At 34.4% G+C, this 144179-nt stretch overlaps 1 protein-coding gene and 1 long non-coding RNA gene across 6 annotated transcripts; one reads left to right on the forward strand and one right to left on the reverse strand.

The window, feature by feature from the left end:
• Positions 1-6338: 6338 nt before the first annotated feature.
• ZWINT (ZW10 interacting kinetochore protein) lies at positions 6339-16732 on the reverse strand. 3 transcript variants are annotated; one of them, XR_012922898.1, is made up of 10 exons: positions 16647-16732; positions 15705-15795; positions 15418-15541; positions 15087-15253; positions 14873-14929; positions 14193-14335; positions 13911-14112; positions 13458-13531; positions 8804-8939; positions 6339-6602 (listed from the first exon to the last, which is right to left on the reverse strand). XR_012922898.1 is itself a non-coding variant. In XM_076010006.1 (9 exons), exons 1-8 carry the CDS (start codon positions 16685-16687, stop codon positions 13487-13489), a joined length of 870 nt encoding a protein of 289 aa, XP_075866121.1. In that variant the 5' UTR covers positions 16688-16732; the 3' UTR covers positions 6339-6602; positions 13458-13486. The 3 variants fall into 3 exon arrangements, 2 of the variants coding, with proteins under 2 accessions (XP_075866121.1, XP_075866122.1); XM_076010006.1 differs by lacking the exon at positions 8804-8939; XM_076010007.1 differs by lacking the exons at positions 6339-6602; positions 8804-8939 and adding an exon at positions 12016-13002.
• A 179-nt stretch (positions 16733-16911) lies between these two features.
• Positions 16912-118047, forward strand: LOC105870290 (uncharacterized). Of its 3 annotated transcripts, XR_012922959.1 has the most exons (4): positions 16912-17283; positions 19654-19718; positions 117201-117282; positions 117470-118047. It is a non-coding gene; the product is annotated as an uncharacterized LOC105870290 (long non-coding RNA). The 3 variants fall into 3 exon arrangements; XR_001153537.3 differs by lacking the exons at positions 117201-117282; positions 117470-118047 and adding an exon at positions 98925-99176; XR_012922958.1 differs by lacking the exons at positions 117201-117282; positions 117470-118047 and adding an exon at positions 50103-50399.
• The last annotated feature ends 26132 nt before the right edge of the window (positions 118048-144179 follow it).

A 144179-nucleotide genomic window follows, 5' to 3' on the forward strand; every position in this document is an offset into this window, starting at 1 on the left:
AATTTAGATTTTTTATTAGCAGTTATCTAGACTAATTTATATCTTATTCTATACTTTCCTTTTATTATTTATTTACTTCCCTTTTTTCTGCCTTTTATTGGATTGAGTTTTTTTCATTTTCTATACCACTTGAGAATTTAAATATTCTATATTCTTTTTGGTTCCTCTTAAAATTTATACAACTTGAGCTTATGAGTTTTTCTATACTTTGAAAAAATACAAGATCACTAGAACTTTTCCAAGGTATCTTTTCCCATATTTTCTACTTTATTTGGGAATGTTACATTTCTATAACAGAAGTTAATGTCAGTTGAGGGAATCATTTAAGCTAGTCAACAAAATTTCTGGTTCTCCATTTGCCAGTTACATGGCAAATGGATAATGCTTCCTCACAGAAGCCTTTAGGAACTAGTATGTGATGCATTTCAATCCTTTGCTTCTGCCACTCTGGCTGACAATAATACAGATGGTGAAGAGTCTTTGTTCCTGGATCAGGAAAATAGAAAATATAAATTTCCACCTACCTAAGACAGACATTTAGCATGGTTCACATTTTCCCTTGAGTTACTGAATAGCCAACTTTCTAAATCAATAATTATCTGTATTATTTTAGGTTCTCAAAATGGAAACAAAAAATGTGATATATCCTCAAATGTTAAGGTAAATATTTTTTACTGTCAATGAGCATTAAGTTTAAACTCGTCGGGAAGAAGAAATAGTAATTAGGAAAAGTTAATAAATCATATAGTAATTCTTATAATTCTACACAAAATATCAGGAAAAATCATGATGAAACCACAACTTACTGTAAATCATGTATGAAGATTCTTCAGGAGAATCCTTCATTCTTCAGGAGAATCCAATATAGTCATGATACTAAATCCACTTAATATATATTGTGGCACATTTTTGCCATATGGGTTTGAAACTGTTTCCATCAGATGAGGAGTATATATTTCTACTATTTGTGGTTAGGCTCAGCCAATTAACTTTCTTTGGCCCATGGATATAGAAGCAAGACAACACTCTGCCAAAAAAGAGCCTAGACTTGAAAAGACATTATACATTTCAACTTGTTTCTCTTGCCCGGGTAGGATGCTAGGTCTAGAAGAATAAGAGTTGTTTGTGTAGAGCCTCCTCAGCCAACCTATACCTCTGCAACTCAAAATAAACCACACCATATAAACATAGATTTGGGAGCATAAAGTGTTTATTGTTTACATCACTGAGACTTGTTACACAGCATTATTGTAGCTATAATTATTTAACATGAAACTATAGGCTGCTGTAACAAATATCAATAATTTGTGGAATTTGGCTTTGGCCAAATAATTAAGAAACTGCTATGGAAATTAAACAACCTGATGCTGAATGACTATTGGATCAACAATGAAGTTAAGTTGGAAATCAAAAGATTCCTCGAACAAAAGGACAAAGGGGACACACTTATCCAACCTATGAGATTCAGCAAAAACAGTTCTAATGGGAAAATTCATAACCTTCAATGCCTTCATCAAAAAGAAAAAAGATCACAAATGAAATATCTAATGACATATCTCAAGGAACCAGAATAGGAAGAGCAAATGATTCCCAAAAATTGTAGAAGGAAATAAATAAGTTCAGAGCAGAACTAAATGAAATCAAAGAGAAGAAAATAGAGAAGATCAAGAAAACAAAAAGTTGTTTCTATGAAAAGATAAACAAACTTGATAGATCTCTTGCTACATTAACTAGGAAGAGAAGAGAAAGGACTCTAACAAGCTCAATCAGAAATGAAAAAAGAGGTATTACAACCGATACAACAAAAAAACCAAAAATAACATCTGTGAATACTATGAAAATCTCTATGCACATAAAACTCAAAACTGTAGAGAAAATGGAAAAATTTCTGAAAACACACAACCTCCCAAGACTCAATCAGGACTAGAAACAGAAATCCTGAACAGACTAATAATGTACAACAAAACAGAAGCAGCAATAAAAAAATCTTCCAACAAAAAAAGCCCTGGACTAGATGGATTCACAGCTGAATTTTATCAGACCTACAAATAAAAGTTGGTACCCATACTGAAGAAATCATTTTATAACATAGAGAAGGAAGGAATCTTCCCCAACTCATTCTACAAAGCCAGTGTCACAATGATCATATGATCATCTCAATAGATGGAGAAAGAGCATTTGAAAAAATGCAGCACCCTTTCATGATAAAAACCCTCAACAAACTTGGCATAGAAGGAACATATTTCAAAATTATAAAGGCAATATATGACGAACCCACAGCCAAGATCCTACTGAATAGGGAAAAGTTGAAATCATTTCCAGTAAGAACTTGAACAAGACAAGGATGTCCACTGTCACCACTTCTACTCAACGTAGCCCTAGAAGTCCTATCCAGAGCAATCAGTTAAGCCAAAGAAATTAAGGGTATCTAAATCAGGAAAAAAAGAAGTCAAACTATCACTTTTTGCTGATGATATGATCTTATATTTAAAACCCCCAAAGTGATACTCATAACCAAAAACATTTGTACCCCCATAATAGTTTCAAATTAAAAAAAAAAAAAGAGAAAAGAAATCTTGGCACCGATAAATACAGTGCCTTTAATCGTTTGCCAAAGTGTTGAAATGCATTTTGTATTTTCAAGATAAAAATTATAATGTTGTAATAATTTTACTATATATAAAACAACTTCTAATTTATGATAAATACCCTATTAAACTGTTATAAAAACAATAAAAAATGGAAATGATGAAGTATCAATTAGGAGGAGAGGCAATCAAACCATTTCCTATCTAAAGTTTTTCTTTCATTTGCATTTCTAACAGGTATTGCTATGGCAACTCAATTATCTTGAGATATTCATAGATTACAGTGAAATACCATAATGTTGAAAGTCAACATTTTCACTTTTTCACTATTAATCATACTTTTAATATGAAGATGATACATGTTTGAGATGTTTTATTTTATTTCAACTTTTAAAAAGATAATATCAAAAGACATTGTTTGTAAGTAAACAAAGTCCTCAAGAACAGTTAAGATAGGGGAAACAATTAGGAAAACCAACTATCCCCAAACTTCCCCATCCTATACAGTTCATATCCCCATGTGTGTGGGTTTGCTTGGGCAGGGCTGAGGGCAGAGAGAGGTTAGGAAAGTAATTGCAAAGTAAATATTAAAATGTGAAAAATAGCATATGGCTTTGAAAAAAAGGATAGTATTTTAGCCTTAAAAAAATCAGCAAGGAAAAATCAAACCCTATCAAAAAGTGAGCAAAGGACATGAACAGAACTTTTTCAAAAGAAGACAGAATAATGGCCAACAAACATGAAAAAATGCTCAACATGTCTAATTGTCAGGGAAATGCAAATCAAAACTGCAATGAGATATCATTTATCTCCAGTAAAAATGGCCTTTATCAAAAAGTCTCAAAACAATAAATGTTGGCATGGATGTGGAGAGACAGGACACTCCTACTGGAGTGGGACTACAGGTGGGACTACTGGTGGGACTACAAACTATTTCAACCTCTGTGGAAAGCAATATGGAGATACCTTAAAGCAATACAAGTAGATCTACCATTTGATCCAGCAATCCCACTACTGGGCATCTACCCAAAAGATCAAATGACACTCTACAAAAAAGACACCTGCACTTGAATGCTTATATCAGTACAATTCACAATTGCAAAGTTGTGGAAACAACCCAAGTGCCCATCAATACATCAGTGGATTAATAAAATGTGGTATATGTATACCATGGAGTACTATTCAGCTTTAAGAAACAATGGTGATATAGTACCTCTCGTATTTTCATGGATAGAGCTGGAACCCATTCTACTAAGTGAAGTATCTCAAGAATGGAAAAACAAGCACCACATGTACTCACCAGCAAATTGGTATTAACTGATAAACACCTAAGTGGACATTTAGGAATAACATTTATCAGGTGTCGGGCAGGTGAGAGGGGGGGAGGGGATGGGATACACATACATAAGTGAGATGTGCACCGCCTGGGGCAGGCGTCCTCAAACTACGGCCCATGGGCCACATGCGGGTGTTTTTGCCCATTGTTTTACTTCAAAATAAGATATGTGCAGTGTACATAGGAATTTGCTCATGATTTTTTAAAACTATAGTCCGGGCCTCCAACGACTTGAGGGACAGTGAACTGGCCCCCTGTTTAAAAAGTTTGAGGACCCCTGGTCTAGGGGATGGTCACACTTAAAGCTCTGACTCAAGGGGAGAGGGGAGACATGGGCAATATACGTAAGCGTAATATTTGTACCCCCATAATATGCTGAAATAAAAAAATTTAAAAAAACCTTTCCATTGAAACATGAACTCTTCATGAATAGGTTCTAAAAAAACATTAAACCATAATATTGCAAGCATTTTTGTAAAAGAACAATTTAAAGACTGACACATACGAGATAAACTCATGCAACTGATGAGAACTAAAAAGGGGAGCACAAATATTGATATGAATGTGTATAACTAAATGGGCAGAGAAAATGGAGCAATTGAGTAAACAAAATAAATTTCTCAAAGAAGCTAGAAGAATAAAATATTTCTAACTCAGAAGTTACATTTAGCAGTTTTCCTTATCAGGTTGAAGCTGAGCATATTATAAATTCGTCAGACAAAACCTGTATCTGTTCAGGGGTCAGTAGAAGGATTCAAAAGTCACTTTAAAACACATGTTGAGAGAGTTTATAAATTTTGGACATCCTTCTAAGTGTGTAGCAAAATGATCCAAACTGTTCAGTGTTTCTAAGAACACAGGAGTATTTTATGACTTACCATATATTTTAAGCTATAAACATCTCAGCAATCTTTTTTTTTGAATCAGTTATGTCTTGAGGTCGTGAAGTTAAGCATAGAATGCAAGAAAGAGATTGAAGGAATAGTGAGTGAAGTGCTATTTGGTAACACATTTTTGCATCTTTTGATATGAAAAATAGAGAATTTAATGCAGCTAGTATTCCTCCCTTTGACAAAAATTCCACTTGAAGCTTCCATATTTTTTTTAAACTGGAGATAAATATCCTTTAAGAAGTAGCTTTTTCTAGTCCAACAAATGATTAGTTATTATCTATAACTAATCCCCAATAATTAAAGGGGATTTTCCTGAAATATTTGCTTCTGAAAATCAGAATAAGGCTTAGAAGGTTTAAACTACATGACGTAACTACCGCAGTATTTCAGTGGCTTCACATAACTCAAAGCTTTCCCCTCTTCTCCTCCACTTCACAGAGTAGTCCAACACAGTTGTCCTTACCTTGGCTATTTTCTTCCAGGTGACAAAGACCCAGGCTTCCTCCATTTGGATGGACTCCATGGTTCTGAGTCCTCTATATTTAGCCAACAGGCAGAAAATAGAATGGAAGGTGAAGTGTGGGAGGCTTTCATGAGCTTGGCTTGAAAGTGGTATATATTATTTTTGCCCACACTCGCTTGGCTATAATCCAATCATAAGGCTGCACCTAACCCCAAAGAAGTATGGAGTATGTAGCTGAGCTGTGTGTTTGGTGAACAGCCAGTAAATTGGCCAATTTATCTCATCATAGATAAGGATTTCTATTTTCTGAGTTTATTTCCTGTGAGACTAAAACAAGATTTTATACTCACCTTATCAAATCCTGTCTGCTTTTCAGGCCATTGCATGTGTGTGAGTGTGTGTATACACACACTCACACACAGACATATATATATATATATAGTTTAAAAAATATTATCTTGCCAAAACACTCTAAAGCAGAAGTTTGCCTTCACTCTAGTATTACTAGAGTTGATGCTGATTATTTCAGCATCATCTTTCTACCTCAGGCTGCACATCTTTTATAACTTCAGACTTATTCCAGAACATAGTGCTCCCATCATTACATCACATCCAACTCTTCCTAGTATATCAGTACTCTAAACGCCTTTCTAGATTTCCTAAAGGAGATTCAATTTTCAAAATGTACATGTCTATTGTTAAGGACTATCTACTAAGTTGATGATATGCTAAAGTCTTCTTAATGGGAGATAGTGTAATGTTTCTCCCAAAATGATCCCTGAATCCGCTGCATCAGAATCACCTGAAGTTTTTCAAAATATGAACCCGAAATTGAAAATTACAATCTCCCAGTTAGATAACTGAAATCTACATTTTAAAAGCCACTTCCAAGTGACTCTACTACACACCAAATTTTTAGAACTGAAGGTTTAGTGGCACTGTCTTCCAAGAAAACATATTTTTGATTATTACAGTGACCTTAATATAATTTCATATAATTAGCTGTATAAGAAATATTACATAAACTTCAACTGAGAGTGAATAAAACAAGTAAACTGTTCGCCTCATAAAACTTTAATATTGTGAAACTAAGACAAACATCCAAGAAACAAACATCTCTTGAATTCTAAGACAGCAGTAAGTGTGAATCCTACTCTTGATACAAAATTTAAAAATGAACCAGGCTGTCATTAGCTTTTTTTACAAATAAACAGGAAACTCAGGTAAAAAATAGCAAACTGTTCATAGCAATCAGAACTGCAACAAAGTCAGATGAGTTTCCTGTAGCTTCCAGGTGTCTTCATAATTGAAGTAAATTACTCCTTAAAAAATAAAGTGAAATAAATTAAATTATGAAAAGAGAATGATGTCTCACTAAATAGTTCAGAATATATGTAAATGCATACATATTTTTAAAATATTTGACATTCAAGATACCTAACTAGTAAAACCAAAACACAACAGCTTATAATGCAAATTTATGAAATAAAATTATTATAAAATTTTTAACAAAAAATACTATTTTATTGATAAGTAATTTTAATAAAGACATCCTTAAGGCACCCTACTTATTGAGACTAAGTTTCTAGAGATGAATAAAATGTAATGCAAAGGTCCAAATCATTTAATTATTTAGATATAAAACAAAAGTTATATACCTTAAGGGAATTTTATAGTTTTACTTTGTATCTTATATAAAAGATATATAATATATAATGATGACTATTAGAATTACCTGAATATTTACTAACCCTTTTTGTTACAGCTGTTTTTCATTGTTTTGCTATTTCTACTCTTTCAGATCACCACCATCACCACCACCCTGGCCCCAAGAGTTTAATTTAATTAGTGAATTAATTAATTAGTTCCTGAACATTCTTGAGATGGGAGTAGACACAGGAGTGGAGAGGGTAGAGTAGAAAATCTCTTTTTATAATACCAACTAAACATTTTTTAATCAAATAAAATTTTTACTATTACTTTCTCAAAAGAATTAGAATAGCCTCTTGCTAATGCCAACAGTGACATAGGCACCTAATATATAGCTCTTATCTTTAAATTCCAGTAATTTCTAAATATTGTTGAACATAATCATTAAAATCAAATTTATTATGGTAGTCATAACATACTGTTGAAAAACCATACTCATTTTGCTAAATGAGGTGAAATAGGTCACTATTCTTTATTAATATAAACATTTCACATTATGGATGACATGGGTTTTTTCCCCTATTTTCAAATGTTAGTCTTGAAATCTACACAAGAAGGCTATCACCTCAGTCACAGTGATTTTTACATTGCTGAAAATGCTTTCCAGGGTTCTCAGAAACCCATGAGCCTTCAGTGAGTAATATATCAAAAAGCACTAAGCTATGAGATAGATGGCTTATCATTTTCTAGTAGGTGTGAACCTGTTTTGATTGGTAACTGTCACCATCCAGGAATACTACTGTCATTGAACTGCGTTAGGGATTATTTTGGGGGATATAATATGCAACTGTTCATAATTATGATCACTATATTTTTAAGTAGCAATATTTAAGTAGTAACATCCCTAAATGGAAGCTCCACTCTGGCGCCACTTCACTACTGTATTAATATTTTTAATTGCCTAAATGGGTTTTGGCTCTGCAGCTGCTGTCATTATAACAAGTCCCAATAATAAGCAATGGTTATTCAGGGAATGTGTTTACTTCAGAAGGACAGGAGCATTTGCACTGCTTTCTAAATGTGCATTCTGCCCAGAAGTCATAAATGTGCTCACTGATGTCATGGCTTCCTTGATAGCTAGGTTTCCATGGCTTCTGAGTGAATATTTTGACTCCCTACAGCCATCAGGGTAAAGTTAAAAAGCCCTCACAAACTCACTACTCCCATTTCTTCTCTTACATCCTCTGTTCCAAACTCTGCTTTGCCACTAGCATTCTTGATTATATAATACTAGTCTCTTCCTGAAATTCACTCATGCTATTTATGTGATTATCCTTGGTGTTGTCAAAACATTCTGATTCTTAGTTCTTAAAAATAATAAATTCTTTTTTGATAGAATTATTATTCATAATTTTTTTCCTTCTCGTCTCCAAATTTAAACTCAGAGAGGGTAGCACTATTTTTTTTTAATTCTAAGAAATTATGTTCAGCACATAGCTGACATTCAATAAATGCTTGATGAAATCTTCTTCTGGATAATGACATCTATTTGAAATTTGGCTCAAGCAGCAGCTTTTTGGGAAAATCTTCCCTAATACTACCCAATGAACATTTATCACGTACTTCTAAAGTATAAAGGCACTCGTATATGTTCATTTGTGGATGCAAAGATATGTTGTGTCCATGCACAGAGGAATTAGGAGAGCAAATGGTTAATGGCAGGATCTGTATCTAAAAAAGGAAGCCTGATACCTTTCAAGAAGTCACTCTTACTTCCTCTATCTTATTTCCATTCTCCCTGTCAATTTTATGTATGTATGTATGAATAAACATGTTATATATTTTTGTGATTGAATTTCTCTACTGAATTTACCATTTCTTTTCTTTTCCTAGTCTTTCTTTCTTATGTTCACAATGGCACAGTGGAACAAAGTCAGGCATTGCAGTCATCATTAACAGTAGCGTTTTCAAGCTAGAAACCCATACATCTTCCCCCAGCAGGCTATTATCTTTAAAGCATAACAGAATAAAAGAACTAGTGAAAATATTATATTTCAATAAATAGATTATTTCAAATTATTCTTATTTCTAGATTATCTGGTCAGGGTAATCCAGTCCCTGGTATCTGTGGACAGACCTCTGTCCCCCAAGAGAAGCTATTTTCAAAGTACACACATAAAGAATACATTACCATATAGTGATCAGTTATATGACAAACTTAAAAATTTAAAATCACTGCTTTATAACTAGATTAATAAAATTGTAATGAGACCCTGTTTCTACAAAAAAAATAAAAATAAAAAATAAAAAAAAATCAGCCAGACCTGGGGGCATGTGCCTGTAGTCCCAGGTACTTGGAAAGCTGATGCAGGAGAATCCCTTGAGCCCAGGAGTTTGCATTTAAATAAACACCAATTCTTGCACTTGGGTATAATTACTATAAAATGCATGACTAAATGAATTATACACACCTTAGGTAAGTGTGTTTGCTAAAGTCCACCTGACAATTTAAAATTTAGAAATGTATATGAATATGGCATCCAAATATATGGCAGAGCTCTATGAAGATTAAAATTCTGTTTTATATAACTTTGTTAACAGTTATAAATTAACAACATAAATAAAAGAATTTACACCTCCCAAAAATGACAGTTTTATGAAAGACCTCAAAATAAGCACAAAAGATGTTGACGTTGACTCCAGACATAATTCCTAGGTTATTCAGAGTTTCAAAAGCAAAGTGTAACAGTGGCACATGTTTGTTAATTAATGAATTACAAACCCAAGAACTAAGTTCCTCAGAGCCCAATGTTCTAAGTATCAAAAAGATCATCTAAAGACTGGGTGAGAAATAATAAAATCAATATATTCAATTTCATACTCCATTCATAATTCAAAATTATGTATAAAAAGGAGACAAACATTTAATAGAAGTTACATAAATTCTAATATGACGTGAATGAGGTATATTAATCTCAGAAAGGCTCTAAAATGAGAGAAAATTAACACTGTGAAAGTAAATAGTTACTCCATTTTCAAAGTTAGCAGAAACTTCTCAGATGTTATGACTAACAATTCTACACACTCTGGAGGATACCTGTTTTACTCCACTTTGGAAGAATAACTTCATGAAAACAATAATACCTCAATAAAATATATAAGCCCAAATTTACATGAATATGTACTGGTAACACAGGGAAAAAATTTATTTTTAGGGATACTCAAGAACTTTATTAATCATCACTGGTGCAAAAAGTGTAAGTTTAAAACTATAAGAAACAAACAGTAGCAGAAATAGCCTGTCTTATTGTGGCAGGGTGGAATATTAGAAGTGAAACCTTAAATTCCCACAGTCCATTGGCCTGTTAGAAACCAGGCAGCAAAGCAGGTGAGCCAGCAAGCAAAGCTTCACTTGCATTTACAGGTGTTCTCCATCACTGGCATCACCACATGAGCTCGGCCACCTGTCAGATCCTCAGGGGCATTAGATTTTCATAGGAGTGTGAACCCTACTGTAAACTGCACATGTAATGGATCTAGGTGGCACACTCTTTATGAGAATCTAATGCCTGATGATCTGAGGTGGAGCTGAGGCAATGATGCTAGCGCTGGGGAGTGGCTACAGATACAGATTATCATTAGAAGAGAGGTTTGACTGCACAATGAATGTAATGTACTTGAATCACCCCCCACCCCCAGTCAACTCCATGGAAAAATTATCTTCCATGAAACTGGTCCCTGGTGCCAAAAAGGTTGGGGCCCACTGTATTAGAGAATTTTCAATGTTTAGAACTTTGAAAACAGAAAAAATATTTAGGAAAATATGGATGGTGCAGAAGCTATAGCATATATGAATAAATAAAATGCCCTTTTGGGAGCAACCACTGTGAAATCTCATACAAACCTCTAAGTCACACTTAAAAACCTGGAATACCTCATGGATGCATTGTGTTCCTTTTTTATTTTTTTCAACCATGTACATTTTCAAAAGATGTTGTGTGTGTAACTATCCTCTATTAGGATTTTCCTTGAGTCTATGGACTCAATGATGAACAAAAATGATAAAATCCCCTCTTAGAGCATATATCATGATTATACATACACATATAAACTACATATATATAAATATATACGCAATTAAAAAATTTTATTAAAAGGAATTCATAGATGTCATATTATTTGAGGCAAATGAAATACAATAAATAATAAAATTACAAACTCTGGTAGACTAAAAATAACAAAAATTATCCTAAATCCATTTAGGAACTAAACACTATTCTAAACACATCTGAGAAGCAAAAGCAGTAAGAGAAACTTCCTTGATTTAAAATAAAATCAATACTAAAATTACAATCTACTTAGAAATAATAGATAGTCCATGTACTAAGATATATGAACTATTCTCAGACTGGTAGTCAAATAAAAATGTGCACACTTAAATGCATTTATTAAAATATGACAATGAAAATGTTATCTATCCAATAAAGTTTTAAAAATTATACAAATATTGAAAAGTAAACAAAAAGGAAAGCAGAAGTTGATAATAAACACAACAGGAAAATTTAAGTAGCCAGTAGGTAAAAGATGATGTCACAGAGAGGGCTTTTAAACTGGCAGCTGACTTCCCATCAGCAATAATAAAAGCCAGATGACCACGGGAAAATATCTTCAATGTGTTAAGTGAAATTGCCTGTCTACCAAGCATACTTTACATAATGAAAACTTTCAAGAACGAGAATGAAATAAAAATATTTCCATACTAAGAAAAAGTAAAGTGTTATACAGCCTACAGGCCCTAACTAAAGAAAATTGAGACATTTATTTCATATGGGAAAATTATTCCATATGAAAGCTCTGAAAGAGTGGGATGATCCATCAATGGTAAAGCTAGGCTTCATTTATTGTTTAAGAAGAGGATCAAGATTCTTCAGAATTAACTGTAGATTTTGATAACTATGAAAGCTAAACTAGCAGAGAAGAGTTTCCCAACAAACAAAAAGGATGAAAGGAATGAGAACAAAATGACCAAAAAAAGAAAAAAAAAAAAAAAAAAAGAAATAAAATAAAAAACTAACAGGAATGAAAGTGATTAAAAAAAAAAGAGGGAATAAAAAAATTGATACAAATGCAAAAACGTTAATACAAATATTATGAAACTGATATCTTAAAAAATAACCTATGCTTTAAATGTATTCAAGTAATAAACATAAGCATAAAGAAAGGTTGAAACTCAAAAAAGATTGAGATTCAAGAGGAAAGATATGGCAGGCAAAGGGTAACCAAAAGAATTAGAAAAGTTATATTAATATTAAAATTATTAGATTTCAAAACTAAAAACACTGTCCTAGATAGGAAGTAGTCTGCTACACAATAGTCAAAGTTCAGGTCAGAAGTGTAAACTTGTATATACCTGAACAAAGTAGCTACAAAGTATGTAAAGCAAATTTAATAGAAATAAACAAATCCACTATTATAGTTGGAGCCTTGAACACATATCTCTCAGAAGATGATAGTCAGTCAACAATAAATTATGTAAAAGATGTAAACTGAAAACATAACAAATATAATCCGATATATAGAACACATTACACACAATTCTAAAATATACATTCTTTCCAAACCCATGTCAAACTGTATAAAAGGAACACAGCAACGTTATATGGCTTCCCTCACCAAACTGCAAAGTTTTATACAGATGACCAAGTTAGAATAAACTTAGATTATCCTCCCATAGACATATAGTAGAAGACCAAATTATTTTTCAAAGAAACTCATGAATCATTGTAACAGAAAATAGAAAATGCTATGAATTGAGTTATTGTGAAAATACTTAGAGGAAGTCAGAAGATATTTATAGCTTTAAATGTCTGAGAAAACAAATAAAGATCCAAATACATGAGTTTATCATCTGATAAAAAAGACAGTTTACAAAAAAAGTACATCTTGCCACCCAAAAAGAGAAGGGAGGAAATGACTGAAATATCACTAGAAGTCAATCAAACAAAACATACAAAAGTGGATCACAAAAGCCGCATCTTTGAATCTTTGAAAAGATGAACAATGAATGAATATCTGAAAAAAATGACCAAGGAAAGTATTAGATAAGGTATAAAAATGTATCAGGAATGTAACATTAGGCCATGTACCCTCAAACAGAGTCAGATATGTTATTACAGCCCTGGTTCATAGCAAGGGGCCTAGCACAAAGAAAGGACTCAAACATTTGGATTCATGAATAAAATTTGGGTCAGTGAATAAAATTACCTTCCCACATATAACTATCTGCATAATACATTCTCCTCTTCCTTGAGTTAAGCTCAGTATGTTTGCATCATACGATGAAGCAACCTGAAGCCCCACACAGGGACCCTTCCCATCTGCATACCCTCTGTTCACACCAGTTGCAGCTCCTATCATGCTATTGTCCTTTGAATGTCTGTAGTTCTTACCACCAGAATATGAAGATGAATAAATTGGCCACTGAGAGATCCAGCACTTATAATCCAGATGCCAGAGCTTGCACCTACCTGGGTGATGGTCAGAAATCAGACTGCACTCAGGGGTTCACAGTCCATCCTGCAATGAGGGTGGGGCCAGGAGACTGGGAAAGAGGAAGAGATGGGTTAGACCCAGGTGGGCTGGGCACTGTAATGAGGTGTTAAGCTTCAACCATAACAGAAGCTCTTTCCTTTCTCCTGTCTCCCATCTGCTCAATGGGCAGCAGAGCTCAGATGTAGAGACATAGTCTAGAGGCCCTCTCTCCTTCCATACTTCCATCAAACACACCAAAGTCGAAGTTAGGGTCTGACCTGCTCTAGGATCCTTCCCCACGCTCAGGGAGCCATGGCAAGCTCACATCTCCAGCAGGTTGTAGGCTAGCAGCCTTGGTGGAATATGGTATATAGTATGGACAGAGAGTAAGGTCAATTTCCCATCCTCTCTCTCTATCTGCCTGTCCATCTATCTCATCTCTCATTCACCTTGAATGACACAACATCATCTTTCTCCATAGTGTCTCCAGTGTTCTGCTCTTGGGGCTGGTTCAACTGGTGGGGCTTATCTTCAGGAAGATCCAAGTGGAGAGGCAACTCCTGTGGCATCTCTGCCTCTGTCTCAGTCTCAGCCTCAGGTAACAGCAGTTTACCCTGAAGGGTATTTAGCAGCTGGAGGAAGGTCTGGTACCTGGAAGGAGAAGGTAGGTGTGAAGGGAGGGAATTTCAGCTAGACTATTCTGGGTATGCAGTCCATGTTCTTAGCCTTACCTCTGCAGCTTATCCCGTTCCCATCCTGCCTGCTGTTTCAGGGTTCCAACTTCCTGACATAGCCGCTCAAGCGCCTGCTGAGTTTCTGTCTGACGCTTCCTTACCTCTGTAGAAACCTCTGCCAGATGCTGCAGACATTTCTCCTGCCAGGAATGAGGGTACAGGCATGGTATATCACATACTGAGGTTTAGAGCCATCCCCCACTATACCTCCAGCCTATACCTAGCTTGGGGCTCAGATTCACTGATGGAAAGAGGGATCCCATTCACTTCAGGCAGAAGTAGGGGCATACAGACATAGAAAAGGAAGGATCAGTATGAGCTTGTTTTAGGGTGAGGCATCCTCAAGGAATGGGCACAAAGATAATGATAAAGCTTCTTTTGCTTGCTATGTGCCAGGCACTATTTTAAGCACTTGCTGTAATGAATATTTAATTTAACAACTCTTTAGGGCAGATGCTATTATTGCCCCTATTTCACATATGAAGAAACAAAGAAAGTTAAGTGACCTGCTCAAGGTCATGCAGTGATAAATGGTGATGCTGAGATTCAAGCCCATGTTGGTATTTATAATGCCTCAAAGGAAGGAAAAAAAAATGAAGGTTTTCTAGACAGAGGACACAGCCTATGTAATAAGCATGGTGGTGGGAAGGGATAACCTCCTAGGGGGATGAACCTACCTGTTGCAGCTGCCTCTGCTTCTGGGCTGCTCTGAGTTTCTCCATGGCTATTTGCTTCTGCAGATAGCAAAGACGGGAGACAGGGAGAAGAGAAGTACATTTTTTCTCTTTGAATTTTGGGAGATGGCAAATGAGCTTAATCCAGTTGGCTCATTCTTTCTCTCTTCCTATCTTCCTGGCTTCCTCTCCCCCTATTCAATGCCTCTGGGTGTACCTTGGCCTGGAGCTGCTCAAAAGCCTCCTGGAGCTGTATTTGCTTCCTGTGGACCTCTTCCTCCTGGGTCAGGGCCCGGGTCAAGGCACTTCTGATGACCTCCACGTGCTCCCGGTATGTGGCCTTCAGCTCTTTCCATTGTTCCTTGGCTGCAATTGCCTTCTGTCCTGAGAAGAGCCACCAGCAATGAGGGCATAAGTGAGGCTGGCCTGACAGCCTGCCTCCCTGTAATGCTCGGCCTCAGTCTTCCCATCAACCAAACACAGGAACTGACATCTTCCTAACTTTTCCACTCAGGCCAGCCCCTCCCCCCAATTCCCTGCCTACTCACGGCTCAAGTCTTCAGAAGCCAAGGGGTCCAGGCCCTGGGCAGTGTCCTCCTGAGCCAGGAAGTTCTGCAGGAAGTCCACTACCTGAAGCTGGCTGCAGAGCAGCCTGTCTTTCTTCTGTGAGTCCTGTTCGGAGGGAGGGTAAAAGCAGGGAACATTTTGGGAACTTCGTATGGGTTAACAAGGTTACTTTCCAGTCTGTTCTCTATCAACACTGCCCAGTATCTCAAGAGGAGGAACCAGGACCAGCCCCTGACTTCTGAAAGGCTGGCTCCCATCTTGTACATACCATCACAAACTCAGCCAGGATCTGAGATGGCAGTTCGGACTCTTCCTGCAGGCCTCTAGGCTCCAAGATACCTGCCACTTCAGCCAGGACCCTGGAGAGGCCAGAAAACAGAGGAAACTGCAGTCTTCTGCAGTACCAGTTCTAAAGTATGTGTGTAAACGCACACAGATTGAATGAGTTTATCAGCACTGAGAGTCTTGCCCTCACTAGGGGGTACACAAGGGCCTACATTCTCAGACGGAGAAGGTGTGTACAGGGAGGACGTATGGTGGTAACAAGTGCCAAAAGGAAAAAACCAGCAGGTCTAGAGAATAAGAAGTGTGGGGAAGGGGCTGAAATTTTAAATAGGGAGTGTCTCCCTGAATAGAAACCATTTCAGTAAAGACCTGAAGACGGCGAGATAAGCAGGAAAAGGGATGAATAAGGACAAAGCTTTGATGGCTCTTGGGAACAGATTGGCATACCGGACTAACCTTGGGACAGGGTCTCAGAAAAGCTGAGGAAGGACTCAGGACAGAGGGCTAAATGCCTTGTGCTAGCGTCTGAAGGTTTTTTCTTGTTAGGGACTGGAGTAGTCCACTAGGGAGCGGGAATGGGTATAGAACAACCGACTGGGAAAGTACTGTGTTAGGACGTAGGACAGAAATTAAAAGGCCCTTGCACAAAGTCTCCGGGGGGATGGAAACGCATGAAGGGATGGGACCGTCTCTTAGAGCACAGTCCCCGGGAGTGTGACAATGTGACGAGCGGAGAGCCTGTACTCCCAGAGTGTCGCAACAGTCACCTCAGAAAGCTAACACTGGGGACTGGGGTCAGGATCCCTTCCTGGTGGGGTGGAAGCTTAACAGCTGTACAGGTTCGAGAGGACCAAGCATTGCCCGTGGGGTTCGGCAAAGTCCTCTCCGTCTCGCTACCAGCTGTTACCTGGCCACAAACACTTACTCCAGGGCTCCAGCCTTCGCCACAGTCTCTGCCACCTCCATTCTTCCGGACGCCGAGCCCAGCTACTCTCACCCCACCCCTCAGAGTGCTTTGGATTCACCGCGGACAGCGCGCCGGGGCAGGCGATTGGCTGCTGGGTCGGTAGGCGGGAATCAAGGACCATCTACCGTTCTAATTGGCAGGCGCGGGTTCGCGCGTAGGCGCGCGCCGGATTGCGCGTGCGCAGTTGTGGCTGGGCGCTCTCGGGTCCTGCGCCTGCGCGCTAGGCAGTAGGCGGGGCTGGAAACGGAAGGTGGGGCATGAACCAGGCTGTACTTAGGCAGCGTTCCTCTCATTCTACGCGGAAGAAGAAGAAAAATGTTCCTGTGAGTTTGTGTCTCAGGGTGAACGCCACAGTTTAAAACATTTCCTACTGAGCTAGGAGGAAAAAAGAAAGTGGGGCTATTTTCTGAGACGCAGGGCATTTGTTACGAATAGTAATCTTAGAGATAAAAGAGAGCAAATGACACGAACTCAAAACGCATACTGCTTTTAAAGATTTTTTTTTAAAGATGCGATGCAGGGAAAGTGAATCCAAGTAGAGCCCAGCGCATTACCTGTGTTGAAAAGACAGAGCTGAAATTCTGGGGAGATCGAGGTAGGTAATGTGTGGGAAAAAGGAGAGAACTGCTCAGAAAACTCGGAGTTCTGCAGAGTTTTCTTGAGTATTCAGCTGAGTACTGAGTGGCTTGTGTCTGAGGAAACAAAGATACCAGGAGATTACACAGGGTCTGAAATACTGGCAGGAAAGTCTTGCTTCAGTAGTTATTTACTAATTTGCTCTAGTGCCACCTAACATCTTAAAAGTAAAACCCAGGTGGCTCAGACTGTTAACAAATAAATATATGACAGCCCAAACTTCAATAATATGGCGATACAAAATGTGCAATAATCAATAAGGTACAATTTGCACCTGGCATTCAATCAAAAATTATCAAGCCTGCAAAAGAAAAAAAAAAAAAAAGGAGGAAAAGAAAACTCATGAGAGGAAAAATCAATTGCTGATCCAAACTGAAATAGATGTTAGAATAAACAGAAAAGAACACTAAAACAGGTTATATCTATATAACTCTTTATATAGAGTATAACAATTATAACTATGTAACTATACCTAATATGTTCAAAAAGATAAGCAGAGCTATAATCAAAAGATAATAAGTGGTGGTAAGGATGTGGAAAACGTGGGACCTTCATCTTACTGGTGGCAATGTAAAATAGTGCATCTACTTTAGAAAACAGTGTAGCAGTTCCTCAAAATGTTAAACATAGAGTTACTATAGGAGCCACAATTCCACTCCTACACATATATCCAAGACAAAGGAAAACATGTGCACACAAAAACTTGAACACACACAAAAATCTCCATAACAGCATTATTCACAAGGGCCAAAAAGTATAAACAACTTAAATGACCATTAACTAGTGAATGAACAAAAAGAAATGTAGAGCCATTCAATGCAGTTTTATTCAGCAATAAAAAAAGAATGGGGTGCCACATATTAATGAATGAAAGAACCTTGAAAACATTAAATATACTAAGTGAAAGAAGCTAGCCACAAAAAAACCACATGAGGTATTATTACATTTATGTGAAATGCCCAGATTAGGAAAACCTAGAGAAACAAAATGGATATGGGGTTTCTTTTAAGGAGTAAATGAAAATGTTCTACAGTTAGGTTATAGGGAGGGTTGTATAATTCTATACAAAAGGCCATTCAGTTTATACTTTAAACTGCTGTTTGAAAAGCTGTTAAAATTAATCAGAAGCATGAAACTTATACTAAAGACCTACTTCAAACTTGTAGAGATTAAATCTATAATGTGATGGAATTAGATTGCATTAATGGCATGTTAAACATTGCAAAATAAAAGATAAAAGAAATTGAAAACATAGCCCTAGAAACTATCCAAGATGAATCACAGAATGTTAAAAAAAATAAGTAACATGAGCACATCAACAGTGAACTGTAAGACAACGTCTAAGAGCCTAATATACTTGAAAATGGAGTCTCTGGAGGAGATGAAAAGGGAGAGGACAAAAAATAATAAGCAATAAATGACCAAAAATTTAAAATTTGATGAAAATTATAAATTTACATATCTAAGAACCTCCAAACCCCAGGCAAACATGAAGAAAACTACACCAAGGCATACCATAATTACATAGCTCAAAACCATTGATAAAGAGAAAATCCTAAAGCAGTTGTGGTTAATGAGGGGGATGTTGCATACAGAGAAACAAAAGGATTACAGGAAATTTCTGGTTTAACAGCCAGCAACAAGACAGTGGAACAACATCTTTAAAGTACTATTAGAATAAAAAAAGTAAACTTTGATTTCTGTATCCAGCAAAAACCATTAAAAAATGAAGGTTAATTAAAGATGGTTTTAGACATACAAAAGTGGAAGGAATTTTTCAGTGTCAGATCAAAACAGCCAGAAACATAAAAGAAGTCTTTCAGGCAGAAGGAAAATGACATTAGATTGAAATCTGAATGTTTACAAAGGAGTGAAATGTACCATAAGTGGGAATTACATGAGTAAATATTTTTTCTTAATACTTAAATCTTTTAGAAAAATATAATAGACTGTATAAATAAAAATAACAATGTGATTTGGGGTTTATAACATATGTAAAAGTAAAATGCAGCACAAGTGCAAGACAGAAGAAATGAAAGTAAATTATATGTCTTCATAGTTTCTATGAAGTGTATCAATTGAAGTTAGACTGATAAAACTATGAATTATAATCTCTTAAGCAATGGTGACAACACAGAATTAGTAGAATGGCTACTAATGAGTCACTTCCTTGTATGATCTTTTCCTTTTAAGTGCAGATAGAAACTGTGACCAATAGAATATAGTAATGGTGATGGGCTGTCATTCTATTGATTAGGCTACTCATTAGGCAGAAGAGATGGCCTGTCACTCTTAATGCCTCTATTTCTCATTATGTAATTCTCCTTAGCAAACTGCATGAAGAGATTCTCCTGGCCTTGAAGAAGCAAACAGCCATGTCATGAGCTGCCTATGGTGAGTACCACATGGCAAGGAACTGTGGGTGGCCTGTATAGGATTTGCAAATAAACCATAGCTGACAGCCATTAAGAAGGCACTGCCCTTAGTCAAAGAGCCACAGGAGGATTAAGTTTCTGCTAACAGTCTGAATAAGCTTAGAAGCAGATTCTTCCATAATTGAGCCTCCAGAAAAAACATTGCCTAGTAAATATCTTGATTGCAACTTTGTGAGACTCTGAGCAAAATGTAAAATCCTGACCTAGGGAAACTGCTTAAAATCTTACCTGTGGAAACTAGGAGATAATAAATGTGTTTTTTAAAAGATGCTAAATTATGCTAATGTGTTACACAGCAATAGCAAACTAATATAAGCAGTTTCTAAAGCAACAAAGAAGCATAGCTAATAAATGAATAAAGGAGATAAATTGAAATCTAAATAATATTCAACTAATTGAAAAGAAGACAGAAAAAGAGAAGGAGAACAAAGAAGTGAGGGGAATAGAAAACAAGTAGCAAAATGATAGATGTAAACTTAAGCATATGAGTAATCACCATTAAATGTAAATGTCTTAAATATACAATTAAGATGCAGAGATGATTAGATTCCAAAGCAAAACTCAGTTATATTAAGAAGTACATTAAATATAAAGACACAAATAGATAACAGTAAAAGGATTAAAAAAAACCATGTTAACACTAATTAAAAGAATACCGGAATGGCTATTTTAGTATAAATGTATATATTTCAGACAAAAGAATAACAGAAATAAGATGATTTCATAATGATAAAGGGGTCCATTGATCAAGTAAACTTAATCATGAATATTTTTGCACACCTTATATCAGACTATCACAATACATGAATCAAAACCTGAACTGCAAGGAGAAACATGCATTGAATGTGATGGAGCAGCCTTTTTTTTTTTTTAAATCTAGTTAACTCCTAATCTTTATTTAAATTTCTGTTAAAATTTTTTAGACATGGTCAGGCCTTCTTTACCTATTTACCTATATTAAGCCACCTTATTGTAGGCTTACAGAGCTTTATGGACTTTGTAATTCTAGTCACATTTGAATTTTTACATCTACTTGTAGAATTATTTGAACTCTCCTTTTTTAATCAGCAAGCTTATTGAAGACAAGAGTTATATTTTTGTTTATAACTAAGAGCAATTAATAATATTTTTTTGGCTACATTATCGTATAAGGGAAATTTTATGTAAGGCCTTAGTAGGCCATTTTAAGGATACTGGTTTTTTCATAAGAGTAATAGAAAGCTATTGAAGGTTTCTAGATAATTATTGACAAGTCAGAGTTTAGTATGGCAAAGCTAAGCCTGAATTGTGGTTGGGAAAATGAAAACAACTGGAAAATAATAATATTACAGGAGCCTTAGTGAAAGGCAAAAACATTTTGGATTCTGTAAATGGATAATAGAGATAGAAATAATGCATTTAGGTAGGATGAATATTTAGGCTTTATGATTGATGGGGGCAAATTCATCTGAGATTCATAGAGCATTAAGGAAGTAGAAGTAATGAGATAAGACATATCTTTGCAATTGTCTATAAAAATGGCTCTAATATTTGATAAAACATTAAAAATGACATACTAGAATGTCATTAGAATCAATTTTAATTGCATATAAACTGCTGTTTGGTGTGTTCACCTCTCCTAGCATTGTTTTAGTATTTGAAGCTGTTCTCCAGATCGTCTCTGCCCAGTGGCAAGGTCATCTAAATGAGTCATGGAAATCTAATGAATAAAACATTAAATATGTAAGTATATTCATATATACATATACTCATTTTCTCTTTCTTGCTCTCTCTCCCCCCAACTCTACATATGTCTTCATTTGTATGTATCTCTTACACCATAAACAGTTAACTAAAAAGCAGCATTTTAATATCCATTTAATTTTCCCTTTGACTATTAGCACCAATCTTTTTTACCTATACAATCTCTGACTTTTTTAAAATCTCTGATTTTTTAATTTCCATTTCACAATTCTTCATATGTTAGTATGATGTAGCTTCATTGTAATATTTATTAATTTACAGACTAAAGCAATAATGATTTAGATAAATAAAGCAAATGTGCCAAAACATTTTGAAAGGATGCTTAAAAGTGTACCTGCAGTAGTAATCATTTCATTATGTATATGTCAAAACATCATGTTGTATACCTTAAATATATACAATATAAAATTTCATTCACTATGTCATATAACTCTCAAAAATACTTGTTTTCCTTTTCTACCTTCCTAAACATAGGGATATTTCTGTGTTTGTATTACTTCACAATTAACTGATTAGACAATTAACTGATGCATGTTTTTCTCTATATTTCTTAAATATTTTCCAAGTAGGGCCTTAGAACTTAAAGAAATTAACCTGCTGAATTTTAAAAAAAGAGAGATATTTTGGTAATAGTAACTTTTTAAAAACATTTTTCCATAAGTAGCATCACAAAATATATGATGAAAATTTTATAAACTAACCCAAACTTGGTAAATATTCCTTTAGTCTAGATGTTTCAATGCATTAAAACAAATTGTATATCTGATTAGAGTACTTATGTAGTAATCTAATCATATGGCAGACACTAAGATAATTAAAAGTATTCAATAGAGATTCACACTCTTGATGAGCAAAATGCTTTTCTAAAACAATGAAGATTTCCTGTAGTTTTATTGTGTTTTCAGTGCTCCTTTGGGAATAAAGGATCCTCATTTTACATACTTTTTAAAGCAGCTTTATTTATATATAAATTATATATTATAAATTACCAATTATAAGTATGAAATTTGGTAATTTTATTACATTTATAGAATTGTGCAGTTGGATTTAAGACATTTTCATCACCCCTAAGAGATCCATTTTGCCATTTGTAGTGAATCCCAATTTCTACTCCCAGGTCCAGATGAACACTGATACAATTTTTGTCTCTATATCCTTTTCTAGACATTCAGGATAGATATGATATGTACTTTATTTACATCTGGCTGCTTTCCCTTTGCTCATTGTTTCTGAGGTTCATTCGTGTTGTAGCATGCTATCAATAATTTGTTCCTTTTTATTGATTAATATGTTCCAATGTGTATATATAATGCATAGAGTTTATCTGTTTATCAGTTGATAGAAATTATATCATTTCTAGTTATTGATGTTTATAAATAATGCTGCTGTGAACTTTCCCTTAAAGGTTTTTATGTGAGTATGTATTTACATTTCCCTAGATATGATACCTAGGAATGGAGTAGCTAAGTCACAAGATAAATATATGTTTTGACTTTTTAAGGAAGTGGCAAGATGTTTTCTAAAGTGGTGCCACCATTTTATATTCCCACCAACAATATACAAGGGTTTCAATTTGTACACGTCTTCATGTGTTGTGCTCAGTAATTTTGATTATAACCATTCTTGTGGGTGTAGCGTAGTATGTCATTATAGGCTTAATGTACGTTTTCCCCTAATTTCTAATTATAATTGCCATCTTTTTATGTTTATTATCTATTTGCATTTTTTCTTGATTGAAATGTCTATTCAAATATTTTTCCCATTTAAAAATGTGGTTATTTATTTTCTTAATATTGAGTTGTAAGAGGTATTTGTATTCTACATATAAATCGTTTTTATTAGACATATAATTTGCAAATATTTTTTCCCAGTCTGTGGCTTATCTTTTCATTTTTTAGTGTCTTTTAAACTATTAAGAACATTTTGCCTAACTAAAGTTATAGAATGTTTTTTCTCAAAGATTTTTTTTAGTTTTAGCTCTGATATTTACATCTGTGATCCACTTTGATTTAATTTTTGTGTATGATATAAGGAAAGAGTCTAAATTAATATTTCTACATATGGACATCCAATTGTTGTAGCACCACTTGTCAAAAGACTATTCTTTCCTCATTTCATTGCCTTGGCCCTTTTTGTCAAAAATCAATTGGCCATATAATTTATTGTATATTTCAAAATAGCTAGAAGAGAAGATTTGATATGTTCTTAACACAAAGAAATGATAAACGTTTGAGATGATGGATATCCTAAATATTCTGATGTGATCATTACACATTGTATGCATGCATCAAAATATCACATATACCCATAAATATGTATAATTAGTATATATTGATAAAAAGTTAATCTGAAAAAAATCAGTTGGCCATAGGTGTATTTAGTTTGCTTTACTGTCAACTCTGTTTCATTGATCAACATTCCTGTTGTTATAGCAGTGCCACATTGTTTTGATTAGTGAGCCTTGATAGTACATTTAGAAATTGGGAAATGTAAATTTTCCAACTTCTTCGATAAAAATGCCTTGGCTATTCTGACTCATTTGGATTTTTGTATACATTTTAGAAATGTCTCATCAATTTCTGCCAAAAGGCATGGTAGGATTTTTTTGTTTGTTTTTTTAGAGATTGTGCTGAATTAATTTGTAAGATACAGATTATGGTTCTTGTTTTTCTGTTTTTTTTAATTTTTAATTTTCATTTTTGCTACTATATGGTATTTCAAAGCTTAGCTGCCAATAATTTTTAAAGACAATATTCTTACTGCATGAGGCACTGAACCACCTATTACCCAGCAATTCTCTGGAACTAGTGAGACTGAACATTAGGCTGTTAAGCTCTGATTTCTCCACTTAAGTATCTTAGATACAAATATAGAGGTGGACCAGTTAGATTTCTAGAAAAAAAAAATTATACTCAAAGAATTTGAAACAGTGACCTCAGCTTTTTTAAAAGGAAGTAGGCATAAAGGTTAAATACTTAGTTATTAGGACAGAGTAAGATTATATTGAAAAGCTAAATAATTTTCTCTGACACAATTAGGAAATTTTTTCCTTCATAAACATGTAAGTAAAACTGTCCTCTGTGTGAATATCAGGAGCCAATTTTAAAACTTTGAGAAAGGCAACAGCTAGTTCAAAACTAAGATACATGTTTTGAAATTAGAAAAGAAAATGGACCAGTTCCTCCTTAAACCTGGTATCTGTGGAAATTATAAACTACATGACCAAAATTCACATTTATTAATACAAAGGGACTATATTAGATTTTTTAAAAAATTCATAGCTTCTCTATTAATTGCCACAAAGAAACTCTGAATTGACTTTTAGTATTCCAAATTAATAGAAAAGAAACAGAAACTCACGAAACTAAATAATCAAAGCCACAGAGCTAGTTAAGTGCCAAATCTAAATCTGAAACAAATCTGTCTGACACCAAAGTTTGCTCTATTACATGTGCCAATTGGAATTAGACCTAAGAGGTTTTTAGCAATAAAACTCAGTTGTCAAAGGCCATTTTTCTTGTGTCATCACCATCTAACTCTCTACCTTCTACTCAAGAAATGTTTTAAAAATTGATTTGAATAAGCTTTGTGGGTTTTTTTGTGTGTGTCTGTTCTACCCATATGCAGTAGTGGTGCTTTACTTCCAAAATATTAATATATATTTCTTATACTTGGTTTCTGAAATCTTAAAAAACTTTGTTGAGAATTTCAAATACTAAAATAGTTGAGAGAGGGCATGTCTCAAATAGACATATAGCAGTAACATTCATCGGGTGTCGGGCAGGTGGGAGGGGGGAGAAAGGGATGAGTATTTTCACATCTAATGGGTGCAGTCTGTACCATCTGGGCGATCGACATGCTTAAGGCTCTGACTCAGGTGGGGCAAAGGCAATATATGTCATCTAAACAATTGTACCCCTGTAATATGATGTAATAAAATTAAAAAAAAAATCCTTCAATCACAGCACTCCACTAGCTAGCATTTTCAACATTTTACATCTTCCACCATATTTTCTATATTTGTTTTACAGGGAAAGTGAGTGATATAGAGTTCATTCCAGGTGATGAAAGCCCAACTTTGACTAAGAGAGGCATATTTCATCAGAGGAAATGAGTTGCCCCATGAAAATAAATATAATCAGATTTCTTACAGCACAGTTCATGGCAAAACACAAAGAACATGATCTTTGGAATAACATAAATACAAGTTTAATTGCAGTTCAACTACTGAGTACATTTGTAACCTTAAACAATTGAATAAGAATTCAATTCTGCCATTTATTAGATAAGGATACTAATGTTGAGAATGCTTTTTGTGGAAAACATAAAAGGTAATTTTTGAAAAATGTCTCAACTTATGTTTGACACATAGTAGATGTTATTAACATTTTAATTTCTGCTTCCATCAACTCCTTTTGGGAGTCATATTTAAATGTAGGCAGAACAGGAATAACTACAGAAATGATTTAAGGATAATATTTTGTATAAGAATTTAGTAAATGCTTAAAAGTATACAATATGAAATAGACGAATTTTCCATTAACCTATCTCTTCCAGTTGCATTAATGTTTAGTATGATTTACAATCTTTACTTTTCATAGTATCCTATTCATGTTTCAATGTCAACTTGGTCAATAAACTTAAAACTCTAATTTGGGGTTTCACCAAAACAATTAAATACCATTGTATTTAACAATTAAATACCAAATAGCCCATTCCAGCGGCTTAACAATCTAATTCCAGGGGCCTAACATTTAGCTCAGAAAGCTATCACTATTCTTCCATGAACTATGATTCTGAGAGTCAGTGAATGGTGTTAACTACAGCCATGTTTTTTGTTACTTTGAGATCATGATACTACATTTTGTTTTAGGAAGGATCTTGTTGTCTAGCATTTAAATTGCAGATCATAAAGCAATTCTTGCCTTGGCTTGCTAGTTCCAGATGGATAGATTCCGACTTATACACTGTTCAATTCCCTCTTTTAGCCTGTCATTCCTCTAACAATGCTCAGCATCCGTGCAATTTGGACACGGACCATCTGAACTAAATTGCAAGACCCTCATGAGAAAGGGTATCTCACTGGGAGCAAATGCCCATGAAAGCCTTTGAATCTTTTCTAATCACGATCTAACTTTACAGCTTCTTACTCTTTGTTTTATGACAGTAATGAACCAAAACATCGCAATGAGACCCTGCAAGCTAAAGGGATTATTTTTAAGTTTCAAACTCATTTTTATGTATCTGCTACACTTACAATCATGTTTCGATTGTTTCTATTGCTTCAATCTAATTTTTAAGGGAGATAGTTTTCGCCCTATCTATAAAACTCTTTTTTAACTGTTAAAGTAGAGTTATCTTTTACTCTTCATAGCCTAAGGTATGCACAAAATTGATTTGCTTTTACCATGCAATAGCTATCAAGATTCGCCCAAAGATAGCTAGTATTTCATAGGTATACAAAGTGAGCAGCTTGGAAAAGCAAGGGAAAGAACGAGAACATAATCTGGGGATTTTCTGCCATCCAACATGTATCTATCTACTTTATAATATTGCAATATTACTGTAGAAGTCACTTTGAAAATTTTTGTTTGAAAATGATTATGAAAAAAATAAGTCATAAATACTCAGGTAACTTTATATAATATTTCCTTTTAAATATTAATAAAGTGCATTAAAAATAAAAAGTCATTTGTTAGCCTTTTCCCCTTCCATGTCTCTCTATATAAACACCCTGTGTCCAACACCAATATGATTTGGAAAGTTATTTTAGTTTTCCAGGTACATAAAACTTAAAAAAAAATCATGGTGATTACAATATTGGTTTTCATTATTTCATTGTCACAAATATGTACTGTGCTATTTTAAAAGTAGCATTATTCTGGTATTTTTCATCAGTTCTTTTGGCAGTTTTAAATATCTAGATATATTTTTTTAATCAAAGTATACAAAGGTACTTGTCTGTATTAAAATTTTAAATCAAAAATTCCTCTACTCAGTAAAATTCCTCTAAATTATTGTACCTGTAAAATTATATTTACTTGAGTTTCTGCTGAGATTAAGCATCTTTCCTAATTATATAAATGATTTGTGTTTTTCTAAGAGCTAGTTAGGACATCTATCTAATTATAGGTCTTACTGAGGGAACAATCTTCGCATGATGATTTAGGGAATTTAGGGACTATTAAAGATATCTGAAATACATAAATAGAACCTTCTTTGAAAATATCTGATCAAAACTTTTGTCCATTTTTTAAAATGAGGTTTGATGTTCTATCATCAAGGTATATGTTCTTCATATATTCTGGACATAAGACCCTTGTCAGATGTATGTTTTGCAAAAATTTTTTCATCTGTTACTAACATTTTCCATTATTGAAAAGTGTACTACAAAAACCAAATTAAAAAAATATATAGTGCAATATATCGAAGTTTTCTTTTATGATTTGTATTTTTATACGTATATCATCTCAGAAATATTTGTCTAAGCCAAAGACACAAAGGTTTTTCTCAAACGTTTCTGCCAAAAAGTTTTTTCCTACTCCTTGGTTTGTATTTATGATCAATTTCAAGTGTACTTTTGAGTGTAGTATGAGGTAAATGTTGAGGCTCATATATATATATATATATGTATATATATATATATATATATTTCACACACACATATATATTAATATATGTGTATGCATATGTATTGTTATCCATTTTGTTATTTTATATAAATTCTATTTTGCTGAGATTTTCTGTTTTCATGTGTTTCAAGAGAATTCATAGTTAATTTCTAAAGCATTTTTATGATAGATAGTTGCTTTAAATTCTTGTCAGATAACTTCATTTCCATATTGGTATTTGTTAATTGTCTTCTCTCATTAAATTGTGATTTTCCTGATTTTTGGTATAATCTACTTCTGTGAGCTTTAATTCCCATAAAGTTTAGTTTTTGACCCTTGCAATGTTTTTCTTGTCTGCTTTATTTTTCTGGTGCTGTTGGAGCTCTTTCTGCTCAATCCCTACTGGTGCCATCTGTGAGGTCACTGGCAATCTTCTGTTGGGAAGCTAGAAGCCACTGGGCCTTGTCTTATGCCCCTGGGTAGAAGCCAGGGAGGCACAGGGCTTTGCTACTGTTGTAGCTGTGAGCAGATGGGACTGGTTCTAGAATGGGGGATAGAATAGCGAGGGCTTTGCTTCTCTGGCTGCCATATCATACCACCCACCTGGCCTGAGTTGTGGAGCAGAGGCTGGGATGGCTGAGGCATCTTTGCTGCTAGTAAATTGGATCATCAAAAGAGGCCTCTTTTGTGGAAAAAAATGCTTGGGGCTCCCCACTAGACCTGTTGGGCTTCTACTTTCCCAGACCTTTGGTCAGAAAGAGCAGGTTTTTCCTTTTTTCTTTTCTTTTTTTTTCTCCTTCTTTTTTTCTATTATGCCTGTTAGTGGTTCCTTGGTGCAGGTTTCCAGTAACGGGTATATGAGAGATAGAAACAAAACCCAGGGAACTTATCACATTGTTATTTCTCAAGTTCTATACTCTCTAGCCTGTCTGCCACCTTTTCAACACTCAGAGTCCTCTTACTCGTGTCTATTAAGTATTTTCTGGAGTATGTTGTATGTAAAGAGAAGGAATAGGGTAAAATGAACCTATACCATCTTGTTTCTGAAGCCTTAGCTATTGTTTTTATAGCTGTGGTTATAACATTTTATATCATTAGAAATGAGCACTAAATTATGAATAAACGAATTAATAACTAAGTGGTCATCTAAAAGGAAAGAAGACAGGAAGAAAGGAAAGAAGAAAAGAAAGCATAAAGGGAGAAAAAAGAAAAGGAAAGAAAGAATGCTGTTGTCAATGGACTGTTCTAATAATGGCATTATACGTTGAAATGGACACCAGCCTTGTTACTAATAAATGTAGAATTTGGGGCATGAATTTAAATTCTATAAACTTATATTTTCTCATTTATAAAATAAAAGGCTTTGCTTAAAATTTGTAATTCCTTCCAGTCATGTATGCTCTGGCTCTTAAACAGCTTCTCTGAAAGTCACAATTAATGCTCTACTTAAAAATGTTCTGCTATTAAGCTTATAGTTGCACCTCCTGAGGCAGCATGCAAGCCCTTTGGCACAGCTGTGCAGTAGCGAGGAAACAGCAGCAAGTCAATTGGATTGGTGTAAAACAATAGGAGATTCTGTACGTTTTCCCAAGCAATGGCATATGTAGGGCATGAGTCAAAGGACTCGAGCTGCCAAAAATGAAAGGCACAACAGAGCTTTCACCTGTGAGCAGCTGGTCATACACTTTAGGTTTTCCAAATATGTGCACACATTGAGAGAAACCCACCCAGTGGCTATTATCTTTGAACATCAAGGACAAACATGTCATGGCTAATGCCTATCCAACTGTTAATGCAGTCTATGCCTTTGTGGGAACTTCTGTTCCCAGTCTAAAGGATATTTCGTTTTACTGATGTACTCTGCCTTGTTGATATATCATTAGCACCCAAACTTTTTATATAAGAAGTCACTAGGAATATGCTGAGGGTGCACATTTACTCTTTTTGCCCAAATTCACTAATGACCTTATATAAAGAGTGTTAAACACATCTTGGAATTGAGAATAAAATTGTAACAAAGGAAAATATAGGTCATTAAAATACTTTTCATGGTAATATCGTAAACAGATTTTGTATACACATGCATACACAATTTTGCTGCAGGCATAGATAGATACACTATCCTTAACAGTTGTGTAGTATGTTTGATGAATATATATGGCACCCTGGTTGGTCTTTTCAGGTACAAGTATAAAGATAATTCAGTTAATATTATGAGAGCTTTCTACAATCTCTTCTGTGAAATGTAAATAGAACTTTCTATTAATAACATATAATCTGATTATTTCCATTTCCACTGCTTTATCATCTTTTAATGCATATGTATTAAATACCTAATGCATGCAACATACTGTATGTGATGTTTACATATAGGAACGTATGGTACAGGGTGTGAATAAAACAAATATGAAAGTTAGTCTGTTAGGTGAATGCTTGAGAGACCAAACTCTTTAAATATCTTTCTAGTCTCTACATGATACGGACTCTGTTTACAGCTTTTCACATTTTCCTTTTTATTTTCTTCTCCCTACTTCCTCAATTCCCCTACCCTCACTATATAAATAAAGTGTGCTTTCTGTCGCCCTAAACCTTTCTCACATGCTCTTCCTTTTGAGTGAAATGCCATCTCATCTTCCAAACTTGCATGTTTATGTGCAAAGAACCATTCGTATTTCATCCCTGGCTTTGTTATCAGTTCTAGAAGACATTTCCAGGTGATCCTGATAGCCATTGGACGTTAGCTAAGTGTCCCTGCTCTATTCTCCCATATCACTGTATGTATACTGTCTTACAATACCTCTTATTACATAGTTTTAAATAATATTATATAGTAATGTTTAATTATTCATGAGTTTAAAATATCTCTTAAAATTGTTTTAATTGTGGCAAAAACATGTAACATGAAATATACAAATGTTTATGTGTACATTACATTATTGTTAATTTTATGCACATATTTGTATGGCAGATCTCTAGAATGTTTTCATCTTTTGTAACTAAAACTGTATACCCATTGAATAGCAACTCTTCATTTCCTGCTATCCCCAACCCTTAGCGAGCACTAATTCCACTTTCTATTTATAAGAATTTGAGACTTTAGATACCTAGTATAAGAGAAGTCATAAAATATTTGTCCTTTTGTGATTGGCTTATTTCACTTAGCATGATATTGTCAGTGTTCATCCATATTGTAGCATATGACAGGATTTCCTTCTATTTGTAAGGCTGTATACTGTCCCACTGTATGTAAATGCCACATTTTCTTTATCCATTCATTCATCAATGAACATTTAGGTCCTTTCATCTCTTGCCTATTGTGAGCAATGCTGCAGTTAACACGGGAGTGCAGATATCTATTCAAGATCCTTATTTCATTTTTTTTTTTTTGGATAAATACCCAGAAGTAGTAATGCTGAATCATATGGTACTTCTATTTTTAATTTTTTGATGAAACTCCATGATATTTTCCATAGTGGTTGCACCATTATAAATTACCAAAAGTGCACAGGGTTCCAATTACTCCACATTTCCATCAGCACTTGTTATTTTTTGTTTTTTGGTTTTTTTCTTTTAATTTTTATAATGGCCATTCTAATGGGTGTGAGGTGATATCTCATTGTAGTTTTATTTGCATTTCCGTGATGATTAGTGATGCTGAACATCTTTTTATACCTGTTGGACATTTCTGTGTCTTCTTTGGAGAAATGTCTATTCAACTATTTTTTGGTTGGCCATTTGTCTTTTTGTTATTAAATTATTTGAGTTCCTTATATATTTTTGGTATTAATCCCTATATCAAATATATGCATTCCATACAATACTTTTTCACTCTGTTGATTGTTTGCTTTTCTGTGCAGGGATTTTTAAAAAGTTTGATTTAGTTCCATTTGTCTAGTTTTGCCTTAGTTGCTTGTGTTTTTGGTGTCATCTCCCAGAAGTTATTGCCATAATCAATGTTATGAAGATTTTTATCTATATTTGTTTTATATTTTCAGGTCTTACATTTAAGTCTTTAATCCATTTTCAGTTGATTTTTGTGTATGTTGTAAGATAGAGGTCCAGTTTTATTTTGCATGTGGATATCTGGTTATTTCACCACCATTTGTGCAAGAGACTATCCTCTCTGTGTAGTTTTGGCACCTTTGTCAAAGATCATTTGAATGTATATACATGGGGTTATTTTTAGGAACTCTATTCTGTTTAATTGGTCTGTTCTTATACCCAATTTCACACTGATTTGACTATTATAGTTGTGTAATATACTTTGAAGCCACAGAATGTGAGACCTTGAGCTTTTTCTTTCTCAAGATTATTTTGACTAATGAAGGTCTTTGGTGGTTGCACATGAATTTTAGGATTGATTTTTATATTTCCCCCAAAAAAAATGCTATTGGGATTTTGATGGGGATAACATTGAATCTGTACAACACTTTGGGTAGTATGAAAATATGAACAATATTAAGTCTTCCGATCCACAAACATGGGATGTCTTTCCATATTTGGATGTCTTTTTTAATTTCTTTTAGCAAAGCTTTGTAGTTTTCAGTGTATAAGTCTTTCACCACCTCAGTCCAGTTTCTTCCAAAGTATTTTATTATTTTTGGTGCTATTGTAAATGGAAGTGTTTTCTTAATGTCCTTTTTAGATTGTCCAGTTGGTGTATAGGAGCATCACTAATTTTTGTATGTTGTTTTGTATACTGCATCTTTGCTGAAATGGTTCATTAATTCTCAAATTTTTTTGTGGAATTGTTAGGGATTTCTTCATATAAAATTATGTCACTTTTGAACAGAGATAATTGTATTCATATTTTCTGATTTGAATTCCTTCTCTCTTTCTTTCTCTTTCTCTCTCTCTCTTTCTTTGTTCTCCTCCTCTCTTTCTTTCTTCTTTCCCAGTTGGTCTTTCCAGAACTTCCAGTGTTCTGTTAAATAGAAGTCGTGATAGTGAGCATCCTTGTCTTGTTCCTAAGCTTAGGAGGAAAAGCTGTGAGTTTTGCATCATTGAGGATTATGTTAGCTGTGGGATTTTCATATATGGCTTCTATTATGCTAAGGCACTTTTTTTTACATAACTAGTTTGTTGAGAGGTTTATTATCATGAGAGGATGTTGAATTTGACAAATGCTTTTTCTACATCTATTAAGATGATTCTGTGGTTTTTATTTTATTCTGTTAATGTGGTGTATTACATTAACTGAGTTTTGTATGTTGAACCGTCCTTGCATCTCAGGGATAAATCCCACTTGACCATGGTATAGGAACCTTTTACTGTGCTATTAAACTTTGTTTGCTAGTATTTTCTGAGGATTTTTGCCCCTATAGTCATCAAAGATATTGGTCTGTAATTTTCTTTTCTTGCAGTGTCTTTCTTTTGAAGAAGGGTAATGGTACCTTAATGAAATGTTCCTTCTTCATTTTTTAGAAGAGTTTAAAAATATTGGTGTTAATTCTTAAAATGTTTGAAAGAATTATCCAGTGAAGCCATTTGCTTCTGAGATATTCTTTGTTACGAGGTTTTTGGTTATTGATTCAATATCTTTTCTACTTATAGGTGTTCAGATTTTCTACTTTTTCATGATTCATTCTTAGTAGGTAGCATCTTTTTAAGAGTTTTTTGATTTCTTCTAGCTTATTGGCATATAATTGTTCACAGTAGTGTTTATGATCCTTTTAATTTTCATTTTATCAGTTGGAATGTCTCCTTTATTTCTGATTCTATTTATTTGAGTCTTCTCTTTTATTATATTAGCTAGTCTAGCTAAGGGTTTTTCAATTGTGCTTTTCCCTTTTTGAAAAAACTATTAGATTCAACCTTTTCTTGCACCTACTCTCTATTTTTCTACCTTCTATTTCATTTATTTGTTCTCTGATGTTTATTATTCCCTTCCTGCTGCTAATGTTGGTCTTAGTTTGGTCTTTTTTTTCTAGTTCTTTAAGGTATAAAGTTAAGTATTTATTTGTGATTTTTTTTTTAATATAAGCATTTACTTCTGCAAACTTCATTCTTAGTCCTGATTTTGCTGCATCTCATATATTTCAATGTTATATTGTCATTTTGGTTATCTCAAGTTATTTTCTAATTTCACTTTTGATTTCTTTTTTTTGTCCAAGTAATTAAGAGTGTGTTGTTTAATTTCCATATATGTGAATTTTTTAGTTTTCTTTGTGCTGTTGATTTATAGTTTTACTCCATTGTGGTCAGAAAAGATACTTGTTATTAATATAATTTAAAACTTTTAAAATTTGTTAAGACCTGTTTTGTGCCATATCATATAGTTCATCTTACAAAATGTTCTGTGTATGCTTGAGAAGACTGTATATTATGCTGCTGTGGGGTGGAACATTCTGTATAAATCTATGAACTCCATTTGGTCTATATTTTGTTCAAATCATCTGTGTCCTTATTGTTTCTCTCTGTATGTTTTTGAAAATGAGGTACTAAAATCTCCTCTATTTTTGTGTTACTCTCTATTTCTCCCTTCTTTCTGTCAGTGTTTTATTTTATTTTTTTCATATATTTTGGTGTTTTGATAATGCATACATAAATGATTATAATTATTATATCTTCTTGGTGAATGGACCATTTTATAATTATATAATGTTATTCTTATTGTCTTGTGACAATTTATGACTGAAAGTCTATTTTGTCTGACATAAATGTGGCCTATCCTACACTCTTATTGTTAACATTTGCATGGAATATTTTGTTACCATTTGCATGGACTCCTTCTGGGTCATTCATAATGCATATATTGGTCCATTTGATGGTGTACCAGAAGTTCCTTTGGATTTCTTCACTTTTTTAAGTTATTTTTTTTTCTTTTTGCTCCTCTGACTGGCTATTTTCAATAAATCTTATTTCAATAGGTCTTATTGCCAGTTTGCCATTTTCTTCTTCAGTTGATCAAGTCTGCTATTAAACCCCTTTAGTTAATTTTTCAATTCAGTTACTGTGTTCTTTAGCTCCAAAATTTGTGATTTAAAATAAAATTCTGTCTCTTTTTTGATAATTACATTGTATTCATTCATTGTTTGCCTGAGCTCATTGAGCATCTTTACAATAGTCATTTTGAATTCTTTGTCAGGTAATTAATATACCTCTATTTTTTAGGATCAGGTTCTGGAAATTTGTTTCTTTGATTAAGTCATATATCCCTGGTTGTGTGTCCTGTAACTTTGTGTTAGGATCCATGCATTTGATATAACAATCACCTTTTCCTTTGTTTCTGGACTGGCTTCCTATTAGGAAATACTTTTGTAGTCACCTTGTCTAAAGATTCTAGTAGCCTTTCAAACCTTTTCTGGGAATGTATCTTCTCTGGTACTGTGCAAGCAATTTTGCAATTAGAGAGTTTTGCTTGTTTCTTTTTCAGGAGGTTGTTGTTTCTTGATCTCTGGTGTCTTCTCTGGTACTACAGGTTCTTTGGCTCTGACTGCAGCCACTGAGCTCTGTTTTGTTCTCCATATACCCCCAGGCGTCCATGGTGTGATTGTTCTGTCAGTGCCTGGGTTAGGTGAGACTGAAATTTGTCCCTCTGGCAGCCCACTGAAAAGCAAGAATTTAGATACAGAGTCCACTATTTTATTTTCTTCCCAAGAGAGAAGCCAAGAGCTAGGCACTTACTCCTTGTTTAGTGAGCTGTGCTGGCTTTTGCCTGTGTTTATTACAAGTTTTCTGATGCTATCACAAGCCCCTGAGCTCTCTTTTGTTCTCTATGGCCCCAGGCACTTAAGGTATGATGGTTACCCATCAGTGCTTTGAATCAGGTAAGACAGAAGTTATCCCCTCAGGCAGCCCACCAAATATCTGAACATTCTACTCTTGTTTTTCTTTCCCAAAAGAGATGCCAGAAATTGGGCTTTCTCTTCCAATTATGAGCTGTGCCAGCTTGAGAGAGGAGCTTACACAATTGAAGTGAAATGGCTTTTCTTATCCTTTCCAATGCAGCTATTTGTAACTTTGAGCTTACCAAGAGAACTGCATCTCCTTCCTGACTTTAGGAATTCTCATAAGGCTTTTGGGGCTGTATTTTCTTGTTAACTTGGTATTTTGGTGGGAAAACAAGGTCTGTTGCTTACTATTCTGATACCTTACTAACATGACTTCTGGATTTTTATCATATTGAACAACATTATTCTCTTAGCCTGGCACATAATTGGTGTTCAACAAATATCTGTAGAACCTATGTAAACTACTCCTAATTCAGGCTTAGAATAGTAAAAAAAACTTGTTTCTTAATGACATCCAAAATACTTGATTTTGTGAAGACATTCATTGTCTTGGCAATGTTATTTCTCTTCAACACTGTGGGTTTCAGGGCCTAGTCTCCATGCACATCCAACATATAAACAACAAGGCCTTGAACAATGCTGTCGAATACAACATTCTGCAATGATGGACAGACATGTTTATTTCTGCTCTCCAAAAGGGTTGCCAGAATCCGTATGTGGCTTGTCAACACTTGAAGTGTGCCTACTGTGTCTCACAGAATTTTAAATTTTATTCAAATTTAATTCTTTTAAAATTTACTTTTAAATAGCCACATGTGCCTAATGGTTACTATACTAGACTGTGCAGCTCTAAAATTCTTGATAGCTATTATGGGTGTCTAAAAATGCAGTTTGAAAGTATTTATGCTACAACATTCTCTTTATGAGAGAGACATTCTCTTTATATGAAAAGAAACTTACAGAAATGCAGTGCCATTGTATTGAATTGGCCATAAGATTCTACCTGCTGTCAAACCCAATTGTTTTTTGTTTTGCTTTTTGTTGTTTTCTTTCTTCTTTCTTTTTGTTCTCTTTTGGTCATTTTCTTGGCTATATATATATGCATCATAAAAACAGATGATGACTCAGTTTTCTTGTTGATGTTATTGTTCCTTGGTATTTTAAAATTACATCAAAGCAATAGTGTATATTTATTTAGATCAAATAATACTACAAGGTTGAGATATCTTCCTAGCAACCACTTTACTCCATCCCTGAGTTGTGGTCCTTTGAAACAACCACTTCAAACTCTTATAGCTATTTCTCCTGATATTTCCCTTCATACATGTAAAATATGCATAAAACTTTTTGAAGTTTAAGTATTATTCTATATTTATCTAAGTCAGATAAGGATCCAGTTCTCTTATATCCTCCCATTACACACACACACAAATATGCACGCACACTGACATAATATGGTTATGTTGTAATTTTAGTCAAATTGAATTTCAGTACTTACTACTGAGGCAGAATTTGAGGGAGAAAATGCCTATCATCTATACATGATTTTTCTTTTCACATGAGCACCACTGGTTTTGTTTTGCTTCCTCTCCTCACATATTTCATTCCAGAGGAGGTGAGGTTATCAATCTAATTGGTGAGTTTGGAAGAAGAAACAGAGAAGATTTGGCTTTGACTTTTCCTCTCACCTCTTCCTATTAAGAATGAACTTGCTTATTGAGTATCGATTTTATAGAAACTCAGCTGTACACATTGAGTCTTGATCAATTAAATAGAAATCAAGGGCTTCAGCAAAGTTTTTGGGTCTGAGAAAGCTCCAAGAGGTGGGCAGGCCATAGGAAGCAAAGGTTAAATCATTTTGACAAGGGATTTAACTTCTTCAATCATTAGGGGTTTTTTTAATGTAAATCACTGAAAATTATTTTACTTTGTAGAAGTCATAAACATTTTTGGAGAATCAAATAAGATGATGACTGTACATAAATTGGCAGAATTCCAGGCACACACTGAATTATTAATAAAATATAGTAATGTTATTATCTGCATAACAGTTATACAATAAGAAGAACAGTTCAGATTCCTTCACATTATACTCTTCATGTTACCCATGATGTCATAGTAATTTGTGGCAGCCATTAAAATGACTGGGAAGATTGATAATAACATATATAAGGATAGTTCAAGAGTACTGACCCTTAATCAGAATTAGAGTCAGTGCTATTTATCCCTGATATACAGTATATTATGATTTTTTTAAAGTCCATGCTGTTCTTGACTGAACTGTACCCCTTCCTTCCAAATTCTAATGTTGAAGTCCTAATTCTCCATATGACTCTAAGATAGGGCTTTTAAGGAGGTAATTAAGGTTATATGAGGTCATAATGGTTGGACCCTAATCCAATAAGTTTAGTGTCCTTATAAGAAGAGGAAGACATCAGAGGAAAGATGCACACAGAGGAAAGATCATGTGAAGACATAGCAAGAAGGCTGCAGCCTGCAAGCCACGGAGAAAGATCTCACCAGAAACAAACCATGCCAGCACCTTGATCTTGGACTTCCAGACTCCATTATCATGAGAAAATAAATTTCTGTTTAAGCCACCAAGTCTGTGATATTTTATTATGGAAGCTCAAACTAATGTACACATTTTATTAATTTGAAACAGAATATGATTCTGTAGCTTTGAATCATCCACAACTATATAATTATAGTCATGGAGATCATATTCCTTTATTTAATAATTGATGAGATCATTTTTACTCTTTTTATAATCATTTTAGTATCATGCTGTATTTGTTCTTTGGGAATGAAATTTCATTCCCTATTTTAAATCACTGAAATGCTTTACCTCATTGCCCCATCCAGAAAAATGAATCATGGAATGACATTGAAATTAACCAATAATGTAGGCAAAGAAGAGTTTGTGATATATAGGTGAGGGTGATAAATTGTATTAATAACTTCACTCCATCTAATCACTGCCTTTTTTATTAAAAAATAAATATATACATGTACACACATGCTCAGTCACTCAAAAGGGGAGAAGGAAAGGCAATTGGATATATGTTTTTACATGTGGGGCATTGATTTAAACAGAACAAAAACTGAAGCAGAGCATGTTTCAATTTGAAATTGAAAACATGCAATGGCACATTTAATAGTTAGGAAAGTATACTATGTCTTTCCTGAAAAATATATCTAAGTATAAAAAATGACTATAATAATCTTAAAATGAATAAAAAGTAGAATAAGGAATATATGTGGGTATTTCTCTTGCTGAAAAACTTTCAAATGAAAGTTCAATGGTTAATTAATCACTTTTCACTTATGAAATTTTATGGCTGCCATATATCTATCTTACATTTGTCAGGTGGGGAGCAGATCACATTTTAATCTGTCATATATGTGTAGATTTCTAGTTTAATGGGAACAATGAAAATAGAAGCAGAGTGAAGAAAAAGCAAGGGCAAAATATTAATATACTCAAATATACTCAAATAACAGAACAGCAGAGGATCATCTGCTTCAGTCAAACTGCTTGTAAGGAATAGGAAGTGGGAGCACAGAGTTTCCAGGGATTTGATTATCTTAGTGCTTTATTAAATACATTTTGGCCCTCACATTCATAACAAGAAAACACCAAGCTATCAAAAGAAAACCGAATCCATAATAAAGAGACTGGTACCTAGTCTTGGATTCATCTTCACTCATCTGCACAATTTTAGATGAACTGCTTTACAGGCTGAAATGCCTTCAGGTTTATAATGAAGGAAACAGACTCGATGACCTTTAATGAACTTCAGGTGCTAACAGCTGATAATATTACTTCTTTTCCACTTTTTTCTTATTTTATGCTAGTATTTCCTTTTTATAATTTCAGAGTGGAGCCTGGTGAGTGCAATGAGAAACACATTCTGAAACGTTGATAGAGTTGCTGTAGAACTGTAACCAAACAGTACAAAACTGTTGAAAAGGTCCTCAACCAATGCAATCTCAAATACATTTATAGTGCCTCTAATTTTTGTCTTTGTTCAAAATCAATTTTAAAATTTATATTTAAAAGAAAATAATCCCATTATATCAATCCAAACCTCAAGGAAAGCCAGTGATTGGCCCATCAGTTAACATTATAGTCATTAGGCATCTGTAAAAAAGTTATCAGTGTAAAAGAACATGGATAATGAGTTAACTATACTAGGGACTACATAAGTAAATTTTGGACATTTTCAAAAACATAGACACTGATAAAGAATATCATTTTGCTGTCTCTTCTTTTGTTCTCCATCCTATTGATTAAAATAAAGGATTTTAATCAAGAGAGAGGTATATTTCCTTTTACATTTAACAATTCCCTGGTTACCCTGTGGAAAATGTATAGGGTATGGGCAACAGTAAGAACAAGAAGACTAGTAAAAGCTCATCCTAACGGCATAGGAAATAAAAATGATTCTGGCTTATACAATCATGCATTGCTTAATGGTGGAGATATGTTCTGAGAAATGCATTGTTAGGTAATTTTATCATTGTGTGAACATCACAGAGTGAACTTACAGATTCTATAACCTACTACTACACACCTAGGCTATATGGTATAGCCTATTGCTTCTAGGCTTCAAACCTGTACAGCATGTTACTGTATTGAATACTGTGTTTAGCAAATACTATGTTTATATCTAAACATAAAAAAGTATAGTAGGCCGGGCGCGGTGGCTCACGCCTGTAATCCTAGCACTCTGGGAGGCCGAGGCGGGCGGATTGCTCGAGGTCAGGAGTTCAAAACCAGCCTGAGCGAGACCCCGTCTCTACCATAAAAATAGAAAGAAATTAATTGGCCAACTAATATATATATATATATAAAAATCAGCCGGGCATGGTGGCTTGTGCCTGTAGTCCCAGCTACTCGGGAGGCTGAGGCAGGAGGATCGCTTGAGCCCAGGAGTTTGAGGTTGCTGTGAGCTAGGCTGATGCCACGGCACTCACTGTAGCCTAGGCAAGAAAGCGAGACTCTGTCTCAAAAAAAAAAAAAAAGTATAGTAAAAGTATAGTATTATAATCTTATGGGACCACCATCATATATGTGATCTGTTGTTGACTGAAACATTATGTACCTCATGGCTCTACTAAGGAAAGTGGTGGAGAGAGAGTGGAAAGAGAGAGAAATGGGGACATTTAAAATGGAAGATAAATCAGGTAGTTCTTGATCAAGGCCTGGATAAGGTCAAGATGGTTAAACGAAAAGTTGTTAAAAATGACTTGGATATTTCTGGCCAGAACAAAAGCATTAATAGTGAATAGAAAAAAGGAAAGATAAAGTTCGGTTTTAACATATTAAAATAGAGATTCCACAGAAGTTCCCAAATCAAGATATTATTATACTTTGTAAGTCAAATAGAGGTTTGGGCTGGAAATAAGCATTTGGAAATTATCATATGTAGATGAGATTCAAATTTTTTTGTACAAAACATTTCTGCCATTATTTCTAGGTTCTTCATTTGTAATGTTTTCTGGAAGAGAAAAAACTAAGAAAAATGATTATAAATATTTTAGTAATATAATTTTTTCAGAAATGTTATCATAAATTCCACAATAGTATAATAATTACTATTATGGTATAGTAATTTCCACACCTTTAAAAGATTATCCATTTTGACAACTGAAATATATTTCATTTTTTCAATTTACATTTGAGATAAATTATTTTCAATTTATAATTTGATGCCTAGACAAATTATCACGAAATGCAAAAATAGGAAAATATTTTCAGACAAAAATTCAAATATTTTGCCAAATCCTTCCGCTTTTAGGAAGCTACTAGAGAATACAACCTACAATAATGAAAAGGCAAATCAAAAGATAAGAAAAATTATAGTTCATAAAATATGGATTGCAACAAAAGAAAGATTGAATAGTAAATTTGGACAATTAGATAGAAGATGCCCAGCACAATGTCCAAATAGTGGTTGTCCTTACTTTGTCTTCACTCTTTCATGAAAGGACCCTGGGACTTAAAATCTATTTATTAATCGAGTGGAAAATGGTGGAGAAACTCTTGAGGTAGCTATGAAAATTCTTAGATAAATGGAATTAATCTGAACTGGGAAAGTTAATTTTTGTATGTTTGACAGAGTTGAAATTAATTCATGGTAGAAACTGAATAAAGTTATAGTAATAAAGTAGATTTTTTTACATCCATGTTTATTGTCTAGAAAAATATATATTAGGTTTTTTACTAGTATTTTCCGGGGAAACAGAACACTACACACACACACATACACACACACACACACACACACACATATATTAAAAGAGATTTATTGTAAGGAATTGGCTCATATAATTATGGAGTCTGGGAAATCCAAAGAACTGTGAGCTGAATCAGCCAGCTTGGCTTGATACTCAGGAAAGCTGCTGATGCAGTTCCAGTCTGACAACAAGAAGGCAGAGACCCAGGATAGCTGATGTGCTGATGAGGCCTGAAGGCAGTCTGAGAGTTGGTGTTTGTGGTTCTATTCAAGCCTTCAACTGATTGGATAAGGCCCACCTGAATTATGGAGAGCAGTCTGCTTACTCGGAGATCACCAATTTAAATGTTAATTTCATCTAAAAACATCCTCCAAGTTGACACTTGAAATTAACCATCATAGGTCTTTTATCCAAATAATTGCATGGAGTGATTTCATTGTCAAAATATGGGTGATGCTAAACCTAATTCTTGAAATATGAGTAAATATTTAATAGACAGACAAAATATGTGTATATACATTGGGCAAGAGAGTGCCTAGACTGAAACGCAAAAATTTCTAGGCAGATAGACAAACATAGATCCTTCCAACTTCTAGGTTTGCGTTAGCAGCTACTTGCTAATGGTAGTAACACTTCTGAATACATTTGGGGGCCAGACTTTTATTCTGAAATTAGCCAAATCCTTTTTATCAGTCACTAGACTTAAGTGTCTGTAGGCAAAACTAACTATTCATATGCAGTAAGAATGGCTTGTCCCATCTTTCATTATCATGAAATTAATCTCCCCAGATTTGTCACACTGGAATTTCAAATCCTGAAATTGTAATCAATAATATATAAAATGCTGCTGTGCTCATAATTTCACCATCTTACATTTAGTTACAATTGAAGATGAGGCCTACTGGAAGTACATAGTCATTTTAGTAAATTTCTCTTTGCTTCTTTAGATATAATTTCCTTTGAAATCAAATACTTGTGGAAATGTTGATTACTTGAATGTCATGAGAATGAGGCACTTTTGTTGAGTGGTTCCTTTCATTTTTGTATTTCTCTCATTTTCATAGAAAATACTTTAATCTTTCCTCAGGGGGGAAAACTGTTATATAGTTAATGAGACATGCTTTAAAACTTCAAAGCACTTATCCATGTTTTCAGTGATTTTATGAAAAGTCAAATATGTTTCCTTGATGCAGAATACAGTTTGTAAGAAATAAAAAAATAGATATGCAAATAAAATGGTGGAGGGGGTTAGAGAGAGAGAGAGAGAGAGAGAGAGAAGAAATTCTGCATCCTAAGAAGCCCCTCAGAGATATCACCTTGCCATAATATAAAATAACTTATTGAGTGTTATATTTCACAAGATAGAATTAAGCCACCACCATATATGGAAAATCTTACTGATGTGGTCCCTGTCTCTTTGTCTTAGGTAATTTGGTTCAGAGAATCCATATATAAAAGCCTGCAAACTGGACAGGAAGTTTCCAGGAATTGAGATTTCTCAAGGATGTACTCAAAAGTATTAAACATTACCAGTTTGTCTTATTTTCCCTTCAGTCTCTTCTACTTTATAGTCTCCTGTGAGGCTTTAAAGTAAACATAGCTAGAAGGTCATGTTCTGAGAAAGTGAGACCTATGACAGAGACATGGAGGATTCCCCTCAACATACCCTCCCTCATACAGACATACACCTCACATACAATGCCTCTAATAGTGGGAAACTGTACTAGAAAATAGGAGGTGAGAGTCTTCAAACATGATATTGCTCCTGCCTGGAGCACTTTTCTCATCATTTCTCACTTGACTGATTATTTTCTAATCTTTCCAGTCTCAACAGAAGACCTTCAAATGGGGCTTCCTATGCTATTTTTTATAGCATTTATATGATGCTTAATTTTTTGTGTCTACTTGAATGGACCATATAGAGCTCAGATATTTTGTTAAAAATTATCTCTGTGTGGCTATTATTCTCTGTTCAGTTGTGAGAGTGTTTCTAGATGAGATTAACATTTGAATTAGTAGACTGAATGAAACAGATTGTTTTCCCAATGTGGGTGGGCCTCACTCATACAATCTGTTGAGGTCTGAACAGAGCAAAAGGTGGTGTAAGGGAGAATTTACTTTTGCTGTCAGATTGCTATAAGCTAAGACATTGTCTTCATCTGCAGTTAGGAAAGTATGCCACTGGCTCACTCTCCTGTGTCTACAGCTTGCTAAGGTAGACTGTGAGACTTCTTAGCCTCCATAATTGACTGTAAACCAATTCTTTATAATCTCTCTCTCTACATATATATTAATATGCATGCACACTTACATATAATTTGATATATATAATTATATTTTATAGATATATATAATTGCTTATTGGTTCTGGTGCTCTAGAGAACTCTGAATAATGCAACTTCCTTCTTTGATTTAAAATATTTTTGGCAAATTATATATTTGTTTGCTTACCTTTTTTATTGTCTCCCTCTGGACTTTGAAATAAATCCTCTTAAGGCAAATGCCTTGTTTTTTTTGCTCACCACTGTATACCTATCTGGTATACTACCTGGAACATAAAAGGTACCAAATAAATTAAATGAAAAAAGGTGAAATATAATTTTGTCAATATTGCACCAATTAATTAACCTTTGAACTTCTGCTTTTTCATCTGTAAAAAGAGGAAATTGCAATTTTTAAGAAATACATTTAACAAGTTTATGTGAGAATCAACTTTATAAATTGTACAACAAAGTATTTTTAAACATAAAAACTTCATAGACATACTGGGGATTTTCCAATATGGTTACATATACCAGGATATTAAATCCCAAATGTAAGCAGTACAGATTTAATATCTAAATATCACTTTCCAAGTATTTTTTTTTGTCTACCCAGTGGTTTCTTCTAATTGATTTAACAGAATTTCAATTTCTATACACACTCCCCCCCCCTTAGTTTTACCATCATTTCAAGTACAGGGTGTAGCCATAAATTAATTTGCTTTCTTGGAAAAGACTGTGGCTCAGAGAAGTCACCATCTGCTCTATATTCCCTGTCTTTAATAAATAACAAGCAGAATCCTATCCTACATGCCATGACTCTAAATTCTTCTGTTAAATCATAGGCGGAAGACATAACAAACAAAAGAGTTAATCATATTCCTTAAAAGTAAAATAGAATGGTTATAATAATTTGATTGAAATGATTCTTTGTTTACCTATTTAATAGTAGAAAACTCAGTAGTAGATATTAATTTGAATTATTTATTTTGAATAATTTGAATTTTTTAATAATTTGAAAAATTTGAATAATTTAAATTATTAATTACATGTGTTAGAATTCTAAAACAAAATAGATACTCCTTTTCTCTAATATTCTTTTGAACTCTATCAAGTGAGTTATTACCTGCTTATAGAGAGGCCCGCAGTACTATTTCAGAAATGGTAGTTTCCAACTGCAGAAATTAAGATATTTCAATAAACCATTATCTGCCTGAATTGCAACAAGGTAGTTCTTCTCTCAGCTATTTATCAGTTTGTCATTCACCTCATTTTTTGCTGTCAACATTTATCAGGCCTAAAGGATTAAACCTAAAAAAAAAAAAAAAAAAACTATCTTCATTTTATGTCTCTGGAGTGCAATTAATTGTGAGTACAACTAAGATTATCTTTATGGATAATGTTCAATAAAATTCACATATGAACTATACTCCAATTATTGTGACATGTTATTTTTATACCCAGACTTTGCTGAATTTATTTATCAGTTTCAGAAGTCTTTTGGTGGAATCTTTGGGGTTTCCTATATATAAGATCATATTGTCAGCAAAAAGCAATAGTTTGACCTTCTCTTTCCCAATTGGGGTAGGGTTGGAGTACACTTTGTTTCTTTCTCTTGCCTGATTACTCTGGCTAGGATTTCCAGGACTATGTTCAATAGAAGTGGTGACAGTGGACATCATTGTCTTGTTCCAGTTCTTAGTGGGAATGCTTTAAACTTTTCCCCACTCAACATGATTCTGTCTTTGGGCTTGTCATATATGACTTCTATATTATAATTTTGGGATATGTTTCTTCTGTGCCAAATTTATTGACAGCTTTTATAATGAAGGGCACTGAATTTTGTCGCATGCTTTCTCTGCATCTATTGAGATGATCATATAATCTTTGTTTTTGCTTCTGTACGTGTGGTAAATCACATTTATTGATTTGCATATGTTGTACCATTCTTGCATCCCTGGGATGAAGCCCACTTGATCATGGCGGATTATATTTTTTTGATTTGCTGTTGAACTCGGTTTGCTAAGATATTATTGAGGATTTTTACATTTATATTCATAAGGGATATTGGTGTGCAGTTTTCTCTTTTTGATGTATCCTTTCCTGGCTTTGGTATCAAGCTAATTGATACTTGCTTCATAGAATGAGTTGGGGAGGATTCTTTCCTTCTTGATGTTATGGAATAATTTCTGCAATATGGGTACCAACTCTTCTTTGTGAGTCTGATAAAATTTGGCTGTGAATCCATCTTGTCCAGGGCTTTTTTTTTTTGTTGGAAGATTTTTTATTGTTGCTTCAATCTCATTGCTTGTTATTCGTCTGTTTGGAATTCTATTTCTTATTGATTGAGTCTTGGGAGGTTGTGTGTTTCTAGGAGTTTGCCCATTTTCTCTGTTTTTGGGTTTATGTGCACAAAGATTTTTATAGTATTCAAGATGATATTTTGTATTTCTTTGGTATTAGTTATAATATTGCCTTTTTCATTTCTGAATGATCTTATTTGGGCCCTTTGTCTTCTGTTCCTGGTTAATCTAGCCAGAGTTCTATCACTTTTGTTTATCTTTTCAAAGAATCAATTTTTTTGTTTTTTTATCTTCTGTATTATTTTCTTGTTTTTTGATTTCATTTGGTTCTGCTCTGACCTTAGTTATTACTTTTCTTCTGCTGGTTTTGGGATTATGACCTAAAGACACATCTCAAGGAACTAGAAAAAGAAGAGTAAGTATTTCTCATGCACAGAACGTTGTTTTTTCTTTGTATGTTACCATCTGCTAAAATAATTCAGTTAAAATTCATTTTGTATTGTTGATTCATGTAGTAAATATGTTTTTAAAAACAAATGAATAAGCAAACAAGCAATTACTGACTACAATGAATGTACCAAACAGTTTGCTTATTCATGATAGGTATAAAATCTTATCATCTGAAGGTCAAAAATGCATTTGGAAGGTACAAATACCAAGAACAAGGCTGGAGCAGTTGAAAATTAAACCACATGCAAAGCCCAGTATGACATTTTAGATGTTAAATGGAATACAGTTCATTTCAGATTGGATGGCTATTGTCAATCCAGATCACTGTTTGATTTGCAATTTATATTGAGATGAAGCAGAAAGAATTTTTCAGTCTCAGCTTCTTGGCTTTTAATACAATGTTTCACAGATGTCTGACCTTTGGTTTTAATGTGATAATGTGGCTTCCCCTGAACAAAGATGTAAAACCTGATTGTCAGAACAGAAGTTGTTTTTCAAAGGAGAATTATCCCAAATTGTGTACAAAAAAAAAAGATACCATGCATATTTTTAAGTATCTAGACAGATCAAATGTAGTTGTTCCCAGGGTATTTCAAGATGGGTAAGTAAATATAAAAAAAAACAGGTTATATTAAAGCAGTAATTATTACTATTTTAAGTTAGTCACTTGAAAAAAATGTTTAATTCTCATTGGGGGGTACACTCATTCTTCATGATTGGTGTCATTTTTCTTGAAGTTTTATTGTATACATCATTGTTGCCACATGGGCTAATCACTCATTTATTTGTTTTGGTCAATGCTATTTCTATTTAGCATCATTTATCTGCATATTAAATTCTTACTAGTAACTGTTTTCACATGTTTATTGGCATCTTCTAACTCTCCATTACAGGTTACATGCTCAGTTTCATTGATATCTTTCCTAGCCTTTTCCTCATAGATTTCAAAGTAGATGACAAAAGGAAGATGGATAAAGCCAATTTCTATTATTTTGACAGCTTTTTCTCAGTTTAGAACTTACTGACATCTTCATAAATGAATGAGAAGTTTTTGGAGTATCTTTAAAATCTTAAGTAACTTTTTATTGTTGATAATGATATATTTGAACACTTGTGGTATTACTTTTTGAGTGTGGTTCAATTGTTCTTTCGTCTACATAATTACTTTTTAAAAGGTTCTGTTGGTAGATAGGAGTTGCAAGTCTTTACACTAGTTCTATTGCTGTTTATATTCATTTGCTATAAATGGAAGTTCTGCCATTGATATTTGTGTTCTCTGCTACTGTTTTATAGGTAGTTTTCTCTAACTCCATGGTTGATTATTCTTTTATTCTCTTTTTTATCTGTTCATATGTGTTTTGTCTTGGAAATAGAGGCTACTTCTTTTTCTTTTTACCCAGTAGCTATTATAAAATTTGAAAGCCAACCATCAACAAAAGGTGAGCAGGTGATACAGTTTTTCATTTTCCCTCCTCCTTCCCTGGAGGAGATGCCTCCAACTGACTCCTCCTAGAAGTCGGTACCTGCCGGTTCTCTAAGGCACTTGACCCAGCTGCCATTTCCCCACATCTCTTGACCTTGAATTGACTGCCGCCTGTGTGCCCACCTGTCTTCTCTATTTCTCAGTAGCTTCAGGCTTTTTCCTCCTGTCTGACATCTTAATTGTAGACTTCCCTTCTCTTGTACTTCGTAAATCATTTTGATCCACAAGATGTCCCAACACTTCTGCTTACATAAAATTCAATCTTTGTTTATGCTGACTTGTATGTTGTTCCCTTCCAGTATAACTCTTAATAACTCTCTATCACTTTAGAACCCAAATAATATTTTATTTGCTTATCACAGATTCTTTTGACTAGCTTTTGTCCAGAATTTACTTAAATATACAAATGAAAAATGCTCTTCCTTTTCAATAACTTCCTCCTTTGTATTCATCACCCAAACTCAAGTTTCCATATTTTCATTTAAGCATTTCATATCCTTAATGTTCTGTACTAAATTATTATCATTTTTCTCTCACTGATTGATGACACATCACCGTTTCTCATCAGCATTCATCCATCCTGTAACACTTCATCTCCATAGCTCGAGTTGGTTCACTTAATAACTAGATTCTCAGTGTAGTTTACATTCCAATTATTTCATCTCCATTTCCTTAATGTTGTGTATGTTTCACATTATTTCTCTCTGATCTTATTTCATTTTTTGCATGTATGACAGATTTCCTTACCACAGTTTTCTTCTTCTTAGATATATTTTACACTTTTATTCTTCTCTAAGGTTTTTTTTTTTCAAATTTTGTATCAATTCTGTCTTTTTATAAGAAATCCTAACCATTTGTGGTTTTTTAAGAACCTACATTTTTTATGCAGATGGAAATCATCATTATATACCTCCAAAGTACCATATAAGCATTTTTCCTCTAAATCCAACACACTATATAGAGCTATGTCATATGTGGGAGATAAAGATGCAAATAATTTAGACACTGCCCTCAGGGAGCTCATGATACACTGGGATTGCAGGATATTTCACTATATTTTGATGAGTGTTAAGATAGAGGTATGCACAGAATGCTGTGGGAATGTAGAAAAGAAGCATTTTATCCAGTCAATCGGGGGGAAAAACACCTGGTTAATTACTTAAGTTCCTTGAAGACAGAGTCTGTAAGCTCCTTGTTCACTGTTCTCTCCCCTGTCCCAGAACTTCTCTGTGCACATTGAGGGTATCTAAGATAGATTTCGTGAGTGAATGAATAATAAAATGTCATATATGTGAATTTCTGGACTGTGCTTAATATTACCAAATCACTGATAGGAAAGTAACAGGGAGTTTGGCATGATAGGTTTGTAGATGCAGGTATTTCATCCTAATAAGTTCAAAACTCATAAGTAATCACAAGCCACTAAATGATCTGACATAGGAAAATGACATGATCAGACATATTTTTTACATAAATAATTCTGACCTGCAATGTGAAAAATGTATTTGGTTTGTAGAAAAAGAGTGAGAAGGAGGATATGGGGAATACCCATAGGCAGCACGAATGGAGAAGACATATGGTGATCAAGTGGACTGGACTCAGTGGAAGCAAGTATCTGCCTCATCCTGAATGACACAATAAACTACTAGGGAGGAAAAAAAAAAAACTTCTGAATTTGTTGTTTAAATAAATGACTTTTTATGAATCAAAGAGCATTTGGCATATTCTCTAGGGGATATGCCAGATGGAGATTCTGTTTCTTCACCCCTGTACCAGACAGCCTGACTCTTCATATTTCCTTTTCATACCATGCAGTTACAAGATATGGTAATTGTAGTCAAGGTTAGGGCTGCATCTAACTGTGATATTTTTCCCTACTTACAAGTTGAGTAAAAGCTGAGATTTCACTTTCTTCTCTTTTTTGTCAGATGTAAATATCTCCAAATGCCCACCCATTGCCCAAGGCATCTTTTCTCCAAGTCCTTTCCCATTTCTCTCCAGCCATTTGATCTCACCCAACATCAGCAGCAGATTTCTATGAAGACTTTTCATTATACTCATGTCCATTAATAGAATCCTGCTAATCAATGTCAACTACTAATTTAAAATGAGATAAGTACATTCATAATTATCTACTCTAACTTAAATTTGTTTCAGATAATTTTTCTATGAATAATTATTGATAGCTATCAATTAAATGTTAATTGCCCTCCATTTTTTCTATATTTTTTATTGCTTAAATTTGGAAGGGGGTTAGAATATTATAGTATCTACTTACAGCTCTAATATGGTAAACTCTGTGTTACCGCTACTGAATGTAAGTGTAATTCTCCTCTTGCCATACAGACTCTGAGAAAACTAGTTTGTTTCTTCTTTAAAACTACAGCAAAAGGAGTGGAGTATTCATCAAAAGGAAATACCCAAATAAATATGTCATTTGTTATTAACAAACTGATGTTTGAACAATTCAGACTGTAAGAATTTACTATTAACATAACAAGAAATCTCTTTGACTGAATTTATAGGAGAAAGAAAAGTCAGTTTTACCAGTCAAAATATATTTGGATGAGAGGTCATTTCTCACTCTCTTTCCCAAGAAGGGGAAATAAAAATTTTCACAATTATTAACTGTTTAAAAATAAAAGGACATTCTTGAGATTTGCTTCTGGGAGGATGGTGACAGAATTTCAAATACTTGGAAATATAAATGTTTGCCTTTCTCAGATTTCTGTTTCCAGTGTGTTTCTTTTCAGCAAGTGAAAACAAACAAGCTTACTCTGGTAGAAAATACATGTGTTTTCTAATCAAACAGAGAGAGAAAATTGAAAGTGCTAATGAATGCCACCCATGAATGGTTATTATGATGCTATGCTATACCTACCTGAGAGAAAAAACACAAGGTATTAATAATCAGAAGAGGGAGAGAAGACAATGAATGTAAAATAGATTTCAGATTGAGATGCCACCCAGATGGTTCTAAACATGCCACAAGTGTTAGGACAGAAGAATAAATATACAAAGAAGAGGCAATTGCCTCTATATATGATATCATTATATTTACTTTACTCTGAGCAGTTTTCTTTTACCAATGTTGTCTTATTGTCCTGACTAAGCAACTCTCCTTCCCCCTTTCACCTTTAAAGGACTGTATGTTTAGACATAAGATGACATAGTCACCCTAATTATATATAATAATGTAAAAAAATAACCTGATAACTCTGGTTACACTGATAACTCTGATTTTAACCCTAAAATTTGATAGCTAGCATGAAAGATAATTATTTTGTGAACTAGAATAAAATCTTAAGCTCCCTAGCTGACTGAGTGGACCCCCTCTTAGCCAAGGGGACCCAAGAAATACCCTAAAGCTGAGTTGCTGGCCATGAAAAGGGAGTTTAGACATGCCTTACCATGCCCCTTCCCTTCTTGGAGATAATAGGACTAGGACTATACAGTGCAAAGCTTTAACCACACCTGCAGGTCCTCAAATTATTTAACAAATTACTTGAGTCTGGGTATACGTCCAGTGGCTTGTCTCTGATTAACAGACTTCCTTAACTTAAAACATTCCAAGCCTTTAGACAAAGCTTCATTTCTTTAACCAATTACAAATCAAAGACTCTTTAAACCCATCTGTAACCTGTAATTCTCCTCTTTGAGATGTCCTGCCTTTTCAGGCCAAACTAATGTATGCCTTCCAAGTATTGATTTATGAGTTTATGTGTAATTCCTGTCTCCCTGAAATGTATAAAACCAAACTGTAACACAGCTATGGTGAGACCACTTGCTCAAGGCTTCTTGGGCATGGCTCTGGGCTATAGCACTCATACTCAGCTCAGAATAAACCTCTTTAAATTATTTTACAGAGTTTGGGTTCTTTTCTGTTGACAATTTCAACAAAGATTGAAAGAGTTAAAATATGCTGTTCTGGCATATTCAAACAAAGACACTTGAAAAATAACAGGTACAAGAAGACCACTTTGACCTTTATGCTGTTTCTTGAAAGAAGATGAAATTTCCCTGTGAAAGATGTCCTTCCTGTACCTGAAAGATGTAGCATCTTATCCTCAAAGATGAGAAGTTGAAACCAAGAGAATTTTATACAGACTTTGTTAGAATAACTCTCATCTTTTAAGCCTCTCACATAATTTAGTCACATTTTCACAGTTTTACTATTCTTTGTCCAATTCAATATATAAGTAACTGACTCTAACTGCTTTTTCTGGTATTCATTTCCTTATGAGGGCTCCCATGTTATGTAAAACTTGTCTTATGTCGGTGTAATTCTTGGCCCAACAGGTACCCTAAGAGGATGGAAGTGGAGATTTTCCTCCCCACAGGCTCTTTTTAACTTCTGATTCAAACATGCTCTAGCTTTGAATACACAAAATTGTGGAAGTCAGAATTACTCTTTCCATCTCATTATGAAAGTCTTTTTCAGTATTACTCCCAAATCAGGAAGTATTGGAAAGAACATACTGGAAAACAGCGTACGTCTATAATTTTCAAGATACAGAAAGAAAGATAACGAAAATGCATTTCAAAGATCTTTTCCCTGGTCAACTCAAAGTAGAAAAATTGTGAGTTTTTTTCTATAGCACTTAAAAAAATACGTGTTTTGCTAAAACTGGGAGTTCAGTAGGCCTTTTCAGTCAGCCCTTTTCTCTCTTAAAATTTTCTCCAGTTATAATTAATACTTTCTTTAAAGTGTTGCAACCTCCTGACCAGAAGAAATGGCTTTCACTTCACAGTTCACACTCTCAGGGTTCGGACCTCTGACTTGAGTTACAACCCTTTCAGAAAGAATCAAAAAAGAACTTGCTAGTCAAAATTTTGTTTTTTTCCATACCTTCATTTAATTCTTAATACACCAAAAACAAATTCCTTTTCTTTCCTGAATTTCTGATTCTACTTCTGCAGTAGACTGACTGACATCCTAGTATTAAAGTATTAAAAATTTTAAAAAATATAATACCTTCTATTGCTTTTAATGATATTTTTCTTGATCTTCTAGATTTTTCAGTCTTTATTCCAGAAAATGTTAGATACACAAACCTCAAACTTGATCATATTAATATATATATTTTAAGACATTGCTTGTTCCTAAATCCCAATATCTACAAGTACTCCCTCTACTTCAATGCCCAATAAATACAAATCCATATTAGTTACCAGTGTCCTGCATACACACCCAGTATGATATTGATGCATGATCTGGTGCTAAAGAAACTCTTAGTCTTTTCCAATTAGATTGATTCACTTCATCTGTTGTCAAATCTATCTGGAAATACATATGCAGCCTTAAAAATATTTATGTTAAGGAGATTTCTGTAAATAATTTGGCAATTGTGTTTTCCATGTTTGCTTGTTAATTTTCATGGGCTTGGTAAGTGCAGCTAATGGCTTTTTTTAATCCATGCTTTAATATAAAATTTTATAGCTAACATTAATGAATCAGTATACAATTTAAATATTATAAAAGCCATGAACAACCATAAGCTTAACCACACAATTAATGTGATTTAAAAATATAGGCTGGGCACGGTGGCTCACGTCTGTAATCCTAGCTCTCTGGGAGACCAAGGCAGGAGGATCGCTCAACATCAGGAGTTCGAAACCAGCCTGAGCAAGAGCGAGACCCCGTCTTTACTAAAAATAGAAAGAAATTAGTGGGACAACTAAAAATATATATAGAAAAAAATTAGCCGGGCATGGTGGCGCATGCCTGTAGTCCCAGCTACTTGGGAGACTGAGACAGAAGGATTGCTTGAGCCCAGGAGTTTGAGGTTGCTGTGAGCTAGGCTGACGCCACAGCACTCTAGCCCGGGAAACAGAGTGAGACTCTGTCTGAAAAAAAAAAAAAAAAAAATATATATATATATATATATATATATATATATACATATATATATATTTCTGTGAATGTGTGTGTGTATGCATGTATATGCCTGTAGGAAGTAGAGAAAGTCAATGCTGGCTAAATAAACCGGAAACAAATATTTGGAAAGAAGTAATGAGAAAGATATGTATTCATCCTACTACTCTTATAAAAATATTTCTGTCATAGTTCCTTAATTTTGTGTACTCCGTTTCAAATAGCAAATAATATTCATTGATTGAGGCTATTTGTGAATATGAGCATTATACTGTATGTCTGATGGAGGGAGTAGGGTAATAAAATCCAAGATCAGGAAAGAGGCATATATGTAAAGTCTGAATAGTAAAACCTCAGTTTTTTCTTTGGGGAAAATACTTCTAGCATGCACACACATAGATTTACAAATCATCACAAAAGAAACATTAATGTAGCCATTTCAGAAATTGTGATGTGTTACTCATCCTAGTTTTTATTTTCTAAGTCTTTCCATGCCAATTCTAAACAAAGAACATATGTTGTCAGGATATATTATTTGTAGAGATGAGCAGAACTAGTAAGGAATCAGATACAACTTACACAGTTGAATAAAATCTTTATGATCCGAGTGATAGCAGTGCTACAAAAAATTAATATGCTTTGAGCTTCAGTGAATTAAAGGATAAATATATCAAGTTAAACTCCAAGTAGAAAATTTCATAGCAGAGAAAAATTCTTGAGCAACCAAAATTGCTATTAAATTAATGGAAATTTTATTAAAATTTTAAACTGGGTTTGTCCTCTTGGGTAAAAAAATTAGAATTTCCTTTTTAATTTTAACTCCATATTGAAGACACATCTATACAGGAATACTATATCTGAACCTTTCTCTTTTTCCAAATGTGCCAGTCTTCATCCACCTCAGGATCTTCGCACATACTAATGTTTATCTGGAACACTTCCTGACTGTTAAATGGCTGCCTCCGTTTCATTATTTAGCTCAAATAGCACCTTCTGAGGTAGGCCTGTCCTGATTACTCTATACCAGTTGAAACTGCCCCTCAGACCCCTGGATTACACCTATATTGTCTGAAATAACTGTAATGGCCTCCCTTGAGGCAATTGCCACACAAGACAATGCTGATTCTCTTCAGGACCCACCCCTATCACCCTTTTTTCCTTCTAGACCTATGACTTAGGCTTATGTCACAACAATCCCCTAAAGGTGAGGTATAAATTGTAACCCATGAGGAGGTATGTTACAGTCAAAAGGAACTTAAGTTTTCTGATTTATATTTATAGAAATTGAGGAACGTGTGGGAGTGGATAGTAAAGTACAGGATAATGGTGGAAGGAACATAAAGTTAGGTTAGGCTGAATTTACTGATAAAAGCTCCCTGAGCAGAGATCCTACATTTAATGTTACAGCTTGTGAGGATAGAGAGCTGTAACAGTTTGTTTGGTTGGCTGAAATAGACCAAAAACTGTCCCCTTTGAGCAAATTGAAAATGCTGGACCTGCCTTGGCTTAATGTAGAGGAAGATTGGCATGTTAGAATGGATTTGTCATTTAAGATATACTCATCTACACTGGAAGAGGCTAGAGGGCCTTTCACCATGACTGTGAGAAATAAATTTGTGAGGGGAAACCCAGAATCCTTGAAGAGTTCTGTGATTATTCTTCTTTGTAGGTCATGCCTTTATAATGGAATTGTTTACTGATTTGGGAAACCTAAATGCAATGGGAATGATTGGATCCTGGGTGCTGCAGTAGCCAAGTTGCGGCACTCAACTGCAAAGGCAAGGTGGGTGTGGACAGCAGAGTCAAAGTAGCAATTAGAATGATCTGACTTTTGCAGACCCATGGTGTTTAGCTAGTTGATTATGATGTTCCTGGAAGTGAAATAGAAAATGTACTAAATTCTTACTTGATCTGTATAGGCAAAAAAATGCTAAATCAAATGAACAAAGATCTAACCTGAGTCATAAAAAGAGCGAGTCACAGCCCATCAGTCAATTCCCAGACTTGAGCCAGTTTACAAACCCAAAACCCCTTGACTAAAAGGGAAGCTCATCCCTTAGAAAAAACCCAGGTACACTGCCAAAAATGTATACTGTTAATCTTTCTCTCAGTCTTCCCCAACAGAACTACACACACAAACATATTCATAACAAAATGAGAAAATACTTATGACAATGAAAGTTTTTGTTTCCATAACTGGTCATGTGGTCATAACACAATGTTTTGCAGATTCAATCAGTATTTAATAAATTCATCTACTCTCATAAATCATATTATCATAAATCAACCTCTACTTAATCTCAATGCTTCTAAAGCAGTCAAAAAGTTTGCCAACATGAAAAAGCAAGAGATAAGACATTAATGACTTTTTGTCATCCAAAATATGACTCGTCTCTTATGCAACTCCTTTGTTAGTATTCTTACCATTGGGCCTTCCAGCCTTTGTGTGTGTTACTTCACAGCTTGTGGTTAGGGAAAGTGAGAGGTTGGAAGGAAGAAGCAGTTACAAGGTTAGGAAAATAGATGAGTTTCCCTTAGAACCTTTGTCTTCTAGATTTTCTTTATTTTACATAAACCAAGTTGGCAGGCCTGCTCTGTAATTTAATGAATGTATCTTTCAGAGAGCCCTTTGAAGGCCTATTTAATCTAAGATTTTTTCCCCTTGTTTTAATATCATTAAATTTGATCTCTATTTGATAATAATGAGGAAAATAGAGAAAGACACTCAATATGATATATCAGATGCATAAATGCTTGGGATAGTCATAAGCCTTTTCTCCTATAAATAGCTTCCCAATCAGAAATACCTGCTCTACAGAGCTTTCCTAAGTTTTCTAACTTGCTCCTTTTCTTTCTTAAGAATCATAAATCTATTTAGAAAGAATATCATCAAAGAAAAAGAGTGATTCAGGAAACTTATTACAGCTTTGGGATTTGTATCACAATTCCCCAGAGAATTTATATTCCCAAGGAAGATATATGATTTCTCAACCTAAAAACCACAATTACTATGTCATGGTCATCCAAATACAATGTCCATCAGGACTGTAAACAAGTTTCCAGTAACTTTTTTCTTCTTTCTACTTTTGAAATAATCACTAGGACCTTAGGAGGAGTGCACAATACTCATATTACCTATTTTTAATAAAACGTCTGTGTGTATCTAATTGCCATTTGCTAGATATTGTCCAAACTCACTTTTGATATTGAGTGTTTTTATCTTCACTGACTTAAGAAAGAAAGAAAGAAAGAAAGAAAGAAAGAAAGAAAGAAAGAAAGAAAGAAAGAAAGAAAGAAGAAAGAAAAGTATTTGCTTGTTCCTATTATATTGCAACCGTTAGAGCAAACAGAAGGCCTTTTTGTTTCACCAATGACTGGGTAGAACTGAGGCTAATAGGAGGGTATATTGGTTTAAAGAAAATAAATAACTAAACAAAGCCACCTGGCTAATGTCAACACCAACACTAGAAACCAATTACCTTTACTCAGGATTAGTAGCTACAAAATGTGTTTTCTCTGAAGCAGCTCTTTACTAGGAAATATGAAAATTCACCTTTGTTGTCCTTCAGCCAAAATAAATAAAATCAACCACCTTCTGTAATTTTAACATTGTTATAAAAGATGCTACATGAACTCAAGTGGAACTCTGAGTGCCTTGAGAGCCGAATGAAATGCATCCCACCATCATTGCTGTTGCATCAGGGTATTGAAAAGAGTGACAGAAGGAAGAGGCGGGAGAGGCAAAAGTTCAGCAGTGTGAGGGACTCAGACACAATGGGAGGGAGAAAGAAATAAATGCTTGTAATGTCATTGAATGAACAGAAAACGAGGGCATATGAGAGGCCTGCTAAAGCTATGGTACTTCTGGAGCCAATTTGTAAGAAATACAACTTAGAATATGTGATATACAATGCAATGTCTAACCCTTTTTCCTTTTCTGCCTCAAACTTATCAAAACCTTTGACCATTTTTTCTTGTGAACATGAATCATTCCCACAATATTTGGTTGAACTATACATATTTCTCAAAGCAGTAATACAATGCTCCAATATACTTTAAACATCATGTACGTACATGGTTTGCTTATTATATTCAAGTCATTTTTAAGGGACTTATACAAAGACTGTCTTAGTGTCTATTTATAATGTATTTCCAAGGCTGAAAACAAAATTCTGTTAATACATGTGTAAATAGTCAGAAAAAGCCATGCATTATGTTTTGCAGGGTCTTCTGTTTCTAGAGATGGTTGTTGCATGAGGGCCTCTGCATTCATGAAGGAAAATTTGTAGATTTTAACTAGCTCTGTGTTATTATGTTCATGTTTTGTGAAAGAAAAACATGTTTCCATACTAAAATAAAGTATAACCCTAATCCAACCTTTAAAATTAGCATTTGGAACAGAGACAGAAACTTCTGTTGATTTCTGAGTGTTTTTGTTGTTTTTCAGTTTTAATTTCTTTTTTTTAAAGCTTTATTTAAGTATAATTGATATAAAAATTATACACATCTAATGTATACATTTTGATGAATTTGGACATATGCATACACTGGTAACCATCACCTCAACCAAGATACTCAACATATCCATCATCCCCCAGATTTTCTTTGTGTTCTTTTGTGGTAGTGGTAATTTTTTTTTTAAGAATTCAGGATGGGATGAGCATTTTGGAGGGGGAGGGCATAACTCTAACCCTTCTTAGGGAGAGGCAAAGAAATACAATGTAACCAAAATGTTAAAAAAAAATAACACTTTTTAGCAGGTGGCGGACAGGCGGGAGTGGGGAGGAGGAAAGGGGTGTATGCTTCCATAATGTGTGTGACGCACACCACCAGGGGATTGGACATATCAGGGGGAGGGAGGGGGAAGGGGCAATATTTGTAACCCTAACAATATTTGTACCTCCGTAATATGATTAAATAAAAGAAAAAAAAAGAATTCAACCTTTGAGTCTGGTACTAAGGACCTTACAACACCAATGAGAAGGTAAATGAATCAAGTCAATATGGAGGGTTAGATCTCAGTGAGATAAATGAAGTTATGGCCAACTCTCCAAGGAGCTTACAAACTAACTGTAGGTCTCCAATTTGGTTATCCCCACTCATCCACTCGTTCATTCTCAAGAGGAGATATTTGTCATTAAATGTACTAAAGTGCTGACACTTGAGCACCCAGATGATATTTTCTGTACTTTGTTCCATTACCAAGATGGGCATAGAGATTTTTCCTCCTAGTGTTTTGGTTGGTGTTTTAATTTATAAAGCTAGAGTCAATTTCTTGACTTCTTTAGTCACACATTCAGATATACAACCTAAGGTCTGTTGGATTAAACTGCTAGATTTGGTGTCTAGCTAATGTTCTCTCAGAACCAGACAAATAAAACAGATTGGTTTGTTGAAATTATTTCAAAAGATAAACAGTCATAGAATGGAAATAAACTACAGAAAGTAGAAAACTCAAGTAACTAAATCTCCTAGGAAACATTTACAGCAGATGGTAAAGTATACAGTCTCATTGTTATAAATAAATTTCAAAGATCCTCAGAGCAACTTTACAAAGTTTTACTACAATAACAAATGGCAGCCAACCTCTGTTGTGAACACTAAGTACTCTACCACCCTTTGCACCTCCTTAAATTAAGCCCATTTCTGCTTACACAGAAAATTCGTCTGTGGAAAATCACTGCTTAGAATATGCAGGCACATTAATCTGGAAGCCACAAGAGAAGCTTGCTTCGAAAAACTTCATAATACTTTCCTTGTGAGCTATTCTTTTTATGTTTTTCAAATTATAATATTACCAAGTTATTATAATGTATTTTATTCACATCCAGAGGAAAGTGAGACTCTAGTTGTTGCTGGAAACCATACATTGTCTAAATATGTGTTTGTATTCTCCCACAATGACTTTGGAATTGGAATCATACAGATGAATGAGATCCCTGCTGTCAGACCACTGGTATCAAAACCCAACCATTTACTCAATGACCATGTAAATATAGATACATTACTCAAATCCTCTAACGCTTAGCTCATTCATCTGTTAAATAGATCCACAGTTACTATATTAACTATTTGAAAGGATTAATTAATATCACAACTAAGAACAGTTCTTGACTCATAGTAATCACTATTAAGGCAATATTTATCAATGCGGGATTTTAAGCAGGTAGTACTAATTCATGCTATATGTTCAACACTTAAACACCAGGATTATAATTTCATGAAGTAAACCTTGCACTCAAATAAATTGAAATTTTAATCCTGTAATTATTTTCTGCAGTATTGGGTCATAGCATCAACAGAGAACATATTCCTAACTTAGAGATATATTTATTTGTGCAAATAATAGTAAGATCTTTCACTCAGTCCTAGTTTAAAATTCATGGTGCACAACTGAGCAGCTGTGTATTCATGGATTTTGCTTAATCTCTCTGTACCTCAGTTTCCTCATTTGAGCTTCTGTTTCTTTTTTTCTTTTCTTTTCTTTCTTTCTTTCTTTTTTTTTTTTTTTTTTGGAGAGTTTGCTCTGTTGCCTGGGCTAGAGTGCTGTGGCATCAGCCTAGCTCACAGCAACCTCAAGCTCATGGGTTTAAGCAATCCTTCTGCCTCAGCCTCCCAAGTAGCTGGGCTATAGGCATGCGGCACCATGCCCAGCTAATTTTTTCATATATTTTTAGTTGTCCTGCTAATTTCTTTCTATTTTTAGTAGAGACGGGGTCTCGCTCTTGCTGGGGCTGGTCTTGACTGCCTGACCTTGAGCAAGCTTCCCACCTCAGCCTCCCAGTGTGCTAAGATTACAGGTGTGAGCCACCACGCCCAACCCAGCTTCTGTTTCTTTATGTGTCAAATATAAAAGTATTTACCTCAGAGCTGTGATGTGAGTTTTCTGTGAGAGAATCCACAAAAAATGCTTAGCAAGCTTCTTGACCCTCATCACACATAATAGATACTCAAGAAAATTTTAGATATCTGTACATGATTAATATGATTAAATCCTCAAACTGACTATAATCTCTGAAAATGCACATCCCTATGTCTTTGTACCTCTCATTGCACTTGGCACAGTGTCATGAATATATTTATTATTTGTCTGTATTTCTGCCATAAAATTCTGCCACTCCAACTAACATAGCTTTGTGTTGGGAAATAATTGAGTGCTTGCTTTTATGTTTTTCTGAATTTATATAGAGCTAAGTTGACACTTCCTTGCCCTTCAGATGCTAGCGCTCACTGGGTGCTTTCTAGTTCTCAGAGGTCTCTATGTGACTCTGTCCTTTACACTTGTCCTGCAACATCATGTCCATACCTGGGAAAAGCAAACATCATTTTTAACAATCTCCAAACATGTCTGTAATTCACTGTATGAATGTTCTCATTCTATCAAGACTTCGACCTCACTAATTCAATGGGGCAATATAGAATAATAACCTATTTTATATGGAAGCAATAGCAAGTTTTATTTGTATACTCTTCCAAGTCAATCTTTCTAAAGGACAAAGCTTGAATCTATAACAAATAAAACTATAATTGTAGAATTTCAAATATGTGACCAATAGATTATCAATTCATTTCCACAGATAAATATAAATAAATAACTTGGAGGTATAGAAAAGGTAACTGTTGAATATATTTTTATTTATATCAATTTTACCCTGGGTATTGAAATTAGTATTTTTAATATCAATAATTAGGAAATGTAAGGCCACTATAAGATAATTTTCCTATTTTTATTTTCCTCAATAGTTTTAACTCACTTAAGTAATTTGGTAGCATGCACTATGATATTTCCCCATATATCAAACATTTAAAAAATATTGTTGGAACAAAAGCAAAGATATATTTTACTAATACCACAGAAATATAGCCTGCTGTTATTTATTGACATTAAGTAAATTAGTTGGCTTCTGGGCAATTGATCTAATTTTCTTCCCTTTGATTCGGTGGTATTTTTTGAATTATTATAGTTTATTATTGTTTATTTGTTTTGCTTATTAGTTTGCAAGGTAAATTTGAGATATATGGTGGTATAATGTTTAAAATTCAGGTTACAGAGACAGGCAGACAGAGGTTCAAATCCAGAATTAAATTACTTTGACTCTATGCACCTGTTTTCTCCCTTGTAAAACTAGAATAAAGTGGGTAGCCACTTTATATGATTGTCATAAGAATATTAATAAGATAATGCTGTCACACTGTTGCACAGAACCTAAAACTTGCCTGTGCCAATAAATATTAGCTGTCATTATTGTGAGTTGTTCCTTCTAATACCTAAGCTATTTCCTCGCAGTCAGGTAAATCATCGTTTTCTTCTAGGAAAAAATTTTTTAAATGTTTGAAACTTAGGAATTATTTTTTTTAAATTTAGTTTTCAGACCCAGTCTAGTATAGCTGAGGAGCAGAGGTGGTAGCTGATTGATGATACATGTGGAGACCATTAATGATCTACATATGTAAGAATGTGGAACCTAATAGGATATAGCACAGTTTATGAAATATAAGTCAAAATTACATTTATTATACATTAAAGTAAAATTCAGCATTATTTTTTTTCAAAGAAGAGATTATACCCCTAACCCTGCCTATTTAACTCTGGAAAGTTTTACAAATTTAGCATACCATTACCTTAGCATGAATTCCTTTTTCCAAGTTATCGTGTTAACATTACCTTTGGTATGATGAGCAGAAAAGGAAGAATGGATTGATTAGTTCTGAAATATGGAAGAGTATCTAAGAAGAGGAGTGTTCTTAAGAAGTAGGTTATAGAGTGACATCTAAGAGACAGAAGAGCAGGAGAGAATGAAGCCAGAGGAGCACTGAACATTGCATGCACACACAGCAGCCTAAAATAGTGGTTAGGTCCAGGCGTAGTGGCTTATGCTTGTAATTCTGTTCTCTGGGAGGCTGAGGCGGTAGGATCACTTGAGATCAGGAGTTCAAGACCAGCCTGATTAAGAAAGAGTGAGATCCCTGTCTCTACTAAAAATAGAAAAAAATTAGCCGGGCATGGTGGCACATGCCTGTAGTCCCAGCTATTCAGGAGGCTGAGGCAAGGAGGATCACTTGTGCTAGTCAGTTTGAGGTTGCTGTGAGCTAAGGTGATGCCCTTGCACTCTAGCCAGGGTGACAGCATGAGACTCTTTCTCAAAAAATATAAATAAATGAATAAATAAATAAATAGTGGCATGTAGATTCTAGTTCAAGATGATAAAGTTGAATTCTGACTCCTCCACAAGCAATATGACCTTGGGTAAGATATTAAATTTGTCTGTGTCTTAGTTTCTGAAAAATAGGGATAATGATCATATCTACATCATAAAAGTATTATATTTAAACTAATTAATACATGTAAAGACTAGTGCTAGGCATTTAGTTTCATAATAGAGAATTTCATTAAAATATTAGCTACATTTGTTAGCTAGCACTTACAATTTTGTCTTAAGCTGACTCCATGTCTAGGATTAGACTTTTTAAGAAATTCTTTACCATCAGAAGCAGGTCTGGAAGTAAGCTTAAAGAAATATAAATTGTGCAGCACATATTTACACAGAATCCATTTGAAAGCCCCTACTGAATCCAGGTAGATGGCACATGTCCCCTTTGTACATGTGATTCTATTACCCAAAGGCCATTATACTGTTTTCTTTTCAAAGGTTCCAAGGTAAATTCTTTTATACCTATGATCACACAAGTCATGTCCAGTTACTTTACAGGTATATTTATAGGTATATGTTTAAATGTGAAACTGAGGATATTTCACTTAAAAACTAAAGTGTTTATAATGCCAACAGGTTATAGAGGAAAAATCAGTGACTTTGTAAACAGGCAAATCTTGTCTGCATTCAGGATACACCACTTAACTGATTGTGTGATGTGGGCAATTTATTTCCTTTCTGAGCCTTTTTTTGTCTGCAATATAGGATAATAATTTGTACCTTGAAGTATTATCATGAGGTTAAATATAAATTACTTTCTGGTTCATAATGTTGGTACCTAGTACTCAATGCATGATAGTTAATATTATGAATATGATTTTAAGAGTAAGCCATAGAAAAAAATAATGTAATACAGATTCTTAGAATCCATCAAAACAGGTTGTAAAAATGACTTAAAGAAACATCCACCATGGCAGTGACTAACATTTTAAAAAGCTTTATTTTTCCGTTGAGAACCATAGCCCAACACAGTGTCTGGGCTTCTGTGTTCCTCTTGTCAGGAAGGATAATATCTGTGATGCATTGACTAACTCTAATGAAAATTTTTATTCTTAAGACACAAAATATTTCCCAACACAATACATGAGGTCTTTGTGCTGATGTAGGCAGCGGAGATGAATTTCTGGAAAAGAAACAGCTCATTCCTGCAGACATCAAGACACCACAGTAAAAATGAAAATAAAAATACATAGCAGATTTTTTTTTTTAAATGCCTGAACTGAAAAGGATACCTAACTATCAGGGAACTTCCAACTTGTAAATTACTTTACATGTTTTTTAAAACAGTACATTTTCATGAACACATTTATATCTTTGACTCAAATTGTACAAAAGTAATTCATATAACCAAAACATTGGTACCCCCATAATATTCTGAAATATAAATAAATGAATATCAGATCAATAAAAATAAACAGTGCATTTGTTTATAACAACAGATTCATGCAGTTTACCTGATGCTCCCCAGTGTTTGCTTTTTGGGGCTAAGGGCCCTCCTCAGAGATATAGGCAAGAAAAGTATTTCCTTTTCTGCACCAGTAAGAGAAAAACAAACTGATAACTTCTCACATAAACCTTGCACGGCTTCCCTCAGTGGGCTTAGCGATCAGCAAATCATGTCAAATAAGCTTTTTTGTTATTTTTGACATGATACTATTCCTAACTGGCAGTACTCAAGGACTCCTAGGGTCTCAGCTTTAACATAAATTCGATATATTCCCTTTTATTAAAAGAGCCAAGCTGTTTATTCTCAGTAGTCATTAGGAAGGGTTGAAAAAAATATGTGACATAAATATTTAAGAAATGAGGAAAAAAGTTTACTGTAAAGTTAGTTTATTAAAAATGGGAACATCATTGTTTTGGTTATGTTTTAAAAGTTAGTAGTTTCAAAATGTGCACATGAAAAATCTAACTAGGAATACATTTTATTTATTTTTAGCCAAAGACCAAGTTTCTTCTAAATTACTAGGAGGATTTCACAATAGAGTATGTATTTATTTTAATCTGTCACTAAAAGCCTGAGTGTGGATGTGACTATGTCACCATTGTCACACTCCTGGATCACCTAATTATAAGCTGACAGATGGTCTATCTGCAGGGCTCTGGGATGAAAAACTTGCTCACTACAGAGGCAGTCCTTTTTGTTTTTAGATAGTTCTAAATATTTGAATATACTTGCTAATTTTGAGTCAAAATATGCCTTGGTGTAACAGTTATACTCTCCACATTTACATTTGAGATGAACCAAGATTAAACCAAGCTATCGCTTCATATAACAAACTCTCAAAAATTTGATCTAGCTAAAGTGTTAAATTATCTTACCTTACCATTTCCCCCATTCTTTAGGGTAAGCACACCCTTAGCTTTTTAAGCTGCACTTGACTTTATCATTCAGGTATCTTGTATTTGGATATACTCTGATTTATTTCCTTCTTTTTTTATTTCAGCATGTCTACTGTAGTTTCTTTCAATAAAAATATGCATGGAAACTGGACTTCTAGGATGTTCTAACTAGAGTAAAGTAAGACCCTCACTAACCTTTCTTGGACACTAGACTTATAAAAGAAAATCATCATTTTACTTGTACACCAACTACTCTGCTAAGTTGGTTTTAGTCAGGAATAATAAACCTTTACTGTAAAAGGCAAGAGGCTAATATTTTAGGTTTTGTGGGTCATATAGTATCTAAATAACTATCCAATTCTGTTGGAGTGAGAAGGCACCTATAGACAAGACACAAATGAATGGGTGTGTCCATGCCCCAATAATACTTATTTACAAAATTAGTCTATGGGCTGCATATGGTTTGCAGACCATAATTTGCTGACCCTTGGTTTAAGGCCTAGCTAGCTAAAGTCTGCTTATTGTAGTAATATCTTTCTTTAAAAACATATCTGTTTCATCTTGTAAGTATACATTGTGTGTGTTATTGTTAAACAAATAATGTTTAAGAGTCTTTCCTATTGTGTTGTTTACTAAAAGCCAACCCATAATCATAATCCACAGATATCTATTTAGGTTTTTATCCTGTCATCCAACCTATTAATTAATCCTTAGAATTCTGTTTTATTCTTCACATGTGTTTGGCAGAGGAATATACCTAAATTGCTGACGAAATGTTACCAGAACATGGACAAAATGGGTTTTTCAGGTTAAAAGAGTTTTACTTATTACTAAAGTATGAGTGTATCTGTTAACCATTTAATAATTTACCAAATTATTCCATTATCTGACCCATATTGCTCCTTCTTGTCTAAAAGAATATGGTGAAGTCCATTGTCAAATCTAAACTGTGACTTTAGTAGGTATTTAATGTATTATTAGAAGATGTTGGTATCAGTCTTTCTTAAATCAAATTCATACCTAGTGCTTATTGTTTCTTCAGTTAAAACCATAATTTTAATAACATTCTAGAAAAAAATCTCCAATAATTAAAACTAGATTTACAGAGCAACTTTTAGACAACTTTCTAAAATTATCATAAAATTCTGGCCGCAATCACTGTGACATTCACAAGACTTTGCTTCTGGAAGCCAACTTTATCCTACCGCGTTTCCCCGAAAATAAGACAGGGTCTTATATTTATTTGTCCTCTAGGGCTTTTTTCAGGAGTTGTGTCATTTTTTTTAAGTATGGTACAACAATCTATCTTCATTCAAATATAGTTAAGTTGTCTTCTTCTGGAACATCATCATAACTCTTCAAACTCCGAATTCCATCCTGAATTTCTTATGACTCTATTTCCTTTAGAACCATTGGCCCTAATCTCTCATGTTGAGGAATAGAGCTCTCATGGGGCAGATGACAAGGGCTGCTCGTCTTCTTTACCACTCCAAGACAAAATGCATGGGTTGTGCAGATATGATGCATAGCCACGCCCATCACTAGGTCTTATTTTCAGGGTAGGGCTTATATTGTGCAAATGCTTAGAAATCCTGCTAGGGTTTATTTTATCAGTAGGTCTTATTTTCGGGGAAACACGGTACTCTGAAAAACAACAAAATTTTATATTTCCTATTTTATCTGTTGAAATGTGTTTATATTACAATAACAGAACACCTACTAAAGGTAGCTTAGACAGTAATAGATTTTTCATCTCACTGAACACAAAGACATAGATGGGACAACTATACAGAACCCAGGAACTTTCCTTTTTCTCACCTTATAGTATATATATGACTACAGCAATTCTCTGGTTTTATATTCTGAAAATATGACCTCTAGTTGAAAATAAAAAGAAAGGGAAAGAGAGACAGAGAGAGAGGAAGGAAAGAAGGGAGGGAAGGAGGGAGGGAGGGAGGGAAAAGAATTCCTCTTACATGTTTTTGTAAATTAATAAGAACATCTTTCCCAGAGTGTCCTGTGATGATTACTTTTATGTGTCAACTTGACTGGGCTAAAGGATACACACGTAACAGGTAAAACATTATTCTTCAGTGTGTCTGTGAGAGTGTTTCCATCCATCAATATAGATTGACTTTATCCAATCCATTAAAGACCCAAATAGAACAAAAAACCCGAGAAAGGGTGAATTTGATCTCTCTTCTTGAGCAGGGACATCTATTAATATTTTCTCCTGGTCTCCAACATCAGAACATTTGGTTCTCAGTGTTAAGGGTGGGCTGGTGCACATGGATTTGAGAAAATTTCTCCAGACTACAATTAGGATAGAAAGAAGAAATTTATTTTACTTTCCCAAGCAGGAAAGGGCCAAACACAAGAGAGGAAGAGGAAGACTATGTTGGCAGAGAGAATCAGGTATTCAGGTTTTTTATTTAGGAATTGTAAAAAGGGGGTGAAGATGATTTATGACAGTTGCTAAATTAACAGGGTACTCTGAACACTGCATCCCATTGCTCCTCTTTCTTCTTGGCAGACAAATAACAACAGAGGTGGCTATCAGATATCAAATATCTTGTTGGTGATCTAGCCCTTAACATATGATTTTGAGCGGGATCTGAGGCCTAGAATATGCTCCCCTGCTGTCCATGGGGGTGGGGGACCTCCTCAGGAACGTCTAGATGCTAAAACAATTTCTAAATGCTGTGTAAAGAGAAAGATTTACATTTATTTTTTGTCTTTAGCCTCTTTTCAGATGTTGTAAAAACAGAACCCTGCATGGTGCCTGCCAGCTAGGGAGTGAAAGAGCAGAGAACCAAGAGAGAGCTCATGGTTGATCTTTAGCTATTATTAGGAAATTGGGAGCTTAAATGTTTTCCTGTTATTTCAGCAAAGCTACCCATTTCACTCAGGCCTTTGAGTTTGAGTTGAACCATACCATCAACTTTCCTGGGCCTCCAGCTGGCAGATGACAGACTGTAGGTCTTGGCAGCCTCCACAGTCTTGTGATCCAATCCTTCATAATAAATCTCTTTATCTCTCCCTCTCTCTCTCTCTATCTATCTCTATTTCTATCTATAATCTCCTTTTGGATCCATATCTTTGGAGAACCTTGACTAACACAGTCCCTTAACAGGCCTTACCTTACTACTCACTTGCCAGCTTAGCATAATTATAAACAAATTTATCACATTCAAAGGAAAACTTAATACTATGAATTGTTTACACTAAGGCTTAACAAACTACCACCACCAGGCCAAATATGGCCCACCAACACATTTAGTGTATTTAATAGCAAGCAAGTTAAGCATAGAATTTACATTTTTAATACATTGGACAAAAAACTCAAAAGAATAATAATTTTTCATAACATGTTAAAATTATATTAAATTAAAATTTTTGCTACATAAGTAAGGTTTTATTAGAACACAGTTATGTTCACTCACTTACATAATGTCTATGGCTACTTTTATACTCCAGCAGCAAAGTTGGTTAGTTGGGACAGAAACTGGCTCACAGAGACCAAAATATTTACAATCTGACCATTTCCAAAAATTTTTTAAAATTTCACCCTGGTTTAGACTGATCAATAATCCCGTGGGAGAATTCTATTGATCTTTGTTTACAGTCAACTCAGCACTTTCTTTCTTGGCCAGAATAAATTTAGAACATCTATGTTCTTCCTTAAAATTGCCTCACATACTTGAAAGTTTGATTGTTTCATAACTATATTTTTTTTCTCTGCTGTTAAAATTTGAAATTATTCTCTTCAGAAATAAAGACAGTAACAGAATAAAAATTGAGGGGTTTAATTTTTATTTTGTCATTCGTGAGGGCCTATACCACCTAGTGGTATTTTATTAATAGCAAATATTTAACAACCAGTTCACTATGAAAAAAAAGCTGTAATTTTAGCTTGATAAATTCAGGGATATTGAATACTTCCTCTGTGACTGATTTAAGTTTACCAACATTATTTCATCAAATGCAGAGTTGGGAAGGGATGTACACTATCTGCTCTTATGAGTATTCCCTGCTGGCTCAAACACAAACACCACTAGTATCACTTCTCTCTGGCCATAGGACTGTCCTTGATAATACTTCTGGTCCTTAATCGCAACATAAAAGGAAAATTATAATATTTACTGTTGTTAAAAAACTCAATTTGTACAGATTTTCTAATATTAGTATGAATGTATTTTATAATGATTATTGTTGATGTAATTTCTCTCTTTTTGTACATTTTTGTTTTCTTATCCAATTTTATTAGTTTGTCTACAGAGTCAGCTTTAACATTTAATGGGAGAAAAGAAACTGACATTGTTAAATGTATGCCCAGAGAAATTCTCTTTGCTAGAATTGTATTCCTTTTAATTCTCTAAACAACCCTGTGAGGTAAATATTTGCTTTGTATATGAAAAAGCTTATATTCACAGATAAATTTGCCCAGGTTCACATAGGAAGTAAATTAGACCACTGGAATTCTATATAGATAAACCTGTATGACTTTACCAACTGAAATGGAGAGACAAACAACTCACCTTGCAGGTGGCATCACAGGGCAATAGTTATCAAGAGAAATGATGGGGCAAGATGAGTATTGGATTTTATAGGGATAAAAGACTTATTTGGGCAGTAAAGTAGAATATAAAGCCTCTGAAGCAAGATATACATCACCAAATCTATAAGAACATCTGCTATTGGTAGGCTATAGCTACATCATATAAAACATTTCATTTTACATAAACCACTAATGTGAGACTATGACTATGTGGAACTATAGGAAAGTGACCACATAGAGGATAGAGGGAAAAAGTAATAACACTGTGAAAACCAAAAGAAATAACTGCAAAATGCAGCTATTCCAGCACCTCCAGTCCCCAGACCCTAGCCTCAGAGGCTTACATGAATAAAGGGAAGAGATTGGGGTTATCAAATTCTATAAGCTTGGAGGAATAGCCTTGTTGTGCTGAGACTAGACCTCTGAGAGAGGGATGTGTTTCTTTTTTATTATTATTATTTTTTATTTCAGCATATTATGGGGTTACAAATGTTTAGGTTATATATATTGCCTTTGCTGCACCCAAGTGAGGGCTTCAAGAGTGTCCATACCCCAGACAGTGTGTACTGCACCCATTAAGTGTGTATATATCCATTCCATCCTCCCCCTCCCATCTGCCCGATACCCAATGAATGTTACTACTATATGTGTACTTAAGTGTTGATCAGTTAATACCAATTTGATGGTGAGTACATATGGTGCTTGTTTTTCCATTCCTGTGACACTTCAGTTAGTAGAATAGATTCCAGCTCTATCTAGGATAATACAAGAGGTGCTAGATCACCATTGTTTTTGTGGCTGAGTAGAACTCCATGGTATATACTCTGTTCTTTCAGATCAGTGTTGAATTCCCCAGCTATTAGTGTTGCTGTTTATCATTTTGTTTTGATGACATAGGATTTGCTTTATCAATCTGGTTGAACATGAGTTAGGTACATATTTAGAATTGTTATATCTTCTTGCTGAATTGTACCCTTCACCATTATATAGTGACCATATTTATCTTTCATTACTTTTGCTGATTTGAAGATTAAGTTATTTGAATTGATAACTGCCATGCCATCTTTCTTTTGACTTCCATTTGCTTGAAATATTGTTTTTTAGCCCTTCACCTTGAGTCTGAATGCATCCTTGTGGGTTAGATATGTTTCCTGAAGACAGCAGATACTTGGTGTGTGTATATTTATCCTTTCAGCCAGGCTATGTCTCTTTAGTGAGTAGTTCAACCCATTCACATTTATTGAAATAATTGATAAGTGAGGAAGCTTTCTGAACTTTGTTGCTTTGTTTTCTCTCTTGAGCCATTGTGGTATCTCCTTTTGACCTTTAGCTTTTGTATAATTTTATACTGGTGAGTGTTCATTGTGCTGATCCATAGGTAACACTGTTCTGAGTACTTCCTGGAGGGTAGGTCTTGTCTTGATGAATTCCCTCAGTCTTTGTTTGTCTGAGAAGCTCTTTATTTTTCTTTCATATAAGAAACTTAGTTTTGCAGGGTACAAGATTCTAGGCTGGACATTATTCTGTTTGAGAAAAGTGACAATGGGGCCACAGTCTCTTCTGGCTTCTAAGGTCTCAGTTGAGAAGTCTGCAGTTATTCTGATGGGTTTTCCTTTCCAGATTACCTGCTTCTTTTGCCTTACAGCTCATACAAGGGCCTCTTCTTCCATTACTTTGGCCAGTCTGATGACTCTGTGTCATGGTGTCTTCCTGTTTGCAATGAATCTCCCAGGAATTCTTTGAGCTTCTTGTACCTGGGTATCTAGATTTTTTGCAAGGCCTGGGAAATTTTCTTCCATTATATTCTCAAATATTTTATCCAACCCTTGTGTATTTTCTTCGTCACCCTCATGGATGCCTATAGTTCTCATGTTAGGCCTCTTCACATAATCCCACATTTCTTGTAGGCTTTGCTCTTTTCTCTTATTTCTCTGCTCTATCTCTGCAACTGACTTATTTAATTGAAAAGTGATAGCTTCAATTGCTGAGATTCTTTCCTTTGTTTGATATACCTATTCTTTAGGCTTTCCACTGTGTTTTGTAATTCCTTGAATGCATTCTTCATTTTCGGAAGTTCTGTTTGGTTTTTCTTTAATGTTTCATTTTCTTTAGTGAATTTTTCTTCCAAGTCCTGGATTTTTTCTTTTCTTTTTTCTTTTTCTTTTTCTTTTCTTTCTTTTTTTTTTTTTTTTGGTGGTTTCTTTGTGTTTGGTATGCATTTTCCCTTGCATATCATTGTGTTCTGTTATAATCCATATATGATATTCTTCTTCTGTCATTTCAGTGTTCTGAATTTTGTTGATATCCATTGCTAGAGAGCTAGTGCCCCCTTTTGGAGGTGTGCTTTCAGTTTGATTCCTCATACTTCCAGAGTTCTTTTGCTGATTCCTTCCCATCTAGAGCAGCTGTTGCTTCTCACCTATATATTTTTGTTTAGATAATGACACTTCAAGTTTAGTCTCTGGGCCAGCAGGTGGTGTTTGTGGGTGAGATTCCACCACACCCTGTATAAGTCAGTAGATGTAGTATAAGGGTGTGCAAATTGACCTACCTGTCAGTAGGTGGTGTTTGCTGGGAGGAGCAAGCTGGAATGTTGTTTTTTGGGTCCTGTAACCACCCTCCTTCCTCTGGAGAGGCACTCTAGTGCCTCAGGTGGTGGGTGGGGTCCTGGGACTTCCAGGTGTGTCCTTATTCTTCACCTCAGTGGGGCAGGTAGGGAAATGAGGCTGGGTGGGGCTGGGTTGGTTGAGTCTGCCCTCAAGCTCCACAAATACTATTAGCAGGGATCAAAGTTCTGTTCTCTGCTTCTGGGAAAAGCTGCCAGGGAGGAGCTGAAATGGCCCCTCTCAGCCCCAAAAAGTCTGCATATAGGGGTAGGGCTGTCTGAGACCTGCAATCTGGTGCAGGCCTCACTCCTTTTCACCCTTCCCTATTCTGTGGTTTCTCTTGGACCTCTGCCATCAAGCAGGCAGGACCTCATGCTAGCAGATCTCCCCTGACTGTGATATGATCCAGGAGGTTCCCTGCCCAGGATCACAGCCTGAGCTAACAGCATGGCCCTCCCATGGGAGGAGGTTCACCTCAAGCTTGCTGCAGGTAGGACCCACTCTGATTTGCCCCTGAAGGAACACACACCTCAGTAGACTAGTTCACAAATGTCCCTTCTGTGCCCCTGGACAATGTGTTTAATACCTGGGTGTGTGAGATCTGGTCTGCAAGCCTGTCCACTGGGCCCCAGAGATCAATCCCTGATTCTGACAGGGAGAAGAGTGCTGGTCTCAAGTCAACCATGGGGTGACCAAGCTGAATTAACATTTCTCCATCTCAGGATTTGCCCTGCTCTGCTGTAGTCAAGGCAAGCAGCACCTGGGAGGGCCACCCAGTAGGGAGCTCACAGTCCAAATACCCCTCAGTGTGTTGTAGGGCCCCAAAAGGAAAGGTTCCATTCCTTGTGAATGCCTCCAGGTTGTGGCTAAACTGCGCTCTCAGTGGAAAGGAAGATGAGAATGAAGCAGTATGGCTTGGGTCTGTGGGGCAGGAGGTACCCCAAGGGAGCTCCGAGTCTGGTGCCCTGTCTGCAAGAGGCTCACCGCTCACTGGCACCAGCTATCTCTGGGCTGCTGTTAGCAGTCCTCTCCAGCAGCTTAGGTGCCCACCAGCTATCCAAGATGCAAGGGAAAGGAGATTTAACCACTCTGCCTAACCTTGTCACTGCTCTCCAAGCCTCTTGGGGTTTAGACCCTGCCAATGCCTTTCTCCTTCCAGTTCTGCTCTGCAAAATCTTCCTGTGGAGTCTCCTGTAGTTTCAGGCACCCTTCTTTCATCTGATCTATGTTTGTTTCCCTGTTTGTTTTTGTTGTTGTTGTTGTTTTTACTTTCATCTAAAATCTACCTTTCTTGCAGAGACAATCTGGCTGGTGGTTTTTCTCATAAAGGCAATGTGTTTCAACTGCTGATGCTACCTCTAAAGAGGTAGTTCTGGAGCTGCTGAAAAAAATCAGTAAGTTGAAATCAATTATTGCTCCTAGGACAAAGGGCTGTTCTTGGGGGAATAACAGTAAGAACAGCAGACAAATGGGGAAAAGGAGGTCCTATCTTTCATTTTCTTGCCTTTCTGTTTCTTTAGTACCACTCCATCGCAGAATTAACAGGAATCCCACTCAAAGGACCCTATAAAAAGTAGCTTGCTGCTCTTCATCAAAGCATCACAATAAAGTTGTTGCAGAGAGATGTGGCTAAAGGCCAAGATCATTGATAAATCAGTTATTTTACTTAATTCTTAATCTGCCTTGATTTCTTAAAACATGGATATCTGTGATTATAGATCACTTAGTATATGTATTTTTGCTTTCTTCTGTAGTGGCATTTCAATTTTCCTTTGGAGATATACCTCTCTCATCCACTTCTAGTTCACATTGTGTGAAAGTAGTTGACCTAATCATCACCTGCAGTGGTCAGAGTATGTCTCAGGCATGTCCAACAAAAGACACTACCCCATTAACCATAGTGGTTTATTTTGTAATGTGCTCAAGGTACAACCTAGTCTAATGAGAAACTTAATTAGAAATGTTGTTGAGATTATTGGGTAAAGCAAATGTTCATTTTCTGAATAAGTAGCTAAGCTGGTAAGATATAAGCTGGCTATTACTGGTGGCTACCTTGACGTGGAATAATATTGGGTATATTCCTTAGGTTAAGATGGCAAAAAATGTGTGCATAAAAGGAAAAAATAGAAAGTTATAATGAGAAATTTCTTACAGCTTAGATTAAGTTGATCCTGAAAGTAGCTCTAAATCTAGATACTTAATAATAATACTATTAATAATAAATAAGACCCATATAACAAATATTATGTGCTAAGCATTCTTCTATGCACTTCACAAGATTAACGTATATAATACTCACAAGGACTCTATGATGTAGATATAATTATTATCTAATATTATATCTAAGGAAACTGAGGCAAAGAGAGCTTAAATTACTTGCCCAAAGGCAGATAGTTAGTAAATAGCCTAAGATTATATGTCTTATCTTATAGTCTGATGTGCTTCAGTTATGAGAATCAATGCTATTCATTTTAGCTTAGGACCAGTGAGTTTTTGTTTTATTTCTTTTTTATGCCCTACAACTAAAATGTCCTGACTGATTATGTCCTCTCAGCCAAAATAAATTTTCTCTTCTCTGAAATTAGCATTTTGTATGTACTCACTTCTTTTATGTTGCTCCCTTGATTTCTTGAAATTTATTTATGAGCATATAAATATATTTTCTGCTATTAGAATTAGCAAAAATGGAAAAGTAGATTTTCAAATGTGTTATTGCCAGCAATACACTGTACTAAGAAATAGTAATCAGTGATACACTCAGGATTAAATTCAAGTCTTAGGAAAACCTCATAGTTATATTTAATAATATGAAATGATATCAATTTGGTCCCATATGTGCGTTTCTGAAGAAAATATATTTATTTTCTTTATAGGAAGTTCTAGGAGAATTTTGTAAATCGAGATATTTCATTTCCATCAGCTGCAAATATGGTTTCTTATGTTTTGCTATTTCCAGCACATCAATATTTTCCTCAAACCAAGATAAGAAAAGTTGCAGCATGTGCTTATTTTGTTTTTGAGCATAATGGTTAATGGCTTTTTCTGCTCTCAGAATTTTTTAAGCCATTAATTTTATCTCAGGTCTTTTTGCATTCCATACCTTCTTGCATACTAATTAGGTGTGTAAATTTCTCCTAACCACATTTCCTACTAGCCCAAATCAATTCATTCCTCCCCATCACACTTATTCAGGCTCAGTACTCTCTTATATTACCTCAGTGAAAAGTTGACAAAATTCAATGCTTACTTCTATTATTTATTTCTTATGGTAAAACAGTAATAGAATAAATTTAGATCCTCATTTTAGCCATCATTTAATTATGATCACGTAGGCTTTAAAAGAGTCAGGTTTTCCTTTCTCAAGCATCTGTTACTTGCATGGATCACATTAATAGAATGAATTTTCAAGCATTCAGGTAAATATAAATGTATCAAGGACAAACTTAGCTCTTGTCTATTAAGTTATATTGTAGTTACTTTGTACTCTTCTCAGAACTTTCTACATTCCAAATCTATATTTCATTGTATAGTTTATTTAACCCTCACTGTCCAGATTTGATAAATCAGTGAACAGAGACTATTCCCTTCCCAATTTCTCCGAAGAAACCTTAGATTCCTCAGTCAAAAAGTACTTTGATGAAAGACTGAACAACTAACTATGCATCTATTGCAATATTCTACTAAAATTAAAGACATAAAAAGAATAAATCTTCAATTAAGAAGAGAATGGAAGAGAAACATCAATAGAGTAAGGTTTCAATAAATACCTGATAGGAAGAAAGAATAAGAATAAATAATAAAGCAAGCCAGAGAAGTGCTTAGCCTAGAGTATGTGTTGAGTAGTGAAGTATCACAAGAATGGAAAAATAAGCACCACATGTACCCACCATCAAACTTGTATTAATTGAGCAACACTTATCTGCACCATATGGTAGTAACATTCATTGGGTGTCAGACAGTTGGATGGGGGGCAGGGCATGGGTATATTCACATCTAATGGTTGCAGTGCACACTGTCTGGGGGATGGACACACTTGTAGTTCTGACTTAAGCTGGGCAAAGGCAATATATATATAACCTAAACCTTTGTACCCCCATAATATTCTGAAATAAAAAAAGAAGGAGCAAGTAATCATGGCAAAAAAAATTAAAAAACAAACAAGTGTTTTGTCTTTCATGATAGCTGGCCACTGAGTAGGAATTAAATCTAGGGCTTTAAGTATTTGGATTAACTTAATAACTATATGTGAAAGGTATGAAGGGGTTTGTATATATACTTGACTGATAGAATTTCTACATACTTGGGTGAGTAAAAAGTGCAAAGACTTCTAATTTCTAGCCTTTGGCAGCCCTCAATATTAGTGAAAGTCACTCAATAAAAAGTCCCATACTGAACACAGAGTTGTCAAGTAACTTTTTTCCCTCAAGAAATGAAGCACTAATTTGCAGTCCCACCAGCAGTGTAAAAGTGTTTCTGTCTCTCCACATCCTCGGCAGCATTTGCTGTTTTGGGATTTCTTGATACAGGCCATTCTCACTGGGGTTAGGTGGTATCTTATTGTGGTTTTGATTTGCATTTCTCTAATAATTAGAGATGTTGAACATTTTTTATATGTTTGCATGCCATTAATCTGTCTTCTTTGGAGAAGTTTCTGTTCATTTCCATTGCCCATTTCTTGATGGGGTTGTTTGATTTTTTCTTGTTTATTCTTTTAAGTTCTAGATAGATTCTTGTTATTAGTCCTTTATCAGAAGTGTAGAGAGCAAATATCTTCTCCCATTCTGTGGGTTGTCTATTTGCTCTAATGGGAGGTGAACAGGTGGAAGGGGGGAGAAGAGGAAGGGTACACACTTTCATGGTGGGTGCAGGGCGCACCACTTGAAGTCTGGACATGCTTGAAGCTCTGGCAGAGCGGGATGGGGCGGGGGGAAGGGGCAAGATATGTAACCCTAACAATATTTGTACCCACAGAATTTGGGAAAAAATAAATAAATTATAATTAAAAAAAAAAGAAATGAAGCAAAAAAATAGTGGATAAAAACTAAACTAAATTGCATGCACAGAAAGATTTAAATAAAAATAAGAATTGAATGTTGAGGGAAAAAAATAAATGAACACAAGTACTCTTCAGAAATTTTAAAAAGAAATAAGAAACAATTATGTCGATAGCCTGCTTTGTGCTAGCTAGACACAAGGGACACAATGTCTCTCAAGGAACATACTCTCTATTTGGAGAGAACAGTAGATCAAACAGCAATTATTAATACAATGCAAAATAATGAATAATATTGATAATAAAAAGATAATGACAGGATATGCAGGGGCCATGTGTAATGGACATTTAATGCCATCTTAGCAACATCAAGAAAGACTTCAGCTGTCAGTGAGTGGTATGGTATTCTGCCAGTAGTGCTAGGATAGTCAATCCCTGATTTGGATTGACTTGGATAAAAACTTAAAATATCTGACTAACTCAAAATTGAAAAATGATAAATTTTGTTAAATAGAATTAGAACTCAAAATGGCATCACTGGTGTAAACTAGAAGGAGGAGGATGAGAGGGAGGAGGAAGATGATGATGATGTTTAGTTGACCTAAAGAAGAAAATGATAATAGCTATCATAAATTGAGTATTTATTTCAATCATGTGCTATTTTAAGCATTTTTATATTTGCTATCTTTAATATTCACATTAATCCAAATGGTGCATATTCTTAATCAACATTTTATGAAATGAATTTTCACATGCCCATCCTGTTGTTAAGTGTTGAAACCAAGACTGGAATCCAAAACTATTAGAAGAGATCTGTAAGAGTCCATTTGCCTTTTAGAGTGTGAACTTTGTCTAAGAGCTGAAATGGTAAATTTTAGTAGTACTGGTTTGCATAAAACTGCTTTGGATATAATTTATCATAATAAAAATAGGGAAATAGTTTGGTTACACTTTAAATGTATAAATTATATTTGGTGAAAGATACTGTAAAGAAAATATTTCTTTATACTAATGCAGTATGTTTGATTAGTTGATATAAAATTTTATGTCATAGATTAAGTAATATTTGTCACAGTCCAAAGGTATCGAGAAAAGCCATCAAAATACAGAGAACAACACTACAAATTACTAACAGATGAGTGAATCAATACACTCCAGCTCATACTCAGGGATTTAGGAGTTGGTTGGGCATTCGAGAAAGGAAAAGAACAAAAGGGGAAGGATCGACATGTCTATAAAGAGGCTATAAATGGCTTGCATGTAGATAATTCTTCAGGTAGATCCACGGGTGTTTTCTCATTTGAGAGCAGTGTCCATAAACCAAGTGCTCATGAGTCCATATCCTACTGATTGGAATGACCACATAAAAATGTCCCTTGCTTAGACATAGGAAATCTCATTCTCCTGATGCTCTTATGAATTGCCTGTGTTGCTACCAACAAGCTTACAAGCTTGATTATGTTTTTCTGACCTATCTAGAACAAATCTATGTGGGACCCACTGGCAGAGAACAGAATGGGGCAAGAGAGTGTTTGAAGAAACCAAGAGTAGTAAGCCCTGGGAAAATGAGCCATAAGGGGGTATGTAAATTGTTTTTGAAAGCTACGGTTGGGTTTATCATAAGGGTATTCTTCCCCCAGACAGTAGAACATGAACCAACATGGAATGAATGATTGCAGAGATTCAATGATAGAAATGGCTGTATTGAATATTATATTTTATTCATCACTGATGGAATTAAATGAAATAGAATGGTACTTGTTAAAAAATACTGTCCAGGTAATTTTCCCCTCGGACAAGTTTATATCAAATTATATTGAAGTTCCTCTCAGGTCTTAATTGTTTGATACTAATCATTATGAGGTAAAAATAGTAAATAATTCAATAAATAATAATTAGATATTGAATAATGTGGATGAATAGAAAAATTGCCAGTAAGTTAAATATGTTCTCTAATGAAATCTCTATTTTATGTGAATATATTGACAAGGGGCCTTGTAACATTATTTGTAATAAAGAAACAATTCCTCCTTTAGCTATGATTCAGTAGAGAACTATTAGTTTCAAAGAATTTAAGAGTGTATAATGTTTCTGTAACTATATAGGTAATTAGGGAAAAGAAGACAGATGTACAAGATTAATCAAATCACCAAAATAATTACCTCAGGAAAACATACACACAGACAACAAAGTTAATGGGTGTTTATTAATAATTGCAGTATACAGTTTTCCTAGATGTGTATTCCAACTTTAATATAAAAAATCAACTAAATATGGTTTCCACCAGTTTTTACTTTATATGTGGACCATATTATTTCTATTAAAGCTGTGTCTACTATTGTTTATCACTTCAATAAAGTAAGGATTGGGACAGGGATGTAAGTGGACAGGAGATTCAAAATTATCATTTTTATTGTTTTAATTTATTTTATGACAATCTGTACTTTTTCTGCCTCTTTTGGGATTAATGCTATTTATTTTTAATTTTTATTACTTTTAAATTTAGCGACTGCAATCATCTGGCAGGGATTAATGCTATTAATTATCATAATCTAGAACTTACTGTCATTTGAATTATGTTTTACATAGAGTTGAGCAAAGTATTGTCATTACTCTTAATTTCATATGTATCTGTGGTTATTTTCTCCCTTTCATTTCTTATTTTTTGCCTTATTGGCTCTCCCTGCCAACTTTTGTGTCTGTTAATACAGATAATTAATGACATGTATTTGCATTGTTATATCAAAGAATCAATTGATGAATTTGTTTGCTATTTCTGCACTTTTTTTCTAAATAATTAAGTGTGGGTTTTTCCCCCAATATATTCGATTGCAAAAGCTTTTAAAATTAATTTACTTTTATCACATATATGCATATATAATGTACATATATATGTGTGTGCATACAGCATAAAATTAGGTTTTGCCTTGAAATGTAATATAAATATCTTATTATTTTGATACATATGTATAGCTCATTTATATTAATTATTAATATAGACATTTTATCTTAGTTCTACTATAATATGTTATGTTGTGGTTTCAAGTATTTTGTTTCAAGTAAATATGTTACTTCAATTTATGTTCCATGACTTATTTTCTTTCTCTTTTTTTAAATAACTAATATGATTTCCATTTTTGTTCTACTGGTCAGTTTATAACTAGAATTTGAATCTTTTATCCTCTTAATACTCTATTTTTTAGAGTAGCTCTTTGTACTTATGTCTTACTGTCTTTTTTTTTTAAATAATTGCTTCTTTGAAATACTACTGTAAATAATTTAGGATTTATTTTTAAAAATTGTTTCCAAATTCATAATACTAATTTAAAATTATCAGGAATAATTGGAGTAGCTGTTCTTTAAAACCCTTATCAGCATTATGTGTTATTGGTAGAATCTATTTTACAGACTTATAAATTGCATTAGTATGCATTTGTTGAGTTATTAATGAGCCAATTTTGTTTATACTTTGTAAGGGAAAAGTAGTATCAGCTCTCAAGTCAAACAGAAGTGGGATTGAAACCTAGCTTGGTTATATACTACCTCTGTGACCTTGGACTTGTCGTTCTAGTTACAAAGTTCAATATTAGGTGTGTGGGGGATAATATTAATAGCATCTACTTCATAGTGTTGTTAAGATTATAATCTAATACTGATAAATAACATAAGCCACACATATGGTATGTATTTTTCTTTTCAGAGGATGGTTGCTATTTTAATGATTTTTATTGTTTTTTTATATTGTTACTTTTATTACTATTATTTTTCATGTCCTCCACTATTTGTCTTCCTTCTCTTGGGAAATATGATGTTTCTTACTCTGCATATCTATTGGGCTATTATATTGGGATGTTTAATTGATTTTTTTAATATTTACAACATACATTTGTCTTTTTTCCCTCTTTTATTTCACTTGGCTAAGTTTTCTGTACCACATTTAAAATTTTTACATAAGCTAGTGCACCACTGTTTTATCTTTTTCTTTTTACCTTAAGATCATATAAAAATTGACAAAATCTCATTACCTAATTAGGCTGTTAAGAACCTCCAACTCAATATGCAAATAGTAGGTTTTATTATAGCTTCTCCTGAATTTCTTACATCCTGTTTGAATATTTTAACCCCTAAATAGATGTATATATTCTTATATTGGACTATCGTAGCTGCTATAGTAAAGACTGGTTAAACAAGATAGATTATTGAAAGTGGTTAAACAAAATAGATTATTTTTATATGTAAAATTTAGGGAAAGGCAGTTTCATTATCATCAGAGACATGGGCTCCTAGTTTGTTGCTTTCCCATTCTCAATACACAGGGTTTATTTTATGGTCCAATAAAGCTGTTTTAACTCCTACCATCAAATTTGCCTTCCAGCCAAAAGGAAGGGATAAATAGAAAGTAACAATATACTTATTTTCTCTTAGAGGACATAATTTGAATATTGCACATATAACTTCTAAATGTATTCCATTGGTTACAACTTAGCCACAGAAGCACCTATCTGTAAAGAAGGCTGGAAAAGTCTTTATCTAGGAGTCCATATCCCCACAAAAAATATTTTTTTTTAAAGTAATTGTATGTGAAAAGGAGAGACAGGTTACTAATCACCATCTGCCTCACTGAGCATCAACTATCTACCTGCACTCTCTCTCACTATAGACCATTCACACTCCATCCATAGCAACTGCTACAAATCAGGGATTTGTTTTCAGAGAGTTGGTTTTTTAACACAACACTAGGTACTGGAATACTGGAGCTAAAAACACACAATATATGATGGAGAAACAGTGGGAGAGGAAGCTAAAGATACATTAAGGCCAGTTTGTAAAGAGACCAGGTAAATATGGGTAAATAAAAATTACCATGTTTTTAAAATGCAAAACAAGCAAACAAACAAACAAAAAAGACAACCACAAATTCCAGCAGTTATTGTATTTCACTCAAAGCCCAGGATATTTGGGGAATGTGTCCTCCCCTTCATTGGCCATTCATGGATATAGTCTTTCATAAACTGACTGTATAGAAACTAAAGGCAAGTTAATTGTACCACCCACATTCATACTGAGTAAACAAAGATTGAGTCAGACAAGTAAACTTAGAAAAATTCACATTCCTAAAAGGAAAGGAGGCAAATATGTAGCAGTCATTCATCTATCGCAATTATCAAGCATTCCTGGACAGGAATTGAGAATATTTCATGCTTTGGCCATAGACCATGATTAACATTCAAGGCAGCTGCTATTTTTCTCTCTGGGATGACCTCCCTTTCCCATTGTCCTCTGTGGTCTAGTTGCCAGATAAAATACAGGTTGCCAAGTTAAATTTGAATTTCAAATTAAACTAAGTGCCCTGCATTTTTATTTGCTAAATATGGCAGTCCTACTCTGTGGACCTGATTTTAGTTTTGGGGCACGTTAATTGTTATATTTCAATTCCCCATGGGCACATGATATCATTTTAAAAGAGGCCTTTCTCGGAGGGTGTACTACTGTAGATGGTTTTCTGTTAGTGTAAGTTTGAGGACCTGTGAGTTGATTTAGAAGCTAAGAAATCACGGAATTGGGAATGAGGATTTTTTTTATTTATAAATATAAATCCCTCAAATCTTAGTAGGTTTCTTCTGGTCATTTTGCTTTAATCGTTTCTATGTTCAAAGTCTCAAGTCAAAGATCTCCTTCAGACTTACTTTAGACACTGACAGATCATTTTGTTTTATTTGTTGTCTGTTCATCTTTTTCTCTCAATTTAATGCAAGTTAGCTTGAGACCGTATGAAAAAATAGGTTGAAGTGGAAAGGCATAAATTTTTCCATATGATTAGCTGATCTCCTAACTACTATCAGAGCTGTACTTCCTCCCCACATGCTGTCTAACTCTACATTATTATAGCCCCTCAAGAATTTATAAATTATGATAACACACTGAAGTTTTGTATGTCATACCTTTGTATCATCCCTCTTTTTGCCTAGAATTCCTTCCGTTATCCTCCAGATTATCATTTCACAATTAGCTAAAATGTCACATCTGTGAAGCATGGTCTAAGTCCTCCAGAAAGTAATAGGAGATATAAATATTGCATGTAAAAGTGTGGACTTTAGGGCCAAGCAGCCTGAATTTTAATTCCAGTTGTAGCACTTATGTGACCAAGTTACAACCTCTATGTCATTTTTTTTTTCACTTATAAAATGGGATTAGTAGTAATAGTACCTATAGCAGAGAGCTAAGTTAGTTGACTCATGATTCAACCATTAATAAATTGTTTAATGAGATTTTACATGTGTGTGTATATATAGTTGAACTCTGAATAGTTCAAAGCATTTGATATGTTGATGTGGTGAGTGAGAATAATTCAAACGGGGTTAAGTAAATCTCCTGATTTTTCTTTCTCTTCTCTTTATTTCCTTATTCTCTACCCAAAGGTCAATACCTAAGAGAAGTAAATAAATGTATATCTGTTTATGTAACCACATATGGATGCCTATTGTAGCATTAGAAAATGCTGCAAAATGTATATGTATATAAACACACATAATCTCTCATGCCCAAATATGTTGAATACTTTTAATTACTAGGGTAAAAATATATTCTATGGACCTCCATAATTATACTTACATTAATATATCCTAGCACTTCTCAAATTATTTTATAGATATGTGCCTATATGTCTTTTTTCCTGAATAGTTTATAGAGTTATCCATAGTGATATCATGGTAGCACTCAATAAATATTTGGTTGTTGAATGAATAAAGGTAGCATAGTTAATTTTCAATGCTTGTTTATTTTCTAATGCTGCAATAGGCATCCCTATGTGGTTGCATAAACAGACATACATTTGTTTACCTCTCTTAGGTGTTTACCTTTGGGTAGAGAATAAGGAAATAAAGAGAAGAGAAAGAAAAATCGGGAGATTTACTTAACCCCGTTTGAATTATTCTCACTCTCCACATCAACATATCAAATGCTTTGAACTATTCAGAGTTCAAATTTTGTTAACTTTACCTCAGTATAACTCTGATACTTTGTGAAAACCACCTGGATGAATAAACTGTCAATTTATTTCAACAGGAAGCAGCTTCGTCTTACTGGTCTGTCTAATGCATGTCAAGCAGTTTTGATTTTTATCACAGGAATGACAGAAAATGTTATTATAACCACTTAATGATGTAACCAATAATGGGAAGTAAAAACACTTATAAAGTTAACACTAAAGAGGTCACTTAGCAGACAAAATGCACTAACCTTAAAAGAAAAATAAAGTGGGACATTTTCAGAATTAAAACCTGTACCCTTAAAAACATAATTAAGAAAATAAAAAGATATGCCACAGATTGGAATAAAATGACCACAATACACACATGCACATGTATATACATACATATACACAATTGGGTTTATTGTCATCATGTGATTAAGTTAGAGGAGATGTCATTCAGGATTTTATTTATATATATAGATAGATGAAGATATACACACATATATACACATACACACACACATCTCCAATGTATATATGTATATATTTTACCTATTTTTAAAAATGGGCAAAAGTTTCAGATACTTCATATTATTATAGAATGTATGCAAATAGTACATGAAAACATGTTCAACATCATTGGTCATGAGGGAAATGTAAAAACAAAACAATAATGAGATATGACTACACAGATAATAGAATTGCTAAAATTATAGAAGGCTGATATTAGCATTGAAAAAAATGCTGATGGGAATCTGAAATTATTCAGCTTGTTAAAGAATAGTTTGGGAAATTACTTAGAAGCATGCATTAGCTACCTAAATCCAGCTATTTTACTCTTAGGTACTCACCCAAAATAAATGCAAACATATGTCCATAAAAGACTTGTGTATTAATGTTCATAGCAGTTTTACTTAAAATATTTCCAAACTGTAAAACAAACAAATGTCCATCAATATCAGAATGAATAAATGCATGATGTATATTTACACAATGGAATATCTCTCCATAATAAAAATAAAAGAACGAAGTATACACACACTCAAACACATGGATCTTTCTCAGAAAACATGCTATTAATATATGAAAGTCATCAGAAAAAAGAAATATATATTGCGTGGTATTATATATACAAAATTTAAGCACACACAAAATTAACTTTATGGACAACAAGCACATTACTGGTTGCTTGTGTAATCTCTTTGGGTGATGGAAATGTTCTATGTTGATTGGAAGGGTGGTCCCATGAGTGTCTGTCTTCATCTGTCCAAATCCAATCCAAAGCTCTAGACTTAAAGTGGGTGCATTTTATTGCAATTAAATTATATCTCAATAGAGTTTAAAAACTGTGTATTCTGTGTGTATTTATTCTATGTATATGTATGTGTTGTGTGCTTGTGCATATGCATGTGTGGCCTATGTGTATATAATCATCATCATCATTATCTATGATTTATATAAATGAAATAGCCATGAAACTGATATTTTTGCTCTTGCCCTTTCCCTGGACGCTATTTTCAGATTAGATGCCTAGTTAATTAATTCAACATGTAAAAGATATTTTTACTCCTCTACCCCCTTCAGTGGTGTCCCATCTTTATCAGAGTAAAAGTTAGATTCCTTAGATGATCCACTTTTCTCTCTCCTCAATGTTTAATTTTTTTTTTATTTCGGCATATTATGGGGGTACAGATTTTAAGGTTTCAATAAATGCCCATTTCACCCCAACACACAAGTCTGAGTCTCCAGCATGACCATCCCCCAGATGGTGCACATCTCACTCATTATATATGTATATACCCGCCCCCCTCCCCCCTCCCACCTGCCCAAAATTGAAAACAGGGAAGCTATTCAGGAGATTAATAAAACAAAAAGTTGGTTCTTTGAAAAAATAAACAAAATTGACACACCATTGGCTAAGCTAACCAAAAGCAGAAAAGAGAAATCTCTAATAAGCTCCATCAGGAACAAAAAAGGAGATATCACAACTGATCCCAAAGAGATACAAGATATCATTTATGAATACTACAAAAACCTTTATGCACACAAACTGGAAAATGTGGAGGAAATGGACAAATTTCTAGAAACACACAGCCTCCCTAGGCTCAACCAGGAAGAAATAGATTCCCTGAACAGACCAATCTCAGGAGCTGAAATAGAAATAGCAATTAAAAATCTCCCTAAAAAGAAAAGTCCCGGTCCAGATGGTTTCACACCCGAATTTTACCACACTTACAAAGAAGAACTAGTACCTATCTTGCAGAAACTATTCCACAACATCGAGAAGAATGGAAACCTCCCCGACACCTCTTATGAAGCGAATATTACTCTGATACCAAAACCAGGAAAGGATGCAACAAAGAAAGAAAACTATAGACCAATATGCCTAATGAATATAGACGCAAACATTGTCAACAAAATCTTAGTTAACCGAATCCAGACGCTTATCAAACAAATAATCCATCACGACCAAGTGGGCTTCATCCCAGGGATGCAGGGATGGTTCAACATACGTAAATCTATAAATGCAATTCACCACATAAACAGAAGCAAAAACAAAGACCACATGATTCTTTCAATAGATGCAGAAAAAGCTTTTGACAAAATTCAACACCCTTTCATGTTACTTTTTATTTTAGTTACTCTGCTCCAGACACTTTGGCCTTTTAGCTTTTCCTCAAACATGCTAGATCCATTTCCACTTTAGTGAATGTGCACTTATTATTACATATATGTAGGAAAAAACTTCCCTAAAATGTTTTTATGACTAGCCCCCTTCTTATCTGTATTGAAAAGTCACTTTTTCTTTTAGGATGTTCTTGGTCACACTATAAAATTTATTGTCCAATGTGATATGTCATGCCCCCATTTTCTATATCATCTCTATATTTCTTTCACAGTTTTTAGTATCCATCATACTATATATTGTATATATTTATCTTATTTAATCTATCTCCCCAACAAGAAATAAATTCCACGAAGGCAGAGATTTTTGTGTTTTGTTCATTTCTGTATCCCATGGGCCTAGAATTTTGCCTAGTGCATAGTGGTTACTTAATAAATATTTTCTGGATTAATTCATTTTTCCTATAGTGTTTGTATATGCTTGTGGAATAATACAAATGTTTGAAGTAAAAGAAGAAAAACAGAGAAAAGGTTTCAACAAATTATGTATTTCGTCTTTAATATAGCTGATACAAATATTACTAGATCTCATGACTTTTATCAAGAATTGCCTTATAAACAATTTGAATGTTTTAATTCTCTATCCGACATCATTCCACACACACACACCCTTGAAAATTAATATTTGTAGAGTTTACACTTGATGACAATTGACTAAGCATAGGTTTTTTACTGAGTAATGTTTTACAAAGAAGACTAAAACAATTTTGCATAGAAAAAGAAGAAATTCATCAATAGATAAAAGGATAGCCTTTTGGCCACTTTTTAATGGGGCTATTTGATTACTTTTTCTTGCTGATTTGCTTGACTTCTTTATAGTTTCTAGTTATTTGCCCTTTATCAGATGTATAGCATGCAAATATTTTCTCCTGTTCTATAAGTTGTATATTTGCTTTGTTGTTGTTTCCTTGGCTGTGCAGAAGGCTTTTAATTTAGTCAAGTCCCATTTATTTATTTTTGTTGTTGCCATGATTGCCCTTGGGGTCTTCTTCATAAATTATTTGTGTAGGCCTATATCTAGAAGAATTTTTCAACATTTTCTTCTTGACTTGTATGTTCTCATGTCTTAGATTTGTCTGTTATCCATTTGAATTAACTTTTGTGAGTGATGAGAGATATGGATTTTATTTCAAATCCTTACTACATGTGGCTATCCAATTTTCCCAGCACCATTTATTGAATAGAAATTCTCTTCCCCAGTGTACATCCCTGTAATATTATGATTTTTCTTTAAAGGTTAGCCTTTTGTAAGACAGACAGTAGATGGGAGCATAGTAAGCATGTTGATGAATCAGAGATGGGAAGCCAGAGTGAAGGATTACTGTGGTGTTGAACATGGTAGGAGAGACTTATCCTTCCAGCAGACTCCTGGAGAGGCACATGTAGTGGTTATACATTGAAGGGAGGCCAAGAGTGTAAGGATGGCTTCAAATGTCTGTGGAACAGCTACACCAATTCACATCAGCCAAGAAAACTGATTAGCTGACCGGACACTTTGATTAGCATCTAGATGAAAAACAAAACAAAAGCAAACCATAGTTGGCCCTTTAAAGAAATAAAACAAATTAAAGAGAATTAAGAGTAAGATTTCTTTGTAGGATAAAGTCCTTCTCAACATATCCCTTTGGAGCCTGCCCAGCCTAACAACCATCTTTCTACCCTCTTTCCCTAAAGCAGGTAAGTTCTATTGGCCAGTCGACTTGTCAGGTCACCAGCACCTGTCTCATAATCAGAGCTCTTGTTAAGTATTTCCATTCAGTGGAGACATCTATCAAGAGAACACAAATACATCGCAACTGCACAGTATACTTCATGCCAGCCTTCCTTTATTATAATATTATTACATTGTCAAAATTCATAGCTTTTAATTTCTGTTTTTAGTCTAATTCACATGAATGTTTACTCTAAATATAACTCATTACAGTGCTCACTCCAGACTTTCTGGAAGCTGCTTTATTCCTAATCTGTCTATTGATACATCTCTTTATCATTTGCATTTCATTCTCACCTCTTTGTCTTGGAAAGGTGTTCACTGGTATTATGTTCTTTAGACTCTTCCAGTAAATACCATTCCATTAAATCTTGAACCTTATTGCCTGCTTTATATTATCAATGAGATTATCAAATCACTTGGATTCCTTCTAACTTCCATTTCTCCCTTCTTGGAATGCTCAGTTCTCCAGATCCAATCTGGAACAAAATTACTCAAGGTTTGGATTAACCATTGTTTTTTTATTCAAAATGTCATCAAGTAAAAGCTTATTCCACATCAGGAGAATAATGAAGGAAATTAACAGAATGGTCAGTGATGTTTAGGTTCTCTACGGAGTAATTGTTCCTAATTAGTATATTCATTTTGCTTTCTGTTCACTAGTTTATTCTCTTGTTTTTGAAGCATATCCTCAAATAATTTTATATAAACAGAGGCATAGTAAGTAAAAATTTCTGAGTTCTTCCATGGCTGAAAATATCTGTATTTGACTGTAACATTTGATTGACACTTTAGAAATGTATTTCTAGGTTGAAAATCACTTTTTTATTTTCATAAGAAATCAGAAGCATAATTTCATTGTATTTAATAATCTAGTTTTGTTTATAAGAAATTTGATATCAGTTTGATTTTCATTTCTTTGTATTTGACCTTTTTTGTCCTCTTTTCCTCTCCCTTGGATCTTTTAACAATTTTGTTGTCCACTGTTATTTTGAAATTTCCAGATTTGGCTTTGTTATTATTCATTTCTGCTGGACAATGAATGACCTAGCAAATCTCTCAATCTCTTATCCCTATCTAAAACATCTGTGTGTCAGATATTAAACAAGTTTGCATATGTTATATTTTTAATCATGTATCCATCTGTTTATTTACTTATAAAAATATAAATGTTACCAATTATTAATTTTAGCAACAATCTGGAGAGGGCACAGAAAATATAATAGTTCACACATAACAAAAAAATAAACATTCCCATCCTTGAGGATGTACAATTAATGGTACAAGTGATAGGACACAGGAAATTAAAAGGGTGAAAATTGTGAAAGTTAGTGTAACCAGCAAATCTCTTCACCTTATATAAAGACATGTCAAGGCATCAGCTAAAATGGATGGAACAAAAAATAGAGACCTAAATGCATTATTTAGATTTATAATCATTCAAAAAAGTAAAATAAATAATGCATTTCCACAAAAAGAGGACGGGTAGCATGTATAAGGGACATCAGGAAAATATAAGTGAGCTGAAACATCACCTTATGTCAGGTTACTAGATCTGATGTCAAACTTTCATAGATTAAAACAAATCGAGTAAGTGTATCATTTAGCTTTATAGAATAATCCATTATATGTCTCTAATGATTAGAATTCAGAAATAAATGACATTTTTAAATTTAGGGTGGAAGAGATGTAGCAACTGTAATAAAAGACTGTGGTTATCCTTATGGACACACACACATATAATTTCACATGTTAATAATGTGAAAGTATAAATTTTAAAGTTTAATTGAAAAAAATGCATATCCATTTTGGGTTGACCCAAACTAAGAATTGCGTTTCCTTTAAATATCACTGAAAGAATTCTTATTTAAAAATATAAATAAAATTAAATATTCTAATAATTTAAAGTGTAAACTTATTTTAAAAATCAATTAAGGAATGATAGGAATTTCACACAAAGGAGTACCTACCTAATTATTATGGCATTTTTTATATGAAAACATTTAGATATGAAAAATTTTCTACAACCCCAAAATGATGAACTATCTTGTGGAATATAGTGATGGCATTAAATATCATGTTTTTTGGTGAAAAGAGAACAAAACAGTAAGGGAGGAGGAAATGAGGAGATGTAGGTCAAATGATACAAAATAGCAGCTATTCACCATGAATAAGTCTAGAGATCTAATGTGTAACACAAGGTAGTTAATTGATATTGTACTGTAATGCTAAATAAGTTATGCTAAATGAGTAGATTTTAGCTGCTTTTGCCACATTAAAAATATAGATAAGTTTTTTAAAAATCATGTTTTTCTGGAGTACTAAAACATATGAGAAAACATAATTACTATCAAGTTTTAAAAAATTTAATATAAAGTTATATGTACATTAATACTAATTGATAATTAAGAAACATTATTTATAAACAAAACTGGAGAGGATAATGCTAGGGTGGTAGGAATATAATATTTTTCATTTTTATCTTTATGGTTATATAAAACTATAAACATATAATTATATAAATATATAATAAAATACATTATGTGAATATATAACGTGTTATATATAGCATGATTATATGTAATTACGATATTGCTATACATTAAAGCTCCATATTTAATGATCAGATGTTATTCATAATTTGAAAATAATAAATATTATCAGGGTAAAGTTACAGCATACAGTATGTGGTAAACAGAGCTCGGAATGATACATTGGATCAGTCAGCATTTTTCATCAGGACAAAAGATGTCATTTGTTGCCAGCTGCCCAGCTCAATTTGGTATGACTGGGTGGCTTATGGTATCTTATGGTCTCATTCTTTTCCGAGTCACTGATCAGTTTTCTTAGTAAACTCTTTGACCTTCTTAAAGTTGAAGTTTTAAGTTGCAAAGGAGTTTGCGGCTTAGGCAAAGACTGCTCTCTTTAATCCTCCAAAACCATGAGTTAGAATTTGGATTAGATTCGGAGAAAGCTCTGGGGCATCTGTAAAAATGAACTCTTATTGATTTGGAAATTTAAAAAACTATATTTTTCCCAGACATTTCTGTTAAGAATAGGCACAGAAAAAAAATATACACATACATACACTTATGTATATGAATATATAAAAACGCACAAGACTCTTTCTAAAAAAACCAAAAAGTGTAAATGATATATTTGAGTAGAAAATTAAAAGCAAATAGAAATTTATAAACTTGTTATTCTAAATTTTCTATATTTTCCTATGATTTCTATCTTTGATGGCCTAATATAAATCCCCTTTCTTATATCCATAGCTAAATAAAACATCATTTACTATTTTCATACATTTAGAAAAAGTCCTGCATAAATTCACTTTAGTATTTGGGTGACTTGCAGGGATTGCATCTTATAGAGATCTCCTGGAAAGGAAACAGCTCTTAGAGACTTTAGTATCATAATTGGGCTTCAAGGTCCTCTTTCATTTCATTTTAATGCAAACTCTCTTTCGAAGTTAATATTTGTAAAGCTTAATTTCAGGAGTGTAGCCTCCAAAGCCAAAATAGTGTGGCTCTGTATTCAAAACTTCAATAATATGATTCCAACCTTTTTATTGCATCTGTAACTACTTCCCTGCAGTTCTCTACATGAACACAGAACAAGCTGTCTCTCCTGCTTTCTTGCCTCGATCCATCCTGTTCATGTTGCGTAGAGCGCTCTTTGCTCCTATCATATTTAACTGTGCAGTCCTACCAGCCCTTGTAAGCTCAGTGCCATGGTTCTTTAAAAGTACTCTCCTCATCCTAACAACTACAAGTGAATATACCTATATAGCTAAGGTTGTAAATGTGATATGGGCACACATAATAACTGCTGTCATTTCTTTATTAGAAGTTTATTTTCTAATTTTGATATCAATCCCAAATGTAGGCCTCTCCCTAAACTTCAAAAATAGGTCAATCAGTATGTTTAAAAAGAAAAGCCAATCAGAGTGTGAGAGGTAAGCAGCAGGTGAATGGCTTCAAAGACTCAATCCATTTTGTTAAATACACAATGTCCCATTTCTGTCAAACAATCACATAATCTATCCTAATCAGGTAGAAATAAAAATTACTGCTAAACTATGAAGGTGATAACTGCAGGGAACTATTCAGTATCTATTCTCTGGGATGCTGTGGTCAAAAAACATTTTTAAAAAATCAAATCAACCATGGTTAAAAATACATATGATCTCTATCAGTGTTGTTGTAGCTTTAAAAAAAATCACATAAAAAGAAAACTAGTACCTAATCATCAAAAATATTATAGGCATCTGTTCTAACACTTTTCTGTATTTTTTAGCTCATAAAATGGTTACCATTATATGTTGAATTATTTTCTCTAAGAAAATATTTAATAATTGTTAACAATGCATTATTTTATTAAATTTAATGAATATTTCTAAAAATCAAAAATTTTAAATATACTTTCAGCGACTATAATTTAAACAACAAATGTTGGCATGGATGTGGAGAGATAGGAACACTTATACACTGTTGGTGGGACTGCAAACTAGTACAACCTCTATGGAAATTAGTGTGGAAATACCTCAAAGAATTAAAAGTAGACCTACCATTTGATCCAGCAATTCCACTATTGGGTATTCACCCAAAGGAAAAAATAGACATTTTATAAAAAAGACATCTGCACTCGAATGCTTATAGCAGCACAATTCACAATAGCAAAGATGTGGAAACAACTCAAGTACCCATCAGTCTGTGAGTGACAGAATAAAATGTGGTATATGTATATATACTATGGAACACTACTCAGCCATAAAAAATAGTAGACTAACATCTTTTGCATTATCCTGGATGATGCTGGAGCCCATTCTACTAAGTCAGGTATCAAGAATGGAAAAACAAACACCACATGTACTCACCATTAAATTGGTACTAATTGATCAACACTTATGTGCAAATATGGAAGTTAGAGTCATTGGGTGTTGAGCAGGTGGGAGGGAGGAGAAAAGCGTGGGTAATTCATACCTAATGGATATGGTGCACACTTTCTGGGGGATGGACATACGTGTAGCTCTGACTCTAGCTGTGCAAAAGCAATTTATGTAACCAAGTGTTTGTACACCTGTGATACTCTAAAATAGAAAATAAAAATAAATAGATAAATAAATTTGCCTAAATGGTTTAGTATAAAAATCCTTCCTATATTGAATGCTAGGATCCTGTGAGTTTATTTGTAGCAAGAAACTTACATGGAAAATTTCTTCTAGAATTTATAGTTACAAACTACTGAAAATATTTTTCCCTCTGTATTTAGATTTTCTTGGAGTTCCAATCCAAATATTAGAACAGTGGACATTCCTCCTTATTTAAAATTTTTATCTTATATTATTTAGATATACTTTCATGGCATTTTGTTACTTTTTATTTTAGACTACTTGGGTATCCAGAGTATATTGCATTGCTAATAACTTAACTGTATTATTTTTCTTCTAAGGAAAGAAGAAGAATATGTCCTACTGACAAAATTATGTCAATATTATCATGATAACAAGTAATTAGAAAAATATATATATAGAGAGAGATTCCAGGACTGTGCAACTTTTTCCTTTTGTTTGTCCTTTTGATAAATGCAGATCTATTAAATCTAACTTTCTGCCTCAAGAAACCCTGATGTACAGTAAGCTACAATGTCTTAGCTTTGCTCTTTGAAGCATCTTGCAAATTACTAGGCCACAAACCAGTGTTTTGCATTTTATTTATTCTTAGTGACATAGTCAAGTGCTCCCAAATGAGCTCTTCAATCTTAATCAGAGCATTTCAGAGCTTACTCAGGATCACCAACATAAAGCCCTTTGGCCATGAAAGGCTATGATGGCCAGTCGTCCTTCTTACATTTAGGACTCTGAAATGGATTGGGTTGTCTAAAGATAGAGTTTAGTATCATATTTGCATCATCTTAAAAGTGTTGTATTTCTTGCCAAAGTATGTGTATATAATTCTCCTATTCAGCCTGTGACCTCTTAATTATTTCAGAAAAATATTTGAGAGATACACTCCCAACTGTTGGCCAGGGGGCTTAATTATACTAAATTATTTTTATTCTTAGTGTTTACTTCATACGATTTTATGTAGTATGGTGGCAGAACCCTTCCTGTAATCAAAAAGCATTTTTCTTAGGTCTGCGAAGCCTACTAAAGACAGAGGAAGAAATAGAATTCTCCCTTTACAATATATATACACAGACACATACACACACAGAGTCTTATACACATACATCTAACACACGTAACTAATAACCATCACTATTAGTTACATATTGCTGTTTTAAAAAATTACTACAGAACTTAGAGTTATATAACAAAACATTCATGATCTTACAATTTCTTTCAATCAGGAATCTAGAAATATATTGGATGGAACTCCTACTTTAGGGTTTCTCAGAGGCTTCAATGAGGCCATGGCTGCATTATAGTGACCCCAAAGGATTCACTTCCAAGCTAAAATGCTTATTAGCAGGATTTAATTCCTTGCAGGCTGGTGGACTAAGAGCCTCAATTCCTAGCTGGCTCTAAGCTGGCAGCTGTCCAAAATTTCTTACCATGCATGTTTCTCCAACTGGCAGCTTGTGTCAAGTCAAAAAAACAACAGTTAGCTAGCAAGATGAAGTCACGCTCTTTTGTACCCTAATCACAGAAGAGATTTCATTCTTGTCATGTTGTATTGATTTTAAAAACGTCATTGGGAGATGGACACGCTTGAAGCTCTGACTTGGCGAGGTGGGCAAGTACAACATATGTAACCTAAACATTTGTACCTCCATAATATGCTGAAATAAATAAATAAAAAGTCATTAAGTCCAGCCCAAATTCAAGGGGACAAGGAGTTGATTCACAAAGGTATGAATACCAGGAGGCAGAGATCACTGAGGGACTTTAGACATCTGCTTATCACACTAATTAAAGAGAAGGACTTGCTAAGAGCCAGCCAAATCTGTTCTGTAATCTTCAGCTCAGTACCCACTTTGACTAATTGAATTTCCAGGAGCAAATATGGGGATGGAATCTAGGAAGTAAGGTGTTCCTTCAAGAGATCCATCGGACCTGAGCTAAAGGGCTATGATGGAAGACAAAATTAATTTTGATTGCATTCTATTATATCCAGTATTTTCATATGCAGTAAGACTTTTAATGTGGTCACCCGAAGTGTATAGATATCCAGTAGTTAAATGTATATGCATTTGTTTCTTAAATTTCCAATAAATGATTCATCTTCAACACAAAAGTTCTAAAACCAATTTAAATTAAATATAGTTATGGAAACAGCTGCTTACTTCACTTCTTCATTAGTATCTTCATTAGTTCTTTGTTAGTATCTCTCTCCTTGTTCACATGGAATATTATCTTTAATTGTGATAATCTGATTTGCTACTCAATTTTGTTATCTCAGATATGGGAGTTATAATACATGTGCATGCTGGAATTATGAAAACAAAATTAAATGCGATAATATGTGCAAAAAGTGTAGATGGAGCAGGCACTGTCATTACTAGGGGAAGGATAGAGACAGACCATGGCAATTCACTGAGGTTCAATGTCGGTGCAGGGATAACCTGAAGCATCTATTTTAGTCTGACTCAGGAAGCAGATGTAGGAAACAGTAATATCTACAACATGCTTGAAAAAATTGCCACGTCTCTGAGTTGGGTAGAGAAGGAAATTCCTAGATTTTTTTAATGCTACAATGCAATATGCAGACTACTTATAAACATACTGTTAAATAAAGAAGACATACCTCTTTTAGATATAAGAATTATTTTCTCCTTTTAAGATTCAATAATAGTATAGGCTTCAGAAATATGGCTTGTATTATATTTTGAAATATCTAAGCTGCATTTCCTTATAATACTACCTTTATTAAATTTTGCCTAAAACTGGAGACCAAATTCTGTAAACTTAAAGCAACATGTGAAATAAAGCATTTTCCTAATACTATCTACTGCTATTGTTTTTCTCTAGAGATAAGTATAAAATGATGTTTGATGGTCTATTATATGCTTACACAATTATAAAGCATTAAAATCAGAAAGTGGAAAATGAGACAGCAATATCTGATCACCTTAGCCTGGCACACCCACCACATTATGGTCTCATTAAAAATTAAAAATATCCAACTGTTGTGCCTGTTTTAGTTTTTATGTTTGCCTTCAAAAAATAAACTATGAAATTGAAATCTATCTTATAGTTTATTTGAGCTTGACTCTTCTAATAGAGCTGTCCTACATATAAGAAAAATTTTCTATATGTCAGATTGTCCTACTGATATCTATACTTTGAAAATATGCTGTAGAGAATAAAAAGAAGAGAATTAATGCTATTATCTGCTCTTCATTGCCTTCAATGAACATTTCTCTGCCTAACTGTATACCATTAAATGACATTTCAGCACAGTTATCCACAATAAAATGTGTTTATGTCCATTTAAAATTATAACCAAATCCACATCTTTAAAATTAACCTAATGAGCCTGTTACCTATCTGTCTGTTGGCAAAAGTAAAGGGAATTGACAGATCTAGAACTCATTGTCATTGAAAGTCATGAAACTGTCCTTCCTTTATTACTCTTTCCACACCAGCATGCATTAAGTGATTCAATTCAATTAGACTACATACTTATGTGTATGTCATGTTTACCACACACCGATAAGCACTGAAGGGAAAGCAAAGAAGAATGAGTCTCATAATCTCAGCTCATCAATTTATGGAGAGTAAAGAAGAATATAAATACTAGAATAAAATATTAGTCAGCATAAGATACTTACCATATAAAAGTTTATAGAAATGCCCCTTGGGATTCAGAAAAAAAAAGAAAGAAAGAAAACATCCATTGTAAGAATCAGACAGTTTTCACAAAGAGGATGGAATTTAGATTGGACTTTGAATCAGTGGGGAGAGTTTAAGTTCCTGGGGAAGAGGGGATAGGACAGAATCATGGAATTTGTGGTGTGGACAGTTTGCTTAGAAACTAGCGTGCAACATATAAATCACAGCCACGGGAAAGAATACCAGGTAGTAGAGTATGGGAGGGCAGGGGAAGTGATGTCAAGGACCTTTGTCAAATGGTGAAGAACCAGAGTAAAGAATTATAACTTAACTCACAAACAAGAGAGCTTTGTAAAGTTTTGTTAATAGAGGGTGATGATTGTGGTAACCAGCTTCCAAAATACCCCACAATGGCTGCAACTTACTGGCATTCACACACTTTTGTAGTACCTTCCCATTTTGTACCATAGTTTGTTTATGTAACTAACTAAATATGGCAGAAGTGACGTATGCCACTTCCACTATTAAGTTATAAAACCTACTGTAGCTTCCATTTTGCTCTCTTTTTCTCTCTCTTTCTTTGTATCCCTCTCTCATTAGTCATTTTTGGGAACCCATGTCATAGAGACTTCTGTGGAGAGGCACACATGATGAAGAACTGAAGTCTCCTGCCAGCAGCCACATGAGTAAGCTTGGAAACAGATCTTCCAGCTGCAATCAAGCCACCAGATACTACAGCCCCACTCATGACTTGACTGCAACATGAGAGAGAACCTGAACCATAATTGCCCAGCAAAACTCTCCTAGATATCTGGCCCTCAGAAACTATGTGAATAATAAATGCTGGTTGTTTTTAGAATGATAAATTTGGAGATTATTTGTTATTCAGTAAGAAAAAAACTACTGCAAGATGGATGGATTTTGTGCCATCATTCATTCATGTGGCAGTAGAGTTCTAGGTAGATTAGAAGAGAAAGCCTTAAGAAATTAGATGAATTTTAATAATTTACTATGTATGTTTTGTGCATTTCCTCATTTAATGACTCAGGTAATCATTTAAGAGAGATGCTATTTGTATTTCTTTTTTATAGAAACTTAAATCATTAGACATCTTGCCCAGGATCACACAGCTAATAAATGATAAGCCAAAGTTCAAACTCTTACCTGTTTATATAAATAAATATTGGTTGAATGAATGAGTAAATACGTGGGTACATGTCTTATGAGTTGTTATAATGCCCTAGTAATACTTTTCTCTTGCATTTAAGAAAACTTGTAGATTCTGAAGTAATGCTAAGAACATTTTTTATACTTTCCCAATAAATGAAATCAAAGAAAAGTTTCCCATAAAATGCATGATTTAGCATGTTTCACTGGTACAGATATATTGAAAGATTTCATAGTGCAAATCTTTGCAAACCATGTCTTTAAACTACACTTTCTGGAATTTTATGTATGAATGATTTCTGGGAAATGCTTGCTTTTGACCTTTTTTTAGGTTTCAAGCAATAAAAACCATAGGAAAACACTCCAGTACAAAATGTGAAGTCCCGAACTGGGACTCAGTTCAACATAGTTTAAAAAAAAAAAGTCTTAGTCATAAGGTTAAAGGGAGGGTACAATAAACATAGGAATGGAAGAAAAGGAGCAACAACAACAAGAATAGGCAGCAGCAGACAACAGCAACACCCACAAAACTCAATTATAAAATATACATGCGGCTAAAAATACAGAGATAAACCGAAATATTTAGGGTAAAACCCCAACAGATTATCTTTTACAAGACAACATACCTTAATGCTTAAGAGCACAGAGGCCAGAACCAATCTGCCCTTCATGGGCTACAGGACCTTGGGAAGTTGCTTATCATGTAATCCTCATCTCAAAAAGGGGTCATAATTGTGCTTAACTCATAGGGTTGTTGAGAAAATCAAATGCCAAAATGTGCCCTATGTTTTCAAGAGGGGCTAGCGTAGATTAACTGTTGCATATATATTTACTGCTACTAGACAGTGTTATTTTGTATAACATCTAAGTCAGCAGACCCTGATAGTATGTAAAACACATGTGAAGTTGGAGCAGGAGGGCCAGAAGGGAGCTCTGTGGATTTTTACCGCAGATAACATGAGTGCAACTAATGCTTGAGGAAGATACAGATATATATGGAAATGAATCGCCCCTAAAGGAGAGGATAGCAGGTCTACCAATTAATTTTTTTATATTTTTTAATGATTATCAACAATAATCATTTATAACTCCAAGAAACAAGATGAGGGCTATTCTTCCTTAAATTTTATGCTCTAGGTCAGGCATCCTTAAACTGTGGTCTGCGGGCCACATGTGAGTGTTTTTGCCCGTTTGTTTTTTTACTTCAAAATAAGATATGTGTAGTGTGCATAGGAATTTGTTCATAGTTTTTTTTAAACTATAGTCCGGCCCTCCAACAGTCTGAGGGACAGTGAACTGGCCCCCTGTTTAAAAAGTTTGAGGACCCCTGCTCTGGGTGCCTCACTTGCCTCACCCTAGTCCTGGCCTTTTGGTACAAAAATGCGTAGAAAACACGTAGTGGATATTTGGGTGATTTGCTACTATTAGAACATCCTTGCTGTTCTCTAAAGGAGTTGTGAAAAACAAATCCTCCTGAGTAATCTTACATTCCTGTGTTTTCTGTTCTTTTTAAGTTTTATTTGTCATTTCCAGCAGATAAGAGTTGCAATGGTATTTCAGGAAATTTGTGGAAATTGAAAAAATGACAGTTAGTGCAAGTTGCTGTGTTTTATTTCAAGAAATCTTCCCTGGTTTTGCTATATTTGCTAGACACAATGGTTCTAAACATAACTGTCTGGAAAAGGTATTGAACTGTAGGGATAACACATGTGAAAACAATATTCCTGCTCAAGGCAGAGTTCTCCCAATCTGCTACCATTTCCCATTAGCAGTTCCCTCCAGATTATTATATAGTGAATGAGGAATATCCATTCTTGACTGGGAGATGAATGTTTACCTTTTTAAAATGTCATAAATTATTGGATAATAAATTCTATTTTAATTAATATAAATTATTAATATAAAATAATTACTATAAATTAATATAAATTTTGTTCAGAGTTAAAGCAAAATGTTTGGTGCTGTTTGAAAATTTTTATTAGGAAAATACCTTCTGAAGAACTATCCAATCTAAAGGGAAATTTAAAAAACGTCAATTGTGCTCCACATTATAACTATGAAATTAAAAAGCAGATGTGAAAGATAGACAACCGATGAAGGCATATAAGGAGAAACCTTCTAAAACTGGAGTTGTTAAGCAGTAAGAATAAAATAGGTAGTTTTTGCCAAACATACGCAAGGCACCAAGTACTGTGTTAAGAACATTGTTATCTTAGTCTAAATGTACAAAACCCTACAGGGTAAGTATTAATAGTATTTTTCTTTTACCTATGGAAAAAAATGAGACTTAGAGTAAATCATATTTTTCCAGAGGCTTATTCTTGACATAGTTAATATATACAGGATGCTACCAAGGCCACTGGGACAATGCACAACTTTGCCTTCAAGAGGTTAGTATGTGTTAGACACATGGGGGTGAGAAGGTGGGGAGGTTACTGAAAATTCTGAAAACTGACAACTAGGAAAGTAGAACTGAGAAAGATCATTGTGTAAAAATGATGCAAAGAAAGAAATCTTAGAATCAGGGTAGGCATTTCCAATGCTGATTAATGATGAAAGAATAAAAAGATTAATAAAAAATAGGACAATGTTTATCACATTTTGATTTCAACAACAAAAGTGTTAATAGTATACATTGATTGAAAGATTCTGTGCATGTGGCACCATGCTAAGTATTTTGCATGCACTATCTCAAAACATCCTAATAATAGTACCTATCCTTAGGTAGGTACCATTATTATCCTCACATTGCAAATGAACAAATTAAGAATTTCAAGACTTTAAGTAACATGCCCAGGCTGCACAGTTAGTACGGGATGAATTATGGAGTCAAAGCCAGGCCCATGTTATTATAGAGCCTATTCAGTCAAGCTCTGAAGTGTCATATCCATTCCATTATATTATATTCAGGCACACTTTGATCCTCACAACAACCTTATAAGATACACAATGACAAAGGCAAAAACTAAAACTGAGAAAGTGAGTTTAGGTCACATACCTAGTATTCAAACCCAAATTTGATTATATTGATGCCTAAAGGTATAAGAAATATGCACTGAAAATGAAGTACTTTCAAAGCAAATAATTTACCAAACAAAAGTGTCTAATCTTCCTGCTTTGATGAACGATTATCCTCAGTTTTAAACTAAATAAAATACTCCCCTGGGATGTTTACAATACACAACAGTTGTTTATTTCTCACTAAGATCATTTTATATTTATCATTTGAGAGCTTCCAGGTACAGTTTATTGATGAGTTCAATGAGAACATTTAGGAAATGAGAGAATCAATCATAATTTAGTTGTTTTATTCCAAAAGAAAAAAAATCCATAATTTAAAAAATACATAAAAAACTATAGTGTTTTTCTCAAATTGATTTAACATTAATTGCGTTAATGATTTCCAACTGAGAGCCTGCAACAGACTATATTGCCTTTGCGTGTGTTATACTGCCTATTATGCATTGATCAATGCAACAAATACACCATTTCATAGCAAGACCTAGCATTATTAGTTGGGAATGTTCAAGGAGAATGAAAATAGGGAAATGAAAAGATTACACTTAAAGGTGGCAATATTCAGCTGAGATTAGAAGAGGGTATATGAATAGTAGTAGAAGAAGATAACACCCTTTCTAACTTTGTTGGTGAAGAGTTTCCTTGTGTCTGTCTAAAGGATATTTCTTTCTTTTTCTAAACTTGGAAGGACGAGGGAAGTTTGTGCAGCACAGTCTGCTGTGGCTGACAGATGGATCAGCCGCCTACACCAGGATGATAATTGGCTTACACCTTCTCTATTAACAGCGGTAAAGCTGGCCAGAGATTGATTCAGACACTTGACCTGACATTTCCTTGACTTACATTTTTCCTAGAAGTGTAGGGATTTTTTTCACTTGTTTTTATACTTTAATTCAAAATTAAAACTGTATATTACAAAATGAGGATGATAACTTTAAAATTCCTTTAAACAATTTAAAAATGAGAGGCTTAAAACAAAAATTAAGACAGATTTTCTTTATAAATTAATAACATATTCTAAATGTCTTTGAGAAATGGCAATACATTCAAGTTGGTTTCCCCCCTCCTACAACTGTGACAGACATGTAAGAGATTTTTCCATTCATTTTCTCTTGAGCTTGGGCAAGGTAGTCAATCCTAAATGACTAAAGCAGGCTCAATAAAAAAAACATCATTTGCCATTCCTGCTCTAGGCCACACTATTGTGTCCCAAACACATACTGCTCCTGACATAATTCCAAAGCAAAACCTTGAGCTGTAAAATCTTAGGGTGGAAAACAGATTACCAGTGAAGTTTGAATAATAATCACTATGTTAAACCAGCAGTTTTTTTTTTTCTTTATGCCAAACTAAGGAAGTCTAATGACTCTTCTTACTGCTGAATTAGAGTCAAACAACAAACACACATGCACACAAATAAACAAACAAAAAAGGGATTCCTGAGTTGCTGCAGCAAATATTTCGCAAAATATGGATATTTCTTATATTGGATGCACTTAATGACTGAGTAGCCAAAGTTTGTGCTACTGAAGAATAAGAGGATATTTGAGAAGCAATATAATCCAAATAAATCATTTTTCAAATAATTAATATTAAAAACAAATAAATATACAAAGTTTAAGGTTCTGTAATAACTACCTGAGGCAAAAGTTGATTTCCAGATTCCACTAGGCAGCATTCAAACTATTACTCCTACTAAACTAATTGAGGAAAATCAAGGCTAATTGGCAACAAAATGAGGAACTAATATCAGAAGTGCCAAATTTTTAAAAAAACATGATTGTTTATGAATAAAGAGGTAATATGTACATACTTCTCTTTTCAAGAGTAAATGCAGCCTTTTCAGCAAGTCTTTTTTCTTTTCTTTATAACTTTCTGAGTTATAAAAACCCCTGGAATGTGATGCCCCTACTTGACTGCTGGAATTAAGATTCTGGGATTCAGGCTGAGCAAGTGCAAGGTAGCAATTACTCATGAACAATTTTGCATGAGTGCTTTATCTTACACAAGTAGCAGTATGGTTAGAATTGGTGTAAGTAGCTGGTAGGAACTAAATTGATATGAAATGAGGATGAGAGTCTTCTGGAAATCTCAAATTTGAGCAAATGCAAAAAGATTGAGTTCTCTCTACAATTCCTAATAAAAGAAAACCCATTGGTTTCTTCTTTGTCATTTTAATTTAGAAAGTATAACACTGGAAGTTATAAGGCACTAACTCTGGGAACACACCAAAAGAACTGGAATCCTAGCTTCTCTTAAAGGTTCTCTGATTTCAGGTGAATTATTGAAATTTGCCGATCTTTAATTCACTTATTTTGAAAGTATCATAAATAATAGTCCCTACCTCATAGGGTTATTATAAGAGTTAAATGAGTTTAAGTATGACACATACTCAACAAAATATCTGTCACTTGATAAATACTCAGTAAATGTTAGCTGACATTGGATATTAATAATACTGCTGTGTAAAAATTTGCATTAGCTTCATCCTCATTCCTTATGGACTCACTTCCTCTCACTCCTTGACCATTTTTCTTGAGCTCTCGGAGGCCTGGATCTCTCCCACAGTTGCAATACATTTTCACTCCCTTCTGTCTTCTATTTTCCTTGATGATTCAGGATTTCCTCAACAATCTTTGACATCTGTTTGTTTTTTGCTTTGTTCTACATTCAGTCTCCCTTGTAGTTGTCCCCATATGGGCAGCTACCCACATAGCCCCAATCCCTCCCCAGCGGCAATAGCCTATTCTTTTCTTTTCCCCACCTCGTGTGGGTATGGACATGGTTCTATATGTGCTGTTTGGTATCTGACACCCCAGAATGCAGATTATTAGTTCATGGATAAACCACCAAGAAGACAGAAGAGGATACTTGAGCTATAAACAACTGGAGTTTCAAAATACAAAAAGGGTACTTTCAATTATGTTATAACAACAACAGCAACAATAAAACTTAATGCTTAAAGCAGCAAATGCTAATTCATTTCTTGCTCAGACTTTATAGCCATCTTGGGAGGCAGAGGGTTCTGCTTGATGTTTTAATCAGGTATCCAGGCTGATGAAGTACTCACATTTGGAACTTGTTGCAATAGAAAGAGTAAAGGAACAGTCATCACGTACAATTAACACAAGACAATTGCTTTTACAATTCATTAGTGAAAACAAGGCACATATCCATACCTCACTGCAAAGGACTCTATCCTACTATCCTACTATCCTTCTATCCTACTATCATCTGGAATAATAGTAAACAGCCCTAATGACCACGAAATTGCTAACCAATGAAATAGACTATGACTCCTGAAAGCATGAAATGTATTTCATGAATCTTTATATTTACTTCCTCAAACAAAAACCTTTCCTATAGTAGTTATGCAATATATGCTTTTGTAATGACTAAATAAATGATCTAATATATTGGATCATAAAAATGAATCCGAAAGTTTGTTATGCTAACAGATGTGATATATAATGTTAATAGCATTAACAGTTTTAGAAGAGCTTATTTACCAAGACTATTATTGCCTACATATTCCTTTTGCTTAGTAAATTAAAAAAAAAATTAAAAGTCTTCAATTCCAACCCTGAGATTATTAAGGTTTGCTCTGAAGTCTTTTACTACACAATGTAATTTAAAGCACTCTTGGGACGTTGCCAAAGTTTGCCATTGAGATCTTCCTCCGAAATTACTCTAGCTTTAAATTGCTTAACTTGCTATAGGAGAGCATTCATATTCAAAGCTGTTAATCATGTGCACTGTAGTATTATGAAGGCATTTAATGTTTTTTTCCCTTTGGGATATTAGGTGTCATGTTATCACACCATAATCATTACTTTAAGTGCATATTTTAATTCTCTTCTCTTTCCACCAATGCACACCTCCTTCTAGGCTTGTATCATAACTTCTGTGTGCCTGTTTCTGTTTCTGGGGGAAATTATTGTTATTGAATTCCTAGTATGACGTCATTCCAGTGGTTTTCAGACTTATACTTGACCTGACTGAATGAGTCATGAATGAATGGAAACATATTCAAAGTGCTGTGAATGTGTGTGTTGCAAACTATTAAAAGTATCGACAAAGAGGAAATATTGAGCTATGCTATGACAAGAAGCTTCTTGATTTAAGAATGCTAAATGTTGCTGTTTTTATAATAAAATTAGAAATGCAATGAAAGAGAAAAAATCAAAACACTTTGTATTTTGGAGAGGAAGGGCATAACTCTAACCCTTCTAGGGAGAGGCAAAGATATACAATGTAACCAAAATATCAAAAAAAAAATCAAAACAAAACTTTTTATCGAGTGATGGGCAGGTGGGAGGGGGGAGGAGGAAAGGAGTGTATGCTCCCATAACGTGTGTGATGCATACCACCGGGGGATTGGACACATCGGGGGGGAGGGAGGGAGGGGGGCAGGGGCAATATTTGTAACCCTAACAATATTTGTACCTCCATAATATGATGAAATAAATAAAAAAATTGTATTAATAAACAAGTAGTATAGTAGGAATGTGAACCACCATATCTAGCTGAAGTCCTGCATTCTGCCATCTGCCATTAAAAATGTCACCCTCCCTATTAAAACTTTCATGACCTGTTTTTTTTTTTTTTCCTTCTTCTCAGGAGATTCTACTTCCCAAATTTGTCTAAAATTTTAAATCATGACATGTTGATGGCTGTTTTTTTCAGTTGTTACTCGTTTCATACATGCATTTTACTAGGAAAATTTGTAATTTTAGTCTAAATGTGAAAAGGATAAAGGGATATTCAATTGTAAATTGTGAATGTTGTAATTCTCTGATTTCTAAGAAAGAAACTTCTTACTTGTAGGATAAGGCCCTAAAATTTTCATGATTCTGAAGAATCTGGGAACCAGAGAAAAAGGAGTATCAAAGAAGGCAGAAGCTAAATAATTTGGATCTATATAATAAAGATCTGGGCCAGCAAGATAAGATGACAGGACATTTGGGAGAAACTTAAAGTAGAGAAGTTGCTGTGAAATATTGAAAGAGAGAGAGAAAAAGAGTCAGAAAGAAGACAGAAGCTTTCAGGAATCAAAGAGGGGGCATCACTACAGATCCTTAAGACATTAAAAGATGACGAATAAACAACTGTGAACAACTTTATGCTAATAATTCTGACAGTTACATCTCTTTAGATATTCAGTAGTAAAAATGGTGTATTATAGTTTTAGTTTTATTAGCAAGTTACAAATATTTTTTTCTTATTTGTTGTACCTTTTTACACAGCCATCAGCTTCAGTTCTACTTGCTACACATCACTGCCAAAATTTAGTGTTGTCAGTCTTTCTAATTTTACCCTTTCTGATGGACATATACAGATATAACACTGTGGCTTTAATTTGTGATCCCCTTATTTTAATGAGGTTGGGCACCTTTTCATACACTTATTGAAAATTTGAATATCCTCCTCTGTGAAGTGGTATGCTAATTCATGTCTCTTGCCCATTGTCTATTAGGGTGACTGTCTTTTCCTTATTGATTTATAGAAGTCTTTTATTTTTAATTCACTAGATACTTTTTTGATAATTATATTCAGTATTTAAAATATATTTTCTAACTCTGTGGATTGCCTTTTTATTCTCCAAATTGTGTCCTTTCATTAACAGAATTTTCTAATTTTAATGTACTTTATCTTACCAATGATTTTTTTTAGGTTATTGCTTTTATATCCTGTTTGGGAAATCTTTACCTAGTCCAAAGTTGTGAAATTTTTGTAGTTTTCTTGTTGTTGTTGTTGTTATTGTTAATTTTTTAGATCTATAAAGCACATTGAATTGACTTATGTTTATGGTATGAGAAAGGGGCTGATTTTAATATTTTTTTCATATTGACTAAACTATCCTTTTCTTACTGCTATGCAGGGCCATCATCACAATAAATTAAATGTCTACATGTATGTTGTTTCTGGGCTCTATATTCTGTTCTGTTTTCTTATGCTTTTATCCTTGCACAATTATCATAGCATTTTTTTTTTTTTTTTTTTTTGAGACAGAGTCTCACTTTGTTGTCCAGGCTAGAGTGAGTGCCGTGGCGTCAGCCTAGCTCACAGCAACCTCACACTCCTGGGCTCAAGCAATCCTCCTGCCTCAGCCTCCCGAGTAGCTGGAACTACAGGCATGTGCCACCATGCCCGGCTAATTTTTTATATATATATATTAGTTGGTCAATTAATTTCTTTCTATTTATCGTAGAGACGGGGTCTCGCTCTTGCTCAGGCTGGTTTTGAACTCCTGACCTTGAGCAATCCGCCCGCCTCGGCCTCCCAAGAGCTAGGATTACAGGCGTGAGCCACCGCGCCCGGCCTATCATAGCATTTTTATTAGCAGGTTTATAATAAAACTTTATATTGGGTAGTTTAAGTGTTACAAAATATTTTTCTTTTTTAAAGTTACCTTGATTATTCCTTCTACGTTTTTACATAAATTTAAAAATTAGCAAATTTTGTTTGAAATAGAAAAACCTGGAATTGTTCTTGAAATTGCAATTGGTTGACAGATTAATTTTGGGGAAAGCAAATCTTTTTGATAATACTAAATCTACCAGTGCATAAACATTGCATTTTCCTCCATTCATTTAGTTTTCTCTAACTTTAAATAATGTGTCCTAAGAGTGTCTTGACATCTTTTTTGGTAAAATTATTTCAGATATAGGGAGTTAGTATACTTACTAGGGAGTTAGTATAACTTCCTAAAAGAACTAAATTATTGCTTCGGCATCAAATACAAAGAGCCAGCTGGACAAGAGAGGAAGGTGAGGTAGGTGATCTGTGGGAGAGATTCAGACTGATAGGGCTTGAAGAGGAGGAAGACTGTGACAAATTGGGAAAGAAGAAGGGCTTTCATATGGCTAAAATGTAGTTCACTATGACTGATCATACTAATTTACATTATTTGGACAGAATTATTCAAATTTTAATGATTATTTTTTGATGATAGAGAACATAGAATTATTTTTCTCAATGTTCAAGTTATTCTGTGTGAGATTTCTCTTGCTAAGGAATGTATTTAGGCAATTTCTTGTTATAAATCTCCTGAATGCACTGCTGTATTGCTATTCTGCTAAGTTAAATAGTAATTTCATTGAGTCCTGATACACTTAATGTATTTTCCCAGGTACCTAAGTTATTAAGAGAGAAAGAGATAGAGACTTTGAGTCTCATGATGAAAGGCTCCCTAACTTAATATCATATAATGTATAAATATATGAAACTTGAAAATATATTTTATAATATATAGAATACATCAAGAAGTTTGAAGTAGATTGATACATTTGAATAATCGTAATGGTAAGAAAATGTTAAACTCTTGCTGTGAAGAAGATGTGTTTCAAGCCACATAACTGCTCATTTGTGCATTATTTCAAAAAAGAGGCAATGATAATTTTCTGTAAAATAAGAGCAATTGAGGAAGAAATAGATATGGAAGCAGAAGGATAAGAACAATGCTCCAAAGGAACTGACATTTTGGAAATTGAGGTAAAAAAAAACCAGCCTTAGTCTTCAGTGTGAACACACAGAGTTGCAGGAATTAAAATCACATAAATGATTAGAGAGAATGAGAAGCAGATCTGGGTCCTTGCTTGGTGCTAAAAGTTACAAAGATGGGGAAGGCAAGTTTATAATATTTTAGACTAAAAGGATTTTAAAAGAGACTATAAATGATAGAAAATAATTTGTCATATATATTCAGAATGAAATTTAAAATGTATTAGTAATATAATATTTATGGAATGTGGACTGCTGCTAATACTAAAGCCACTTGATACTATTTTTAATAAGCATTTGGTATTGTGATATAAAGTTTCTATAACTTTCTATCACAGGGTCAATAGTTTGAATTCACACAGGTCAACAGTCAGTGAAATGCATTATGCTTATTCTGGATCTTGTGAATTGCTGCAGCAGCTGACATTCTGCTCTCATCAAATACTCTAAGCAGGTGGCAATATCATTTGATGAAATAACATGGACTTGGGGTAAGCAGACTAGCATTCCAGTGCCAGAGCTTGTACATAGTAACTGTTTGGCCTTAGGCAAGCCACATGGGATCTCTGGATTTTTCTTAACTGTGAAATGCGAAAGTTCCTTTTAAATCTGTAAGTGTATAATTTATAAACCTGATTGAAAATTTTGTTTATTTGTTCATGTAATATCAGTACAATTAGCAGGGCCAAGGAATAGATTACAATCTCAAACTACTATCTTTACAGCACATGTTGAGACCCTTCTCTGTGAATTGCAGAGGACAGAACAATGAGACAACCACACATGTTGGAGCAGCAAGCTGCCTTGCTGAGAATGATTGAATTGTCACCTATGCTACCTGACAAGATTTAGTTGAAGATTGATGCAGCCCTCTGGTTTCAAAATCCTCTCTCATTATCAGAAGCTGGTGTTTCCAGCATTTCATCATTTGAATCCAGCTCTCTTTTATAAATCCAAAAAGCTGCAAATGGACGACCGACGTACCCAGAGAACCCTTCTCTGCTTATTCCAGGCTAGCATACTCGGTATAGACAAAGTCTCTATCTTAGCTGGAGCATGAAGCCTTTCCCAGGTAATTAAGTTGGACCATCTTCATTCTGCTAGCCTATCTCTCACAATAGACAGATGTTGATTAAATGTTATTTCCATTTTATTTTTACTGCCTTCCCACCCTGCTCATTCTATTTTCCAGATAAACCAATTTCACTGCCCCAGAAATTCTCATTAAGAACTAACCACTAGTATATATTCTTCCAGAGTCACTTCTTTAATTTTTAGTACACTCTTGGATGTGACCCATATTATTCTTTATGATGCCAGAATTATTTTGTGTAAATGAAATTCAAGTTATAATCAGAAAGGATTTAGAAATACTTGGAGTTTATAAGCCTAGATTTCTCAACCATTTTCTAGCTTCTGACATTCTAGAAACAGTGTGTAGAGAATCACCAATTTAATCAAAATCCTATTTAGAAGCATTGAAACTGGAAAGATCATGAGGAAATAACCTACTGAGAGATTAAAGTAAATATAAATAATTTTTAAAAGAAATAAGAAAAAGGAAATCATACAAAGAAATTTCACATTCCCAGTAGCGATTAACAGCCGATCTTGATAGCTTATTTCGTAAGTACTGATTCAGGATTTTCCATGAGATATTCAAAAATTGTTTTTATTTCTACATAAAAGATATAAATCAATTATTTTCAATTATGCATCTGGATTTCTCAAACCTACTACTGGAGTTATTGAAATGATCTCAGAAAAATATAATCAAATACAATTCAAAGTAACATTTGCTGAAGATTACCCATCCTTGAGATAGCTTTCAATAAATTTTATAAAATGCCTGTAGGTGCCACAAAGAGCAGTGAAGGAAAAGCATAAAGGGAGGCTGAGGTTATATACACGGTTTCACTTTACCTAGTCATAACATTTTTGTACTTGTGAAATACAGCCCTGCTGAGGTTGCATAATATTAAATGGATTTGTTCTGTAAAATTTGGATTCAGACAAAAGGTCACACTCAAGGATTCAGAAGGCCACATGTGGAACCAAAGCCACAGGTTTCGCACCCCTGCATGTGTAGTTGTTCTTTATAAAGGAGAAATCTAAGATTCTATTAGCTTTACTTGGATACCTTCCTATACAACCTTGTCCATTTCTTTCTTGCCTTTCAAATTCTCAGGGAAATGACAAACTCAGTGCAGGCTGTGGCAATGGTCCACATAGCTCCTCCAATTTAGCATAATTCTTTGATTTTCTACCCAAGAAAATAAGACTAACATTAATAAACTAAAAGTATTTGTTACAGCCTTCTTTTTATAATTATAAATCATTTAAGCTACATAATAAATAGTGGCCGAGACATAAATCCTATATTATCAGAGAAATGTAATCGTTGCATTCTATTTTTAAAAAAATTGAGAAAATATTCTTTATATCTTAAATAAAATAATGTCATATGATAATATGACCCTATTTCATAATGCTATACATATACATATATATATTCTTTATGAAATAGGCATATATTAGAGATGTAAACATTAATAAAAATAATAGTAGTTTTATGTTTTGATGTTATAAATGATTTGGTGTTTTTTTATCATACTTTCTATGTTTTCTATAATTTTATACATTAATTTTGGAATTAAAAAGAAAAGCAATAAGGATCTCTGAGGCACTGGATAAGCCAAGTGTTTCAGGTCTCTACCCTACCCAGTACATTGATATCTTATGTTGGCTTCTGCAGAAATTTTTATAAACGAATTCTAGAGCCCTACGATAGACTCATTTTTATCAATGTACTGGCAACCAATAATTAAGCAAAAACATTGTGAAGATTCTGGGGTCAACAAGATATAGGAAGCCAAGTCTAAGTAACAAAGGCAGATGGTTAATGCCCAAATCATTGAGAGGTATTACTGGCATGGGCCTTAGATGTTGCCTTACTAGAAATGCCTTATTTTAAAGGAGATGTAAGCCCAAAGGCCACACAGCTTTTGGCACAGAACAGGATCCATGGTAGCTATACTTCCAGTACTCTGATGACTCCCCAGTACTCTGTTGCCAAACCAAAAGACTGTGGTGTTCATGACTTCTTTAAAATGTAGCTTCTTTCTTGCCAATGCCTGTTTCTACTTCCAAATGGACGATGGATAAAATCATCAACTCACAGCATTTCGAGCAGCCACCAGCCATTAGACAGTGACAATGCTCAGAACCGCTACCTACAAATCCATTCACCCCAGAAGTGTGAAGACTCTGGAATCTTGTCTCTTGCTTAGAGATTTGTATTTCACAGACTTTTGAGAAAAATAGAATATAAAATAACTGAAAATTCACTTGCTGCTTTTAATGTATCTTTTATGTATCAGATTGTATGATTTGAGAAATAAAAGTGAATTGAAAGCCTGCGTAATTAAATATGCAGTTCTTTGTTGAATTTTTAAAAATAACATTTTCCATTTTTTTTTATCAATATTAAATAGAGCAACAGGAATATAGTTAACTGACAGCAGACAGAAACAGGAAAATCTTGAGAGAGAAGACACCTACAGTGATTTCTTATTTAAATTTTTTCCAACACAGAAAAGGTTTTTTTGTTTGTTTGTTTGTTTGTTTTGTAGTTTAATTAAGTTCAAAACTTCATTGTATTGGTCCTAAATGTAGGCAAGTCTCGTGCTCTACGGTTTAAGCAGTAGCTCCATTTTCATATACTTACTTTCTCTTAAGCCAGAATGAGAGACATTAGAGCTGAGAGATTTCATAAGACATGGCCTAGTCTAACTCTATGGCTTTAGGCAAATAGGTAGTACACATATTTTGCAGATGAGAAAACTGAAACTCAGAAAACTAGAGGGAATAATTTCTTGATTTAACTACGTTAATGACTGCAGCAAAAGGATCCAGAACTCATCTTTCCTGGCTTCTCTCACATCATGCTGGAAGTTAGCATTACATTTCTATAGTTTCAAAAAACAAGAACAAAAATCAGAAAAGTAGAGGCTGATAGTATTGGGCACATTTTGTCAGAAAAGAAAGAATATGTAGATAAAATCTTAAATGATTCAAATTTCCCTTTCTCCCAACAATGCACATTTTTATATGCAATATATTTAGCAGTGTTGCCATGTTCTCCTCTGGACTATGCAAATAATTGGCAACTATGTGTGGGCCTATTATTCCAGGAAAATAAGAAATAAAGGCTTATATTGAAAACATGTGACTAACAGCAAACTATTGTATTCTTTAGGCTCCCAGTCATAGGCTGATGGAGGAAATAAGCTAACTGAGATAGGATAAGAGAAATAAAAAGAATTATAGTTGTATAAATATTGCAGTATAAAAGAAAATCTATGTTTCAGAATTTAAAATTATTTCATTGATTGTAACATTATGCAAGACTTAATGCTTTCTACTTTTAGTACTGTGCTTATTTTGCTCCATTTACCTCTCTTAGACTATGATATTATGGGTTCCTATTCTAGAAACCTGAGAACAAGACTGAAAGAGGAAATGGCTAACTGGGAATTTTTAAAGTATGATCATATAAACAGGAATTTTAAATTTCTAATTCTAAAAATATCAGGTCCTCTAACAAATAGGAGGAATACTAATGGAGAAGTTATATTTCATATATATGTACAAAAATGTCTATTAACAAAAGTTTAAACATTTATTTATTAATTTATCCTCAAATATTGATTGAATACTTTATATATTCCATTTACAGTGCCCTACACAAATTAACCATGGTAAGCAAAACAGACGAAAACCTTATGCTCATGGAAATTATAGTCAAATAGAAATAGACTAATAAAAGGACTCTCACAAATAAATAATCATAAAATTTAATGAGTACAAGAAAAAAAAGCACTATTTGTTGTGAGAAATTTTAAGGAGACCAAATTTAGATTGGCAGTGAAAGAAGTTTCCTGAATAATTAGTAGAAATTACTTTTAAAAATCTCAAGAGAGAGAGAGAGAGAGTGTGTGTTTCAGGAAGGAAAGTAAATCTGAACATTTCAGCCAGACATTATTGTATTGCCAAACAACTGTGAGATAAGAATTTGATCATATAGAGCAACAAAAATAATAAACAAATAAATAAAACAAAACAAAACAGTGAAGTTGAAACACAGTTAGCAAAGGATAAGGGACAAAAACAAAACAAAACAAAAACACTCCAAAAAGAGCCAATATAGGATGTTATCATATTATATAAAATCTCATCGATTTTCTGTACTTAAATGTTTATAGCAGCACAATTCACAATTACAAAGATGTGTAAGCAACCCAAGTGCCCATCAATACGTGAGTGGATTAATAAAATGTGGTGTATGTATACCATGGTATATGTATACTCTGCCATAAAAAAAATCGTGAACTGCCTATTATATTCTCCTGGATGGAGCTGGAGCCCATTCTTCTAAGTTAAGTATCACAAGAATGGAAAAAAAAAACACCACATGTACTTACCATTAAATTAGTACTAAACAATCAACACTAATGTGCACATAGGGGAAATAACACTCATAGGGTGTTGGGCAGGTGGGAGGGTGGAGGCGGGGATGGGTAAGTTCATAACTAAAGGATGCAGTTGCACACTGTCTGGGGAATGGGCACACTGTCTGGGGGATGGGCACACTGTCTGGGGGATGGGCACACTGTCTGGGGGATGGGCACACTGTCTGGGGGATGGGCACACTGTCTGAGGGATGGGCACACTTGTAGCTCTGACTCAGGCAGTGCAAAGCCAATTTATGTAACCAAAGCATTTGTACCCCTGTAATACTCTGAAATTTTAAAAAAGGAATGAAAGAAAAACAACATAAATGATAAATATCTAGGTAAATAGAATATTTTCTCCTCTTGAGTTCTTAAAAAAAAAGAAGAAGCTATTAGAGGATTTTATGTCAGGATGATTTAATTTATATTATTATAGTAGTACATAGAACTCACTAAAAATAAATTATTTAGTGTTTCAACCAAACTAACAACAATGTAATAAACTGCCCTGCTAACTTAAAAGCACAGCTTCGTGGTGAGGGGCACTGACCCCAACCCAGAGAAATCTCTTGTTCTGAGATTTCTGCAGAAAAACACACTGTTAGTAAACATTTATAAAATCAGCCTTTTAAAAAAAGCTTTTTTATAATGTCTCTCGATCACAAAAAATCTTCTTGTTTGTCATTTCTTCCCCTTCCTATACCTTCTTCTGTACCTTAGGAAACCATGAAAATGTTCCTCTCAGAAAATACTGGGGAAGCTCTTGATCATTTCAGAAAGATTTTGAAGATCTTTATAAACAATACAGTACATGACAAGTCTCTGCAATGAGTTCTTCCAGTGAATTTTATGAGTGAAAAAGAAACTTCATTATTTAAATCTTTATAAAATAAATACTCTAAAGAGGTACTCCCATCTCACTCTAGGTCTACAGTATAACTGTAAAACATGGTTTGCATGTGTCTTCTGCTGAGTAGTTTTGTCAGCATGCTTTGGCACTAGTAGCATTTAAGAGGGTCCAACAGGCTTCCATCATTTTGTACTCTCTGTCATTTTCAGTCTCATCTGGAAGTGTTTGTGCTGAAATAATATTCTCAAGAACTTTGGCGCTCTTCAGTGGATTTTGATGGTGTTCATGTCACTATACGAGGGCCGCATCCATATTTTTTCCCATGATAATCCCTTCTCTGTCTTTAGGATTTCAGATGGTTGAGGGATACTGCCTTCAAGATTCCTAGAGGCCTCATGGTTTGATTGAGAGGATTCGCAAGGCACACATTTAATCTCTCGAAAGGGCCCTCCGTGACTGAATTCTGTGACCTTTCAGTGTTTCCAAAGTTTAAGCAAAAGGTTGTATAGTTATTCCCTTTTTCTCTATGCCTCATTTTTGGGACCAATTTCTCAACTTTAACAGATTTTGCCATGCGGCCAGGCTGAGAAAACCATCCAGCCTGGTTCCTTTTGATTTAATAGTTCTTCCCTCAATGAATCTCTTTCCTTTTCCATTTTATTATAAGCAGTAAGAAGCAATCAGGGTGGTACTTGCAACACTTTGTGTGAAAATCTCTAGCTATATCACAAGTTCAGCACTTAAAGTTCTATTGTTCATATAAGTTCAGGAGACAAATCTGCTAGGCTTTCTGCCACTACCTAACCTGGAGCTCCTTTTCTTCAGTTTCCAGAATATGCTCCTACCTTTCTTCTGAGCCTTCACCAGCAGCCTTCAAGTCCAAATTTCTACCAGCAGTCTGTTCAAGGTAATTTTGGCTTTCTTTATCATGCTTCTGAAAATTATTTCAGCCTTTATGCTGCTTTCAGATTTTTCAGTGTTTGTTACAAAAGCACCCACTTTCATGCATCACAATATGTATTAGTGTTATATTGCTGCATAATAATTACCACGAAGTTAAAAGCTTAAAACAAAACACATTTATTATCTCACAGTTTCTATAGGTTTAGAGTCTGAGCACAACTCAACTCGATCTTCTGCTTCAGGATCTCACAAGTCTGGAGTCAAGGAGTCAGCAGGGACTACAGTTTCATGTGAGACTACAAGTTCTCTGACAAGCTCACATGGTTGTTGACTGATTTGTCATTGCTGCAGTTGTAGTACTGAAGCCCTCAGCTTTCAAAGTCAACCCATAATTCTTTGTTGTATGGGCTTCCTATAACATAATGATTTCTTCATCAAGGTAATAATGAGAAAAGACACCAAAGCTAGTCAGGCAGAAGGATGAAAACTTGCATAATATCGTGTAATCATGATGGGGATATTTCATCACTTTTTCCATACTTTTTTTGGTAGGAACAAGTTATAGGTCTCACCCACATTGTAAAAGAAAGGATTATAAAAGGGCAGGAATCCAAGGTGGTGGGCATTACAAGGGACACCTTAACTGCTGTCTATCACACAGCTGTAGAACAGATAAAGTACTCTGTCTTCCAAAGCTTCCAAAATACATTTTGGTTTCTAATGGAGTCTGAACTAAGAGTAGTAATAAATCTGTCAGCTGGAAGCTGTTATATAAGTTGGAAAATAGTGTCTCTTTTTAATCCAAAGCCCTCAAGGCTCAAGAAATATCTATCAGAGTCCGTTTTGTAGTAATTTAGTCAAGTGTTCAGAGTAGTCAAAATTAGTTAATTTTATTTTAAAAGTTCATTTAACAATAAGCATCTAATATATACTAAATGAAAAATATTGTGTTGAGGCTAAGAGGTTAAAAAGACCTACATCATAGGTCCTAATTTGAAGAAGTTGAGAGTCAAATAGTAAAGAATTTGAATGCATGTAAATAACTAATATAAAATAGATGAGATTAGTGCTATAAATATAGTATAGTTAAAATGCTAGTGGAGTTCAGAGAGAGAGGTAAAGTTATTTCTGGCTAGTGAATTTCATTAAAAATATGGTATTTAAGCTGTACAATAAAGACTGAGTAAATGATAGCATGTGATAGCAAAGAAGGGAAATGCAGATAGAGGGAACAAATAAACCAATTCTCAGAGCTGGGAAAGGACAGGTTTTATAGAGAGACCAGCAAGTAGTTCAGTTTAACTAGAATTAGATTGTAAAAACAAGAATTGGAAGATATAAGAAAGATGGGGATTTATTTTAAAGGGCATTAATTTTCAGATTAAATTGCTCAGAAGTTACCTATAGGAGAGAGGGATTCATTTGAGCTTTTGTTGTTCATTTTGATTTTAGCATGTCTGACAGAATTAAATGTCTCCATTAAGGGAGATAAATCTGGCAGTGAGGTTCAGAATGGATTGGAGGTTATGACTGGTGATAGAAAAACCTATTGACAACAACAAAAAATATTGAATAGCTTTTATGAGAGTTAGAGGACCTAAAATAAGAAATTAGCAGCAGGAATCACAACATAGGGAGTGAGTTTAGCAATAGTAAAGTGTCCAGAATAAAGGGGGTAAAGAAAGAGAAAGAAATTCAAGAAATATTTCAATAAGACAAATCTGTGTGCCTGGGAGGTGGGTGATGATCTTGAAACTACCCTTTATAAAATTAATAAAGGACCACAAGGTGGGAACTGTGGTAGAGGCTTGAACTCTTCAAATGTATGGACTATATCTATCTATCTATCTTCTATCTATCTATCTATCTATCTATCTATCTATCTATCTATCTATCAATCTATCTATCTATCTATCTTCTATCTATCTATCATCTATCTATCTATCTATCTATCTATCTATCTGAGAGAGAGATAGAGAGAGAGAGAGAGAACCAACCATTGTTCCCTAGCTTGCTTTATGGTCATAAGATTCATAGTTTCTTCATTGTTCCCATAAGATAACATCACCATTATGATATCTAAAACTAGTCTTTGAGGTTTTTTCCAGACTCTGTATTCTGGTAGACCAACTGATGCCAACCTGACCAGTGGCTATACTTAGAAACTGACTTAACAGGTCCTTTAACCTTCTACCTGGGGACTGACTCAGCACAAGAAGGCAATTTCTGCTTCCCAACTCTATGACTTCATCCTAAGCCATTCAGCAGACCCAATTCCTTAGCCCTTTGCCTACCAAACTATCTTTAAAAACCCTGGCCTCAAAATTCTTGGGGAGGTGAATTTGAGAAATTTCTCCTGCCTCCTTGATCAGTACCCTGTGGTATTAAACTCCTTCTCTGTGGCAACCCCTGCTGTCTTAGTAACTTGGCTTCCTTTAGAGCAGCAGACAATGAACCTGAGTGAGTGGTAAAAAAGTAAGGGGGCTTATCCAGGATCACCCTTGTGGGCATTTGCCCATGGTTTGGCAGCCTCTTATCAGTAGGATAGATTTAGAGATGTGCCCTAATGGATGCTCAGTTCTCTTGGACTGTGGGCTATCTGTAGTGCTGTTGACCCCATGGTGCTTGGAACTATCTGCGGTGAAGAAACAATTTCTGGAACTGGAAAACATGCTTCATGAGTATCCTACGTGCACTCAGCACCCCCTTCCTTCTTGTAGTTTCTTGGCCTCTCTGGAGGCATTGTAGCTCCTTCTTGCATCTTGGTTGGCTTTCCCTATAGTACAGGAAGAGTCTTATCTTGGGGAGATTTTTCCCAACTGGATGGAGAGTAGGGGATCTGTCTGGAAGAATACTCTTGAACTTTTGGTTCAGCTTGTTTTGGAAGGCCTTTTATTTGACTTGTTTGTTTTATTTCATTTAGAATAAACACATCATTAAAAATTAATGATCAAAAATGAATCCTTTATATTTAAAAGACTTCTAATTTTTTTTAAAAAATAGATTTTAGAGATTTCTTATTCTAAATAATTGCCTTGTTTGTATTTATGGAAAATAAAGATCAAATAATTTCATGCTGGATGTAAAAATTCTCTTGACTAAATTGAAAAGCAAACATCTCACCCAAAAGATAAAAATCTTTTGTATGTTGCCCTTGCAGATATAGCTGCCCCTGCAGGAACAGCAACAAATGTCAGCTCACTTTGTGGAATAGTAGTTAAAATTCTGTGTTGTCACTCACGCAGCCTCTATTTGATTCCCAATCAGGAAATGAATCCCTTTTGGTTTGATGTTTGTGTGACTTTTACCATTTGTGATCCTTTCCGTTCTATAGACAGCCTTTAATATGCTGTTTTCTTCCATCTATGGGAGACATACATGGCTTTGAGACTTTCGCATGTAGATGATCAAGTGAGAAGCTGAGATCCTACAAAATATGACTGGACAAAAAATGTGAGTTATACCCACATTTGCAGTTGGCACACTAAGTTCTGACTGGCACACTGGCAGGGCATTCCTTCCTCCCCTAAGTGTGGCAATTGCTCGGGGCACCCACCTTTGTTTCCAGGAAAGCCACATTTCCCTCACTAATGCAAAATATATTAAAAAGTGAGCTATGTTTTGTGATTAAAAAGGGTTAGGCCGGGCGCGGTGGCTCACGCCTGTAATCCTAGCACTCTGGGAGGCCGAGGCGGGCAGATTGCTCAAGGTCAGGAGTTCAAAACCAACCTGAGCGAGACCCCGTCTCTACCATAAAAATAGAAAGAAATTAATTGGCCAACTAATATATATATATATAAAAATCAGCCGGGCATGGTGGCTTGTGCCTGTAGTCCCAGCTACTCGGGAGGCTGAGGCAGGAGGATCACTTGAGCCCAGGAGTTTGAGGTTGCTGTGAGCTAGGCTGACGCCACGGCACTCACTCTAGCCTAGGCAAGAAAGCGAGACTCTGTCTCAAAAAAAAAAAAAGGGTTAAAAGAAGGCCTGGGAATATGATCATTGTTTAAAAAAAGCAATTTTACCTAATTTAAAGATTTTAGAAATTATTTTAGATTGAATAAATAAAACTAAATAGATATAAATGTGGGGAAAATGGTAACAATTATAAAAGATTATAAAAGATTTATAAAAATCTAACCTTATGGTCAAATTAATTAAAATTAGATGGATTAGTTTATAAGATTTTGTTAAAATTAGCTTTATCATTAATAATACACTAATGAAAAGGTAAAATTTGGTTTCCTCTTTTAAATAAGATTCTTATATAATATTAGTAGAAATAAAAAAAGGTTTTTGTTCACTTTTTGAGTAAACTTCAACAAAATGAGGGGGAGAAAGAGGTTCCGTTCACCTCCTTATTAGCTTGTCTTTCAGTTTGTCTTTAGTAGGTCTTATTTTTTGGGAAACTGAGTCTTCTCTCTATCAAAAAGTAATTTTTTTTGTTTTTTAAAAATGTTTGAATTATCGCTTTGGCTAAATGAATAGCTATTATTTTATAATAACCTATGATTTTATTTGGTGTAACAAATGTTTTAAAACTTTAATATTTGACAAATTTTGCAAATCAGAATTCTAAATTCAGTGTTCTTGACCTCAAACCAACTTTTTTAGGGCCACTGAGAGCTCGAAAGAGACATATTAGGTTTATCTGGTATGTTAAAACCATACAGGAAACATTGTGAAATATGAAATGTTTTTTAACTGTCTTTGGGTTATATTTATATAAACATTTTATTAATATATGTTCCAAAATTGGATAAGATTCCTAAAATCTGGCATGTCTTGGTGTATATTATCAGTAATAATTATGGTTATTATGTTAAATTGTTCTATGCCATGAAAAGAACTAAATTTCTTTGTTAATTGTCCCTTTAACAATGTCTCTTCTAAGATTTTTCTCATCCATAGACAATAACTGTTTACTGATTCTTCTCAAAGATTGTTTTCTAACAGGCTATAGTCTAAAATTTGCTTCTTCAAGGAAAACCATGGAAAGGAGTAACAAGTACTCTTCAATACACATTTCTGACAACTTTAGAGATTATATATCATTGGACTAAAATAAAACAAACTTCTAGAACTTTAATGAGAAAGCAAATTCATTCACTAGGACTGCTAACTCAACCTCAAATAAAATAAAAATTAATTATATGGACTGCACTAATTTTTATGACATTTTTGTTTAAAAAATTCCTGATTCTTTTTGTATTTTTTTTCCAGAAGTCAAAATTTTTTCCCTTCTTTTGAGCTATTTATAGCTTATGACAAAGTATTTTTGTAAGCAATATATGAATTACTTATTTTTCTTTCTACTTGATTTCTCCAGAATTTGGAAACTATTTGTAAGTATTCTGATTTATGGCAATATAGTTATTTGTATAAGTTCAATAAGAATTTGGTTTCCTTTGTAACAGGACAGCATTGGAGATACTGGTTATTTTATCAAAGCTTTGACTGGAATGGCATATTTTCAGATATTTCCAGACTGCTTTGCAGAATTAAAGTGGACTTTATAGGGTCAATATAAAGCCTTTGGAAAAACTGGACTGGTACTTCGGCTATAACATTTCCTGATCTTTAGTAAGTAAAGAATGTCACGTTCTGAAGAGTCCAGGATCCTCAGATTCCTTTGGGATATCAAGACAAAATTTACCCAACTCATGCAGTTATCTACAGGCACAGCCAAATCCTTGGTTTGACAGGAGAGGCTTTCAAGTCTAACCTGAGATTTCTTATGAAGAAGTTCCAGCAAAGCCAATTTAAAAAATAAAAAAAGAAAAGGTAAAAAATCTATATGGCCAATAATTATTCTTACTGTACTTTATGCACAAAATCAAGGCAAGTATAATGAGACTAAAATTTATTTTGCAAATAAATTGGTCCTACTATGATTTACCATTCCTAAAAATGAGAAACTGGAGAAAGAAAAAGTTTTATTTCAGAAAAAAACTGCAGTTCACCTGTTATTAAAGTTTAGCCTTGTCCATTGTTTTTGAATTTTTGTTATTTACCTACAATTTGGACTGAATCCTGAATTCTTTCCTGTCTACAAGTCTCCAAATAATTGTTTTCAAATGTTTCTTTTATTTTTCTGACTTGGACTCAATGAAGTCACCACTGTCTTTTCCTGAGGCCCCACAAGCATAATTTGTGACATACAAACTCCAGGCAAGAAAAGCATGTCAGATTGCCACTGCCTACCTACTTCCACTGTTAGTGAAGATGCTTCAAGTTTAACATCCAGATATTTCAGCTGGATGCCCTCCAGACTATAAGGAAACTACTCTATAAATGGTTCCAAATATTGTTTTTCTTCTGTGTGAAAGCTTGTCTGCAATGTCAGCTCCTGGAATGGGACACAGCTGTTTAACCAAGCTGATGTATTCACAAGGCTAAGAGATTAACCAAAAAAGATATGGGATGAGATATTCAAATTTGCTCCTTTCCATTTGTCCCAGTTTTTTTTTTTTTTCTATTTAACAACCTCTAACCCAAATTTCTCCAAAACTATCAGCTTGATTTTTAATATGTGAAACCTTTTAGTTTCCAAAGGAAAACTGAAGGAAATTAAAAATATATTACCATAAAGTATATTTCTTTGACATAATTCGGATGGCTGCCACAGAAGTACTGCTGCAAAACTATCTTTGGTGGGCGGGAGTAGAATTTACATATATAGAGAATCTCCATTAATGCAGTCAGCTCTTTCCTTACCTGAGCTGGGAAAGATTAATGAAGAGTTTCCACCCTCTTCCCCATAAACTTAAGACAGGGTTAACCAGAAGATATGAGGACACCTGGTAGAAAAGCTTTCTGGAAGTACTAGTACTTAGTTACAGAGTGTATGCCAACATAGACATGATTACAAATCTGAGTCTCTAGGACTGGTTAGAGAAGAAACTGCAGAGAGCCTTAGGACTCAACAAAATCCTTCAACTCAGTAGCTCCCATAGTCCTAGATAATCAAGCAGAGCTAGAGTTGCTGCTAACTCAACAATGGGGAGTCTATGTGGTGTTAAATACTACCTACCTACGCATCTATATAAATAACTTAGGAAAAGTTAAAACTCAAATAGAAATAATTTCCCAATAAGCTACATGGCTACAACAGGTCTCTACTATTGACCCCATGCCTGATAGTTTCTGGGATTATTCACTTAGATCCCCCAGTACTTAAGATCAGTTCTGCAGGGATTCCTGAAGCTAGAACTCTCACTCCTTACCCTAGGGCTCATTATCTATCCTGTAGTCTTTTGTTCACTTAAATACTGTACTAAGATTACAAATGAGAATACTAATGTTCTTGTCATGCAAGACTTAGCCCTGCAACCAGGCACCAATGAATACTTGCAAACAACTGCAATGTGGTTTCATTACTCACTTGTATCTCAGGCCCACTCCCAACTATATCCCTTATCAGCAGGAAGAAGCCTGACTTGTTGGCTTCCCTTTTCCATCTTGTTAGCCCACACCTCAAGAATGAGGTGGGATCAAGCCCTGGGGGACTGAAACAACCATTTATAAAATTAATATAGGTCCCCAAGGAGGAAAGTGTGGTAGGGGCCTGAACTCTGCAAAAGCATAGGCACAGTTAATATATATATATATATATATATATATATATATATATATATAACTGGCCATTGTTCCCTAGCTTGCTTTATGGTCAGAAGATTCATAGCTTTCTTAATTGCTCTCATAGATAACATCATCATTGTCAAACCTAAGACTGGTCTTTGAGATGTTTTCCAGACTCTTCATTCAAGTGGACTGACTGAGGCCAACCAGATCAATGCCCATACTTAGGAACTGACTTAATAGGTCCTGTAACCTTCTGCCTGGGAACTGACTCAGCACAAGAAGGCAATTTCCAGTTCATTCCTATGAGTTCATTCCCAGCCAATCAACAGACCCAATTCCCTAGTCCTTTGCCCACAAAACTATCTTTAAAAACCCTGGCCAAAAAATTTTCAGGGAGATGGATTTGAGAAATTTCTCCCATCTCCTTGCTCAGCACTCTGTGATATTAAATTCCTTCTCTGCTGCAACCCTTACTGCCTCTGTGTATTGGCTTCATCTTGTGTAGTGGGCACTGAACCTGGTTGGGCAGTAATAATCTTATCTGAGATAGTGAAGTCAAAATAAAAAATTGAGTTAAGTTCTATTTTAAATTATTTCCAGACAGATGAGGGTATGTATTCCATATTGCATAGGTATAGTTTGAGTTGCTTAACACAGAAAGTACTGAGGACATGCCTGGGATATAGCAAATGGTGAAGCTGGAATTCTCAGGAGATGTATTAAGGATTTGAGTTTTACTCACATGGAAAGAAGCTCTGAAGTCATGAATGTATGAGACTGAATGAGATCACCATGAGAGCAATGATGATTAGAGAGAAAAAAGGCAAGAAAAAAACATGAAAAATCCCCATATTTAAGAATTAGAAGAATGTAAACAAGACAACAATAAAACAAGAGAAGAAATCATACAAATATGAGACAGAAGAAAAATAGCATTTAAAGCCATCCAGGAAACACAGACATTCAACAATCATCTGAACATAGGTATTTGTAGATAAAAGACAAAAATGTTAAGAGGTTTTTTTTTGGTCCATTTCTATTCTATTTTATAACAAAAAATCTTTTATAACTGAAAGATTGCACAAAGTAATGAACGATGAGTGTACTTATCTGCAAATATATTCAAGTTATCTGTTTGTGAATATTTGAATGGCTCTAGAGATGTATGATTCTCTTAAATCATATATATATAAGAAAACAGTCTTTAAGTATATATAAATATATGTCTACATTATTTGCAAATTCTTGTGTATTCTAAGTCTCTTCACTTTTCTAAATTCATAGTCATATCATCTACATGTAAAGATACATCTAATTAATCTACCCACAATATTTATATTTTATTGCCATTGCATTAGCTAGAACCTCCTAAACAATTTTGAATGACGGTGAGGTGAGTGACCAACCAAGCCTTCTACTTTAAAGGAGAATGGTCTAGCAGATGATCATGGAATGTAAAGTGTGTGAAGGATTATTTTTTCCTGTGAAAATCTTTGCCATATTCATTCAATTTTCCTCTGGATTTATTCTATTAAATTACATTATTTAGATTCTCTAAATATGAACAATACTTTTTGAATCTCTGAATATTATTGTATAGAATAATATGGTGAGATGAAAATTTGATGCATCTTGGTGTGCTTATTTTCCCCTCACTCTTGACATTATCCATGAAATTTCCCCTATTTAAACAGAGCTAGGTAGTTCTCTGCTTACAGCTTCAAAGAATGGAAGAGACAGCAGAATGTGGAAATCAATAAAGTCAATGCCATGCTCAAGGGTTTTAAACGTCCAAGCCTTGAAGGACCCAGGGCATAAACAATAGATTTTGAGAAATAGATGAAGAGGCAAGCTACCACACTTCCATGTTAAATAAAAACTCTCAGGAATAAAGGAGGTCATAAACGTGATGAAACACAGAATTGTGTTGTACCTGTACCTTAACTTATCCCTATCCCTGAGCCAATTTGTATTATGTATGAAGAGAAAGAGATGGACACTGGAAGTTCTGATCATTCCAGAACAGAGATCTGTCTGTGCCCCTTCCTGACAAAGTAGTGGGAGTCTGTATTTCCTATTGGCCCAGGCTGCAGGCACAGCATGTTGGCAGTAGGTTAACATGACAGGCAGTCTCTGAGATGGCCACCTGGTGTTAGGTCCTGGTATTATTCTATCCCCTTGAATGTGAGCTGGACCTAGTAACTTCCTTCAGTCAAATAGGATATGGCAAAATGAATAGAATGCCATTTTTGAGGCTATGGTTTTCATCCTTGCCAGCATTCTCCTTTCTCTTTCTCGGAGCCCTCACTTTGGAGGAAGCACACTGCCACTTTGTGAGTAGTCCTATGGAGAAATTCACACGAAAAGGAACTGGTCTGTGACCAACAACAAGTGAGGACTTGAGGTCTGCCAATAACCGCATGAGATAGCTTGAGATAACCTCATCCCTGAATGACACCTTGCTTGTAACATTTTGAGACACCTTGAGCCAGAGAAAAAGCAAGACCTGCTAAATTTTGAGGTTTTTTGGTTTTTTGTTGTTTGTTTTTTACAAAGCAATACAAAACTCAGGAATACAGATAGCATTATGTGGGGTGTTTTTGCAGATAGATTTGAGACTGGCTTTCAACCCAATGGAGAGATGATAGAATGACATCTTTACTTGTGAATAGCCACGAGGAAGTACAAGGTCTTAAAAAAGCTGCATAAGTTTCATTAAGACTCAGAGTGATGTGAGAACAATGAAATCAACCAAATATTTTCTGGACCCTTGAGAGGAGAGTGACATTTACTGAGAGGAAGCTGAAACTTCAGAGGCTGTGCAGTAGGCAAAAATGGATTATTTACCAGTAAGTCATTTTGATTAAAAAAAAAAAAAAACCTGAGTACAAGATGGTAAAATGCACATCTCAAAGGATTCAGCATATCTCAAAAAACAGATATTACCCTTCCTTCATAAACACCATGACACATAGACTACTCATATATTCCACCATCCACCTCTGCAAACTTAGTGAGAATTAAATTTAATTAAATTCCAATTAAATTTCTACAAATAAGTGGAATATAAATCTCAAAACACAGTTCAAGGTGATTTAAAAACAAACAAATAAATAAATAAATGTAAATAAGTTATGTTTTCCACATACTAGAATTTTTTGACTGAGATTTTAACTACAATAATAAAATAATTTCTCCCAAAATTTATAAAAATAATAAACTATACTGATAGTTCAATGATGCTGAATTGTCTTTACATTTCTCAAATAAAGCTTAATTTGTCTTTGTCTACTTTTGAATAATTATCAGTTTGAATCCCAATAACACAAATTATAAAAATAATTATAATTTTAACAAGGAAAATACATGGCCTGTATCTTAGTCTGTTTTCAGTTGCTTATAATAGAACACTTTAAACTGGGTAATTTATACAGAAAAGGAATTGATTTATTGCCGTTATGAAGGCTGATAAGTCCAAGGTCAAGAAGCCACATCTGGTGAGGGCCTTCCTGCTGGTGCAGACTCTGCAGAGTCCCAAGGTGGCACGAAGCATCATATGGTAAGGGAATTAAGCACCCTAGCTCAGGTCTCTCTTTCTCTTCTTCTAAAGCCAGTAATGCCACTCTTGTCATAGCACATTACTCTATTAACCCAATAATCATGAGTGGATTAAGTCATTCATGAGACTAGAGTCCTCATGACCCAATCACCTCTATAAGGCTCCACTTCTCAATAGTACCACTTAGGGACTGAATTTCAACATGAGTTTTGGAGGGGACCAGTATGTAAGCCAATATGTAAGCCAACATGAGTTTTGGAGGGGACCAATATGTAAAAGAAAAAAGGTTTTCTAGAGATGGGGTCTTGCTATGTTGTCCAGTCTGGACTTGAACTTTAGGCTCAGCCAATCCTCCTATCTCAGACTCCTGAGGAGCTAGGACTATAGATGCATGCCACCACATCCAGCAAAAAATAACCATTTTTAATATAATTGTATTGTTATAATTTTAGATTCATTAGATATAATGCAATTATAATAAATATTAGAGATCCTCTGTACCCTTTATGTAATTTCTTCTAAATATATCATCTTGTAAAAGTATGGTAAAATATTACAATGAAGAGATTGACCTTGATGCAGTCCACCAACCTTATTTAGATTTCCCCAGTCTTAATTTTACTTATGTGTGCATGTATGTATGTATTTAGCTATATAGGCTTTTACTACATGTATACACAGATTAGCATAACCACAACCACAGTTAAAATACATTTCCACCAGCAATGTATGAATGACACTATTTCTCCACATCCTTATCAGCATTAGTTGTTGTCAACATTTTTATTTTAGTCATTCTGATAAATGTGCAGTGATGTCTCCTTGTGGTTTTATTTTTTATTTCCCTGATGGCTAATGATCCTAAACATAATTTCATGTGCTGATTTTCCATCTGCATATCTTCTTTAGTGAGAGATATGTTCATGTCTTTTGCTCATTTTCTGATGTGATTCTTTACTATTAAGTTTTGAGAATTCTTTATATATTCTAGCATATATTCAACATATGACTAGTGAGTCATATGTTAGATATGTGATTTGCAAATATTTCTCTAAGTCTATAGCTTTTTTTTTTAATCCTTGTCACATGAACTTTCCTGGTGTCCTTTCACTTGGAGGAGGAATGAGCCTACCTGGGCTGCCTTCTCTTATTAGGTTGCGATAGAGAAGTACAGGGCCTTGGTTGCCTTATACTGTTGAGTGGGGGAACAGACACATTGCTACTGTGTTTTCTCCCCAGCTCTTGGGTCTCAAACAGTTTGCCTTCCTCTCAAAATCTCATCAAGTTCTCCGCTGAACTTTCCATTCTCCTCTTGCACTATCTTCAGTGTTTATAGTTGCACTTCATGAGGAGAAACAGAAAAACTCTTCTATACCATCTTGTCTAGACTGGAACTATAATAATTCTTTGAAGAACATAAAACATGAACTAAAAACCTGGATATATACTATTGATAATATTGAATGAGTAGACTCCCTATCAATTAGATTTCATACTTCCCATATAAATATATACATGATGAATTTTAATCCAATAATTTGAGAAATGTGATGAGGAAAGAGCAATGGTAAATAAAAATAATTTAAATTTTACATAAAAAGTAAATTTTTAAGAGTAGGCAATAAAAAAGAAAAAAAACCAATGAGAATGACTTAATTATTAGGTACTAAAGCCTAATAAAAACTATGATGAGTATTTTTTAAGACTAAGTGTTGACAAAGATTAGTGAAACAAAATGGAATTTCAGAAATAGAAAAACTATAACTGGGAACTTAAGTGATATAAAAGGATATTTCAGTCAAATGAAAAAAAGATTGTTTCATAAATCATGTTGGTATATTAGCTATCTTTCAAAAAATAAACTTAAACCTTTATGTAATGTCATATATGAAATGCATTTTACACCTGAAGAAAAATTCTTAATGAAGAAAATAAAACAACATCAAAAGTTGAGAGTAATTGTTTCATTAAATGATAGGATATTCCCTTTATTTTATAGACTTTAAAATGTATATAATGTATATCTCATACCATATTGACATGAATAATTAATGATAATTATAATGTTAATATTATTACTTAAAAAGTGTCGTGTCAATACTGTTTTCAAGCAAAAAGTGACTTCTCCTACCAGGAAGGTTTGTGGACAGGATTGTCACAGCCCCTGTGTGCAGAGGAGGCTAGTCAGGGCAAAGAAAACACAGATACTAGTAAAAAGGAGAGATGGTGCAGGGACAAAGAGCTGAAGCTTCATGCAGATGATCTTGAGATCAGCAGGGAGGTGATCTGCCGGTATTTTGAAAAATCTATTGAAAGGAAGGCAATTCTTCCTCAGAAATAAATTTTAAAAGACACTGTACTAAAACCCTTATTTTTGTTTTCTGAAGTATGACTAATTATCAAGATCTATAAAAACCCAGCCAAATTTTACAATGCAACAGTTACATTCTGCCTCTAATAAGAACCTAGAGAAAAGAAGCAGACATCTAAAATTGAACACAACTATGCAGGGTACACAACAGAAAGATGATGAATTTAGTTCAGATCAGAACTGTTTCTTCAGTCATACGGGGTAAAAGTTATCATGGAACTTTGGCAAGGAGAAACTGGATTGATGCCAAAATTCACTAAGTATTTTTGATGGGTAAGTAAAAAAAATAGATCATGTTTTTAACCATATATAATTATCACCATGCTCTCTATAAATTATTTTCATATATTTTCAAAATCCAAAATTAAGAAATTTATTCAGATACTTCCATGGGTAGAAGACTGTGTTTTATATAGATAACACGGTCTAGTGCCCAAATATGGCAACATTAGGTAAGCAAACCCTCTTTGTGGAATGTCTCTCAACAATGCTTTGTTCTATTTTAAAGCCTGTCTGTTCTGTTTGTTACATTTTGTACTGGGTAGATATTTCCCATTTTTCATATTAAGTTTATGCTATACAAAATTGCTAAATATTAAGACACACAAAAAGACATTCTCACTTTTTCTGAATATATATTATGTGGAAACACATATATGAACATGCATATATAATAATAAAGTGTTTGTTCTTGACTTACAAAATTGTACACTCATTTCTTCTACCAACTAAAGTATATTATTATTTACTGTGATTAAGCCAAAAAGCACTCAAACCTGTATCACTGAACACTTTTTATGGAATTAGAATCCTATGTTAAATAGAGCAGAAAACAATCCAAAATTAATAATAATGAAAACAAGCCAGAAAAACTGTCCCGCATAGTATGTGGATGTCTCTAAAGGATCTAAACATAACTATTTTTACCTTCTTACAGAAATGGTCTTACATAAAGCCAAAGTAAGTTTAATGGTCTTATATTTACAATAATTTTCCTGAGCATTTATTTCTATCTTCTAAAAAATTACTCCTCTGTCTCTCTCTCTCAAAAAAAATCTGCATTGTATTTGCAGCACGGCATATTATAATTTCACTTAATGTGTTTAATAGCTACATTATTTCAAGTCTTTGTATCAACTAGGTCCTAACAGTGGAAAATCCAATCAAGTTTAAATAAAGTAATCAAGTTCTATTGCTGGTGTGGTTTCAGCACATTCCCAGCTGCAAAATTATTCCAATTGACTCTAATATGCACAAGGAAAACACCTCCCATTTTGTACCAATGCATTAGTGGTTAATCAGAAGTAAGTGTATCATCTTGTATGCCTTTTAAAAATTCAATTTATAGTTGTTTTTGGTTAAGCTTTTTGTTAATGCAGATATCACAATAGCATCAGTTAGTTAACATCACTTTTCCCAATATCCGACTCTTAGTTCTTTTGGGTTTTATTCTTTTAGATAAAAAATAAAAATGTGCCCTTTTGTATAATGCATGATCACTCCATTCTGGATTACATATTTACAACCAGATGAGTTAAATAGTCCAACTCTCTTGATTCTGAGATTGAGAACTTGCTGTTTCTGTTGCTTTATAAATACGTTCTTTGAAGATTGACAATATCATGAATAAGAATTTAAGCAGTCTAACAATAATAAGAATTATAATGAAAACATTAAGAACAACATATATAATACTTAATATATATATAATATTTATTACATGCCAGGTACTGTTATAAGCACTTTGCTAATTTAATTCATTACTAATTTAATTCTCACAACAATTCTATAATATAAATAACTGGAGTATTGCTAATTCACAGATGAGAAAGCTGAGGCACAGAGAGTCAAATTATCTGACCCCAAAGCAAACAGTCTCATAAGAAGCAGAACCAGGAATTAAATATAGGCAATCTAATCCTCTTTCAATATAACATATATTGGTTCAACTTCTTTCTTCCAATGAAAGTTGATTTCATTATTAATCTGCTAATAGAATGTTGTCAGTTATAGTTTGAGGCATTACATTCCTAAGAACTTTTCAAGAAAAAATAATAAAAAGAAATTAGGCTAGCAAATTTCCTTTAATATCAAGTATGAAATGCATCCTCGTTTAAGAGATTTTAACATATTGTTAAAAAGTGAGCAAATATAAGAGAGGCAAGTTATTTTTATGTCTCATGTTCCTTAGTGGGAAAACATGAAGAAAACTGTGTTCTACTTACTATTTGAGAAAGATTGTTACTTTGTACATATAGAAGAGGGCAGATTTTAAAGACGGAGGAGGAAGAGAAGAAGGAACAGAAAAGTTAAGGGAAGAAAGCTTCACATTACCAGGGCTTTTCATTTTTGTATTGAACAATTGTGATAGAACTAAGCAGCATGAAAATGATATTGTACCATATATCTCAGATCAGAAACAAGCAATGATGACACTAATATCACTTGGGGCTATGTTGAGGACAAATCGGAACTGTAATAAAAAGAAAAAAAAAACCCTTGGATATACTTGTAAACTGACTAAATGAAGTGTTAGATTTCGTCTCCTTTTTCTTTTAAAGATTTTACATTTGAGCTTGTGTTTCAGCAGAGGGTCTCAGCCAGGTATCTTCTTGGTTATCAAGGAGAAACAAATTCTGTTTGTGCTCTGAGATCATTCTTGCCATAAAAATTTTCCTTGCATGCACAGTCAGACCCACCTTGATGGTGAGTGAAAGCAGCAGATGTTTCAGCCCCACCGCCTTTATATTGTCTCTATGCAGATGGATGCAGTTGTGCACGTCAGGCCCCAGGGATCACATTATCCCAAACTATTAGGTTAGTTACTGCCCTTCCAACTGCCATCACTGCCCACGTGCTTCCTGAAGAGACACCAGAGAAAGTACAGGCCATTCAAAGGGACTGGTAGAACCTCAGTTTCTCTAGGTAAGAACTAGAAATAATGGTCCCATAACAATTTAGGGGGATGAGTCACATAAAATGATATACATATATAGAATACTGTCACAGAAATGTACTCAGATTTGTATATAATAGCCTTTGGCAGAGGTGGGGATCGAGGAGGGTTGAGGCAAACAAAATATCCATTCAAATTTATCCAATCCACAAACATTTTGTCATCCCATAAATAACTACAAGCAATACAACAGGTAGCTGTGGCATACAGCTGGAGCATACAGCATAGATGAGACAGGCTGTGAGTTCTAGGTCATTTCCAGGACTTGGCTCTGATGCCAGCCTGTTCTCTCCCACTGCATTAAGTACACCTCGGGTGAGTTGGGTATGAAAATAGTATTGATATAACTTTAATTCTATTTAAACTAAGTATTAGATTACTATATGCTATTTTGTTTTGTTATCCATGAAATCTTTTTTTTTTTTATTTTTCTTGAAAGTAAAATTAAACCAATATTTTTCTGTGAATTCTGTAGGCTTTCTAAAATACCACCCCAGAGAACAAAGTTTTTGCTGAGGAATCCTGACTTCTGGATTTAAGCCTCTGTGAAGGCACATACTTTGTTTGGAAAATTAGTTCCTAGGGAATATGCAGTGGACATCTGTTGATTTATTTTACTTAACATCTATTTTTTTTTTTCTTCTTCTCTTAGGAGCAACTCCCATATCAACTCTTTCAGCAAAACACACACACACACACACACACACACACACACACACACACACACACACACTTTTCTTAAGGGGAACTGCTTCTCTCTATTATATTCCATATCATTCTAGTAGAGCTTTTAATCACAGTATCATACTCATAGGCTATAGTGAATGGTCTCAAGGATTGGGCTCATGACATAAGCCAAGCTGTTCTCTCTCAAGTTGACATATGCTGAATTGGAAAAAGAAGAGTCTTCTTTTTCTGAACTGTATGAATGCAAAGGTGGAAGTGACCATAACCGTTTTCTTCCCTCCTATCTCTTCATATAGAATTAAGGAACCTACATAGTAGAGTTATGGAGACAGAGAAAAAGAGCACATTATTTCCCTTTATCCTGGTTCTTCTGAGTTATATGAATTAATACATTACTTTTTTTGGTCTCATTTGGGTTCCTGCCACTTTAAAGTAAAAAAACAAAAAGGAGAGTAGGGAGATTTGAATTCCAATGACAGGTTTTTGTAATTTTGCTAGATAATAATGGTATTTTAATGACTTTTCACAGTAGTTTCCTGACTAACACACAGTCACAACAGTAATAACATTCACAAAATACATTAGATCCAAATTTAAAACTGTAACAAAATTAAACCCATGAATTAGCTCTGAACATAACAAAATGGAAGAGTTAACCACTATTCTTCTTTATCTACACAGTTCATGTATTTTATTTCCACAAAGCCAATGAATGCTCAGTGACTCCTAGGGAATCTCAGACAGTTTCTACCACTCTGAAAACATTGGAATAAAATTGGGTAAAATTTGAACAGATAGATCTTAACCTCTGTTTGCATCATTACTCAAGAAGTGCATGTTTGAGTAGAGCATTTTAATATATGCTCCGAGATGTGGGGTTAAAAGGTATCAAGGAATTTTGGACCCATTCTAGCTGGAAATCCTTTGAATAAGACATCTAGACTTAATCAGGCATGCCTGCCGGAAGTCACCTGAGAAGAATCTTTCTTAGAAGTGTGTGCAACTCAGGTCCCACTCTAGACCTTCCCAACCCTTAGGGATTGCATCTAGGATTGTGTACTTTGATAACATTCCCGCTGTAATTCTGATGTTCATCCCTAATTAAGAACATCTTCCAAATATAAATTAAATTTCTCTGTCCATGTGCTTCAGTAAGCAATCTATGCTCTGAAGCTAGGGATCCTTTGCAATCAATAATAGGTAATATGGGTTTGGCACCAGGAAACACTCAATAAATTTTCATGTCATAAATAAATTCAACTGATTTGAGTTCTTCGTTAATTTCGCTAGCAGAAAATAAAACATCTAAATTCCCAAAGTCTGACAATTTTTTCTCTGTAAAATAAAAATAACTGCTCCTAAGATACTATGTCTTTTTTTTCCAACCACTCGTTTTATTAAGAAAACATGCTAAAATCTAAAAATCGACATACTCCATTCAACAGACCTGTGCCCTTTGCCTACCATGGGTGACACACTGCGTAAGAAACTGGTGCAGCAGGGCACGGGGTGAGACAAGGATGAGGCCAGAGCTCCGCCTTTAGTAACCATACAATCTTGCATTTGTTGTCATTGCTGATCTCTTATGTAAGCAGATCTGACCTGACCAGAAAATGCATAGTTCTTTTTTTTTTGAGACAGAATTTCGCTTTGTTGCCCAGGTTAGAGTGAGTCACGTGGCATCAGCATAGCTCACAGCAACCTCAAACTCCTGGGCTCAAGCAATCCTGCTGCCTCAGCCTCCCAAGTAGCTGGCACTACAGGCATGCGCCACCATGCCCCGCTAATTTTTTCTATGTATATATATATTAGTTGGCCAATTAATTTCTTTCTATTTGTAGTAAAGACAGGGTCTTGCTCTTGCTCAGGCTGGTTTTGAACTCCTGACCTCGAGCAATCTGCCTGCCTCGGCCTCTCAGAGAGCTAGGATGACAGGCGTGAGCCACCGCACCCGGCCCCATAGTTCTTAATCATGGCCTTAGTCCTTAGATGGCAGAGAGTGATGATGGAATCATGCTGAAAAAAGTGCAAAGTGTACCTAAAATGTGAGAAGCAAGTGCTATATATTTAGAATAAGTGGGACCAGAAAGGCACAGCCACAAATCTGAGAACATATAGGAATACCATTTAAAAAATACATATATATAACTATTAATATGTTGGAGGTTAATTTGTTTCATTTGTGGATAAAAATAAAACTGTTCTAATTACACAAACTACACAAGTACATTTTTTTTAACTTGAGAACAAAAGCAGAATAGTAAGCAGCTGGGTGTTCTGTTTCCCAGCATCCATTTCCCTTTCACCAATCTCATTTTCTTTTAGAAAAACACCATTCTCTCACTCTCAGTGTCTTTGTGTTAGAGATAACATCACTTTACTGTTCCAAAGATGAACACTTGGTGATAAACCTGGAAATTGAAATGATCTACTCTTGAACACAAGGACTAGTTTTCAAATGAGTATGTGGCCCAAATCATCTCAGTAAGAATCAGTCCCATCCTTTGCTGGTACTGTTGGTAAAAATATATTTACATTATTCACTGGTCTAAGTCTGGAGCTGCTTGTGATCTGTTTGTCACCACAGTGAAGTCTGCTTAAAAAGAATGAAGGCCATACAGAGAAAAATGTAAGCAACTATTAGAGAGGAGAGATGGAAAGAGAGAGAGAGAGAGAAAGAGAGAGAGAGAGAGATAGAGAGAGAGAATAGAAAGGTAAGTATTCCACCTAATCAGAGATTAATCAAAATACTACAAGTCAAATGTCTTGTAGGGAATGGTGGGGGGGGGGGGACTTTGTGGTTTAAGCTTGCTTTACCAGAGGGACCAAGAAAGGATGACTTTATCATTCAATTTGAGAAATTTTTGAGAGCCAAATAGAACACTAGTAATAATGACATGAGGACAACAGCATAAATCAGAACTATCCCAGGGAAATCAAGACATATTTAGTATACTTAAAAGGAGTAAAATTGGAGAGTGAAAAACAAAAACAAAAACTTTTTTTAGTCCACAAGTGATAAGTTAAAATCTTTTATCTCTCTTTAATGATATTTGGCATATTACTTTACCACTCAGAATTTATCGTTTGTTTTTTGTTTTGTTTTGTTTTTAAAAATGGGTTGAATCTTTTATCTCAATAGTTGTTTTGAAATTCATGTTAGAATGGGCATATATACAGTTAAAAACTACCAAGTTTTCATTTTTGTTTTATTGAAATTCAATTTTCACAGAAGGAAGAGAAAGAGCTGTATGCTGCAGTAAGACAGAAAAGAAGGTCAAAAGGATGAAAAGTGAGCAAGGATATCTGTGTACACCTAGCATTGAGTTCATTTATTGCCTGGGGGGGTTGCGGGAGGAAGGGTCACCTGAGGATTTTCTTGAAGGCTGAGGGCACCACCTGGAGGTAACATGGGTGCATTATCATGTATTGGAACAGCTGCTGAGTTTTTGTAATAAGAACAATTTTGTCAGCATTCCCATAAAGCGAATTGATCATCAGGGATCTGGCAAGCTGCCCAGCTTATTACCCAGAGTAAACTCTGGCCCTACTCTGATCCATTTAAATATTATGTCACCTTCTAAAAAATTCTTGCACATAAATCTTCAAGGATTTTTACTTCTACTTAACACATTAGAAACAGCCTGTTGTGGACAGGGATTCAGAGATCTTAAACATTAGTCCCAGGTTAATGACCATGAAGCTGTGTGATCTTGAGTAAATCCCCTTATTTCTGAAATGTTTTTCCCTAAATTGAGGAATCAGTATGTTGTAGCAGAGCTGTGAGGAGCTATTACTCAGCAGTCAAATATGAATTCAAAGTGTGCAGCCACCATAAACCCATGGAAAATTATCTACCCTACTAAATCTTTGTTTTCTAATTTGCAAGATGAGGAGAACATTAGTAACTATCTCAAAAAAATTAATGGAAGAGTAACATGAGATGCTGCACTTAACGCACTTATCATAGAGCCTGTTTTATGCTAAGAACTCAGAGCTTTTTTTTTTAATTCTCATGACTCCTCCAAGAGACAATATTGTAATGTTAAACCTAGTTGTAAAAAAAAGTAACTTTAAAGCTAAATCAAGTGGGATTTATCATTTATAGAGAGATTGTATTTTCCAAAGATTGCTGCGTATGTCCTGTCCTAAATGTTCATGAAATACAATATTAACGGGCCTCCATTGGTAGTTAAGGGTCTAGGTTTTCTCACTTTTGTAACTGTGTAGACCAATATAGCACAGAAGAAATACATGACTTCTTGGCATAGACCTGAAAAGGCAATATACCTCCACGTGGCCCTCTCAGAACAAGCTCTATGGGGAGCCCTGAGCCCACTTGTAAAAAGTCTGGCTCCCTGCATCTTCGGTGCTAGAGATACCATATGGAGAAACTACATAAAGACAGAACTGTCTAAGGAGCCCCAGTTTTTCCAGTCTCCAGCTATTGAGTTGTCCCAGCATCAACTGTCAGACATGTTTTGAGTGAGCTTTCAAGTGACCTTCACCTCTGCTTTAGAATCACCCATTTGACACTCCGTGAAGCAGAGACAAGCTGTACCCATCAAGGACTTCCCAAGGTACAGATTCATTAGAAAATTAAATTATTGGTATTTTAAGCCACTGATATTTGAAGTGGTTTATTGTGAAGCCATAGTAACTAGAATGTCTAGTGTTTAAAACGCATTATTTCTAGGGCCATTGACCCAACAGGAAACAAATTCAGCCTCCTAAATCTAGAATTCCAACTCATTTTTCTTCACTTGTTGCTTTACTAAGTATTACAGGTATGCAGGTAGACTCTATGACTCCACACCCTTCTGGACAAACATCTAGTTTTAGAACAACCCCAATTAAGCATATGAACTCAATAAAACATCCAAAGAGTGGTCTACCTGCTTCTAAATCTTCTCTATGTCTTTATACCATGAAAATTAGGTTCAACAATAGAAATGAGTTTAGCACCATGTTAATTTTAAATTCAAAATATCCAAATGTACCTTTAGTTTTTTCCTATATGGTTCTTTAGGCAAATGTTGTTTTCTCAAAGATCCCAAACTATTTTTTTTTTCCAAATGCAACTCTTGTTCTTATTTGCTAGAATAAATACAATTTTCATGGAACAGTAAAATCAATTTTATCAGGAGCTATCATTTCTAATATAATTTGACTATTGGGTTGTTTTATATCTATTATTAATATTGAAAATTATTTAAAATCCAGTGCAAATTTTTACCTAACTCCCTTGGCTCAAAGAATAAAAAGACAAAATTCAGTTAATTGGATGTTTTGTTCTTGTGGTTTTCATCCACTAGCTTTATCAAATCAACGTTGCTTGCATGTTGTACATGCAAAATACTAGCGCTCTGCATGCATGATCTTCCCTAGCATATAGATCTTTATACCATCTTTATACCAGATGTAAAAGAGAGGAAATGTGCCATTCCACAATTCAGCCCATAGTGTTGTGTCATGAAACGTTTCAGTCCAGCCATGCATACTTTCTGATTGCACAAGAGAATGAGTATTGTAGGCATGTGATAAGAATAGTTTAAATAGGAAAATTTTTCACACCCTATAATAATCTCACCCTATAATAATCTCACTAATGTTTAGTGAAATTTTCATCAGGAGATTTATCTATACTTACAAAGGTGTTTAAATCTGTGCTCACCAAAAGTGAGCAGGGAGTCACTGTGGAAATGTCTTCATTCATAAACATTGATCCTTGAGTGACTACTGAGGTAAACATTGTCTTCAAAAGTTTTTTGATACTTTGAATGAAGCTCTAATTTCAGTGATATCTTCAAACTGCTATTTAGAGACTAGTTCTGCAGGTAGGAAATGCTGTGAAATTATTGCTAAGCCGCTGAGTGATATAAAACACAAATTTGCTATTTTTTTGATTTATAAAAGAATTGATATTATAGTATTCAGACATATTTTTTCAGGTACTGTCTGATGCTGTTGTTGAAAGCACAGTTGTGCCAGACATTTTAAAGAGGCGAGGAAGATTTTATTCATGGCTATTACAATAGAGGATAGAGACAAGAACTCAGTTTGAGTTCAACTTTGCTGAAACAAAGTCCATGAGAGTCTTCAAAAGCTGGGGGGTGGGGTGGGGGGATCATAGGCCATCTGTGTTTGCTAATTGGCCTCATCCAAAGGAAAAGTAAACTGTCTCCTAAATTCATGGCAGTGCACAGTTTTACAAAGTGTGTGTTATGTTTATAAAGTGTATAGAGTTATGTTCCTACCTTACCACAAAGACTGGGAGATAGGTGCACTATCTGCTCTGATGATTACATTTCAATGAGATGACTCCCAAGTCTTGAGAAAGACATTTCTAGGATGTAAAATTGGCAAGAGGCTTTTAAGAAGATTTATATCTTAAAGAGATAGAGAAAGAATTTACCGTAAGTTTTTATTTTTTTTTAAAAGTAAATGCTCTAAGAAAAGGAAGGTCAGGGCCTAGAGTCAGGAGGAATCCTGTCTAAAAGTTCAGTCAAGCTGAGGGAAACATTAAGGTCACTATCAAACTTTCAAAATGCACTTCACTTTTTTCACAGGTCACAGAGTACCTGTCAATTACAGAATCACTGCCTGCACCAAGATGGCAATAAGAAGTTACAATTTCAGCTAAGTCATTCAAAAAATGATGACCACCAAGAGTGCTATTTTTAACAGAAGGTAAAATGAAATTTATATTCTGCCGTTTAGAATAGATTTTTTCCTTGCCTAGCAGTTTATGCTAGAATTTTCTTCAGACATTTATGGGAAATTTTAGTTGTTCATTTCCTATTATTAATATTTTCAGGTACTTATTAATGTACTTATTTGAAATAAGCACATTAATGTAGCCTGTTATTTTAGTGTGTCTTATTTTATTCCAAAAAAGGTAGTCATTTCTCTTGACATTTCATATAGAGCACTGATATGCTTTCATGTATTTTGTCTTGATCATAGTGTATGATATATTAATTCAGCAAAATTCTCGGAATTGTCCATTGCCACACTTAGGAAACCATCATCCCCTTGAGTGAACTGTTTCTGGGGCTGCCTTATGCTGTGGAAATTACAAGGAGGCTTCTGTCTAGGTCCAGTTGCTTGTTGTCCAAAGGTCCAATTATTGAGACAAAGAGGATTGCCAAAGAAGAAAGAACTGTTTAATGCAACAGACATTCTTGCTGGGAGAATGGGAGAACTTGCTTCAAATCCCTCTTTCTAACTAAGGGATCTTACGGGCTTTTAAAGGAGGGGCCACATAACTTGGGGCAGGTCTGTGGAGTCTCTCGTAAGGCTTTGGTCCCCAACCTCCACTGGTCCGTGACCTGTTAGAGACAGGGCTGCCACAGAGCTCTGCCCCTCCACCCCCCACTCTTCTCACCTAACTCCCAACCTCCAACCCCATCCATGGAAACATTGTCTTCCATGAAACTTAGGAGCCGGGTGGGGTGGGGGACGCATAGCAGGAGGTGAACGGCAGGCAAGTGAGTGTATTTACAGCTGCTTCCCATCACTCACATCAAAATTGTCTTCCCTGAAACTGGTCTCTGGTGCCAAAAAGGTTGGTGACTGCTGTCATAAGGGGCTATGTGCTTTGGGGTCAGGTTGTGGGAGATAGTGAATCTTGGCCAGGAAGGCTGCCCAGGGGCCTTCAGAATCTCAGCTCCTTTGTCTTGCAGAAAATCCACCATTTCTGAGAAACAGCTCAAAAGTTCAAGTGATTAGTTAAGGGAGAGAATTATATAGGGGTCATTGAAATTTGTTCAGTGGTGGGCCTGTTACACTCTTTCATCAGTTATCCACATTGCTTATATTGTGCCAAGAGTAATTATGAAACATGTCCTCTAGCCAATGACCTTGGTACAGAAATAACCCCTTGACAGTGACTGTCTACATTAGCAGCAGCAAGAAGGTGACTTATTCCATTTCAACAATGAAAGGGACTTTATAACAGGTCACATTTTCTCCCAGATGTACTGAGTAAGGGTACTGAAAGAAAACACTTATTAAGAGAAAATAAAGCATGAGAGATACAGCTTCACACACAAAAGGAATAATGTGACAGTTCAGTTCTTTTCACCCCTGTACTCAGATTGTATTATTATCACTCCCAAGCAAAGAAGGAGGCCCTCACTGTTCAATTTCTAACTACAATAATGTGATGCATAAGCCCCTCCAGGAACTTGCCTGACTACATTGACAAAGCTACATTTTCTTGTGACTCACCACACTTCAACACTCTTTTGTAGTTTGGGTTCCTCAGAAAGAGACCCTGAAACAGAGATTTGCAGGTGAAGTTTACTGGGGATGGATCTCAGAAGCAAAAAATCTATAAAGAAGTGAGGGAGCCAGGATTGAGGGGAAGGAGGAGTTGAACTACTGTGCTATATTTGCAGCAGAGACCTTGGCTGAACCTAGGGAAATTCTGAGCCTGGATGGCCTTCAGAGGTGCCCTAGGTTGAGGCAAGGGGACCTGGGCTTTTGTGCTCCCATATCATTCAATCATTGAATGTTGACCACCATGCGAGGTGGTAGGATCACTTTGACCAAAATAGCTGGACTCCCATCAGGACTATGAGTCATGAGTGAGCACCAGCTACCACTCTCAGCTCTCATAGGAATGCAAGTTTCGGTACTGAAAGGAGATCTGGGTGACACAGCTCAGTAACCACTTTAGTCCATGCTTTGTGCTGCTTTGATTGACTTGCTTGATATAATAAATTCATTCAAACTAGGAACACTTTCACTAGAATTCTGCTTGTTTTTATACTGAAAAAACTTGCAACTGGAAGGTCAGTGGAGTAAAGCCCCAGCAGCTGAAAATGATATTCATCATCTCTCTCCTCTAGTACCCATTCTAGATCCCCTTCACCCTCCACTAGCACTTCTGCTCATATAAGGGCTTACCCCTGATCTCCAAAGTCCTTATCTTCAAAAGAATTTATGGGAGTGCCAAGAGATACCATACTAGATCATCTAGGTGCCAACTATCCACGTATTTCCTTTTCTGAGAACTCATCATTGCTTCCCTACTCACTAACGTTTCTGGCTAGAATGGAACCATTCATTCATATCTCTTCTATCATGGTACCAGTGATCCTCATTAACCTCCATGTATGCCTACCTGAGTCTCCAGCTAGATGATATAGTTTATTATCTAAATTATATTTTTTAATATGAAGGTTTAGCTCAGTGCTTGGCATAGAACTAATATGGTTGGCATACTCTGAAGAGGCTCCTATGAGCCTGTCTCTTAGTACTCACATCTGTGTGCAGTCTTCTCACATGTGGGGGAGTCCTGTGATCTGCTTCTAACAAATAAAACATGGCAAGTTTGATGAGATATCACTGCTGGGATTACATTATGTTATATAGAAAAGGAGAAAAGATTTTAAACATATAATTAATGTTGACTTGTAAAATAATTTTCAAATTTATTTTTAATTTTTGTGGATACGCAATAGTTGTGCATATTATGGGGTACCTGTGATATATTGTTACAGCATAAAATGTGTAATGATCAACTCTGAATAATTGGGATATCCATCACAACAAACATTTATCATTTCTTTGTGTTGGAAACATTCCAAACCTTTTCTTCTAGCTAATTTGAAATATAAAATATTATCATTAATTATAGTCACCCTACTGTTCTACCAAACACTAGATCTTATTCTGTCTATATAATTGTATTTATGTACCCATTAAGCAATTCTTTTCATCTCCACCTTCCCTCTGCTT

The sequence above is a fragment of the Microcebus murinus genome, chromosome 14 (genome assembly GCF_040939455.1).
Source record: "Microcebus murinus isolate Inina chromosome 14, M.murinus_Inina_mat1.0, whole genome shotgun sequence".
Classification (NCBI taxonomy): Eukaryota; Metazoa; Chordata; class Mammalia; order Primates; family Cheirogaleidae; genus Microcebus; species Microcebus murinus.

What these genes read in the sequence shown, in the direction of transcription:
- ZWINT (XM_076010006.1), bottom strand. Translation starts at nt 16,687, where the DNA reads ATGGAGGTGGCAGAGACTGTGGCGAAGGCTGGAGCCCTGGA. An exon ending in GCGAAGGCTGGAGCCCTGGA is followed by an intron (nt 15,796 to 16,646) that starts GTAAGTGTTTGT and finishes TGGCCTCTCCAG; the next exon opens with GGTCCTGGCTGAAGTGGCAG. An exon ending in TCCTGGCTGAGTTTGTGATG is followed by an intron (nt 15,542 to 15,704) that starts GTATGTACAAGA and finishes CCCTCCGAACAG; the next exon opens with GACTCACAGAAGAAAGACAG.